A 128,012-nucleotide genomic window follows, 5' to 3' on the forward strand; every position below is an offset into this window, starting at 1 on the left:
TTGTGAGGTAGGAAGCCCTGAGAGATTTCTGAAATGACTGTTCCTAGCCTAAGGTCACCCAGCAGGCTTCATGTGAAGAAGTGGGGAAACAAACCTCATTAATCAGTTTTAACCACTACTCCACACTGGCTCACTTCCTACACAGAGACATACACATAGTCAGAGACCTGTGATGTCTTATACCAGAACAGACTGCATGGAGCCACTGTGATGCAGTGGCTAGCTAGGGAGGCCCAAGTTCATATCCCTACTCAGCTACAGGGCTACTTGGTAATAGACCAAGCACTCATTCCTAACCTAATTTATAACAGGGCTGTTTTAATGTTAAAATGGAGGGCAAAGATAGTATGCTGGCCCCAGTTTCTTGGAAGGGAAAGATAAAAGGTAGTAGTTTGCCTGCTTAAGATATTTCAACCAAATAGGATGAGATTAACAATATGTTAATCACATATCATTATTCCCTAGCTGGTTTCTTTCTTTTGTTAATCTAAAGCAGCTGCTCAGCAGCATCCTCCAAAGGGAGATTGGCATGCGGGTGGGAGGGAGCAACTCCCCCACTAGTTTTCCAGAGATGCCCTGCCAGACTTCCACTGAAGATAGTCCTCTGGGTGATGGCGTTAGATAAAAATAGAAAATGTTAGAGTAATATTATTTTTAGATTAAAAATAGAAATAAAGCACATGCCTTTGTTTTGCAGAATGGTGAGCAAGCTAGAATCATGGACAGAACTACTTCAGACAGAATTAAGCAGGGAATCAGCAAGAACAGACACGGTGCTGGTTTCTCCGGTACATTGGTTCCACAAAGTACAATTACTTTATAGCTATTAGTTACAGTTTGGACTTTAACCTCTATAGTGTGTAAGCATCACTGCTTGGTCTCAAGGCCAAAGTACAATTAGCTCAACAAGGGCCATGACACTATAGGTCCTTATTGAGTAACTGCTTCAAGAATATCTCTAAAGTGTCCTTTTCATTTAATTTTAAGAAGAAGGGTTGGGTTGTTATGCCCCACTTTTCTCTACCAAAAAGAGTCTCAAAGCAGTTTATAATTGCCTTCCCTGCCCCTCTTCACAACAGACACCTTGTAAGGTAGGTGGAGTTGAGAGAGTTCTGAGAGAGCTATGACTAGCCCAAGGTCTCTTGTGGAGGAACGGGGAAACAAATCCAGTTCATCAGATTAGAATCCACCACTCATGTGGTTATTTATGTTGTCAGTCAGTTGCATGAGCAAATAATCCGTATCAATAATGATTCCATCAAATTAAAACCAAGAAATTTCTACACATTTTCATACAAAAAATTAAAATGCATAATGATCATTTAAAATATCTCCACAGAAAATCATCTAACAATCCAGTTGGCTAATGACCCATTGCATAGGCTTTGGTGTACAGGTCAACAGTGCTTACACAAGCATGCCTCATCTTTAGCTTAATGATGGTGGCAACAAACCTTAGCATTCAGAAAGTAACGAATTTATCCCCATCTGCCAGCAGTAGTACTAATTTATCTCGATCTGACCTTCCTGGGATATAGTTCTCATTAATATTGTTTTTCAGGCCACCTCACTTTTGTTGTTGTTGTTGTTGATTCTATTGATTCTATAACTACATACAATTTCTGTACAAATTATTTGCACAAATATTCTTCAACCATGTACGTGTTTTTATGGGAGAAATTTGGTGCAAGAAAATGAGTTTATGCCAAAAGGGTGGCATAACTCCATTCATGTCCTATGGAGGGCTCTCCAGGTGGCCAGGATTTTTTAAAATGTTTTGCAGCCTCCCTGCGTCACCTGAAAGCCCTCTGGACATGGAACAGTGGCAGAGGCATCCATGGCCGTTGCAGCTTCTAGGCTGGGCTGTTCCCTATGTCAGAGGGTTGTTGTGAAGGAAAAATTCAGAAGAGAAGATTTATGTAAGCCCCTTTTGAGTACACATGAAGTAAATAATTTTGCAAGATAAACAGCATCAAAATTGGGACAGCCAAATAGAACTTGATCAGTCAGACAAGCTTAAGAGCATTCAGACAAGTTAAGATTCACAGGACCATATCTGAAATCAACAACTCTTTCTTGCAGAAACAACCAAAATTAGAGTTGTTTTTGAGGATTTCTTTGCCATGAAAAATTATGCATTGACTTTTACTAAATCCAAACAAAATGCCCAGTTACAGGACATACTACTGTCTTTTACAGCACTATGTTAAGTGATTTGGGATCTCTGTATGGGAAATCATCACCAAACTGTAGATGTTAGAATACCATAGAAAATAAATCTGTGCCATTATATTGAACACAAAAGTTTAATTGTGGCCCTGTGTGTACTAACAAACAAGCAGATTCCATTAAATGAAACATGACAGCTTAGGCTACGCATCTGTACAATATTTCTGCCCTGGGATGATTTCCATAAATATCTCATTACAAGCAATGCAGGTTTTTGGGATCGCCAATTAAATTCAAATCCTTTTACATGAACGTGTTGATTATTTTCTGCATTTCTATATGATTGCAGCCAAAAAGAACAAATGAGTATGAACAAAATACAAGACAGTGGAACCTTTACCTGTCTTCAGGAGAAATTTATCAAAATATGACAACAATTCCTTGGATCTGCACTGAAACGTTTTTGGCCCTTCATACACGTAACAATCACTAAGCAGCTGAGAAGTTGTTTCACAACCTTTGCTTTGAGCTGGGCTTTTTGTGTGTGCACCATTCTTTTTTCTCTGAGGTTTTTTAGTTTACATTTGGTTAACTTCCCCCAAAGTGTCTCTATCCAGGCCAATTCATCATTTTGCCTGCCCACCTTTTTCATTGTCACACATTTCCAGAAGTTGCCAGTCATTTTGAGGCGGGGGGGGGGGCATGTCTGCTTTATTGATAGTTCATTTGATAGATCTTCACACTTTCAGACTCCCCTGCAAGCACCCTCTGCAGTCCTCTGATCATGGGTTTTGGTGGCTAGTGAGTAGGTGAGGGTTGGCTGGCAGTGTCCCCTGTGAAGCATTCCCCACCTTTCCTATCCTCCTCTGGTTTAAAATGTTCCCTCTGAACCTTGTCAATTTCACTGGATTCACTGCACCATCGCTAAACAGCACTGAAAACTTTTTTAAAAAAAGAAATGCATCAAACTTATGATTGTCCCAACAGGGAGGAGACATGGAAGGGAGCTGGGCAGTGGGGTGGGAGGGACTACTGTGCTGTGGGCAAGGAAAGGTGGAAAGGAACGAGAAAACCCAAGAAAACCTCAACACACAGGGATCTCCTTTGCTTTCCCAGTGAAGGGAGGGAAAAGGTTACATTTAGAGAGCACTCAGAAAATGTGGGGATTCTCAGAACTGAAAGCAGGATGAGTGCCAAATAGGGGAAAATGTGTATGTTAATGAGAATTAAATCCAAAGAAATGTATGCTCAAAGTGAAGCAGACCACACATGAGTCTATGATCTTTATGTTCTGTGCCTCTCTAAATTGTAGAATAAAAAACCCCATATTGGCTATGAGTAAATAATTTATTCAAAGTGCATTTTTGGCACAGTATGTGTATAAATCATCTTAAACATTTCATTCTTAAAATACACTCAGAAATATCAGAATTCTGTGCAAAATCAGAAGTCCTGAGTGCAAGATGTGGTATTGTTTAATACTGGATGTACAAAATGGTAAAAAAGAATACCTATAATATTTTCTTGTTTACTTTACGACAACATCCTCAAGTTAAAGAACAGCATACATGAGAACCACCAAATATTTGTGTTCAGAGCACAGTTGCAGCATGTCCAAATTAGTTCAGCAAAATGATGAGGCACATAATAAATTTGCTAGGGGAAATGCTAGGGGAAAAGGCAACTCTATTCACCAGGCACAAATAGATCTTTCCATTTAGTTCTCTGTCATTATGAAACAGGTAACAAAAGCTGCCAAAATATTTTGTAAGAAATCATTTAAATTTCTAAAAAGAAAGTTAAAATTAAGCAAGGATTGCAAAACAGCATTAATGCAATTTAAAAACTTGTAATCTAAACATGAGTTTGTATGTAAGTATATAAATTAAAGCTGAGCAACTTTGTAGATTACTTACTATATATCAAAGTACTTCAAATTTACGCAGCATGAAATAATGGTTAGAGCACCTTTGATCACTTTATTGTAGGAAAACCTTCCTCACAAAATAAAGTTGTTATATTGCCAGAAAAAACTGTTAAAGTAACAAGTGCACCTTTAATGATTTTTTTCAGTTACATTCCTGTAAATATATAAACTTTGGAGGATTTGACAAAAATCAAATACATTTGAAGAAAGATTCACAACCAGTTCTAGTCCCCACATCGAAGCTTGGATCGAAAGATCCTGCTGTAGAAAGCTCTTCTATTCTTGCCAAGAGAAGGGTCACTAATTCTGCTCTCCATCTATAAACTCCCTCCTTCAAAGCCTGGTCTAGAGGGATTTCTCAAAACTCTGAAGCCAAATTTCAGGCATGGGAGCAGGTGGTAGATGGAGGAGAAAACCAGAGATCTCATTCAAGTCCTTATCTTTGCCTACATGTGTTTGATTCAGCAGTGTTTGAGATTTCTTTAATGTACAGTGGCTGCAATCCAGACTTGCACTATGCATACCCGATGATCTGAATTTGTTGAACAATTTTTGACATCTTCCTTTGAACAACAGGACATCAATTTGGTTTGCAGTTTGCAGTGTGGCAGTACAAAGCTGCCTTGAGCATATGGAACTAGTGATGAGATTTTGGGGGAGGGATCCCTTTTAAATGTTAAACAGACAGGGTGTAAGAACAGGTTGTTAACTAATCCTTCCATGGCAAAGGAAACTTGAATTCGGATTCATTCATATTTGGGCAGGGTATATTCGGCCGATTTTGGCCTGAATATGCCCGAATGCACCCAGATTCAAGCCAAATCCAGGATTCGGTGCACGCGAATCTCCAAGCCTAGTCAGAACTTCCAGTAAGCAGGCAACACCTTATTTTTCTTCTCAATTTTTCTCCCTAGGACAATCATGCCCCCTTCACCAGCTGATCAGCTGTCTAGGTTGCTTGTATTGGCAGGCAAGGTCTGCAACCACTTGGGAGTTCTCTTGCTGTAAGTAGGCAAATGAGAACAGCAATAATTGCCCAGTGCCTCCTGACAAATACACCTGGTGCAATGTACAAGGATCAACATCTGTAAGGGAGTGGTAAATCTCTTTTTTCAAATATGGATATAAATGCTATGAGGGTATGCATGGGCTTCTCTGGTTCTAGGCTGGGACACTCCTAACCTTATGACTTATAATGTTTAGAATAGTAACTGTCCCAGTACAGTCAATGCCCTACTAAAAATACAATTGGAAACTGTTTAAACAGCCCATGCAACTGCAATATTTTGCAGTTTTTTTATACTAGAAACCAAACAGAGGGAGGGAAACCTCAAAGTTGAAAAGTGAACTCTGAAAATATTACTCTTACAAAATAGTATAATCTCAATCTGTTTTGTGCACTAGTTAGTCTTGTTCCATGATTTCAAACTTGGACTCGTGCAACACAATATAGATTTGGTTTGTTACTCTGAAAAAAAACTCCACTAGCTTTACAAGGTTGCTTTAATCGTCCTTTTCTACAATCACTTCACCATGAAGCACTTTTCTTCTCTGACGTAGCATGTGGAAGTACAATTGTGGAAACACTGTGAAAGGAGAAAAAGGAAGAACTGTGTCAAAATGTACAAAGCATAATTAGTGCATAAAGGGTAGAAACAAATCTACAGAGGTGCACAGAGGTCTGAGGCCCTGATCATCTTGGAAGTGTGGGGAGGGAAGAAACGCCACATTCAGCAACAATTTGCCAGTGCTCTTACCCCTTCCCCCAATTCTCATTCTTTTACTCCCCACAGCTTCATGAGTTTTCATACTGAATGGTGATCTGTTTTCCTTGCAATGAAGTTTCCTTGCAATGAAGTTTGCAAAGAGCTTGTATAGTGATGACTAAAACCTAAGATAATAATCTAGGAGGGCAGAGAAATAAGGGGAGTCATTGGTGACATTGTGATATCACTTCTGCCAAAAATCAGGTAGGGATATCAGTCCTCTTTAGGAATTGCTGGAAGCTTTGTGATGAAACTATGGAGTTTCTGGTAATTCCTAGAGAGGAATGACATCACTCCTGGGTTTCCCCAAAAGTGTGATATCACACATACATCTAACAGCGTTTTCTTTTTAAAAAATCCTGTACCCACTTTGAATTGTGCAAGAAAAGTCTCACTTGCCGCAGGGAGAATAGTAAATGAAAGTGGGGCTTGAGAAAATACTTTTATACAATAAATCTTGCAGTGATGCACATTTGCCTCTATTGCACAGCAGATGCCTTGTGCGTAATCAACCTATGTTATAAAGAAGTTAACTGTTTAATGATTAAGTATGCCATTCTCAGCTTCTTGGAATCAGGACAGAATACAAAATGTGCTGCTGCACAAATAAACAAAATCTAACTCCACTGTTATTAAGATAGAAATATACCACTGAAAATAGTATGTTTATCTCAATCAATCAATCAAACAAACAAATAAACAATCAAACAAACAAACAAACAAACTTTATTAGGCATAAAGTATGTTTATCTACTAATACCTACATGGTACATAGGAGGCCATGATGATGAGCAGGAAGTAGTAATAGTCGAAAGAGACATTATACTTATTGGGAAGCCTCACTGAAAACATGCCTGATCTCTTCACATAAGGTAAGGCTGCATAAATAGTTAGAAGCTCACCAACAACTCCCACAGGATATAAAATGATGAAAAAATTGTACCTGGAATAAATAAACAAATAGTTACATAGCTCCACGAATTTTTGCTGATCAGCTCACTTTTTTGTTTTGGTCTTTCAACAGCACACCATTAACGCGTAGCTTTTGCAAGTACTCTCAAAGACCATGGACTTTGAAGGATGTAACTCTGCTTAGGACGGCACACCCAGCATTCAGCAAATAGATGTATCAGGTAAACTGGTATTACTGTAGTTCATACTGAAGTAGCTGGGGCCCATTCTAGTTACGAAAGCAGAGAAACTAGGCTTCCCACAGACATAGTATAGGGATCTGCACTGCAAATTAACTGAGAACCTCCCCCCCGAAACGCAATTTGATGAGGCCTGCATATAGTCCAAGTGCACAGAATGTTGACAGCAGTTGAGTCAAGTAATATAAAAAGAGGCAGAAGTGTCTGCTTCTGAGACCCATCAGAATATTACAAGGTTAGATATGTGGGAATTTCCAGGTGTTTCCTCAACACCATAATTTTTTTTTCAAATCCACAGTTTATCACTCCCGTTTTGCGACTGAAGGGCCAAAAAAGATGGCTTTCTTCAGACTACCTAGAAGATGTCTGGCTGAGGTAAATTTTGAATTGATGATTTCCTTGATCGCTAGTAGACATTATGCTGTATTTCTTATGAACAGCGGAAAATGAAAGACACTGGTCTTGGCATATTTCAGCTGCTTTGGGGAAATGTATTAGTCATCTAAGATACTGAAAAACTTTAAAAAATCAATATCAGGAAGAGTTTTTATACAAGGTAAACCATGCAATTGCAGACATCCATTAAAAATTAATCTCTTCAACTCAGACTGGGAAAGATAAAGAGAGTTCCTTTCCTGAACAGGGTTGCCAACCTCCAGGTGGGGCCTGGAGTCCTCCTGGAATGACAACTGACCTCCAGACCACACAGATCATTTCCCCTGGAAAAATGGCTGGTTTGAATGGTGGACTCTATGGAATTATACCCCACTGAGCTCCCTTCCTTGCCCAAACTCTGCCCTCCTCATGCTCCACCTCCAACCCAGAGTTGGCAACCCTATTGCAGAGTCAGAAAGAAGGGCACATTCCATGACCAAAATAAGTGACATTTAAAAATGGAAGCCATGGAACTTGAAACCCTCATAGGGGCTGGGACAGCACATAAGTCAACAAGAATGCACTATATGAGATGCAAGAAGAAATGAAAATGGATTAGTGGGATATAAAGAGGAACTAAGAAAAGAAATTAGCAATATGGTTTAGATACAATTGCAAAAAAAAATGTAAGAGGTGCACTCTACACTGAATCAAAGCTGTACATATCTCCATCAAACAAGGGCAGGCAAAGCTTCCCTTGCAGCAAAACAGGAGATGATACCCAAACCTATCACACACCATCTTTTATACATCTGACAAAATAGATGAAAGCTTATACAAGATTAAAACTTTATGCTGCTGCACACTCCTGCTTATTTTTGTTGCAACACACTAAAGCGGCCGTTCCCCTGGACTACATTTACCTTATATAATCACAACGTGTTTAAAAAGCACTTATATGGAAAGCATCAAATTCAGTCCTATGAATCGGGCAATCTCATTTAAGAGAAATAAGTGAGCTTATATGTAGCACTTCATGGAGGAAAGGTGACATGGCATAGCCTTATCTCATCAGATCTTGGCAGCTAAGTACGGTTGTTACCTGGAAGAGAAGCCACCAGGGAAGGCTTTGAAGCAGAAGCCAATGGCAAACCCGCTCTGCTTCTCACCTGCCTTGAAAACTCCTTGCCGGGGTCGACATAATCGGCTGCAACTCGATGGCACTTTACACATCAAACAGTCAACATTTTAAATGTTACACTTTAGTCTATCCAAACTTGAACCATATTCTGTCTGATGAAAATTATATTTGAAGAATGGCTATGGATTTTAGCTACACGGGCACTAAAGGAATCAAAGCTACAAGACCCAAAACATAATTTAATCATCTCTTGTTACTCTGATTCTTGGTCACCTCAGTATAAACCTTTCCAAATACTTTTGTCAAAAGCTTAGTTATCCCTCAGTCTTGCTAGGCAACAACAACTTGGCAAAAGCTTAACCAGATTTTCCTTTTGACTCATTCTAAAATGGGAGCCACCTGCCCAGTTGCTACATTAATTGTATTAACTGGTGTAGGATTACACCAAAATACAGTGGAACTGTGAACCCAAAAGGGACATAGCCGAAAGCATCACACAGATGATGTTTAAAAAGATTTTTTTTCTACAAGCCACTCTAAAATGTTATACTACCCAAATAAAAGCGTACAACAACCTGTAAATGTACACTTTTTAGTATATTCTGCATGCAGCTTCTGAAAGACATATGCTCAGACAACCCCAAGTGCAATCCTATCCAGAATTCTTCCATTTAAAGCCCACTGATTTAATGAACTTCGGCACTGCACAGAACTGCATTGTAACGAAACTAAAATGTCCTTTGTTCAAGACCAAACCAGGTTATAAACCACACACTCAGCTCTCGCAGCTCTCACAACTAATACAGCATGCATTCAATTAGCATGCACGGAACAATGAGAAACTAAACTGCAAAACATTCTCCACCTGGCCCATTTTATGAAGTATGGCAAGTGGTTGAGCATATTGAATGTGTAGAAGGAATATCGGGTGATCTCTGTCACAGTCCAAACAACCAGAAAAAGAATAACGCTTTCCTCGTTCTGGATCTGTGGAAGCATAAAGAAGCAACATTTTCTGCATTTTCATTAACAGTAAAAATTTTAAATTGATTCTCTCAAAACAGTGACCCAAACCAGCATTTCAGTCCTGGTGCTCTGCGTCCAACATTCATACTAAAAAAATTCCCCTCTGAATGGAAAAAGGTAGGAAATTCACACACAGAATATTGTAGTATATTTCTTGTATATATAGCAACCATTTCAATTAGCATCTCAGATAGTTTATATTTTGCCTAATTGCTGTGGCACTATTTACATAATTGATACCACTTTTATCAGAACCAGTATTTTTGTCTGCATATCTACTCTGGGCATCCACACAAGCATTGAGCAGACCACATTTCCATTCAATCATCTTCTAAAATTCCACTGCTTAATAGAATTTCTCTGGCTTCTCTTATTCCTACGTAGGTTTAGTTTCTTGCACATTAAAGCTGCGGTTCTAAGGGCACTTCCCTGGATGTAATTCACAGATAATAAAATGGGACTTACTTCTGAATAGAATGGCTTAGGATACTCTCTCTAAGAGCCCCATCCAAAGTGGGGGGGGGGGGATCTGCCTGTCAGAGTCACATGGCAGATTTGCCCTCCCTGGGTGCTGGGATACTGTGCCATAGCAGGGGCGGGACAGAGGAGGAGCCAATGTTAGACGGCTTCCTCCTGGCCATTAGTCCTTTTATGTGGGTGGCTGGGACTTTAGACTTATGCCACCCAAAAGGTGGCGTAAGTCTATTAAGCCCAATGGGGCCTTCTTAGCGTTTATGTTTTTCATTTATGCATTAAGCATTTATGTTTTTCAAGCATCCTCACACCCCCAGGAAGCCTTTATGGGAGCAGCAATGTGGTCATGGCACTACAGCCAGCCACCTGGCCCCTTGAATGGGGCTGCCTGGCTGTAGTCCTAAGCTCACTTACCAAGAAGCAAGTTCCACTGAACTAGAGTCCTGCACACCTTAGAAGGCTTTACTTTCAAGTAAACACAAGTAGAAGTGGGCTGCATAGGACTTTACTTTGTCCTGTGTAATCTAGAGGAGGTAACAAACTGAAAACAGATAGCTGGTATCAGGGACCTAGCCAGAGGAGCTTCGAGGAGTTGTAAGAAGATTATTGGCATCACAATCCTACTAACAAGTGAGTCCCACTATGTCCAAGGGTACTTATGCTTTGTACCAATGTTTATGCTAAGTTGGTATCAGTAGTACCTATGCTTGTCTACTAAGAAATAAGTGTTCAGAGGTATTTCCCCAGTAAATGTGCATAAGATTGCATGCTTACATAGGAACCAAGCCAGAACTATGGTACACTCATCTGCAGATTGTTAAATTGTCTGAGTCATTGAATTGCCTCAGCAGGTAGCATATATTTACCCACTACATCAAGACATGAGGTCGTACCAAACAAAAGATGTAATAAGCAACAGCAAATTAATGTCCAACTCTGCGAAGAAGGTGAGTGGGTATCTATTTATTACCTTCTGAGAAGAGGAATTACAGACAAGTAATTTTCTTTTCGTTAAAATGGAAAGAATTTTGTAATAGACTTCCATGCCTGAAGACTAATAAAAGCTCCAGGGATTCTGTGAAATAAAATAGAGCGATACAGATTTTTGTTACAAGTACAGAAAAGAAGACTTTAATTGCTTCTTAACAAAGTGCACCAGTGACAAAACTCAAAAATCACACTTTCAGACATGCCAAGCATTTTCAACTATCACATAAAGTTAGGGAAGACTGCCAGCTGTTTATCACTCTGTAAATCAAGCTGTAGGAATATTTTTTATCGAAATTGTTTTGTTAACCTGGCTGTCAATGTTTAGTGTGCTGTATTATAGCCTGAGGTTCTCAGAGTTCAGAAGCTAGGCAGGGTCAGCCTTGGTTAATATTTGAATGGGAGACCACCAAGGAAGACCAATATTGCTATGCAGAGGCTTAGGCCTCTTCCGCACATGCAGAATAATCCATTTTCAATCTACTTTCAGTGCACTTTGCAGCTGTGCGGAATAGCAAAATCCACTTGCAAATAGTTGTGAAAGTGGATTGAAAGTGCATTATTCTGCATGTGCGGAAGGGGCCATATAATGAAAAAGCCCCTCTGCTCATCTTTTGCCTTGAAAACCCCATGGGGGTCGCAGTAAGTTAGTTGCAACTTGCCAGCATTACTATTATTATTTACTTAAACTTAAGGATAATGTATATCTTTATGAGGGAGATATTTTTGAAATCCATGTCTGCTTTAAGCTGCGTGCTTATACAAAAGTTCATCTCCAGCAGGGGCAGATGGATAAACATATGAGATCCTCTGCAGTGCCTTATTCACAGCAAGCAATAAAGAAGTACCATTTATATATGGGGATCTAAACAAAGCAAAATGGAGAACTGTTAAGTTGTTTAAAGAAAGGGCAGATTTTTGCCCAATTTTCTTCAACCATGCTTCTCTAGGAAACTATTCTGTAAATTTTAGTTGTTATGTTTCTTTCTTAACTTACTTCCATCATGGAATCCAAAGCCACTTCCATGGAGCTCCCATAAGGTCTCCCATTCAGGTACTGACCAGATCAAAACCTGCTTTGCAGCAACAAAGTTGCTTTATCATGTACCATAGCCCAAGACTTAACCATGACTGTTAATAGTTCCATCCACAAGCTATGTATAGTTATTTCACTCTTATAGTCAAAGCCCACTTCTTACAGAATGGTGGGCTAGGATTTGGGAGATCCAGGTTTAAATCCTTACTTTGCTACAAAGCTTGTTTGAGTCTCCTAAAGCTGGTCATTCTCTCTTAGTCTACTAACTTATGTCATCATGTTGTTGTTGTTGTTGTTGTTGTTGTTGTTGTGAGGATAAATGGAGGAGAGAAAGGTGGGATGTAGTAGTTAAGATATTAGATTAGAATCTGGGAAATTAAAGTTAGAATCTCCATTCTGCCGTGAAATTTTTCTGAATAACCTTGGGCCAGTCATATATTCTCAGCCTAACCTACTGCAAGTGAGAAAAATAAATAAGTTGGAGGTGAGAAAAATGATGTAAGCTGCTTTGGGTTCCCATTGGGAAAGAAAGATGGGATATATAAATAAAGTAAATAAATATACATTGTAAGTCATTTTGGGTCTTCATTGGGGAGAAAAGCAAGGTATAAATACCTAAACAAGTGCTTAACAGATTATTCCTTTAGAACAGTTAACAACAGAGTATAACAGCAGCTTGACCAAATACTTTTTAGTTGACACAAATATCTAGAACTACAGTCCACTGTCATCTGACTTAATTGGGACAGAAAGTACATCTGTACAACTAAATTATACATGAGGCTATGTGCTCTTTTTATTTTATTTTTTCTGTACAACTAAGTTATACATGAGGCTATGTGCTCTTTTTGATTCTAATTTTTTAATTATACGATTAATATTTTTGAAAAATCAGATTATATTTATGATTACTAACAATTTGTCCTCCCTGATTAAGAATACACTCAATTTAGGTGCATGGGATTTTCACTTTTATATTTTGTGTGCATAATATGTGATGGCTTCAGATTACTCAGTGCATTAACACCTGTAAGTGACACAACATAAAACCCATGCCTACACACTAGAACACAACGACAGTCAACTACACAGCCAAACAAAACAAGTGAAGGGGAAAATTCTTCTCATTTTCAACTTGAACTGACGTGGTACACTTCCAAGCTACAATGAATTTGCTGATGTTGTCACCACCGTGATTAGTGTCAGCCTAGGAGCTGAAAAATCCAAATTTGAACTCCTACTCTGCCATGGAAGTTTGTTGAGTAACACCCTCGCCTCCTAACCTACCTCTCAGAGTTGTTGTGAAGATAAAATGGAAAAGGGAACAATGTAGGGCACTTTGAATCCCACTGGAGATAACGGAAGGGTATAAATAAAACAAATCAATTATGCAGCTCGAGCAGTGTCATAAATTACACAGCACCAGCAAAGCAGGGTGTTCTTTCCCCCCATTTTTTTGCATAACATGTGAAGCACAAGCTGTGCATTTCATTGGAGGATGCATAAACACAGTTCCCATGTTGTGAGAAAGACAAATCACTTCCGTGACAAGTGACTAAAACTGTACTTCAGTTTTTAAAGAATTGGAAGATGGGTCATGCACCACTTGCATTTGTGGCACAGACTGAAGAAGCTTTCTTATCCTTTCAGACTTCACAGTCCCTCCACATACAACATGGGGTTCCCAGTCTTGTGGAGATCTAAAAACAGGGAATGGGCACCACTATAAAATGACTGGCATGGGGGTTGGCACCAAGCACAAGGGTTTGGAAGGTTGTAAAATGGAAGCAGCAGTTTCTGATTAGATGCTCCCTGATATCTGGTGCATTTCTCTGAAGCATCTCCTGCTCCAGTGACATGGAGGAAAACCAGGTCTTACCATTTGCATTGGGGCAGAGATGCCTTAGGCCCCTTCCGCACATGCAGAATAATGCACTTTCAATCCACTTTCACAATTGTTTGAAAGTGGATTTTGCTATTCTGCACAGTATAATCCAGCTTCAAAGGGCACTGAAAGTGGATTGAAAGTGGATTATTCTGCATATGCGGAAGGGGCCGAATTAAATGGGCACCAGAAAACCTATTGTTAAGCATTATATTGGGAGTCCCTGACTTTATTCCTGATTTAGCTGGCCCCACTTCCTGCCTACCGGTGATCCCATGAATTTATTATTTTTTCTATTACTGCTGTGTTTAGCAATTTGAAAGGAAAACCTAAAACTATGCAGGTTATAGCACTGTTTGGGAAAAGCAATAACCGTTACTAACAAAAGCAATGAGAATTAAGTCCCATTCATCAGTTTAGCTCAACCTTGTTGCTCTGTATTGGGAGGGACTATCTCTCCACTCAAGTGTGCTACAAAGACAAGACACAGAAGACAATAAGATATAGAAGATAGTGTAAGAATTCTGGTCAGAAAGCAAGTAGACTTGTGCCACCTGCTGGTGAGACAGTTTAATGGCTCAGAACTTTTTTTAAAAAAGCTTACACACAAGTGGGAGCACTGACCTAAAGTTAGTATTCATTCAGGCTGTCAACATCAAACGCTTCCAAATAACTGCGCTGGGAGACAAATTACGTGGGATCTTGAAAGCCTTCGGGGAGGGCGGTATACAAATATAATTAATTAATAAATAAATAAATAAATAAATAAATAAATAAATAAATAAAGGCATTTGCTGAAAAGTGCTGTGCACCATCCAGTCAGAGTTAAGTGCTCCTCAGCACTTGCTGTTCCGCACAGTATAATCCAGCTTCAAAGGGCATTGAAAGTGGATTGAAAGTGCATTATTCTGCATGTGCAGAAGGAGCCGAAGAAGTGCTCCTTGTCAGCACATGTTTTATTCTCCCAGAACATGTTTAATTTTAACTTTAATGGACTGAAAAATTCTTAACTTTAGCTGCATAGCAGCTACTCCAGCAAGTACTAGGATTGTGGGATACACAGAGGCGTAGCTAGACCAGAGTGCGCCCAGTACACACTCTGGCTTTTGCGCGCACCCCCCCCCCCCCACAGTGCCCACCCATGGTGTCCATGGGAAATGTAGTTCCCATCAGGCCCAGGCAACGCAGGCAGGCTTCCGGCCTAATCCATTTCTAAAAGTAAATGGGGTGGTGCGCTGCAGGGTGGGGCTGTGAGGGGGCTGCCGCAAGGGTGGTGCAGGGGGATTTTTCTGCCCACACGTGACTAGAAATGGTGCGCCCGGTGCGTCGCGCGCACCCCTTCCCCCTGGTGGCTTCGCCACTGGGGATACATCAAGTCAAATTGGTGCTAACTGTTTCCAAAGAAACCTAGAGAATGCATAACTCTATTTATTTCCAGAGTTCATCAGCCAGAAGCTGAGGGATAGACCTGACACACTAAAGCATGGCATGACATCATACCACATCGTTATCCAATGGCCAGTGAACACTCTGAAGGTCTATGGATCATTCCCCCCCCCCCCCCGTTTAGGAACAGCATTATAATATCACCTTATATTTCTTATTTGATATTTAGTTGTTGTTCCCTGAAATGTACACTTAATGTGTACACAGATTGTAGGTAGAATTTTTTAAAGAATTGAATGCATTCACTATGTTGGATTCCCATGCATATATATGAACAGCATCTAACAACCCCTAGCTAAGCTTAGTATTTAGGATTATTTCAGAAGCTTTTTATCGAATTTTTTTATTCAAGCTATTACCCCAAAGTCTACTAGACCAGGGGTCTGCAACCTGTGGCTCTCCAGATGTTCATGGACTACAATTCCCATCAGCCCCTGCCAGCATGGCCAATTGGTTGCAGACCCCTGTACTAGACCATCCTTATAATCATTGCATACCACAATTAATATATTTGAAGTGACATGTTGTAATCTAATACAACCAAATGCAAAATGTGATTTTATTAGCCACAAGGAGTTTTGTTTCTACAATTCTCTCCACAAGAAGATCAACCCTTCAATTACTTGAATTTACTCCGTGATGTTTCTCGAACAGACAGCTCTCTGAAATTGGCTTCCGTATTACATGTCAACATTTAAACTGCCCGAGAGCATATTTCTGACCAAGTCAAAATGACCTGATGAAATAACTTGTACAATGTAGGTTTCGCTATGGAAGTAGGCTCTAGTTCACGAAAACCAAGGTTAGAGTGAAAATTAATTGTTCTTTACTGCACTGTAAGATTCCTGTTTATTTCTAGATTTGAGTTCAGTAGCAACCTGAAGGATCAACAAGATTTTGGGATATGAACTTTCAAGAGCTAATGCTCCCTTTTTCTTTTCTTTTTTACTTAGAAATAAATAAAAGAATGCAATCAATGCAAACTAGGAAAGCACCTGTGTGAAATATAATTCACTTAAGGCTTTTCTACTTAGCCCATTCAACATGTGCTAATTTTAAGTTGTCTCTGGAACAGGAATGGCTGACAGCTGGGAGAATAGGTTGACAAACGGACATGTCAGCCTTTGATCTTGTTCAACAGACAGAGCAAACCAGGAAACAAGCCAAGCGAGCTCACATATCCCTCTCCAGTGGCTTTTAAGTTCTCATCTCTCATTCGTGAAGCAAACTCAACTGAGGAACTCTGAAGTTCCACCTGCAGATCTGTTCCCAGCCATTCTCATTCTTTGCGATTTCTACCAACCTGTAGATCTGCCCATGATAATTTTTAAAAGACTATCACTTGCCACCAAACGTATTTTGCTACCCCTACCAAATAGGCCTTTACCCAGCTGAGACAAAGTTTTTTTTTTTCAAATCTCTGACACCTACCTGTTTTATACTATGCGTAATGAACCACACCATGAAGATTCTGGAACTCACTTGGACCCAAGTCACAAGCACAGAGGTGTGCACTAATCCTTAAAAAGAGAAATAGGTCATCTTTGTCCCATAGGCAGGACTGGGCTAGTTAATTGAGAACCCGAAACAAAGACTCACCAACTGCACAGTGGATTATCTGTGAATTTAAAAAGAGACAGAGAGAATTACAAGACAATTTATTTAAAACCATTTCACGGAACTACAAAGAAAGGCATTGCTGATCTTAAATTCTCATCCTGGTCCTTGCTACTTTCCAAAGATTTTCTCATGGATGGCAAAAACCCAAGCATCCATTGCCTTTCCTTCTCTTAAGTTGCATGCAAACAAAGAAACATGAGTAGAATAAATCTCCCTAATGTTTACATAAGAAAAAGTTAAAATCATGAACAAAGAAAGTTTAATTTGGAGGTGCGATCAATGAAAATCAAAAAGGAATAAAAGCAGCTAGAATGATTTTAGGGGTTTCATAAAGAGCAAATAAAGATGGCCACGCAGAACTGCACGAGTGGGTAAATTACCGCACTTATTCTCATTGAAAGATGACAGGAGAGTTGTGAATTTCCTGGCCCTTCTTTGTTCTAACATGCTTTGCTTGGGTTCTAGTACATTAGGGAGAGAACTAAGTAAGAACTAGGATCCAACCAGAGCATTCTAGAACCAAGAAGGGCCAGGATATGGTGGACTTAGAAGAAGAGGAGGAGGCAGCGGCGGCGCTCGGATTTATATCCCACCTTTCTGTCCTGTGAGACTCAAGGTGGCTTACAAGCTCCTTTCCCTTCCTCTGCCTTGTGAGGTAGGTGGGGCTCAGAGAGTTCCGAAGAACTGTGGCTAGCCCGAGATCACCCAGCAGGAATGTAGGAGTGTGGAAACACATCTGGTTCACTAGATAAGCCACTCAAGTGGAAGAGTGGGGAATCAAACCCAGTTCTCCAGATTAGAATCCACCCGCGGTTAACCACTACACTACACTGGCTCTCAGTCCGATTGATGCCATAAGCACAGTCCAACCTTGGTGCCCCAGCCCTTCCATTTGCAAGATTCATAATTCAATTTACTTGCAGGTTAATCTGACCAGATGTCACAATTTATAGCCACAATATAGCATGTTTTTATTTCATTTATTTAACACTTTATAGCAAAAAGCAATTTATTTGCTTATAACTACGGTTGGGCAGTAGAAAAATGCAATTTTTCAATAATTTATATTTTAAATTGCGATATGAGAACAATGCAAATATAAATGTTAAAACTTATCATTTGAAATGTTTCAAATTAGAACGTTTTTCCGAACCTTGTGAAACAAAACTTGTAGCCTGCAATGTACTGCTTTTCCTCACAGGGCACAGATAGGCAGACACACAAATATACACATATCAACAACTATTTCACATATAAACCATATTTTATTCCATTATTTTCTAAAACCTTAAAGATACATAGCATTTTAACATTCATGGATGAAAAGATAATTGTTAACTGTACTCTAAAAGTTTTTTTCTACTTTAATTGTAAAGTCTCTTATCAAGTCCTCAAAATTAATCTGGTGTAACAAATCTGTTTCTATGCTAAGCGGAGTCAAGGCAGGGCCGGAGCAAGGGGGAACTGCACCCGGGGCACACATGTGCCCTGCGTCCCTGCCATGCCCCCGCACCCCCGGAGCGTCGCACACCCCCGTGCACCCCTTTGGAGCTACGCCACTGAGTCAAGGCATCGAGTCTGTCTTGCTATTCTGGTGACACTAAGGCCCCTTCTACACATGCAGAATAGTGCACTTTCAATCCACTTTCAATGCACTTTACAGATGGATTTTACTGTATGGAATAGCAAAATCCACTTTATCAGCTTTTTAATGGCTTGCTCCTGTTTTGCAGACAGTTTTTATGCTGCTTATGTTTAATAGCTTTTTTAAACTGTATTTTATTGGAAGCCACCTTGACATGACTCTGAAGAGGCACTGTAGAAATATACTAAATAAATAAATACCATCCACCTCTACCACAATACCAGAACCTTGCAGCCACTCAACAAACCATATTGCCAAGGGAAATGGGGGGGGGGGAGGTGTCACAGCTATGGAAATGATGTCAAAATCACTGCAGAGAACCATAGTCCAGGTACTGGTCACCAAACAAAAAAAAATAATGTGACCTATGTCCCTTAGCATGCTGGAATAGATATCTTACAATATGCTTCTTGTGGGCAGCGGGGTACGAGTGTGTAAATCAAGTCTTTAATAATTTTTATGTGGAGGCATGAATTCTTCTGTAGACCTCAGCAGCTTAAAAAACTGTAAAACGTTTTAAGTGAAAATTAATGTTTTCAAAATTTTAATATTTAGATCACCCCAATGCAGAACAATAGCTCTTAAAAGCAGGAACAAAGATGTTAAAATGGGCATAGATCAAATCTGTGGCTAGGCACTTCAAAAGAAAAAGCCATTTTCAGGGGTTTCCCCTCTACTCCTTTCCCACTCATCAGAGACTACCAGGGGTAAATGGCACCCAGAGACAAATTGTCTCCAGGATGCCCCGCAGGCTCTGCCCACAGGCTCTGTCCCCCTCCACCCCCCGCCGGCACCGTCCCCCACTGCCCTCGACTCCGTCCTTGTCACCATGGACATGGGCAAGGTCTAGGGTGCCCCCTGCCCCCCCAGAATGCCTCAAGGCACACGAAAACAAGAGCCAGCAGGACTTCCTGGTCACGTGGGGGGGGCGATTTTGTGCCCCCCCACATGACCAGAAGAATGGCGCCCAGAAACAAGGGGTACCCCTTGTCCCTAGGCAGATACGCCACTGCCACTCATAGTGAGAATCATTCCTGAACAAACTAAGACTGTTCTCTGAAACATTCCCCTAAGAGAAAAAACAGTCCCATGCAAAGGTGGGGGGAAAGGGGCTCAAGAGAGTGGTGCATCCTTGTGCTGGCATATGTGCCCTCCCTGGGGTACTTACCCTGGAGGTATGGGCCGACATGCCAGTGGCTGCCAATCCCGAAGCCCCGCTGCTGCAGAACCCAGGGTGTTCCCAGGGGCACAGCCAACATTAGTTCCTCCTAGGGTTGAGGGTTGGCAGCATGGCGCTCTGGCTCTCAGAGTTACGCCCACCCTTTTGGTTGCCTATGTCCTGTGAGCTCTACGGGGTTTTTTGGCGATGGAATGGTTTGGGGCCTTCACCAAGCTTTCCACACCACTGGAAAGCTTTCTTGGAGGCAGCGGGCTGGTGCCACATCCCACCGCTGGATGGGGCTATTAGATAATTACATGCCTATTAGCCCTTGGTTAAACTATTTACCTAGGCAAAAAAGTTTTGTCGCTTAAAAACTTACCTCAAGCAGAGCAAAAGTCTGGAAAAATTTAAGTATCTTTTGAATGCTTTTGTATAAGCCTTTGTGTGTTCCATTCTCTAGGTAAAAACGGGCCATAGCCATGGCCAGCACCAGCCACCTGGGAACAGAGAAGAAAATGAACGTCCTCAAATTAACATACACAGGTATGATTTGCTCAGTTAATTATTTAAGACACATACTTCATGTCAGTTGTGACCCCAATTCTCAGAAGGGAGAAAGGTGACCCTTACCAAATATAACAGAACTTATATTAAAAAGAACTGGGCCCACCCACAGAAGGCTTTGTGGCAGGAAATATCATATATCTAACTAAAATTAAGAAAATGCTTGAGAAGCTTACTGGCCATGCCACTTATATAAATCCTCAAAGATACACCTTTTCTGAAAACTCACCTTTGGGTCAAATGTCACTTGATGTGATATTTTTATGTATTTATTTGTTAATTGATTCATAGACCACAACAGGCCCAGAGTGGCTTACAATCAGTACGTAACATCAGCCAATTCTGCACAGGCCAACAAACACGGATGAAGGATGCTATAAAATCTGTTGGGGGAGGGACTTCGCACAGGTTCTGCCCCCAAAATGAGTCTATTTCCCCAACCTGTTTTTTAAAAATAGCTATACTTGCGATTCTTTTGAAAAATCCCGGGTTGGATCTGCCATCGAGTGAACAGCCAGGAAGGTGCTTTATTTCCCTCTCTTCCACCACGCCAGGGGTGTCAAACTTGCGGCCCTCCAGATGTTCATGAACTACAATTCCCTTCAGTCCCTCCCAACATGAGCATTGGCTATACTGGCAAGGGCTGATGGGAATTGTAGTTCATGAACATCTGGAGGGCCGCAAGTTTGACACCTGTGCACCACACCATCACAGCAGGGAGAATCCGCCTGCCGCTGTCCTGTCATTGCAGGGAGGCCCCTTTTCCTTTTTTAAAATTTTGCAAGTTGCATCTGCATAGCTACGCAGGTGCAGCCAGTTGTATTGTATTAGACAACAAAAAAAATCAGTTTCTCATAATTAGACAAATCTGACCTACTGGATAGACTCACTTTGGGGGCAGGACCTACTGGAGGCATTTATTTCTCTTCATTCAGACAATACTTCATGTCAGCCAACCATAGTGTCTGATGTTACTCTGTGACAAAATTATTATGGATTTCTTAGACTACTTTTGAACTGCAAAGTTGGATATACACCATTTGCTATGTTAGCAATGAATGGCACAGCACTGTATCGTTGATTTTTGATTGCTGGTATTATCATAGCTTTGTATGTGAAATGGAATTTCTATTGTTTGTATCATTGCAACACACCTGTTCGTTATAAATTGCATCAATGTTGTTTAGCTGGGTTATAGTTTCTTCCCCCCCCCTTTCTGTTATGGTATATTCTACAGGACTGCCACTGTTATTTATTTTATATATTCCTTGCTTTATCAGAAGAGAAACTGTGATGAACCCGTCATCATCAGACAGTTTGTTATTCCATTTTAAAAGGGCAAAATTCAATTTTGGCACCTAGAAAATGTCGCCATGACACTGCAGCTGTTCCTCCCTCCTTCTCCATGCGTTGTCCAGTCAACCTGCAGATACCTGTAAATACTTTGGAAGGAACTGATCAGGGTGTTTTCCAGTTCCTGATATGCTCTATAACATTTTAATATGTATAATGGATGGAGAAATTCTTCCCAGGGGATGGGGAAACCTGTTGGATTTTCTTCCTTATAAGATTCCTCCTGCAATTGAAAATCTGTCAGTGCTTTGCTTTTGTGGGATAACTATCGACCACAGCGTGTGCTGTTTAAAAGCCATCAAGGTATCCTCTCACAGTCCCTATTCTGTACATTCCACTGTAAAAGTTCAATCTCTGGACCCAAAAAAGATCTCGCTTTTCCTCCCTTCTCCATCCATTGAAAACTGTCCCCTGGAGGAGATTTTAGGGCTACTTCACACACTTCTGCATGTCACCTCATGCGCAGATAACCACAGGTGCGCACATGTGTACTCAGCCGTGCATCCAACTGCTGCAAGCGCTTTTCCCTGGAGGAACATACGGAGGGTGATTCATTCTCATCGGGCCTTCTACGGACGGAGGACGGCCTCTCCGCTCTCAGCCCCCCCCCCCCCCCGTCACTCAGGTTACCTTGGCCAGCCCAAGCGCTCCAATGGCAAAGCAGCCTGCCCCGAAGGAAGCATGTCCAGAAAATGTAAGGGACCCCGGAGGCGAACTCAGGGAGCGCGCGAGTGCCTTGGGCGGCCTTCGCAGTAAATTATGCCTAGGGAAGCAGTCTGCCCCCATTCTCCCCGCCCGGCATTCCTGGCTTGGGCTATACTTAACCTCGCTGGCGGGCTGCAGGGATGACGTCCTCGCTTTGCTGGAAGGCTTGCACCGTATTAGGCAATGCAAGCCAGCGACGGCGAGCCCCCACGCGCCCTTCCCCGAGACCAGATGCAGCCAGCGTCAGGCTAGCGGGACTTGCGTGGGGACAGGTTCCTGGGGGCTCGCCCTGCCTGCTCCGGGAAAGAGTGGGTTGCAACCCGGGGAGGAGTGGGTTGCATCCCGGGACCACTGGCGGCCGGCGCGAGAAGCGTGCATGAGGCACTCCCTCACTCACCCCGCGGTCATTGCGATGTTGTAGAAGATGAGCCAGGCTGTGGCCACCGCGCCGCGACGCCGGGGCGCCTTCTTTTTGGTTTCCTTCTCTTCCACCGAGCCGTCCTCCTCGCTGGACGCCATGGGTTCCCTCGCCGAGACCAGGCGGAGATAGACGAGGGCGCGCGAGGGGAGAGAGGAGGAGGAGGAGGGCGCCGCGCAGACAGCTGGAGCTGACTCTGGCGCTCGCCCCATCTGTCTTCGCGGGGCCGGAGGGCGGCTGTTCCCAGGCAGCTGCTCATATGCTGCGCTGGCCCGCCCCGCCTCCCTCTCGGGGGCGGCTCAAGGCATCGCGCCATCCCCTCGTGCCAGTCTTAGAGGCCGGCTCAGGGTCAGCGGCACGAGGGCGACGCGCTCCGCCTGCGCGGTTCCCCTGGGTCGCAAGGCGGACTGCAAAGGCAGCCCTTTTGCAGAAGGAGCCCGGACAGGCAGCTCCTGTGCAAAGACCCCCACTTGCCTTCTCGGAGTAAGGCACCAGGCAGCAGCTGTTCCCTCTGCAGCCCGCTTCGGAGATGCGCGGCTACAAAGGCGAGGTACAGCGGGCCTTCTGGCGCCCCAAGTGGCGGCTTGGATCACTTGGGGGACCAGAGGTGCCCTGCCTCCTCATGCCTCCTGCCACTTGTGACTCAAAGAGCCCTTATGTTCTCTGCCTCTCGAGTGGCGCTCTCCGTGGTATTACCTCCAACACTAGGCTCCAGATAGTGCTCTGGAAACATGCCATAATGCAGTGGTATTCACTCCACGCTCTCAAAAAACCACATTCACAATTAGGAAACAAATGCGCCCTGCGTTGCAACTGAGTTATGGGTGGTTCCTGCACAGCATGCTAATAACTTGTGTAACACATTAGTAATGAACCTGGCCTCTCCCTTTTGCCTTCACACTGGAGATTTCATCCCTCCAAGAAGTGATTGCAAACAGTCCAGGTTACTGCGGTTCCATTAGTTTCTCTGAAAACATGGCTACTTTAGCAATTTTTGTAAAACCTGTGTTGAGGAAAATATAATGTGCCGCCGCCAAACCTTTTGGGGGAAGAGCCCTGTGCAAAGGTCTTCCCTAAAATGGGATGAATAGCTTCCTCAGCCACTTATATTTGGGCTGTGCGGAAATCACCATGGTGACCTCAGCTCTTCACTACTAGCAAGCAAAAGAGCCACATGACTTCAGTATGCCCTGTAGGCCATCCCATCAAGGCCACACATTCCATAATATAAGGTATAACTATTAGTATTGCATTAATGATCACATTTTAATTACTGGAGTACCTGTCAGCATGTAAGCTGGTTTCCCCCCACCACTGTTGAAAGCCAGTCATTGTGTGCCTGGAGGGAGGAAAAGGCCCTGTGTCCTCTCCAACAACCATACCCCCACAATTCACACCCTTTCTCTGTAGCCTCTATGCTCTCATTCCAGCACCAAGGCAACTCCTGGGAATAAGGAAAGCTAACTGAAGGGAAGAAAGTGAAACAACCACATCAGCCACCAAGAAAAAGAGCAAGCCAGCTATTGTGTGTGTGTGTGTGTGTGTGTGTGTGTGTGTGTGTGTGTGTGTGTGTGTGTGTGTGTGTGTGTGTGTGTGTGTGTGTGTGTGTGTGTGTGTGTGTGTGTGTGTGTGTGTGTGTGTGTGTGTGTGTGTGTGTGTGTGTGTGTGTGTGTGTGTGTGTGTGTGTGCGTGTGTGTGTGTGGGGGGGGGGGGGGGGGGGGGGGGTTCTGTTCCTTTTTTTCTGTGGTCAGCTGATCCTCCTCTGGGCATCTCAGCAAGTCTGTTAACCAACCTTGTGCTGAAGAGAGAGAAGAAAGCCATTTACTTTTATTTCTGGAATGAGGCCCACTGTCCCACAAACTGCAGCTGTTTTCAGCTGAGAACCACCTGCCAACCTCAATCCCACCAAATAATGCCCTTAATCATCTCCCTGGAACATGGGAAGATGTAGTCTTACAGCAACGGAGACAGCATGTCGTTTCGGCAGGTGAGAGATGCAGGGGACAACTCTGCCATCCCGTTTCTCCCCAAGCCCTTTTATTGACAGTTTACAAGAGGAAAAACAAACAAGTCAGGCAGGGGTTTGCAGCACCTGGATACAAGACAATGAACAGGGCAAAAGGGCGCAGGGGAATTTGGCAATTGCATGTACACATTGGAGTCAGGAGGTCTTGCAACCTCAGCGGTTTCTCCGAAACCACATTTTGGAAGGTGAGGTCAGTCGGGGGAGTGTGAGAGACCCTTTTCCAGGGATGTGCCCCCATACTCGAGCGTCTCCCAGGCACTCCAACAGGAAGAGTGACTTATTGGGGAAGAACATCCCCAGATAGCATGTCAAAGAGCCACACTCACTGCTGTTATATATGGAAACAAACATTTATAGCAGGGAGTCAGTGAAGTGCAGTGGCTAAAGTGTTCAACAAAGATCTTGGACCAGCAGATTAAAGTCCCCAATCTGCCATGGAAACTGGCTGAGTGACGTTGGGCCAGTCACACACTCTCAGCCTACTCTACCTCACAGGATTGTAAGGATAAATGAAGAACAGGAGAATGGGTCCCCATTCAGAGCCAGTGTATAAATATGGTTGCTTAACTACATCTGCTAAATACATTTCCAAGTAGTAGTAGATTTGAATGAGTTCAGGTTTAGTTCAGGAAGATTCTTTTTTTTTTCTGCAATGTTTTGGACATATCCACATGCTAGGGAAGAGCCACTCCCCAGGGAATAGTTTCATTGTCAAACTGCTCTTATCACTAGGGAGTTTCCTGCAACACACCAGCAAGCAGTAAAATGGGTTGCCTGGTCCCACAACTTTATCATAATAGCTTTGCATGTCGTTGATGGTAAAGTGCACATTTTTGAAGTTTCACCCTACATTGATGTAGTTTCCTGCCTCACATCCCACCCCCGGCTGCCAATTTCCCCTACCCCACAGGAAAACTGTACTTCTCTTTGCAACAAGTGCCACTTAAAAAAAAAAGAGCTGAGAATTCAGAGGGTCTGGTAGACTGTAGCAATATATCATTACAACCATATCATTGCTTTAGCACTTTCTGATTTTTAAAAAATCCTTAGTTTAAAAGCTCCCTGGTGTTGTGTGTGGGCAAGGAAAGTGCTTTGTGTGTGCTTCCCAGCACCAACCACTGCAAATGTCTGTTTGCAGTAAGCACAACAGGAGCTACATGAAGAACCAAAACCATGTGGACACAGCAACCTTCGTCTAATCCTCAACCGTTTCGATATGGCCAACCAAATGCCACAAGAAGGCTTACAAGCAGGTCATGAGGACAGCCGCTTTATCATGTTGAACTTCCCAGCATCCATTTAAACATTCCGCCTCTGAAAGCTTTGCAGGTATTACCCAAGGGAAGGTCTTGTAAAAGTGGCTGAGCGGGACGTGAACACGTGAACACCCACACTCTTTACAGGAACTAGTTTTGGCATTGCTGCTAGAATAGCTAAACAGACTTTGTATGACAGCCTGACGTGTACTAAGGCTCTGTCAGCACCAGAAATTCTTGCTCTTTGGAGACTCTAATCAGGTGACTTCTCCGGTGAGGAATAGGTGCCCACAACGTGCCTGAAGGGGCTTTACCCTATAACAACGCAGAGAGAAAAGTCCTGTGAAGAGACGACGCCATGGAAATGTAAATTAGGTGCGGGATTGAAAAAAAAATATTCCCTGGTCGAAACTACAGAGAACAACATCTGTTATCAGGCAGCACGCTGGACGCCTTTCTCTTCCCCCACCATGCACTGCGAGGCCGGCTCCGATGAGGAGGCTGAGACGGAGAGAGAGAGGGGCGGAGCCTAAGCCGCCGAGGGGCCTTTTGCGCAGTCGCTGAGCTGAGGAGTTTGTTGCTGTTTGTTTCCCCCAGAGGGGCCCGGAGGGGAGGGTGACGCCTCCCGACTCTCCTGCTTCCGCTGCCCGGAAAGATGCCGCTCTTCACCACCAACCCCTTCGACCAGGATGTGGGTGAGTCTCAGGCTGGTCCAGCCAGGGCTCCCTCCGGGCCCCACCCGGTGCCTCCTCGGCTTCCCCAACGCATCGATCTGTCCCTTCCCCAGGCTGCCCCCCCTTTCATGACTGGCCCCCTCTCCCCTCCCTCCACATTCAGGGCAGGGATGGTCTTTGTCCCTTCGCTCTCCCTCCCATGGGTCCTGCTGAACGAAACTGGTTATGTGTGTTAATTGTTTGCATTTCTTATTGTGTACTTTCTTGGGCCACCTTATTTCTTCCCAGCTGATATTAGGGCTTTTATTTTCATATTTTGCGCATTTATTATTGTTTACTTTCTTGGGCCACTTTATCTCCTTCCCAGCTGATATTAGGACTTTTATTTTCCTGTTTTTTTTTACTTTTATTTTCCTGTTTCTTGCTAGAACTTTTTATTTTCATGTTTTCTAAAAATGAACTGGACAAACAGATGACAAGTTCTAGAAAGTATATTAATCATTCGGGGCACCGTTTACGTTTTCAATTTCTGTAGGATGCATTTTTGCCCCAAAATGCTGCCTCTGAGAAGGGCTTTATAGGCCAAAAGGTAGTCTGACCAGTGTAAATTGATGAGATGTGAATTTTATTTCATAGAAATGATTTCAGATATTTATAAATGATCAATTGCTCATTCATTCACTTGATAGCTGTGCTTTCCCACTCTCCTTGTCTGTTTACCCAGTAGCCTTTCTCTTAGGGGTGCTGCAGAATTCCTGTTTGGAAGGTGGTGCCCTGAAAGGAGCATAACAGTTTTGATGGTTGGTGATTTCCACACTCTTGTTGTGAACTGACTTTGGGCTTAAAAGTGGTATACATATTTGGTGTGTAATCTCTGCTTCATATGATTCTCATGTTCATAAATAATTATTTATTATAGTGCAGTTAGATCTCACAGTCATTCACTGACTTTCAAATTTGATTGTTAAAAAGCATATTAATCTATTTCAACAATGTATATGCATGGTAACGAGAATACTGTTCTAAGAATTGTGTAACGCACCTAAACCTCCCTTCAAAGTTGTTTTTATCTGTGGTGCTTTGCTATGTATCTTCTTTAAGCTCAGTGAAAGCTAACGTCAAAGATTAGTGCTATTATAAAAGACTGGGCTGAACCAATGACATTTAGATGCCGGAAAGGTCTCTATATGGCAGGGGTGTCAAACATGGGCTCACTAGGCCAGACTGGGGGGGGGGAGGTACATCAGATGACTTGCAAGCCTAATAAGCCCTCTCAAACTGAGGTAGCCTCCTGCCCCCCCCCCCCCCCCCCCACACACTGCCAGTCTGGACTGGGGGACCTGGTAGGAGTTTGCCAGTCAAAGGAGCCACACACACCCCATGCCCAGTCCGACAAAGTCACATATATGTTATATCTGGCCCTAATAACAAATGAGTTCAACGCCCCTGTTATATGGTATGACAGATATTTAGTCATTGTAATCAGCAGGCGTTAGCAGGAAAGAGTCTTTCATTAGACAATGCTAGTTTGTGTGCTGCCCATTACTGGTCGTTTATGTACAGTGCAGAGAGTCATCAGTGATTCATACACACATTTGGATGTTTGTCATAGAATCACGCTTGTAAATATGAACTAGTCAGACAGAAATTATAACAAAGTAGTTATGCAAAATGTAGCTATTGTGCAAAATAAAGTAGATATGAAGACACCCAGGGAAAACAGCTGTTTTCAGAGAGAACAAAAGTAAGCAGCAGTGGCATAGGAGGTTAAGAGCTCGTGTATCTAATCTGGAGGAATCGGGTTTGATTCCCCGCTCTGCCTCTTGAGCTGTGGAGGCTTATCTGGGGAATTCAGATTAGCCTGTGCACTCCCACACACACCGTCTCTGAGCTCTCTCAGCCCCACCCACCTCACAGGGTGTTTGTTGTGAGGGAGGAAGGGCAAGGAGATTGTAAGCCCCTTTGAGTCTCCTGCAGGAGAGAAAGGGGGGATATAAATCCAAACTCTTCTTCTTCTTCTAATTAGAAAATAATAAACTTCCTTGTGCAGTCAGACCAAAGATCTGTGTAGTTCAGTAGTCTGTCCCTGAGAGCATGTTCTGACTTTTTAAAATTTGAAACTGGATTGTCTTGCCAAGAAGGTGGAAGCAAGGCTCTGTCTCCTGTTCTTCCTCTCTTCCTCTCCCAAGAGAAGTATGTAACATGTCCTTTGGGGATCGGGCGGTATAGAAATTGAATTAATAATAATAATAATAATAATAATAATAATAATGATGATGATGATGATGTCACAGAGGTCTTTCAAATAACTTGAGGTTTCTAGGTTCATTTTTTTCCCTTTAGTGAAGTGAAGATCTCAGTTTCTGGGCGGGTAGGCTGGTTGGAAAAAAAGAGCAGGTCCTACTCAGATACTCTTGGGCACCACAAAAGCAGGATATGCCACTTTTCATGACAGGCGCAGATCTGACTTGATGGGCTTTTTCTTGTGTTTCTACTTATCTACAAAGTGTGATTGGAAGTGTAAAATGAAACTCTGGGGGTGCTTGGTCAAATCGAATTTGTTTCATCCCTTCCAACCAGGGTTGTAAGCCATGTTTTTATTCCAGTTTAGAGCTGCAGTTTTTGAGGATGAAACAAATTTCAATTTAGACAGGTGTTCACAGATAGGCATGCAAACTAAAGATTGATTCAAGACTAATGAGATGAAGTTTTACAGTTATGCCATGTATGAGGAGAAGAGAGAGAATAGCACAGATGCAGTGAAATAAACTCTGTGATGACATTAAACAAAGAATTGTGTGTTCCTGTGAAATAAACTGGATTTGGCTGTGGTATCTGGTGAAATGCCAATAACTTATTTTGTTCTTACTTACCACTTTGAAACGATAGTGGGGAAAATCTACAACCAGTCACAATACTTCATCTATTTTATAGTTGCCCAGTAGGTCTTGTGTTGGGTATCTTTCTTAAATAAATGTTTTTGGCATGAGTCTGTTTACTTTCAGAGGTTTTTTTTTGTTTGTTTTTTTGCTGAGAATGCTTTATTTTCTAAAATGTGTTTTGTATACATCCATTTAGATAACAATGATAGTGTTGACTCTTTGGTTGTAGTCCTGTACATCCTTTCATGGAAACAAATTATACCAAGTTGAGTGAGCTTTATGTCTGAGTATATATGTATAGGATCAGAATGCATAATCCCTTCAGCTTAATTATAGATTTTTTCCTAACGCCCCACCCCTCCCCAAATGGTTGCTGTGCTGTTTCTTTAAGTAAAAGAGCATTAAAGTGGTTGCAAAATATTATCATGGACATGGACCATTCCCTGTTTGTTTCCTAGGAGCAATTGCTGGTGGCAGACTGTCTCAGCTAAAGTGAACAATGGGAGAGAGGGCAAGGCACTTTCCAGCACAGTTTTGACCTTTGAGGGAGCTTAATTGGGGCCAGTCCTGACAGCAAGCACCGGGCACTTGATAAGACGTGACTTGCATGATTCATCCAGGCCCAACTGCTTGCTACTGTTCAACAACAACCACCCTATGAAAGCCAGTGTGGTGTAGTGGTTAGAGTTTTCGATAGAATCTGGGAGACCCAGTTCTAATGTCCATTTTGCCATGGGAATTCATTGATGACCTCAAACCATTTACACTTTCTCAGACTAATTGATCTAACAGGGTTGTTTTGAGGATAAAATGGAGGAAAGCAAAATGCTGCTTTGGGTACCTGTTATGTAGAAAAGGCACGGCTTGTTGAAGTAAACAATAAATATAGCTGAAGATGAGGGAGCAGATAAAAGGCTGGTGGGTAGAAAAATGAAAAAGAAGTACGGAAATGAAAAGCTTTTGGGGGTTTCCAGGAGGAGGGGAAGTAGAGAGAATACAGTATAGCAGTTTAAAAAAGCAAGCGTCTCTAGTAGCACCTTAAAACTAACCTCATTTCTGACAGGGTATGAGCTTTCATGAGTCACAGCTTATTTCTGAGAGCCCATCTGTCCTTAAATATAGAAGAGTGAATTTTTTTTATTTATTTATTTATTATTCAATTTTTATACCGCCCCATCCCCGAGGGTAATTCAGACAGTAGCGGGTAATTCAGTTGCAATAGCATGTAAAAATTAGTAGCAGGTAAATGTTAATAGTGAGTGTGACATGTAGAGGGTTAGCAGGCATGGAGAAATCAGCATTGGCAATGGGACTGGAATTCTAAATTTCCCTCAATCCAGGAGAAGGCATTACTGTCTCATTACCAGTGCTTCTGCATGCCTTCTACCTCTCTGCAATCATCCCCACTACTGCCATTTGCCTGTTTTTGGTATTTCCATGTTATTGCCACTGGGTTCCTTAATCTCCTAAAGTGGCATCTTAATCTCCTGGAGCAGCAGTGGCGTAGTGGTTAAGATGAGATGCATTGTAATCTGGAGGAACCGGGTTTGATTCCCCGTTCTGCTGCTTGAGCTGTGGAGGCTTATCAGGGGAATTCAGATTAGCCTGTGCACTCCCACACACGCCAGCTAGGTAACCTTGGGCTAGCCACAGCTTTTCAGAGCTCTCTCAGCCCCACCCACCTCACAGGGTGTTTGTTGTGAGGGGGGAAGGGCAAGGAGATTGTAAACCCCTTTGAATCTCCTACAGGAGAGAAAGGGGGGGGGGGATATAAATCCAAACTCTTCTTCTTCTTTATTAATTTGCTGACAGTTGGGGATTTTCTGTGTTGCTGTGGTCCTGTAGTTTTTCTCCTAATGTTTTGTCAACATCTATGGCTGGCATCTTCAGAGGCATGTCATGGTAAGATGTGTCATGCTGTTGCTATCTCAAGACCTGAAATGCTTGATAGATATCTTATTGTGACATTCTTTTGAAGATGCCAGCCCTAGACGCGGGCAGAAAGCTAGGAGCAAAAATGATCACATCCACACAGCCCAGAAAATCCACAACAGACAGTTGATTCTGTCCGTGAAAGCCTTCAGCAATACATTGTCTGACTTCAGTATTCTCTACTTAAAGACAGAAGGACTCACATTCTGTCTATATCTGAAGAAGTGAGCTGTGATTCACAAAAGCTCATGCCTTGCCAGAAATGATGTTAGGCTTTAAGGTGCTACTAGATTCCTTTTATTTTCTACTAATGTAACAGTATGCAACACATTTCATTTTTGCTACTTCGGTTACTCCATTATCTTTTGGAATCTATCAATCATTTCATGTTGAGACAGAAGAAGCATGCCATTCTTTTCTCTGTCACATTACTCCTGGATCCTTAATCGTTCTCTTTATCTAAAATCTGTATTATAGCAAACACTTAATTGACTACCGGTTTGTTCCCTGTGGCCATGCTAATACTTGGCCTAATTACCACTTATTTACACGTTACTGCTGGTGCAGTAGGCTGGTGTTGATCTCTTATGTGATTTGTGACTGGAATTTAATGAGGCTTGGAAGGCTTAATTCAGAATTATATTGAAGGGTTACCTATTGTCTGGAATCCCCTCATGATGGTTGAAACGTAAGTATTATTTGACCTTGTAGCTATGATGGAGTGAGCTGACAAGTATCAAGTAGCCAAATGTATGTTCAGATTAAATAGGGGTGTTGTCTGGTTTCTGAAGAAGTCATGGTCTTGGATCTCAAAGCCAGATGACCTTGATGCCCTGTATGGAAAGAGTACTGTAATGTTGAATTATTATTGCAGTGTGTGAGGCTGGTTGCTCACTGGCCCAATGCTGCTGGGTGTGCCATCCCTCTTTCTCCTTGCCCAGATGACTTACTGCCCATCCTAGCTCCTGTTGAATAGGTAGTCCTGCCTCACTATTCCTCCCAGGGCTCCTGGCTGGGTCCAGTTTGTTGGATTGGTGAAGTGATCAGCTATTGGTGGCTGGCCTGGATGAGTCAGGTTGACTTGGGCCTGGGCCCTCTGGGCACTCTGGCCCAGCCTATGAGGTCTCTCCCTGGTTCTACTCTCCTTCTCTCCCTTTCAGTTTCACTCTCTATTTTCCTATCTTGCTTTCCTATCTCTCGTCTTGACTCTTGCCTTCCCCCTGTCTTCTCTGTCCTCCTGTTATCCCCTCCCATCTTCCAGTCCTGCCCTTTGAAGACCCTGCTCCACCTGGGACATGGGCCATTTGTCCATCCCGGGCACCCAGTGGTTGTTTGGCCTGTGGTCTCACATTTCCTTTTAGACCCGGAAAGGGTGGGACTGGTCTCCTCTTTCGGCTGCGCTAGAACAGCCTTCCTGTAGCTGACCTGGGACCTCGGCACAAAGGCCCAGAACCCCTGGTCCTCCACTGGTCCCCCTTGCCATCTGTCTCCTCTGCCTGCCTTGCTTCTTGACTCCTGAGGACCAAGCCAGCAACGGAGGGTTTACCTGGTCCATTGTACTTCTGTGGGCCTGCCCGGACACCTGTGGCGAGTGCAGGGGTCGGGCAGGGGGGGGGGGTGTCAGATGGCTGCGGGTTCCGATGAGGTGGAGGAGTGCGGGCTGGTGGCAGCCACCAACAGTGGACACACTTGTAGAGCAGTACACACAGAACTATCTGTGTTGCCTCACAAGCTCTAAACATTGAAAAGGTCTGAGGAACAGTCTCTTCATTACCTCGTAAATCTTGTTACTTCTGTGTTCCTTTGCCTCCATACAGGAAAAAAGCTCATTATCTGTACATTTAAGCTTGAACATTGCCCCAGAACGTGGATCAAAAAGTCATGTGTAGAGAAGAGGCAGGATTTGTCTATAAGCTAAGGGGAGCCCCAGGTTTGCAGAAATATACAAAACAGAAAATAAGTGATTGAATTTAAAAAATTCCTAAAAACTCAATTTACGGCAGCAGGGGTCTCAGCTGTCATTTTGAGGAATTTTTTTTGCAACACTATAAAAAGGCAATGGGCTGAGGACATGAAGGGTGAGGCATCACAAAGCGAGGCTGGTAGGCAAGCGAGGAAGGAGACAGTGAAGACAAACAAAACTTCCAGGAGCAAAGGAGCAGAGAGTAAGATAGACATTAGTACTGGGGAGGTGAGCAAGCCGAACAGATAGTGGAAGGAGGTGATGCTGGCAAGTGAACATGCAAGATGGTGATACTAGAGGCATTGGGGGAGGAGGTAGAGTGACTAGGCAAGTGAGACAAATGATAGGGAGAGGAGAAGGTTGGAGCAAAAAAGCGGCAGGAGGGAGCAGGGACCAGCGGAGGAGCGGGATTTCCTAGCGTCTGTGAGTTCCTTGTGAATCCTGGCTTGTTTTCTGCCATGGCAGACTCATGTCTGAGTGCTACTTCCCATATAGTGGAACTATCTAACTGAGGTTGGACTTTCTTTTGCATACTTTGGGAACTCCCTGCATATGTAGAAAAAATGTAATTTTTAATTACATTTTGGTGTGTAACATCTGTACACACCAAATAAACCCAGCTACATGAAAACCAAGCATGTTGATTGTCGTGAAGGTTGAGCACAGTTGTGAGGCATTTACAGTGTGGCGGGGGGGGGGGGGGGCCTACAGTGAGATGACCAAGTGGCCTCAACATATCCTTAAGAGATAAGAAGAGTTGTAAATGAGACTTTCCCAACTGTTTGCTCTTCCAGCAGTTCCTTTGAGCCCCATGTTAGATATGAATTGCAATCAGTGGTATTTAATCTTTACGTTGCTTGTTGGTTAGGTTTTTGTTGTACCTCTAGTGAGATCAGGGCAACATTCAGACCTCCCCATCTTTATTCTTCATGAAATCCCTGTGAGGTAGGTCAGGGTCGATCAGCAGTAATGAATGGCTCAAAGACACCCATAAAAACCCAAAGCAACTCTTCCAAGACTCCCATTCAGGTCAATTCAATGGGACTTTCTCTTAGGAAAGTTTCTTAGGATTACATTGCCAGTGTGTTTTGTGGCCGAACAGTGTAATCATGGAGCGCACTTGCCACAAGTTGGTACATCTACTGAGCTCAAAAAAGCACTATTTGTCTAGCATAAATTATAATGTTAATATTTGACAACATTGATATCAAAGTAATTTAGAAATGGAGGGTCACACATGCCATTTATTGACCTAACGGAGCTTATTCACTTGTTGACTATGTAGTTGGATATTTTTTCGTAATGCAGCTACCAGATTATTTAAATGAATTGCAACCTCTGCTGGTGGTTGGTTTTTCATTTTGGGGCTAATTAAGTTTGTCTCTGAACAAGTAATTGATAATTTACCATCTATGCAGCTGTTTGCAGAACATCAAAACATTTGGAATGTATAATTTTCTTAATACGACAGATATGACTGTTTGCACTGCTGCATTTTGCATATTTCTATGCTTGTAGTAATCTGCGTTGTGATATAGAATAGGCTACAAATTAATATACATTCTTCTGATTAACAGTCTATACTAAGTAGTAAGACAGCCTTCTGCCTGTCTCTCCTTTCTGTACTGCTTTTCTATCCCTGATTTGTTTTGGTAGAATTAACCAGTCAGTTTACTGTGTTAATAACATGGTGGGCATAGGTTTGGAAAGGAATATATCTGTGTTCGTATTAATGTTGGCCAGATGATTCTGGGGAAGAAAACCATGCAACACCATGTCTAAGATTGCTTGAAGCATTTGAACCAGCTAATACTAAAATATTTATGAATGAATTCATAAAAAGAATTCATCAGAAGCAGCACTGAAATTATCTTGGCAAAATATTTAATCTCTCTGTACATGAATATTCAGTTCTATTCAGTAAAGCAAATCTTCCATCCTGATTTCTTTATGTGGAAATCTTGGTTGTTGTTGTTGTTATTGTTGTTAGTATTATATATTTAGGCCATCATGTAGTCCTGTCTTAATTAGCAAGCAAGAATTTTCTTATATTTTGTCTTCAAGTTAGATCCTCACAATTTGAAGTGCTTTCTTTAATGAGATGCCCTTTCCTTCCATCTTTGAAAGGCACCTCTTAGCTACCTTCTAGTTCCCTCAGTAATTTAAGAAAGTATCTTATTGAGATGTCCGTTGTATGAAACAGTATGCTGATATAATTTTTCATATATTAATCCGGTGGTTCCTTGGCAAACCTGGCCTTTATTTACCCAAGCTTTGTTGTTTAATAATAACTTACCATTTTGACCTCATACAAGTGATAGTAGCTGCAAATTGGTAGTTCATGATAGATTACTTGCTCAAATGGAGAGATCATGAACTTTTGCCTCTAATACGGCACCAAAACTCAGAGCAGGGAGGGAATTGGCAACATAGGGCAAAAGGGTTTTTCTTTCTGAATTGGACCCAATGACCGTTGTCCCTGAATTTCAGGTCTGATTTGGGAGGTACTTGATTCAGGGTTTACAGCTTTCCTTCTTACTGGCCTTCAAAGCCTGGGTACTGGCCTTCAACAAGCCTGAAACCTCAACCTATACCATCTGTCTACATCAGTGGTCTGCAACCTGCGGCTCTCCAGATGTTCATGGACTACAATTCCCATCAGCTATGGCAGGGGCTGATGGGAATTGTAGTCCACGAACATCTGGAGAGCCGCAGGTTGCAGACCCCTGGTCTACATCATTGTCTGCCCTTGTTTGGTTTTTCCCCACAATTGAGGGATTTATTGAAGCAACATATTACCATTCTGCAAGTGTGAAGATTATTCTACTGTAGGGATCTTGGTATGACATTCCCCAACAACATTTCAAGGCCTGCTTATGATAAAGTAAATTTCTGGCGTGACGGATTGGCTGCAGTAGAATGTGTTGACTTGATAAGCCAATGTGTGAATATCTTGACTAATGGGACCCTGTTGAACATATTCACAGCCTCAATACTGAAAGTTTTTTTTAAAAAAGAGTTTACATATAATTTCATTTCATCTTACATTTTAATGTAACAATTTTAAGTCCGTGTAGGTAATGTCTAAATGCTTTATTGTACCTAATAAAAAGTAGACCGACTGTATCTGTTTAAGTCTTGGGACACTGAGTGAATTTTTTACCTGTATCTTAATGTTTTTTTTTTTCTTTTAAGAGAAAGCAACCAGTGAGATGAATACTGCAGAAGACTGGGGACTCATCTTAGACATTTGTGATAAAGTTGGACAGTCACGAACCGGGTAAGTGTAAATGTATGGATTTTATTTTGAAGAGGGTGAAAATTGAATTATGCTTACAAGCGTCTTTCATAGCTTTCACTACTGGAATATGCAAGGCACTTATAGGGAAAGCGAGAAAAGTATTTCTATTAATGCTGAAAGGCCTACGAAGTATCCATTTTGTGAGACATATTGGAAATTTGAAGTGTATTTAGCAGAGCTACTTTATATGGTTAATGCAGAATATTCTATTATTAAATGATGCAGTAGGCATTTCATATTGTATTCTATTATGACTGCAGACTTCAGGTACTATATTTTTAAACTACTGCTTGATGTTGTAAATGAGACACTTCAGTCTCCACTTGAGTTCGGAATGTGACTTTATACTACTTACATCTTCTTGCCTGACATTTGATATGATCAAGTAGACCAACATATCCCCCAGCTGCTTTCAAATAATCGCCTGAAGTGTGAGCAATTTCAATATGATCAGTCATCTGATGAGTTGATCTGCTTTTTAAATTTACAACCTTTTAAAGCATTGCAGAATGAGATCTTATAATACCCATGCAGTGATGACTGATCACATGCCGATCAAACAGTATATTAATGCGATAAAGCAACCAGTTTTTCCTTTCTTTGTACCAATTCACACTGGCTATCAAATACATTGCTGTCATCAAGAAATATTGCTTAAAAGGCTAAAGTTTCTATTATTGCTAGGTGCAGAGCAGTGAGCTGTAGTACTGCAGTCAAAGCTGTGCTCACAACCTGAGTTTATGAGGCTCACGGTTGACTCAACCTTCCATCCTTCCAAAGTTGGTAAAAAGTCGTCAGCTTGCTAAAGGTAAAGTGTAGACGACTGGGGAAGGCAGTGGCAAACCACTCCGTAAAAATATTCATTTATTCAACTTAGACCACTCTTCACCATACGGGCTCAAAACAGCTTACAACATCAATTAATAAACAAAAAGATCAGTAAAACATTTTCATCTATATCCAGGCACCATTAATCTCCACCAAGGGGAATAAAACAGTCAAAACTTCAAATTATATCTCTTGTAAAATCAGCATTCACACCATACATTGAAATGAAGGGGAGGGGGGGGGAAGGGGGAAAAAAGAAGGCCAGCTAGTTGTATACTGTTGCTGTCCCCAACCATAAGCATGGCGGAACAGTCTGCCTAGTAAATGTTGTGATGTGATGTCACCCCCGTGGGCCAGTAATGATCTGGTGCTTGCACAGGAAACCTTTACCTTTTTAGATAAATAAATTATCTTGGACCAGGCAAACAATATTTGGGATCAACAGGGGAATAATCCTTCATTCATATAATTTAACTGGTTTAGATTAATTTAACTGGTTTAGATATGAAGGAGCTAAAGAGCTGTGCATTACTGGTTGCTTTGGGTTTATGCTTGTGCTTAGCTATGTCCCATAGTAAATTCCCTTTAAAACCAAGGATACTCTGAAAAGCTGCTGAGCATAGTTTAGGGGTCTACAGTCCAGTGAAGCAAACTTAAGTGCCACTGCGTATGCAAAAGGCCTTAGGCTTGCCTAAAATCTAATTGGGTTTGCAATTGTCTTCTGGGAAGTAGAGGTATGCCAGCACCTTGTGAGGTTGGTGGGGCTGAGAGAGTTCTGAGAGCTGTGATTGACCCAAGGTCACCCAACAGGCTTCATGTGGAAGAATGGGGAATCAAGCCCAGTTCACCAAATTAGAGACTGCTGCTCTTACCTATTACACCCCGCTGGCTTAATAAATAAGTAATACTTTAAAGTATAAAATATTTATGTACTTTGGAAGTGCTTAATTGTATTCATTGGCATTAACTCGCGTATAACATAACGAAAACCTCTTGTGGCAAACAGCATTCCTTCCAGTTATCTATACAGAAAACTTGGTAGTAGTTTCTCCTTCACATAAAACAAGTTGACAGTTTTGTACAGTGTGTGAGATGACTATGCTGTGTGGCAGCATTTTCTATAATTAGTAGTGCTAAGTATGATGTGGAGGTTTGTAAAACGTAGACATGACCAAATATAGATTACCTAAAGCTGCAGTGTAACTTAAACTAGACCTTCCTCTCAGTTGCTGGGTATCAGTGCTTCGGAGAGGAGTGAAATCATAGATACACTAGAATTTTTAAAAAGTAATTTCTTAGAAATTGCGATATAAAATCTCCTGCAGATGGTTGTCACATTTAGTTACAAGTATGTGAAAACAATGAAATACCTCACTGGAATGAAAGCATGCACCCCATACTACCTACCCCCTTACATTCTTCAACATAACAGTTAGACTTAGTTGTGTTTCTTAACACAAGGGAATTCAGTAGCTATTTGTTACATCTATAAAATGTCCCTTGATGATAATGAATCACAACCTATATGCTGTGGGAATATTATCAATAATATCTGCACCATTAAAGCCATCTGTCTCATCTTGTACTTTTCCTCAAATGCTGAAACTCTTTATAAATAGAACACTTTTTCTGAAATGGCTAAAATATTAACATCCGACTTTGCTCCCTGCACCTGAGAATTGTTTGTCCTCCTGTTTGCTGTTCTTGATCATACCAAATATTGTAAACTTTATTTCTAAAAGTTTGATACAACCAGCAATACTAAGTGATGTCCTATTTTGTATTAGTTCACCATTGTATAGAGTGCAAGTGAGGACCGTTGATAAACTCATAGGGAAGAAAATTCTCCTCTATGGTTTCTCTTACTACTACCACCCTTTTTCCAACTGGTGCTCTCTACTTGCATCTTTCTCCTTGCACACCCTTCTTCTTCCTCACTTTACCCTCAGTGTTGGTCCAGACCTCTTCCTTGCACTACAGTGCCCCCTAACCTCTCCCTGATGCTTTGCCTGCCCCCTCTGTGCCATTCTGCCTTTCTCTGCCCCCTCCATTCCATTGTGGCTGCCTGTCTTCCCTTTGGCAGTGGGGGAGATGGCAGCATCTCTAGTTCCTACTCCGCTCACCTGCAGCTTCACATCTGCCTAATCCAGACACAGTTGTCTGCACTTCCCTTGGGCTGGCAGAAATTCTGTCTTTTTTTTGTACACAGACAATGCTGACCATTGGATTAATTGATATTATAAATACATACATATAGATACATAAACATACATGTTCCACCTCCCAAGAAACTCCTCTCTAGATTCTGAACAATAAATATTTAATTTGGACAGACTTTAAAAATATTTATCTGTTCTGGAGAAAATGTGGTATATTGCCTATGAAGATAATAAGAGCTGTGGACTGAAGTATAGTAAGCAGGGGATCCACGTACTAATCAGCCATTATTGTGGTTTCTTCTGACCTTCCTCCATTTGTAAGGAGATACCAGCAGTGCTATTCTCTTAGTCTTTGGAGGAAATGAACTGTGATTTTCCCTTCTCATTGCGACTTTTACTGTGGAAGCAGGCAAGTAAATTAATGGAGTCATTACTGAGAAGTGAATTAGACTTTGAGTCAATTTTACATTGTAATCTAGATAATTTGTTAAAGAGAATTTTGTTATCTCTTCAGCAATACAGAGATTTGTTCTTTATTTCCTTCCATATGGGTATTTTTTTAAAGTGAGCTAGTGTATTTGTGCTAGTATATTTTAAAAACTACTTATCTTATTTATTAGGCCTAAGGATTGCCTTCGGTCTGTTATGAAGAGAGTGAACCACAAGGATCCTCATGTTGCTATGCAAGCATTGACAGTAGGTGGCTTTTCAAAAGACCTTTAACATTTGAAGTTGTATTATCCAATATTTCATTTTCATTTTTTTTCTTTTTAGCTTCTAGGAGCATGTGTTTCAAACTGTGGTAAAATATTTCATTTAGAAGTATGTTCAAGAGATTTTGCTAGTGAAGTAAGCAACGTATTAAATAAGGTAATATATTTAAAATTCTTTTGACGTTTGTTAATAATGGTTTAAATGAAACATGAAGAAAAAGCTGGAAAGAACTTGGGAGTTGCTTAAATATGGATCATTATAAAGGTTGGTTTGAGAGAACAGCTTGCAAATTGTGTTTGGGGAGAGATGGAAGATGTAGTTGGAATATCCTTCTTTCCCCTTATTAATAAATTCAATATAACCTGGTCTTTCATTACCTTCAAAAATAAATGGATTTTAGTAAATAAAAGTAGACAGTTGTGAAGATCTCTCTCTCTTTTTCTCTCCTCTTCTCTTCTGAATATTGTCTAGATTTTGTGACTCCTAATTTTTGTGATAGTGTGTAAGGAGAAAGTAACTTTGATACACGATCTCTAACCTGATATGCAATTCTTAACATTAAATGTTAGTTGTGTCCAGAAAACTGCATGTAGGAAGCCTTTTCCAGAAACCGATCCCCCTTTTCTCAAGGCTACAATTAAGTTGGTGCAGTAAATAAACTGTCATATTTATGTGTTGTTCCTTGAAAGTTGGAAATAATATAATTTTACCTTTGCTACAGGGTCATCCAAAAGTTTGTGAAAAATTAAAAGCCCTCATGGTGGAATGGACAGATGAATTCAAAAATGACCCCCAACTTAGTCTGATATCTGCTATGATAAAAAATCTTAAAGAGCAAGGTGTTACATTTCCAGTTATTGGTTCACAGGTAATTTGTTAATACGCCAGAAGCTGTACATAACCTGGGAGCAAGGTCTAAAAATGCATATGTTGTCTGTGACTTTTACTCTTTGTTTGTAACAGAAGGCATTGCAGTGTAATATGCTTATAAAGACGAATAAAAATAAGTACCTTTCTAGTAGGCTTGTTTCTGATATATTCTGATTGAATGTTTTGCACTCAGTTTTGTAGTAATTTTCCATGTCCTTTGACTAGGCTGCGGAACAAGCAAAGGCAAGCCCAGCCCTGGTAGCCAAAGATCCTGGAGTCGTAGCAAACAAGAGAGAGGAAGAAGATATAGCTAAAGGTAGGCTGTTCCATCGAAATACTTAAATGATCAAGGCTGACAACTTGGATGTTCGTGAAATTCTGTAATTTACAAAAAACTGATATTAGATTCCATAGATCGGACGCTAGTTTAAACAGGTTAATTTTTGAGCTTTGTGCAGGTAGTTTTTAAGAGACCTGGTCAAAGTGATTTGAATCACAGTTTAAATCACTGGTCGTCGAGACTTGATTTAAATCATGGTTTTTTTGTATAAAGACTAATTCTTGCTGCTATAGTCTTCACATTCACAACCAGATGAAGGTTTTATTTTTAGAATAATGCCTGCCTTATCCATAGGTAGAGGAACTTCATTAAAGTATTCCCAGATTTGATCTCTTATATGACCTGTTGCCATGACAGGTTTTTCTCCTTAGGGAGAGAATATGATAATCTCAAGACTTGTGGAACATTCTGCTGAAAAGGTTTTGCTTCCATTTTTACTGCTTGCCCCTCCCTCCTCACCCTTAGTTGCTTGCGCAGATCTATTCCACTACAAACAATCTTCTGTTCATTGAATTCTTGAAACTTGGTCCTTAAGAGGCAAGAGATGGATTCTGTGTACATAAATTTACACAGTAACCGTAATTTACAGCAAAAATGGTTACGCTAAGGTCTTTAAAAAAAAAGACAGTAAGGTATTTTTTAAAATTCTATTTTGTAACATTTTTACTTTTAAGAAGAGGCATGTTACCTCTGCAGACACAGATTAACTAGTTTTGAGAACTGCCAAACCAAGCTTTTTTGATAATACCTTCTAGATGGAAAAACTGCCCAAAATAATCATATAGAAACCTCTGGAAGAGCATGACATTGTGAATGGATTAATGGAATTCATTTACCCCCAAAACCCCTATACGTTGCATGAATTATATATTTATGCTACATCTCATGCTACATAATTGAAAAATAATTTTTATTTCATGATGAATACCTTTGGACTATAATCCCTATTTCATGATGAATATAGAAAACTATTTAAACTATCTTTAAATAATTTTTTCTCCAAAGGCTTTTTATTTAATAAATCCAATTTAAATGTTAAAAAAATATTTGATTTTTATCTACCCTCGTATTATTTTAAAGGCATTTTAATGAGGGAATGGAAAAGGAGGCTTGGAGGGGAAAACAGTTGCAGTTGAAAGATCTTTGCTCCTATCTGTACTTGTTCAGCAGCACACAGCATTTTCCCCTCAAGCAGTCCCCCCCCCCGCCCCCCTGCCCCGCTCCTTCTGGGCACATGCACCATGAAATAAACTGTTGCTGAAGCACACACATTTTGAGAGTAGTGATTTCACTAGAAGATTGATGTTCAAATTAAAGGACCCCATAAGCATTTTTGTGCACCTGAATGATGTCTGTGAATCATAACCTCTGTAGGTTAGAGCCAGCATGGTGTAGTAGTGGTTCTCTCTGGGATCCCGGATTCAAATCCCCACTTTGCCATGGTAGCTTGCAGGACAACCTTGGGGCCCTCATACTCTCTCAGCCTAACCTCCCAGGGCTGTAGTGAGGATAAAATGGAGAAGAGAATGGTGTAAGCTACTTTTGGTCCTCATTGAGGAGAAAACGAAGATGTAAATCAAGTTAATAATTAAGAATAAGCAAATAGGGTCGGGACAAAGAAGGGACAGTGCAATGTAGTTAAACATTTACAGTGAACGAATCCATATCCTGTGCCAGGCCTTGCCTCCCTGTCTCTCTGTGTCTTTAGCAAAAAGTGGCAGTGGCATGTCTTCGTGGTTTTCTCTGCAGTTGCATTTGCTAAAGATGTTCTTAAGAAGTTAAAATCTTTTCCGACTGTTCTCAGAGTGGTTGAAATTCAGAAAGACAAATCCTTTTGGTTTTGTCTATTGAAACTGAGGTGGATTAATTCTTTTTTGCAGCTATTGAATTGTCACTGAAAGAACAAAGACAACAGCAGACTCCACTTTCTGGCCTTTATCCAAGCGCCTCAAGTCTCCTGACAAATCATAAACACGAGGGCCGGAAGGTTCGCGCTATTTATGACTTTGAAGCTGCTGAAGATAATGAACTAACATTTAAAGCAGGAGAGCTTATCACCGTGCTTGATGACAGGTAAATGTTGCAAAGCAGATTTCGTGGAGGCAGATGAAAATCCCCCGAGGCTGCAATTCTGTGCACAGGTTATAGGATTGTTCCATTTATTGCAGTGAGACCTATACTGTGCAAGTTTACATCTTAAATCATATAGTGCTGCTTGTATTTGTCACTTTTATTTCATTTTGGGTTAGCATACAAGTAAAATGGGTCAAATTATAGTGTTATATTCGCAGCCCAATCCAGATGGAGGGGCAACTGTGCTGTAGGAGCAGTGGAGGGCTACACCAACGCCTTTGCCCCCTCTGCCAGTATAAGGGGCACCTATGCCAGCAGAGGGAGCAAAACGCTGGTATCTCACCACCCTAAATCTCCATCCCTGGCCATGCCTCCAGAATGCACCCAGCCATGTTGGCACAGCATCGTGTACTGACAGGTCTAGAAAATGGCAGCCACAGAGTCACGCAGCTCCCAGGTACCTGCGCATTTACCCCTTACGCCAGCAGAGTAGGCACCAGCACAAGGCAGCTTTGGCTCCATAGGTGAGTCTGCCTCTCCCCCCAGATTGGGCTCTAAATTGTTTTGTTATCTAGTTTGTCCTCCTCATTAAGTGTCTCACATGAATTGTCTCCCTTGATGCCTAATTCTTCATGTTTTAATGGAGCTGTAGGAAAAATGGTGAATATACTTGCTTGAAGTCTGTGCTAGAATAATTATGAATACTGTTAATTATGATCCTTTGAGATGGATATTAGAGGTTGAATTCAAGTAAGATTTTTAGCATTATAATACATAAGAGCCAGAGCAGTGTACTTATGTGACCTCTTTACTGTTTTGTTAACAACAGTGATCCAAATTGGTGGAAAGGTGAAACTCATCAAGGGATCGGATTGTTTCCTTCCAATTTTGTAACTGCTGATCTTACTGCTGAACCAGAAATGAGTGAGTAATTTAATATTCATGTAGAAAAATGCAGTGGCTTGCGTTGCAGCGAAGTGACATATATCTAGTCCAGGACAACTGATCTTGGTGTCACTATTTTGTACCAGACTTTCACTAGGTAGGTAATTTTGCAAACCCATTTATTTTATTTATTTATTTATTTATTAGATTTTTATACCGCCCTATCCCCGAGGGGCTCCGGGCGGTGTACAACAATAAACATTTAATGTAAGGCCTTAAAGGTTAACACCCATACCTTATATTTGAGGCTTTTTTCTTCATAGTGTGATTAATTTCTGGTATGGTGATTACTTGGTTCAGAATTATTCTTTTCTCAGATGTAAATCTTTCAATTGGTACTTCTGTTAAATATTCCTCCATATCTTTTACATCTATAGAATTTTTTTATATAAAGACTTTAAACAATTATTTATTTATTCATGTATTTTTTGCTTTACATGAACTTTTTGATTTCCTTTTTTGAGCCCCCTTCCTTCCTTCCTTCCTTCCTTCCTTCCTTCCTTCCTTCCTTCCTTCCTTCCTTCCTTCCTTCCTTCCTTCCTTCCTTCCTTCCTTCCTTCCTTCCTTCCTTCCTCCCTTCCTCCCTTCCTCCCTTCCTCCCTTCCTCCCTTCCTCCCTTCCTTCCTTCCTTCCTTCCTTCCTTCATACAATATACTAAGCATTTTTCTCTTTTTCTTATAATACTAAATGTTTTATAACATTTTATTACAAAATGTTACTTTGCTGTTTATTGTTTACCAAACTTATTTTTACAGTGAAAACTGAGAAGAAAACAGTGCAGTTTAATGATGAAGTACAAGTTGAAACTATTGAACCGGAGCCTGAACCTGTTTATATTGACGAAGTACGTGCAAAAACCTCCGCGATTAACTAGCTATTTAAAACCTCCTAGTTGGCACACTGGAGGCAGTCTTTCAACTGTTTACAATCGTAAGAATGTATAAAAATAATGCTTTTCTTGGTTATTAAGCATATTAGATATTCCAAACATGCTTTGAGTGTGTGTTCTTTTCTTTTAGCATTGATAAAAGGGACTAATGGCTTCATTTCCAATTTGTTTGCCGGAAAAAAAGATCAAATGCATAATCTCTCCCATCAGACTAAATTTGTATGTCTTTGAGAGATGCTCCTTCAAAATAAATAAATAAAACTATCTTAAGCAGTGTTGTTTAAACAAGAAAATGTCTGTTTCTGTTTTCATCTTTTCCTTGCTTTTGAAGCACTTTTTTCAGATTAATCTAGATTGGCATTGAGTTTTTGAGACTGCTTAGTTTCTAATTTCTCTGTTCTTAATATCTGTTTTTGTTATGTTCTAAGAGGCTTAATTTTAATGAAATCAGTTGCCTGCTTTGTTGCACATATAATTTTAAAAGAAATACTCATGATCCTGCCTATTATAATTAATTCACTACTTAAGCGTGCACTTGATCATGTGTGTTTGTAATATTTTATATATTTTAATATTTTGTGTTGAAATTCTTGTCTTTGTAATCTGTTCTTTAATACTAGCCTTTTCTAGTGTCTGGCAGATCTGTTATATACATGAGATTATTATGTAGCTGTTTCAGATTCCTGTATTTTAGTACTTATTCTATGATGTAAATATTGTGTACTGAACCACTAGGTGGTAGTGGTACTTGCAGAACCAGTGATAGAAAATAGCAACACCACATAGAAAAAATTTACACAATTGCTGGGGACACTTGAAGTTACTTTGTGAATGAAAACGTACTGACTCTGTCAGATAATGTATATGCATTTATCAGAAAGCAAAGTATTTCTGCTGCATGTTTAATCATTTCAAAATGTATCTTTAGTTAATCAGGCCATAATTTTTTAAAAAAAGAAAAGAAAATAGGTAGTTTTTAATAGAATTTGCAAAACAAAAACCCACATCATTTTACAGGGATTGTTCCATTCTTACATAAAAGGAACTGATGATCCTTAGCATAATAATGTTTATATCATCTAACTATAGGAGTTATTTCTCCTTCAAAACTCTAGCTCCTAAGCAAATTTATGCTGATTGGATTGATTTTTTAAATTAACCAATTGATTAAAATTTCAGCGACTATTAGTGATATTTTATATAAAGGGCATTTATTATTGATGAGCATCTGGTAGGGAATTATGAACTGGTATTGTCAACTCTTTTTATAGTAGTTGTAGTAATGCTCAGGAACAATGATGCATTTTGTGCATGTGTGATAAGACTTTTTATTGGGGTCATTGCATTGTGATTCCTGTGGGTAACATTCAGAGGGCAGTGTAACTATTTTTGTCTTCCTTCCCAGCGGGGCTTTGGTTTTATTTCTTAAAGAGCTTCTTCTTGCTGTGCAACAGTAGAAGCAAAGGGGATGTTTCAAAATCAGCATCTGATAGGGTATTATGTACTTTGCGTACTGAAAAACCCACTGAGCATGTTTAGCGCACCTAGAATAGTTCCCAGCATGCACAAAAAAATTCTCATAGCCTGGGATCTAAACAACAAACCTTTCTTATTGTAGGATAAAATGGATCAGCTGTTGCAGATGCTTCAGAGTGCAGATCCATCTGATGATCAACCGGATCTTCCAGAGCTGATTCACCTTGAAGGTAAATTTTCAAATGTCTTTTCCCCCCACTGTCCTCCAAGACTTACAAATGTTCTCTCAGCTGAGAACAGGGGAGGCAGTTAGCACCCCAAGCTTCACCACTGAAATTTGTAGTACTGTTTACTCCAGAACCCCTTTGTCCACTTTTCTTTAAAATATTTTGTCTCTTCTTATTGAATTACTTCCCTTAAATTTAAAAAATAATTTTCATCGCTACTGATGCAAAAAAAAATTGTTGTAGAACTGGTTGAGACTTACAGTAGTTAATCTAAACTTTTATTTCTAGCAATGTGCCATCAAATGGGACCACTCATTGACGAAAAGCTGGAAGACATAGACCGGTAAGAATAGATGTTCATAGGGAAAGGCCATCTTGTAACATCAATTGTTTATGCTAACTATTCCCATAAACATTTTAAAACAAAATTCAAGGACTTCTTTTCACATATATTGTTATTACTTTAATAGTACAGAACTACTTTCATAGCACAGAATAGTACAGAATTTTATAGAATGCACAGTGACTTATGCTAGACTTCTGATGACTAATAAGACATTTGATTGTTTTAGCACAAACTGTTCTTTAGCTGTTTAGTAGAAATTACTCAAAAGGACTGTAAACTGATTTAAAGGAGATCATTGTTTTCCCATATGCTGAAAGCAGGATATGTCTCTTCCTAGCAGCTGTTTCTAATGGTGGTTCTAGTAATTCAGAGGTGGTATCAAAGTTCCTTCAGTGGTCAAGAATAGTGCCTCTATGTAGCACTTTGTATTCTGTAAGTGCTTGGAAAAGAGGATGGAGCTGGCTGCTCTTATCATGAAGCTGGGTCCCCCTCCTCCATTTTTTTTGCTGCAATGTTTACCTTTGTTTGCAGGGAATGTTATTTCTTTTTGCTATGGTAATATTTTCTATTATCTGTGATTCTGAGAACCCATAGATAATGTATAGCTTCTAAATAGCTACAGAGCCCTCTGGGGGTGGGCAGTATATTCAGTGGAACAAATAAATAAATAAAATAATAATTGTATACATTCATTATTCAGGAAACATTCAGAACTCTCAGAGCTCAATGTCAAAGTGATGGAGGCACTCTCGCTATATACCAAGTTGATGAATGAAGATCCAATGTATTCCATGTATTCAAAACTACAAAACCAACAGTATTATATGGGACAGTCAGGCGTTCCTGGCTCTCAGGTTTGTGTCCTGGTGTTCTGATGGCCTGTGGTACATACTGTGCTGATGAGACATTTTATTTGTAATAACTTGTGGGAAATGTTTTTGTGCAGTAGTATGTTGTGGCAATCATGGACTAGTGATTCATTTGAGCATGAAATGTATGGAGTTTTGTATAAATTTCTTTGTTCCTTTATTCAGATTTACTGTTCCTTTAATCAGGGAACAGATACAAAGTAGTAGTGCGGATATCCTAATTGGTTTGTGTTAATATATATTAATGGTTGTTAACATAGCTCTGTCTTTTAACAATGTTTACTTACTATATTGACAAAGCTAGATGTTTTCTAGTAATGTTTCCACTGATAAATGCAGAACAAAGTAATTAACTTTTCAGTGGGCAAGGAAGTGGAGTATTTTTATCTTTATCTCTGCCCTTTGCATTTTTTTTAAGGTCTATCCAGGACAACCTCAAAGTAATGCATATCTGATGGCAGGGAATGCACAGATGGGCCATGTTCAAGGCTATAGTCTTCCTTCGGAGCAAGTTCCATCTCTCAACCAAGGCACAGTTCCTCCGCCGGCAAGCTCAGGATTACCTAGCCAGCCAGTTCAGACATCTTATACAAAGTAATTGTGAAAATGAAAATAACCGAAACTTGATCTTAACTCCGTATATTTGACATATTCATTTTCATAGCATCTGCAATCTGCTCCTTTTATAGAATGTGAGGCTCGGCAGTTGCATGACCTCGAATTTGAACTGTTATTTGAGCTGAGTATCCTTAGTTTAAGTGCATGTGTAGGAGAAGTATTTTATGGCATATCCCAGACCTCTTTATGAACATTATAATGTATCTAAGACTACTGTATGCCATTAAATTGGAGCCTACTAAAAAGGTACAGCTCAGTAAGACCTCGGCAGCAAGTTTATCTGTCCACTTTATATATTGATTTCATGGTCAGATTATAGGCTTGGCGATCCTTGCGCCGCCGGTCCAAGCATCTGCCGAAAAGGCAGTTTACAAATGACAAGTGACAGACTCCAATCTGGAGAATCCATTCCTCCACGTATCTCTCAGATGTAACTTTGGGGAAGGATTGCAGGGAGGGGCGGGGTGGGGTGGGGAGCCTGGTTGTAGAAGCAGAGGTCTGTTCACATTGTTACCGGCTGCGTTCATCGCCACAGCACTCCGGGTCATATTCGTCTGCATACGTGTTGTTTTCTCTTCCTTCCAGTTTGTTACGCTGCGGGAGTGTTCCTCAGGGCAGATTCTAGTCAGGTTTTTTTTTTAACCTGCCTTTCTCAAACTCTACCGCCCTCCGTCCATCGAAATATTTTCTTTTCCGTTTTACTTCCAGCGCCCCACGGCTTAAGTCCGTTCCTGGAAACACTTCATTCTAACCAAGTTTCCGTGTACAGCCCGCCGTCGGTTGCTACTGCTGACGTTGCCGCCTACCAGAATTCTGGAACTATCTCCCAGGTGCCAAACTATAACTTAGTCTCTTCAGCCCTGCCTCAGCCACCGGGCAGCCAACCTCCACCACAGCAACAACCTCCATCATCACAACAAAATAATTACTCCCAGAAGGCACTACTATAGGATATAGGACTTTTGGATTCCTAATCTGCTCTAACCTCTGCTGAAGGCAGTTTACAATGTTATAAGTTTATTCCTTTAATATCTTAAACAAGGGTTATCCTCGGCTTAATAGGAATCTTGGTGAACAAGTTTAATGATTCTATTTGCACTGACTTTTTAGATTTTTTTTTTAAATTTGCAAAGGAATTACACTAGGGCATTTAATTCCTTTTCAAATGCCTAAACATTGGTACAAGGGTTATTTATGTCTGCCAAAACTGGCTGGTTTGTGAAGACTCAACTTGGCAAACTGTTGTGGCATATATGTTATGTACACATAGCGTGTTTGTGTTAGTGGCTGTTTTTGAATTACTATGGTGATCATGTGAATATAATAACAGTGTTAAATAATTTACATTACTGTTTTATTAATCATGAATTGGTGGACCATCTTCATGGATTTTATAAGGATGTCTGTTCAAGGTGTAGGGGAAAGCTCTAACCTGCATATCATAAATACACTTACAGGCTATGGATGTGCTCATGAAACTGAACTGCCCAGTTTTCATTAATTATATTGAATGCAAGTGCGTCCTGCCTTCTGTAGCATTTGGTGCTACTACATGACATTATCTGCCAAAGTAAAGGGTCTGGGACTTCAGACACTCTGCATTCAAAGAAAATTCTGCTTTTATGAGTAGTGGTGATCTTCAAAATAATAACTTGCAAGCTGCTAAACAAATGGGACCATGAAGCACATCTGATCCGTTCATTTTATTGTTTAAATAATGTACCTGACATTTCCATGCCGGTTGTGTGTGTGTGTGTATGTATGTGTGTGTGTGTGTTACCTGAATGCTGAACTTTATGCTGTGTATACTGGTGGAGATCACACCAAAGACAGAGGAATTACTTTGGCTGTGAGTAAATGGCATTTTTAAACTGGAACAAAAATAATTACACTACATATATTAAAGTTTCATTCTTAAGGACTGGCCATAATTGTCAGATTGGCTGTGTGTTTTTTCATTAAATGCTTTGTGGCCTCCTTTAGCTTTTAGTACCCTCACATATGGATTCTGTACCTGTGCGGAACACAGGAGACCTTCTAGAGTTCTAACAACGGACGTTGTGCTTGTGCCTCTTCGCTCAAGGAGAAGCTTTGAAGAATTTTGCATGCCTTAGAATACATGGCTTGGATTTCTATGGTTTCAGGTTAAATTCTTATCATCTCCAGGATCTCGGGTAGGACGTTGTTAAGACCTTCGTTCCAGATTGTGGAGAGCCATTTCCTCTTGACTTATGAAATATTTCAGTAGATGGTCCAATGGATATTTCTTCTTTTTCTATCTTTCTGTCCTGTAGCTAATTAGTCGTGTCAAAGGGACAGTCAGCAGGCCTTACAGACCCATCAAATAAAGAAAGTTGAATATTCCAGACTTGAAATTTTACTGAATTCTATAGACTTCTACCTGTTAGCACTTAGGATGGTGCACTCTTCTGGTTGCAGCGGGGTTCTTCTCCAGGTAGACTGGCGGCTGTTTATTTAGGAGCATACAGTAATCACTCAGACAAACTGTTTGCTACTATGTATCTCTTGCACAAATTCTTCTTTCCTTCCCCCTTGCAAGTATCTTCCTGGATTTTATATTAAGAAAAGTCTCCAGAGGTTATGAAGGGGGGGGGGGATGTCTGCTCCATCCCTTGAGCAGTGCATAATTCTTCTCTTCTGGAACAGAAAGGTACATGAATGTGAACTTGATGGCAAGAGCTCTAGAATATTTTTGAAGTTGTTCTGCACAAGTACAGAAGCCCCTGTATATGGCCTCACAGAGGACCACTTGAAGAACATCGGCTACATGTAATTGACACATCTCTCTCTCTCTCTCTCACTGAATTCTTTTCTTGAGCACCACTTTTCTGCCTTAATTGTACATTTCATCTTGTTTGATCTTAAAGAGTTAGGTGTGATCTTGTTTGATCTTAAAGAGTTAGGTGTGGTACTTGAATAATTCTTTAAAGGTTCTCCGTTCAGATTTCCTACAGTTCGGGGCAATTTTGCTTTCAGTCACTTTGAATTCTTTGTAGCATATTTATAGGGCTTATATGTAATCTGTCAGTATAAAGAGTGACTTTTCCAAAATAATAATAAATGAGGTGCTAGTTAGCAGTGTGCACGTTACAGAGAACTTTTTAACAATTGGAAGAGTTCCAGGAACTGCTGTTTCTGCATCTGATAAGTTATGTACAAGATAGAGTTAGATATCTGGGAGTGACTTTTATCTATTCAGTGAAGCCCTTGGTACAAAAGGCCCAGTTTGCTATCCAATGGTGGAAGCACCATCAGTTGCAACTTCTGGTGACCCTATAACCATGGTGGCGAACCTTTGGCACTCCAGATGTTATGGACTACAATTCCCATCAGCTCCTGCCAGCATGGCCAATTCACCATGCTGGCAGGGGCTGATGGGAATTGTAGTCCATAACATCTGGAGTGCCAAAAGTTCGCCACCACTGCCCTATAAGGTTTTCAATCAACAGACCAACAGAGGTGGTTTGCTGTTGCCTACTTCTGCATAGCAACTGTGGTCTTCCTTGTTGGTCTCCCAGCTGACCCTGCTTAGCTTCTGAGATGTGGTGAGATGAGCCATCTAAGCCAGGGTCTCTCTAAACTAACTTGTGCAATACAGTCCATCATGGTGTCACAGGTACAGGCCAGGTGCAATAAGGTGCACAAGAGTTTGCTCTTTGTCTTCAGCAAGCCAACCCAACCAATATGATGGAAGAAACACTTCTTGCTACCCCAGCTACAATGATGAATTAAGCTTTACTGAAATGAGACCTTTAATGGCATATCTGTTATCTGTTTAGACATGCAGCATAAAAAAACTAAAATATTAAACCGTTGAATTAAGCTTTACTGGTTATGTACAGAAAGCTGCTAAAATTAATAGTGCAGATTTGTTTCTGGCTTCTAATTAGAATTCCAATACCCCAGTGAGTCAGAGGGTTGTCAGATCACTTGGAAAAATGGATCCCTCGAGACTCATCTTACCCTACATAATCTCCTAATGTTACGACAAGCCAATGGGTTCGCAGAAGAGTGCGTGGCTGAGGGTGTGCAGTCATGTTCAAAAAAGCCCTGCAGACAAAGGTGCCAGGCTCCTCTCCTGCCAGGCCTCCTGCCTTCCTCCCCATTCCCCCTGCTACCACCAGCAGGTCAAACTGGCTGATGGAGCAAAGCACCTTGGTGCCTGTTGCCCCACTTGCCTAGCAAGGCACTCTCACTGCACCCGCATCCCTACCAGGTCATCCTGGCCAACAGAGCAAGGGTCACCTTGGCCCCCACTACTCTGTTGGCCCAGCAAGGCTCTCCTGCCTCCCCAACATTCCCACCAGACCATCCTGGCTGGCAGAGCAGGACTGCCTTGGCTCCCGCTGCTCCGCTGGTCCGGCAAACCCCCTCACCCCAAGCATCTGCATTCCACTCCCCAACCCAAGCCTCACCTTTTCACCCTCCTCCACTCCAACCCTCCCCATTCTATTCTCCCCCACCCCAAGCCTCACCTTTCCACCCTTTCCCCACCCACACCTCACCTTTCCACTCTACCTCCACTCCATGCCTCACCTTCCAAACCTTCCCCAATCCTCAACTTTCCACCTTCCCCAAACCACAGTTTACTGAGCATTCCCACCCCCAAGCCACAGACTCAGAACTTAGAACTGGGTAGGTGGGAAGCATAGCTGGGAAGGGGGGGGGGACTGCTGCCTCAGCAAAGCCCATTGCAGGGGAAAATGCTTCCCCCTGCACCCTTTGCTAGGGCCCACTGCATCTTCCCCTGCAATGGACTTTGCTGTTAGTAATGTCATAATAGAGTTATCAAGATATAAATTACAAAATTATAACATTACTCAGTCCAGTCTTAGACACAGTTTCTTTTTTTCCTGAATCTGTTTTAGGGTGACTGTTCCAAATTCTAGTAGGTAGCAGTTCAAACCTTTATTAGACATAAACCCGAAAAAAAGTAAAAGTAAAAAAACAATCCCAGAGCGTTAAAAATCAATTCTAGTAGGGAATTGTACCGAATTGTACCATTAATTGTACCGAACCAAAATAAATAATTGTTGTGTTATTTGGCTAAAAATGTACAACTCCTGAGGACAGCATCTTGGAACGCGGCTGATCAATGTTCAGAGTGCCGAATTGGACATGAAAAGCAACTTGTACTGTTTGCTTGAAATACTTTTGCGTGTATTTTAGATGACTTTATACTTTGTCTCTCTAAAATTTGCATTGTGTTTCTTGCTACTGCATATGCCATAAAATTTTGAACCTAAATATTTTTTTCTGTCTGGCTTCTATATATATAAAATGAAGCAACCGGTTTTGAAACTCTAGACAGAAATTGGCACTTTTCTGTTTTTTGTCTTGCTGTTGTATACAGCTATTGATAACCTTGTGAATTCTTGGAGAAATTGTCAGTAGGTGGACTGTAATTTTGCTATTGTTATTCTAGACACTGGTAATAGTTTCAACTAATCAAACTGTAATGCAATAGTAGGCACAACTTACACTGTGTGTTCTCCTAAGTGTACCATAATTAACATTGTAACTTTACAATTGCTAGACCCTACAGGAGCACATAAAGCCAGAGCCTGTAATTTGAAAAGGTTTAACAGATCTTGAGGCTTCAAATGCCTATCTCTGGTCCTCTTCTGGGAGAGAAAACCATATAATCTGTATGTAGACCTTCAGCAAGTCTCAAGTATGCAAATACTGTTGTACACAGAACAAAATGTATTAATTAAAATTACTTATTATATGAGCACATATTTGCATGAGGATACACAGTAAAATTAGTCACTGAACTGCTGAATGTGGATTTCATACATAAGGTGAAGTAAACTGTTATGTGAGATATAACCCTGCCACCTGCCACCCCCACCCCCCAATTAGGTAGCAATTTTTTCACAGCCTTTGCAGAAAGCTGTTTCTAAGCAGATGGACAAAGAGGAACTATACCCCTGGTGTTGAAATGATGAACCTTTGCCCTTGCATGAAACTTACTAGTTAAGATAGCATGTACTCCTATCCACAGTCGATCAGTCATGTGTAACTATTCTTGACAATGGCTGGATTTGCTACTCGGTACTGGTAGCCAATGAGATTGCCAGAATGGCAAAATAAAAAGATTGGATCTATTTCCCGAGGGATAGTTATTCGTTCTGCTTTCGTCCTATCTCCCTACTCAAAGTGAAGACAACACACAGTAATTTGTGAGGGACAGCCATGTAAGTATATTGCCGCAAGAGTAAAGTGGAATCTTGTGGTACCTTAGAGACCTACAGAATTCAATAGCAGGGTAAGTGTCCCTCCATTTCAGCTTCAACAAGAAGATCCTCACTATGCAACCTTTCATTTAAGTTTTAAAAAATAAACACTGAGGGTAAGGGGCCATAAAATGCAATAAGTACAGGGTAAAATGCATACATGTTTCATCCAGAAAAATACAAAGCATTAGTTAATCCTAGTTTGCAAACACCTTTAATGAGTGTCACTGGTTTTGATAAGAAAAAAGGGTCTATGTTTTTTTAAAAAAAATAATAACATTAAGAAGTCCATTTTCAGGCAGAAAGGGGGAATATTATGCAAACTTAATGAATATAATTCAGCATTTTTATCCTGGTTTTCATATGAAGGTTGTTTGAGTTTTGTTTCTGTTTTCAGGTCAGCAACACAATGTCTTTTGGAGACTGAAATGTTCTCGCACTGTTTTCTGAATATTGTGATTAAAGTCATATTTGTTCCATCCTTTCGTGTGGGGGCTGGCCTGTTTGTCCCATGGAGAGAGCAGAAGGGCATTATTGGCACATGAGGGCTTCTGCTGGGGGATGACCAAGTGGACATACCCTTCGACAAGGACATACCCTTAGATAGTGCCTGAATGAATTTTGGAAGAAGTGTCTTGGTTTATGCTAGTTGCTGAGTCTGTCCCTCTGTCAGGTGACTCATGGTTGGCAATAAGCTGTTTTAAGTTATGGCAGGGGTCACCAACCTGGCACGTTGTGGGTGCCATAGTACCTGCCACATCTTTCCAAGGACCCTCCAAAGTGGGTGGGGCCAAGTGGAGCTTTTGCCTAACAAGCCTTTTTATTAGCCTTTGGAGAACTGATTGACTTTAAAAAAAGTTACTTCAGCATCAGCTGCAACAACAGCACAAAGATCTTCACTGACAGACTAAAAGTGATGTTTAAAATGGTGTTCATTTCAAAAGGGCTGCTGTTCAACAGCACTTCTGCCTCAGTTGTTAAGGAGTTACTATTAGAGTTTTGCATGACTTCACTCCCTCGCAGTTTGTGTTTAGCTCCCTCTTGCGGCCACTATTTTGGGGATGTGCCTACTACCCTGTGTCAGAATTCCAAAAGTGGCTCAGAATCAAAAAGATTGAGGACCCTGGGATCTTTAAGCAAGGTCTGGCCTTCTACACAAGCCCTGTGTAAGACTCAGTAAAATTGAGCTCTAGCTCATGAAAACGAAAATGTTTAGTTTTTAAGATACCACAAGACCGTCAACAGGGAATTATTTGCTCTTGTTGACCATGATACAGTGATACCATTTTCACTGTGATTCCTCACTGGATAAGGGTACATAGTGAACAAAACCATCTAAAAGGAGCTGTAGTTGGGACAGAGGCAGTAAACCTCTAAATACTAGTGTTAGGAGGTAACATCAGGGGAAGGCCTCAACCTCTATGCTCTGATGTTGGACCTCCAGAAGAACAGGTTGGCCACTGTGAGACAGTACTGGACTAGATCGATACTGAGAAGACTAAATTGGTAAAAAAATTAATTTTAGCAAAAACTTGAAATTGCAGCTTTCCTTGAACCTCATGAATTGCTTAGAACAGCACTAATTCGACAATTGTAAACGTTATTCGCTGGAAAACTGAAAACTGGAAGAAGAGAAGTTTGGATTTATACCCTGCCTTCCTCTCCTGTAAGGAGGCTAAAGGCAGCTTATAAACTCCTTTCCCTTCCACTCCCAACAACAGACATGTGAGGTAGGTGGGACTGAGAGAGTTCTGAACAAACTGTGCCAAGCCCAGGGTCACCCAGCAGGAATGTAGGAGTGGAGAAATAAATTTGGTTCACCAGATAAGAGTCTGTCTCTCAGGAGAATCAAACCCAGTTCTCCAGATTAGAGTCCACCAGCTCTTAACCACTACACCAATCTGGCCACTTGTAATGACTTCTTTTTCTTGTTGTGTCTAAATAGATGATTTGAGTGAAGGCAGGAAATGTTTCCAACAAGTTTAATTTTTTAATGGCAGAGTAGTCACAAAGGCTCACAAATATATTGAATCCATCTTCCCTCTGATTTATTTCAGTTTGGAGAAAAATTAGTGGCTTGCCAGCTTGTACATAAGCAGAAATATGTATCTGGCTGAACATCCATGATACTGGAAACCACAAGATGGAAAATGGAAAAAGTTTGACAATGTGAGATTTTTGTTTTTTAAGTAACATTCTGTAAAAGCACTTACATATTTTGAAGTGAAATCACAGGAAAATCTGCTCTTTATAATGATGAAATAGCCTAGTTCCTTGTACAACGTGTGACTGCGGACTTCCAAGTTAATCCAACAAAAACTTCCTGAAAAAGTATTGCCCGAATCTGTTTTTTGTATAATCTGTTTTATATACTCTTTTTAATGAGAGTGATTTTGCAATCAAAGTCTCATTAGAAGCACGGGTATTTCATGTCATTTTGATGTTCTGCAAATGAAAATCTCAGGGGAGCTGGGGAGCGAAATCTGTTTCCTTTATTCTAATAAAGTTGCTCATCACGCGCATACAGAAGTTGGCATGAATTTGTTTAACACAGCAAAAAAACTATGTTCTTCCTGTGCTGTAAGTGACAAGATATTTTTCCCAGTTCTGATCATGTCATCACATGACATTAAGCAAATTGTGTAACTTCTTTATGTGGCACTTTCTCCTAAAATATATAAACACTGACAATAACTTGACAGTTGTATGCTCTGGTGATAACATTGATGGCATTTTTTGGGGGGAACATTTGTTGTGCCCCAGTAGCAGGGGCAGAGGGAGGGGAACTGTGCCTGGGGCACACGTGCGCCCTGCACCCCTGCCGCAGCACCACCCGCCTCAGAACATCCCCTCCACATTCTGGGCACGCTACTGTACCAGCACGCACCCTGGATGTCGCAACCTCCCTGTCCCGTGGGCGCTACGCCACTGTCCAGTAGACATTTCTTTCCAGACACAATAGCATGGTGCAAATCCAGCTTTATTTTAGGTGCCTGGCTAAGACAGTTTCTTTAATAGTTGGACAACGTCTGCTTTAGCATTCCTGTTCTCTCCCCCTGCCCTGTGCTTCTAAAGATTTACCTTCATGTAGTTTTGTGTTTTGTGATAGTTGTATTGTCCTCTTTTATATTGTCTATTTTATTTAATTATTTAATTTTGGAAACCTTTCACAAATGGAAAGCCTGGAGATATATATTCAAAACAAAACCCCAAGGATGATCATGCAGGACTCTACAGGATTTTTGTGGGGATAAAATGTAGAGAGGGCAATGCATACTCTTTGGAATAAGGCTTAGGGACTGGCATATATTTAGCCTGATATATGGAATCCCCAATCCCAAAAATATATTCACTTCAGTATATGTATTGTTGGCCTTTCAAACAATGGTGAAGACAGTTGTTTTCTAGAAAGCCTTGAGGGTTGCTGAAACTAGTTTTCTTGGTTTTAATGCTGGACCCTGGGTGGTATTTGTTTTCCCATTGCTGCTAGGAATAATTATCATTGTTCTTTTAAGGTTTTATCCTGAATTGGATAGAAGGTATAAATAAAAAAAGGTATAAATAAAATAAATTAAAGGTTTTCAGTTCTATCCATGAAGTCTGAGGAAAATACTGTCTGAATTTACCCTTTCAAAAACGAGAGATGTTCTTCGAGGCTGTGCAGTAACTGATTTGTTTCCCACATTCACTGTGAGGTAGTCCGAGAAAAAACATGCTGAACATTCATTACCTTATCACCTGCAGTTATGTGGAAGCTCTTCCTTCCTTTTCCCTTCTGTAGTGAAATTAGCATAGGAAAGCAGAGCTTGAACTGTGAATTCCTGTTATTCCAAAATGCCCCATGTGGCAGAGCATTTCCTTATCGCTAACAAACCAGAATGCACTCCTGAACTGTCAGTTCTCAGAAATGAGCATGACTTTCCTCCTTTCGGGCCTCCACAGCATAGGATACAAAAAGAACCCCTTACCCTTCCTATTCTAGAGAAAGGGGGAGAGAGTGGTTAGTAATACATTGACAATGACTCTTCCTTTGTTCCTGGTTTTTCTTTCGGTTCTGCGAGGCGTTTCACTCTTGGGTAAGTCTTTATTAGATTATTGCCAAGAATATGGGTGTTAAGGTGAAATTAAAACTCTGATTTACTTTCCACAAGTAGGAAAGTCAATTCCACTTCTCAATGAGACGCTCGGTGAGTTGAATTGCACAATGAACGTTACCAAAATGTGAGGGGGTGTGTGTGTGTTGCCTTTTCTGTTTAAAGAGTCTGCTTGATATTTTGTTGCTTGACGTTTTGGCCTTTCAAATAATGTTTTAAGTCTTATATGTAAATGTATTTTGCCTGAATGAATATATACACATTGGAAATTATCAGAGAATTTACAGAGAAACCCTAAAATGCCAGTCCCGGTTGTGCAACATTTAGATACTTCTCAGAGTCATAAAATGTTGCTATCTTATTCTAAGCATTTTTCTCGTGATTGGATATGTGCTCTTGGGCATGAAAGAAATGATTTTATCCACTGAACACTGTCTCTGGCCACCAGCTTGAAGGACGGTTAATCCAAGACTAGGTCCCAGGTCCATCACTAGCAAGCGAATGAGAAGGGGGTAGCTCTGTTTAAGATTGTTCTGTTAATCTTTAGGATTCTCCAAATCTTCAGCTCAAGCAGACACACGACACGAAGCCAAGAAAATACATTTCGTATATGTTTACATGTATTTCCCCCCCTTTGTTGACTAGTAATACATTATAAAAGTCATCTGGCCACATCAAGTGCTCTGTTTAGCTTTCTATCATTTTTTAAATGTTACGGGTACTCTTAATTGGAGATAGAAATATGGATTTGCAGGTACACCCATGGTTGTGTACCTTGCAACCATTCAGGATCATCTCCAGGCTTCTGGTTTCTCAGCAAGATGCCATGTACCAGAGACCCTCCCCCAACAGTATGCATTAGGAATGCCAATGCTTACCTCCCACCCTCCGACACAGGTTAGGCAGCAGGGGCAATTGTCTCCTCAATTGCTCAAGAGAACCTGTGGCAATGACTGCTGCTACCCTCTGAAAGTCCCTCCCATCCCAGTTCACCTCAATCTAGAATTTATTAACAAGTAAGAAAAGTTTCTCGTCTTGTAAGAAAAGCACAAAGACACCTTGTAGCTAAGTTGGCAGGTTCCAGGTGGGTCCTTGAGATCTCCAGGAATGTATGACAGAATGGAAGCATTCTCAGGATACACCATGACTTGCCAGGAGTATTTTGAAAAGAGGCCAGCCCCAATTTGTAGCATGCTCCAGAAAGCTCCAGAATGTCCCAACTAGGCCTCTGCCAACAGCGGAGGCAAATTTGCTGGTGGCCCCTGGCCCCTCTTTGGTGCATCTGGCCTCCACCCAGTCTAGGGCTTTTATCACCCTGGCCCCTGCTTGGTGGAACACTCTCCCTCCAGCTATCAGGGCCCTGCGGGACCTTGAACAGTTCTGCAGGGCCTGTAAAACGGAGTGGTTCCATTGGCCAGGGGGGGTGGGGGGTGGGCAGTAGCTGATTACCACCATCCTTCCACCTACCCCAGCTATCTTCCCCAACACTACCACCATTGGCTGCCAAGTGCTGTGTCTGGTCCTCTCCCAGGGGCGGTAGGAGGTTTGTTCCAGGATGCCAGTTAATGTTTAGACATCTCTGTTGTTGAGGTTTTATGTAACTAGAGTTGTTTTAATTATTAGATTGTGATTTAATGGTTGTTTTTATTCATTGTACATCAGAGCCCTTTGGGGTGCTCTGTTTATTAAATCTAACGAATAAATAAAAGGATTTGGGAGAATGGGAAAAAATCCATCAGAACAGGAGTTCTGTGAATTGCTCAAGTTTGAGAAATGCTGAGCTAGGTGAAAAACACAAATGCAGTCGTATGAACATTTCTAGTCAGACCTTCGCAAAATAAGTGCAATCTTCACAAATGGTGAAGTGTCTTTGCAGACAGTCCAGGATTTGGCACTTTCATCCCATGACATGTGATCAGCATAATAATTATGTAGCTTGCATTCTTGCTACAATGTAACTAATGCCTTTTCTGACTTATTCAGTAAGCAATTGATACAGAGCCTGTAGTAGTATGGCCAGATGTTAGGTACAGCGATTACTCAAACTGAATTGCAAGATATGTCTTTAAATTCAAATAACCAGAGGTTGGATCCAAACTAACTCTTCCAAAGGCATGATGGAACTTTCCTTCCTCTCCTCTCCCACTATTATTCTCAATGTTTTAAAGTGCTATAATTATTATATTTCCAGGAAAGTATCTCTTCAGGTATCACTCCCACCTCCCTTATCAAATTCCATTTTCCCAACTGAAAAAAATCCTCTCACATGGACACAATCCTGGCTGAAAAGAAGCTCTCTCTCTCTCTCTCTCTCTCTCTCTCTCTCTCTCTCTCTCTCTCACACACACACACACACACACACACACACACACACACACACACACACACACACACACACACACACACACACACACACGGGTTGGGCAGCTCCATCCAAATGTAGACATGGCACCTCTATGGCTCTACCCACTGTCTCCAATAAGGCTTCCAGTGGTTCAGGGAGCTTAAGAGAGCCCTGAAATGTACCCGCTGCCAGAAAGCCCCATGGGATTTCAAGGACATATGCTGTCAAAAGGGAGGCATACGTCCAAGAGCCAGTTGCACAGTGCCAATCTGGACTGGGGAGCCTAATGCAGGCTCACCAGCTGAGTGAGCTCCCCTCCCAGTGTTGATCTGGGCTGGCAAGCCTGCTAAGGGCTGACCAGCAGAGATAGCCACCCCTCCCAGTGCTGTACATTTCCCCCAGTGATTATCTTAGCTGGCTTTGGCTGCTGTGGGTTCATCAACTGAGGCAGCAGCCATCGCCCCAGGGCCAACCACTTCCCCCTTTGCCATTCTGGGCTGGCGAGCGTGGCAGCCAAGGTAGTTTACAACCCCCTCCCATGCTGATCTGGGCTGGCAAGCCTGCTGTGGACTCAACAACCAAGGCAGCCACACACACACACACACACACACACACCCCGTAAAAATGAGTAGAACCTCACAATGTTTATACTTATTATAGAGAATTTTACTGCAGATCTGAATTGAACTTTTAACATTGCTGGTTCCAATGGGAAGGAAGGATCATGGCGGACAATGTTCTAGATTGCTAGTGTATCAGCAAGAGATTGGTTTTCTCCAAATAAGGTCCTTTCAACTTAGGATAAATTTTCAATGTGCTAAGTGGAGTAGTCTTTTTACTTGCCGTCTCATAAATAGTTAGGAAAATTGCAGGCATGGCACATTACTAGTTTATAGAAATCTGGGCTAATTGTTAGTGCAACAATGTAATAAAAGACTTTATCACCTTGTTGATAATTGTACATTTCCTTGTATTGTGCACAAGGAAAACTGACTAGTAAACAGCAAGAATTTGTCTCCAGTATTCATCAGTGTTCTGATATTTGTTAATGGGCTGGAAGCCAAGAGGGACATAAGGAGGAAACCAGAGAATGGATGAGATAAGTCTAGGTCAGCTTTTTCATTGAAATGGAAGGACATTCATTTCCAGGTTATCCTTCTCCAGGACAGTTACCCACTGGCATGTCAACAATACAAATAAAATGTAGTTTGGCTTGTTATAGGATCAAATATTTATAGTACAAACCCAGTGATCTTTGCTCGTACCCAGAGTGCCTGAAGCCTTATTCCTACCTTGGTTCTTTTTTCCCTCCATACTCCAGCTGTTCTAGGAAGTAATTAATTGTGTTTAATTCTGCAGTTTGGATGTGTTTAATTCTGTAGTTTGGATCAATTGTTAAGCTGGTCCCACTATGGCATAGTTGAGGTTCTATGTATGAACCATGCCATTCTATTTTAACACATAGGATGGTATGCAATAAGTTCCATATGCTTATATGGATGCTACTGTACATTCAAAATAGATGTTGCAAACTTTTTCAAACATGCTTTTGAAGGCAGCATAAGGTCTTCAAACCTTATGGGGCAGGATATGTGTGGGTGGGTGGGTGGTTACTTATTGTTATAGTTTTATAGAGAAGGAGAGAGTTTTAATATCCCACCCCTCCTTGGGGCAGCTTACAACAATAATAAAACAATAAAAACAGTAAACATTTAGGGTGTTGTGTGGTTTCCGGGCTGCATGGCCGTGTTCTAGTAGCATTTTCTCCCGATGTTTCACCTGCATCTGTGGCTGGCAACTTCATATGATCTGAAGCCACAGATGCAAGCGAAACGCCAGGAGAAAATGCTACTAGAACACGGCCACACAGCTCAGAAACCACACAACACCCCAGTGATTCCGGCCGTGAAAACCTTCAACAATACATTAAACATTTAAATATTTGGTTGTGGTGGGTTTTCTGGGCTGTGTGGCCATGGTCTGGTGGATCTTGTTCCTAACGTTTCGCCTGCATCTGTGCCTGGCATCTTCAGAGGTGTATCACAGAGGGAAGTCTGTTACACACTGTTACATGCCACAGATGCAGGTGAAACATTAGGAACAAGATCCACCAGACCACGGCCACACAGCCTGGAAAACCCACCAGAACTAGTTGAATCCGACCGTGAAAGCCTTCGACAATACGTTTAAATATTTCATTAACATGAAACAAGCTTCCAAGTGGTGACTGGTTCCAACCCAGTACAATTTTAAAATTAACACACCAAGGAACCCAAATGGATCAGGTAATAATAATAAAGGTTAATGTTTGAGAGTTAGTTAAATAGATAAAGTTGGTAATATTGATAAAAGTTGATGTAAGGTGATGGGGAAGCCTCAGATGTTAATCGCAGCTGCCTCAACCATATACCTGGTGGAACATTCCTGACTCTGTTTTCTCATGAGCACTATCACAAAGCTTTAGCAGACCTGGGGCAAAAAATCCAAACTTCACATACACGCTACAGGGGTCAGTTCTATCAGTCACAGACCAGGAAAGGGATTTAGGCGTCTTAGTTGATAGTTCCATGGGAATGTCAACTCAATGCATGGCAGCTGTGAAAAAGGCAAACTCTATGCTGGGGATCATTAGGAAAGGAATTGATAATAAACCAAAATTGTCATGCCCTTATATAAAGCGCAGTGGTGCGACCAAGCACTTGGAGTAATTGTGTCCAGTCTCTGGTCGCCGCATCTCAAAAAGGATATTGAGGAGATAGAAAAAGTGCAGAGAAGGGCAACAAGGATGATTGAGGGACTGGAGCACCTTCCCTATGAGGAGAGGCTGCAGCGTTTGGGACTCTTTAGTTTGGAGAGGAGGCGGCTAAGGGGGGATATGGGATTGAAGTTCATAAAATTATGCATGGGGTAGAAAATGCTGACAGAGAGAAATTTTTCTCACAATAATTAGAACCAGGGGGCATTCATTGAAAATGCTGGGGGGAAGAATTAGGATCAATAAAGGGAAACACTTCTTCACGCTAACGCGTGATTGGTGTTTGGAACATGCCGCCACAGGAGGTGGTGATGGCCACTAACCTGGATAGCTTTAAAAGGGGCTTGGACAGATTTATGGAGGAGAAGTCGATTTATGGCTACCAATCTTGATCCTCTTTGATCTGAGATTGCAAATGCCTTAACAGACCAGGTGATCGGGAGCAACAGCCGCAGAAGGCCATTGCGTTCACATTCTACATGTGAGCTCCCAAAGGCACCTGGTGGGCCACTGCGAGTAGCAGAGAGCTGGACTAGATGGACTTTGGTCTGATCCAGCTGGCTTGTTCTTATGTTCTTACCTGCCTAAGATGAAGACAATGCCACAATGATAGGATTTTGCATTACCTTATTTGAATATGCAAAGGTGGACATTGTCAGGTTTGGAAGACTTTTAGCTTGATTTATAGCCAATCCCAAGAAGAGTTACATTCTTGGAAAACTGCAGTTGTACTCTGTCTCACCAAAAGAAAAGGAAAAAGTGACCATTCACCACATGCTGGACCATCTCCATGGAGCATTCTTAAACAAAGATAGTCCAGCATGTGGTGAATGAAGTCACAATTTTGGTTTGTTTTTTTGTTGAGACAGAGAGAGGTACACAGAGCTAGTTTTCAACCATTTTTCCTGAAAAGAAGTTGGATGTTTCTCTGCAATTTGTCTTACACTGGCTCAAAATGTACCATGCTCAAAATAATGTACCAGCTCAAAATAATTTCCAGTACTGCCATACTTTTCCTTTGCTCCTGACTCTTTATGGAACCTATGGGTTCTGTCTGTCATCAGAGAGACATTTCATCAAATATGGATTGTTTTGTTTTCAACAGGGTGGTCACCACTTGGGGCTGCTTGTCCGAAGTAAGCCAGAACAGAAGTCCCAAATTTGGTGTTATTTTGGTTGGTCTTAAATCTATTACATGGCTTTTGCTTTTGGGTGTTATCAGTGTTTATCTTTATATCTATAGATACCAGTACATTTTTAATATTTAATGAAGACCACAAGGTTTGTGTAAATGCACGCTCTGCCAACTTCGTCACTACCAGCTCCTGTGACCATACAAATGAGGCACAAAAATTCAGGTGGATTTCCAGTCATCAGTTGATGAGTGTCTCCCTGAAGTTATGTTTTGGAGTGTCTTCAAAGATAGACTGGACACCAATTACCCTGTATCCATGTGATTCAAATAGTGAGTCCCAAAGATGGGAATGCCGAAACGACACACTTTTTGCAATCCAAGGAGCCGACCTGTTCTTCAACTATGGAAACAAAAATGAAAAAAATATTATGTTGTACAAGGGATCAGGCGCCTGGAGTCGGTGGAAGGTCTATGGAACCACAGATGATTTGTGTTCTCAGGGCTATGAAGGTAAATACTTGTTTACTGATTTTATTAGTGCTATTAATATATGATACAGGAAAACAAAGCCCACTCCTGGTGCCTGCGTTGTGTAGATAGCAAGGGAGATTTTGCTACACATCAAATACACGTGTGTGGGGAAATGATCATTCACATGAACATCTTTCTCAGAATCACTCACAAGTTCTTGGAACAGGGTACCAAGCCTTCTTGAGCAAACAGACCATTTAGTAATGTCAAGGAAGCGCAGTATGGTAGACAAAACCACAAAATACTTGACAGGGGTGGGCAAGTTACTAAATGGTTGCCATTTGGCGGTGGGAACACCTATTTGCTTTGAATAAGCTGTTCAGTTTCCCAAAGAAGGGACAGCTTTACTCTCTGCTTAGCTGCGAAGAGAGGATTCCAAGCGCAAAAGACACAAGTCATAAGAACATCTGTACCTGTGGCCAAGGTATGATTCCCAACATTGCCTCAGAAAATGCCAGCAGATACTGGGAACAGTGCCTGGGGGCAGTGTCATTTGGGGAGGAAGTGATGCCATTTCTAGGGGATAATCGAGGTTACCTCCCCTAGTCTCTGGTGTCCTTGCCAAATTCAGAAGCATCACTGTGCGGAGTCCTTTTTTCTCTTTTCAGTTCTCCTGGTGGTGGAAAATTTGGAGTGGTTGTTTGCCACCTTGGGTGGGTCAGTGGGGGGGCTTGAGTCAAGGTGAGGGTGCACAGCTGTTGTGCTAAGCTTGCCAGGATAGATTCCATCATTCCATTGATAAAGAGTAACTTGAAGCACCATCTTTGTTCTGTTTGATTCATGGTGCTTTGGATACCGCGCCACACACACACACACCCCTCAAGAACCAAGCAGGCACCATACTGACGGGAGCCATGGCTCTCACATGCTGCACATTAGGATTGCTGGGTTAGAGCATGACTTGGGTGCAACATCTGTTTGTACTAGTGATAGATCCCATAAATAGCACGCAATATAAACTGAGTGACGCATGCAAATGGAGAGTGATTGTGACTCAGTGACAGAGCACGTCTTGATTTTTTGAGGTTTGATTACTAGTACTTTAAGATCTTAACCCATTTTTTGATGAGGGAAGTCTTTCATAATGATAATAAAGTAGAAGCTTCAGTGTTTAATTCAGCTTTGTACTATTTTAAACTGTTCCTTTTTTCTTCAGATACATTTACCTTGAAAGGCAATGGCAAAGGAGCACCATGTGTATTCCCATTCCAATTTCTTGGCAAATGGTATGCTGAATGTACAAACGAGGGCAGGTCAGATGGCTTGCTCTGGTGTTCGACCACAAGAGACTTTAATGTAGACAAGCTTTATGGATTTTGTCCACAAAAATGTAAGCTCAGCAAGATTAAAAATTTGTTTATGGAATGCACTGAATGTCATGCAAAATTGTTATTCCATCTAGGACTAGATCCTATAGAAACCTATTCCCTTCCACTGCTATTGATTGATTAGTTTAGTTAGTACATTTGAGTTCATCTCACTAGATATCTGCCTGATAGCTGGATAGTAGACAGCTTATAATATGGTAATTGCCAATTATTAATGATTTTTAGCAGTATGATAAACTTAAGGAAGCAGCTACAATACTTTTGTTAGGCTGTAAGATCCAACACAGGGATATATGGGATTGATTACTGACCTAGTGACACTTGTCTGAGGCACATTTTTTCTCCATCTTTTCATGTTACACACTAACATCATCCAAAGTACCTTAAGGGCAGTTAATCTTTACAAATTCAGTCAAGCATGTATGTCTAAATGTGTCAACAATTGCTATGGGCAGGTAATATATTCTTCTTGAATTCCCCTTCTTGAATTCCCCTTCTCAAAACCCATCAGCCCAAGGCTTATGTGTGTGCCTTGAGGGGGTTCTGTGCACTAGTGGAAACAAAATCTCCCCTCATAATTCTTACCTTTGTGTCCTGTTCAGTTGTGGACTTGAGTGGACTTAAACTGGAGTAATTCCGCACAGGACTGAAGTGATACCGTGAAAACCTATTCAGCTATGCCCTTCCAAATCTATAGACATAGAAGAGTGGCTGTCAACTGATCAACAAATACTACAATTGTTTTGTTAAGGACCACAACCTCATTTTTTCCTGACAGAATCTGGCAGAATTCAGGAGGGAAACTGTCACATGGTTTAAGTATTATTAATACAGCTCCTGTGTTGGGAGGCTTAATGAAGGCTTGCTTGATGCATTTCTTGGGTTTCAGCTGAGAAATAAACAAGTATTGTTGGCAGAATGATTGCACAATAAAAGCATACAAGTTGATTAAAGTCTAGGCAAAGCTTTATTCAGGAACTAACAGACTTAATAGTAACAAATATAGATAGATTCCTAGCTACATACCTAGCTGAGAAAGAGAGAAAGTTTTGTGATGTGGTGCTTCCAAGAAGAAAGAGGATATTGCCCTAAGACAGACAAAGCATGATACTTACCAAGAAAGAACTTGGTATCTTGCTGTGCTGTCCCCTGCAAGATTCTTCTTTTCTCTCTTTCTGTACCCTTTAGTACATCATACACTACTTACTCCAACATGTATGTCATTTCTGCGTAGTAGTTTTAGTCTGCACTATTGCTCTTTCATTTTCTTTGGTCTTGTCATTATGAACAGTGGAAATATTTCTTGGTTCCCCCTACAGTTAGTGGCACCTACAGCTTGTGGGATACAGACCCTTTGACTGAGGTGCAGTACCAGATAAATTCAGAATCTGCTCTCACATGGTACCAAGCAAGGAAAAGTTGTCAGCAACAAAGTGCAGACTTGCTATGCATCACAGAATTACATGAGCAAATGTATCTGGCAGGTAAGTTGTTAATGTGTAAAGATTTTCCTGAATTTTACATAATGAAGTCTAAGACAAGTTTTCAGATATACTTGGGACAAGCCACAGTACCATCCTAAACAAATATTCAACTGATTTGAAATAATAATGTTTTGTTTGTTCCCAGTGATTATGAAATCTGAACTTAAGTTAGCAATGAAAAGTGACGGTAGACCTGAAGAAATGATTTCTGGTTTTGTCAGCAGTCTGCATATGCTTTGTGATTGCTTTCATTCATAGAAAATATGTCTTCATACCTATAATAAATATCTCTAGCACTGACATTTCAATGCTGGTATTGATCAAGATGGTTAATATGAATATTGAAGTTAATATTGATCATATTCATCAATACTGCTCAAAGTAATCAAAGCAATATTGGTATTTTCAGTGCTTGATTTCTAAGATAAGAAATGCTAAAGCTGAAGCCTCCCTATGTGCTGCATTTTGCACTCTGGAAGTTCCTTTTCTTGAGGCAAATCAGTTTGAACCTACACCAGTTTCTTCATATCTGGAGGTATTTGGTGGTCCACTGTGAAACACAAGATACTGACTATCTTTGATCTGATCCCATGAGATGACTCTCATCTGCATCATATTTCCTAGTAGGACAGGAAGCCATAAAACAGCTGCATTTATTAGAACACAACAATTCTGAACCAACTGAATAAGCCAAGGCCAAGTTCCAGATGCTTTTGTCCTGGTGGAAAGAGCTGGGGTAAAGGCTGTATAATTTCCACTCCTCTTTAGAAAAGTCTGCAAAAGCCGAGCTGTTAAGGATGGCTCCTTTTGCTGATCTCTCTGGTTTAATTTTGGCTCACTAAATCTGTGTTACAGTTACATTGATTTTCAGGTAGCTATTTCACATTGTGTTTATTGGAAACTGCTTTGAACTGATCAGAAAAGTGGTATAAAATAGAATTTCCCACATGCTAACCCCATTACCGAACAAATCTTACACATGTATATAACCTTTTTCTCTATTGCTGCTCTACCCTGATTTGGTTCCATTTCTCACCCTTGTTCCATTTTCAAGTGTTTCCCCATGCTGTATATCAAAAACAGCCCCAAGAAAGTGCAAATGCAGAAATGACCAGGAAAAATATTCTTTCTGTATTTAGCAAGGAACTGTAGATTCCGGTCACTTTCATGCTAATGAAAAATAGAACAGGCAGGTATGGAAGTTACTTTTACAGGTTACAATAGCAGCACAGACTTCCTGTGACATAAATGGATGCACAATAAGGATTTTCTTTTTGTCCCTATTGATTATCCCATCAAAGTGTTGTAGCAATGGGAGATAGTTCTAACAGTTGAATATTTTCTTTCACTTCTACATTTTTATTTACTTTGTCCTGTCTAGTATTCTGTAATTGTTGCAGCTCTCTGTGGAATCTGCTCCTCGGAATGACTACTTACTCTGCTTCTTACCTAGGATTGACATCAAAGTTAACTTCTGAACTCTGGTTTGGTCTTAACAGTTTGGACTTTGATAGTGGATGGCAATGGAGTGGTGGCCATCCTTTCAGATACTTAAATTGGGCCCCAGGTAAGCATGGATATTTTACTTGTAGTATATCTCTCTCACGCATTTGGATACATGATGTCTTTCTCTTATATCTGCAGTACAAAAAAGTATCTCAAGATACCTTTCTCTGCATATTCTTCTTGACATTCTAGTTTTGTGTTGATAGTCACAGCTCTCAAGCACACAAAATGATTTAGGCAGCATCAGACCCACTGAACCAAGCTCACCCCAACTTGCAGCCGTGTACTTTGCATCCCCAGCTGCCCAAGGCAGATTGCTTAAATCCAAACCAGACAGGACATTAGAGTTCTGTAATTAACATTCAAGACATGTAAAAAGTAGTGGCACCTGGAGGGACCCATATGGGTTGCTTCCCTTAGCATCAAGTTGCTTTAAGCCAGGGTGTCAAACACGCAGCCAGGGGCCAGATCTGCCCCCTTGATGGGGCTTATCAGGGCCACGAGCCAGTTAAGGCAACACCCTCCTCGCTCCCAATCTGGAGCCAGATTGGGAGGGGGGTGGTTGCCTCACCTGATGAGTGGGCCTGATAATCCCTGTCAATGCAGCCACCCACCCTGCTGCAGGCTTGTCAGTTTAAGTATCCCCAGTGCCATCTGGAGGTAGTGGAGAAAGCACCCCCCGCCCCCGGACTCAGCCCTACCAAGTCACATTTATGTAATATCCAGCCCTTATAGCAAATTAGTTTGACACCCCTTCAGTTTTTCCTACATGGGCTGGAATGGGAAGTTCCATTTCTGGCAGTACGAGAGGGAACATTAACCATTCATATTTCACTACTCTCCCTGGTGGCTTTTAAGGACCAAAAACTTCAGAATTCTAGCACCATTTATAGTTTGACTCATGATAAATTACCAGAAAGCTACTGTGTGTAGCTGGTGAGTTGTTTTTGATTTAGTGGATTTCAAGTTGTGCAGCCTGGTTTGGATAACCTAAATATTTTATTCTTTCACCATCCTTTGTGAAAATGCCACAAGGTTACAGTTGTTTCTACACACCAGGCATCACATATAAATCAAGCAAGACATAGTGCTTCTTTGCTTGCAATGACCCACCTGTTCATGTCTTCATCACAGGATCAAAGACCTGATGTCTCCTAGTCATTGAACGTAGGTGATGTGTTTAGCTGATGATTTCACCTTAAATAAAATGGCAGTTTAAGTCATTGTGCTGGTGTGATATATGGAATTATACAATGAATGCCCTGAATGTGGCTATAAAATAATTCTCCAACGAAGGCTGTTGTTTTATGACATTCTTCTTATTTGTACGCATTCCTTAAAGGTAGCCCTTCCCCAGAGCCTGGAAAAACCTGTGGAACATTTAATCCTTCAAAAGGTGCAAAATGGGAAAGCCTAGAATGTAACAAGAAACTTGGTTACATTTGTAAAAGAGGGAATGCCACTCTGAATTCATTTACTATTCCTTCAGGTGAGTGAGTGCATACAATTTTAAAACCTGGCAGTGGGACAATAGAAAAAGGGTACTTTTTTGTAAGCTTAGGTGTGTATCTGAGGCCTTTCGAAAAGCTTGGCACATATTAATATTCAAAATATGTATTTCTGGGAAAGAAGGGATAGAAAATCTAGCTGGGAGTGATTGTGCGTTGAGAGTGCATTATTCAGTGCGTGTGAAAGGGAAAATGCAATTTTGGTATTTTTGCTGAGGCACCATTCCAGATGCTAAACAGCACAATAAAAACTTCACGTCTCTGGTATTTTCTGCATGAACTTTTTTCGTGAGCTGATGATGTCTCTTGTGGAAGTATGTGCCATTTTGGATTTTTTTTAAAGTTTGTGACACTATTGATATCTCACTGTATCAGAGGATCACAAAATTAGGGGTTGGTGTGTGTGTGTGTGTATGTCTTGCCTTACAGTAGAACGACATGCTATTAAAATTCATTTTGTTTCCTCTTAATTGTGCTGACTGCTAACAGACAGCTCCCAGCTGATCAGATGAAGGGAGTAGGGTTTTGCATACAGATAATATAATGTGAGCTGCGAATATACCTTGAAAAATGCCTTATCAGTATTTTTCAGGCATATTCAGGTCTTCCAAATATTTCCAGGCTTTTTCAGGGAATCCCAAAAGTGCTTCAGAAAACTCCTGGAAATATCTGGGATCTACTGGTAAGATTAGGAGCTAGTGTTTGCAGGCTCCCAGGGACTGCTTTCTCTCCTCCACTACTCTTTTCTTCACTTTGTTTTTGGAGGGGGGTTCTATATGCTTGCCACAATGCTTCTGTCAGTTTCTTCAATTCAAGAAGGGTTTTTGGTTTCTTTGCAAGAGTTGCTTTGCCTTCCCTTCACAGTGTTTACAGTGCTTCCAGCTCAATGCTGGGATTTTTTCTTCTCTGGTTTGACATTAGTTCTGTTGAGCTTGGACTGTCACAGTGGCACTGGGTTCTGCTGAGTGTCAGTAAGTTGTACTTGGTTCTGCTGGGTTTGCAAAAGTGTCCCCCAACCTGAAGTTTCTACTGCCGAAGTTCTCTGGTTTGATTTTGGTTTTGTTTGGCTTGGCACATTAGCTTGTTGTTCTGCTGGAATTATTGGGTTCTGCAAGGGTGGGGTTGGACTTGGGATCTTCCATGGGAGGCATGATTTAATGAGTAATGGCTGCATGCAGGCATGGCTTTTGCCTGAGAGCAGCTTGGATGTTTTACTTTCTCCACAGTAAATAATGGAGAATTTCTGGGGGCACCCTATTCAGGGGCCCATAGAACTGAACTCCTTGGTCCAATTTAGTTGTAATTTTGGGGTTATACAAAAGACAGCTACCAGCAACTGCAGTTTTGGCTATTGTACCCTCAAGAGCAACTTGCTCTGGCACCCAGAATTCCCCTGGATATGGGATAGTGGACCCAAATAAAGTGGATTCCTGAAAAATTCCAAAACCCAAATATCAAATCAGTATTTGAATTTGGTATATTTGGTACACCTATATTTTTGAGGTTGTATATATCTGAATGTATTTTTTTATAAAATTCTTTTGTGCAACCCTTAGAATGGGGAAGGACGTGGCCCCGTTGTCTCTTTCATTCTCTCACACACAGAGTTTCCTGTTCTCTGGGGCATCAGGGCCCACCAGAGTGGCTGGAAATCTTGGGGGGGGGGGGATAATGCAGGTTCCCATCTACTGAAACATAGAATTTCAACCCAAGGAGCTGGGGTAGGAGGCACTTTCCCATAGCCAGGAATTAAAAGCTTGGAAGCCAGAGATACAAAGGAAGGTGCTGACTTTTATCTGGGTGATTCCTTCTTCTGATTGCACACCATTTTGCCAGTCCCCCCCCCCCCCAGCTTTCCTTTCCAGAATGGTTTCTCAAATGCTCAAATTCATTTCAACCTAAAGGGAACCCAGAGCACCTTGTCAGTTGTAACCAGTGTGATGTTGTGGTTAAGAGTTTCTTACTAGTCCGTAATTGGGCCAGGGCTGTGGAGAACATAATTGGTGTAAACCCTAAACACATCAGTGACAGAGTTTAATCTGGAGAGCCAGGTTTGATTCCCTACACCCCCACATGAAACTGGCAGGATGACCTTAGGCTAGTCACAGGCTCTCTCAGAATTCTCTCAGCCCCACCTACCTCACAAAGTGCCTGTTGTGGGAGGAGGAAGGGAAGATGATTGTAAGCCACTTTGAGACACCTTAAGGTAGAGAAAAGAGGGGTATAAAAACCAACTCATCTTCCTCTCCATTTTATGTTGCCAGCTACCCTGAACCTGATCCTGGTTGGGAAAGGGCAAGACATAAATCTAACAAAATAAATAAAATAGTGACAGCAACATGACTCTGCCCTTGTGTTGGTCTTCATTTCAGCTTGAGAAAGAAAAGCCTGTATGACAGAGAAATATGGCAGCAAATTTTGCATTAGTTGCACAGGAAAATCCTCTTTGCTTTATAAGTAAATTATTGTAAATATCCTTCTCTGGCATGCTTTGTCAGTTTCCTGCCCTGCTTTCCAACATGTGCAGGTGTTTCCTAAACCCATTTACAGATTGCTTTTATGCCTTTTCTGTAGTGATATGCCCAACATATTTGTAGTTTACCATGAGCAGTCTGTGCGGCAGTTTCATCCTGATGCGCCAAATTTCTGATCATTGCATTCAGTGCAACCACACCATGCTATGGGTGCAATCCTGCACACAGTAAAATTGGCTCACCAGCATCCCACTGAAGAATCATATGAATTTATACTTAATGGGTTTTCAGCAGATGGTCCAAAACATTCACCTTGATTGACACAGTCAAACCCAAAGCTGGGTCTGAGCTATTTTTAAACACTTGTTCTTTTGAAAGGCCTAAATAATTTGCAACACAATGGCCCCTTCCGCACACGCAGCATGATGCACTTTCAATCCACTTTGCAGCTGGATTTTACTGTGCGGAATAGCAAAAACCACTTGCAAACAGTTGTGAAAGTGAATTGAAAGTGCATTATTCTGTATGCGTGGAAGGGGCCAACGTTAAAATTGTTCCCTTTTGACCTGTATCCTGTGTTCCTATTTTTGCACAGGAAAGCAATCAGTTTTTATACCAATTTGGTGCAGTGGGCAGAGCGTAAAATAGGATCTAGGAGACTTTGGTTGAGATTCCTACTCTACCACAGAAACCTATCAGGTGACCTGGGCCAGTCACTGTTTTTAAACCTAACCTAGTTCAAAAGGTTGTTGTGTTGATACATGAAGAAAGGAGGGCTATGGTGCATCTCTTTGAAGAAAAGGGAAGAGAGACATTGTACTAGATACATAAGGTACTAGCTCTCTGGTTGTGTGTGGAGTGTTATTGGTGGCAATAAAGCTAAATTCTCTTGCCTTGGCCCTAATTTTGCTCAGCATAGTTTCCATGCATGTGTATGTATTAAGTACTATCAAGTCACTACTGACTTATGGCAATCCTATACATTCATGACCTCCAAAACATCTTCTTACATTGAACTCTTCTCCAACTCTGCCAGAAATGTTTGCTCTGGGCTCCTCTTCTAGATCTTTTGAGTCCCATCAGAGCCATTTTTACAACAGCTATAGTTACATGGCTAGTGTAGCATTTAAGTGCTGAAACTATATAGGCACATAATTATCATCAACCTTCATCTCCTGTCAAGGAACCAGTTGGAGCAGGAGAAGCCCTGTGTCATTGCCCCCTCCCCCACAACACACACACAACTTAGGCTATTTTAATGTTATGAGTGGCACAGTAGTGTTAACAGCTATCGTGACAGAATGCTCCAAAAGAACATTGTTCTGCTTCCGAGAAGAACATGGGTTGGCCTGGGTGGTCATCTGGGGAAAATACTGAGATCTGTGGACAAAGAGTTGCATGTAGGCTTCACAACAAGCTGCAATTAAACTTCATTTGAGCGCAACCACCATTTCGGGCTATGTTTATGAGTGCCCCTTGCAGTTTGTGGTGGGAAACGCAATTTGCTGAATTGTTCTATTTGAATGTCAGGATAAACTGGCGCCTGATCAGACTTTGTATTCAGTCATGTTCTGTAAGGAATAGGAAGGCAGAATGAGGAGGCTCATTTGACCACAGGAACTATCTATTTATGCCCAAATGAAATTTAATTGTGGCTTGTTATGACATTTTAATATAATGATAGTGTGATAAGTTCCACTGCCAGGAATGAATGAATGAATGAATGAATGAATGAATGAATGAATGAATGTATTTATTTATTTATTTATTTATTTATTTATTTATTTATTAAACCGCCCACCCCCGAAGGGCTCTGGGTGGTGTACACCAGGCCAAACAATATTACACACAGTGGCCGAAAACAACATTACACATCATAAAATAACTTAAATTAAGCTAAAAACAGTTTACAAACTTCATAAAACCTAGCAGCATCCGAACAGTAAAACAGTACAACAAAATTATAAGAGTATGGCGTCCGGTCCCAAGGCCAAGCGGGGGCAGCAGTGTAGCTTAGGTGTTATATTGGGCATGTCAATGATGGAGTGGCACGCAACACAGGGGCATCCCAGAGGGGGAGTCCGCTGCTGGCCTCACCAAAAGCCCAGTGGAACAAAACCGTTTTACTGGCCCTACGGAATTTGCTAAGATCCCACAGGGCCCGCACATCTGATGGAAGGGTGTTCCACCAGGCAGGGGCCAGGGCCATAAAAGCCCTGTCACGGGTAGAGGCCAGCCGCATCATGGAGGGACCAGGGACCACCAGTAAATTGGCTCTGCCAACCGCAGAGCCCTACCTGGGACATATTGGGAGAGACGTTCACGAAGGTATGAGGGTCCCAAGCTGTGAAGGGCCTTAAAGGTTAACACCAACACCTTGAAGGTGACCCAGAATTCCACTGGGAGCCTGCAAACGCAATATGGGGGTGATATGCTCTCGAAAAGAACCACCCACCAAAAGCCGTGCTGCCGCATTCTGGACCAGTTTCAATTGCATCTATGTACAGGTGTTGCAGTATGGCATTTTGTGTACTCACAATTGTTTTATAATTGTTGTTGCCTTCCCCTCAGAATCAAATGTGCCAATTAAGTGTCCCAATGAATGGGTATCATATGCAGGCTTCTGTTATAAGATTTACAGAGAAGTCAACTTTTGGAATGATGCTGTATCACTCTGTAGAAAGGAAGGTGGAGATCTGGCAAGTGTCCACAATGTAGAAGAATACAGCTTTATCATTTCTCAGCTTGGTTATCGTGAGTATTTGTACAGGTTTTTATTAATATGCAGTTCTAACAATGAGCATATTTTTTATTCACAACAGTATATTTTATAAATACACTGAAGATGATAAATCTACTGTCTAAAGAATTAAGATTCTATGATGGTGTCAAAATTTTGAAGTGAACTTCAGCATTTTTATTTTATATTTTAATGTCCTTTAAGACCAGCATATCAATATTTCTTTAAGACCACCATATCAATATATCTAATTCTCAGCATGGCTTTATCTGCGGATAGTTAAATCCAGAAATTGGAGTCATAAACAGACAGGGAAGATCTTTCTACAACCTGAAAAATAGCCCCAGGTTTGCAGAAAAATCTGAAATTGAAATAAAAATACATTGGGGAATTTAGCCCCTTCCCCCCAAAAAAGAATAGAAGTGATGCCTGTACCTTGACGAAATGAATGCACACTCAGCAGCTATTGTGAAGGTTGGTAACCTTCAAACCTTGGTTTTTGCTGATAAAAGCTAGGGTCCTCTTTCCAAGCCTGTTTTAGGAGGGATGGTGGGGAAGCTGAACACAGAAAGGCAGATAAAGATAGATTGGCTGGTGGGTAGAAAGGAGAGAGAAAAGGAGGAAAAGGCTTTTCAAGGGAAAGGAAAGAAGAAATAGTGGAAGAGAGGAAATGTGCTCTCTGCACAAGCTTGTGGGTCCCCTGCTTGTGGTGTTCTATTTGTTATGAGCATGGGAATTACGTTGTAGACTGAGAAAGAGGAAGTTATGCATGGGAGAAAGATATTCATAACTCAAGAACTGAAGGAAATTTGATAGTTGGACTAATTGAGACATAGTGAGGCAGAATCTCAAAGTCTGAATGTGATCTGAAGACTCAAAAAGATTTAGCAAAGTCATGCATGCAGTGAAATTCTATGCAAGTATAGAAAAGGCACAAAATGTAGTCATACAGAAATAGCTTACTCAGAATCTCCATTTCATTAAAATCAAGTTTTTTGTCTCTTCTCATGGCAAATATGTGTTGCCAAAGAGTATGAGCAATGCAGAATTGTATATTAATGCAGATTTGTCTTGAAGGCACATCTCCTTAGAACTTACAAGATATGGCACATGTTTCTTCATAACCATGAGGTCCAAACACTTTTTTTCAATGCAATTTGAGAATTTTGCACAGACTATAACTTTCTGTCCTAATTGGCTGGATTCTGTTCTTTGGTGCATATCTACTTCTGTGAATATTTATAATGCTACAAAAAGGGACAGTACAAAACATTCCCGTGAGAACAAACAGGAAAGCACTGTGTAAGCTCCAGGAATACAAGAGCGATGGAAAAAAACAATTTAAAAAGCAATATCTGTGTCATGAGGTGAATAATATAATGACAAATAGGAGCCTGATGCCAAATGGTGAATGTCCTGTTTGAAATGTGAATTAATCAGAGGAAGTACCAAGTATGTCTCTTAGCAGTAGCCTCTTGTCTTAGAAACCCAAATTACTGGAAACATTTGCTAGGTTTTGGTGCATGTTTAGTAGCTAGGGTTGCCACACAGAGGATTTTCATGACCTCAGTGTAACCTGCCTGTTCTTCTGTACAGGTAAGATATTTGCTGTTAATCATGTAACATGCTCAGTAAAACGTACACAATGCTAGGTTCCTGAGAAGCATATTCTATTCATAAACAGATACAGTTAAGTGAAGCTAGTAGATAAAACAGAACTGCAGATTGAACCAATTCCATTTAACTAGATACTAAATGAAATGTAACTGCAGTCAGTTATAGTTCTTATAGAGAACAAATGTAGGAAAATGAAGACTTGGGGCTTAAAACTAGTATTGCTTTAGGGACAAGATGTTGCTTCCCTGGAGCTATTTGTGTTGCCAGCTCCAAGTTGGGAAGCTCTGTAGATTTGGGGATAGGGGTTGGGGAAAGCTGGGTTTAGGGAAGGAGGAACCTTTGTAGGATATAATGCCATAGATTCTACCCTTCAAAGCAGCCATTTTCTTCAAGGAATTGATCTCTGTATTCTGAAGACCAGATTTAATTGTGTGAGGTCTCTAGGCTCCACCTACAGGTTGGCAACCCAGGGAGCTGTTGGTTAATGATTCTGCACACACACCACTTGTTTCATCTATAAAATGTAATGTCCAATGGGTAATTCTTTTTCATCTATGTGCATGCTAGAACCAAATGATGAATTATGGATTGGTCTCAATGACCTCAAGCTTCAAATGTACTTTGAATGGAGTGATGGGACCCCTGTAACGTATACCAAATGGCTTCCTAGTGAGCCAACACATGCCAGCAACAGACAAGAAGACTGCGTAGTTATGAAAGGAAAGGTAAAATACTTTTTTTGTTTACATCTAACTTTGTCTCCTGAAATATTATTCAGTTGCTGTAGCTGCTATTTGGAAGTAGATTCCAAGTGGTATTTTGAGAAAGCTGGTATTCAGCAGAAATATTTTGCTGCTGTTGTGGTTCTTATGTTATCAGATGTACTTGCGTTGGATCCAGGCTAAAGTTTTGAAAAACAGAATGGAAACTTTCTCTTTCCTTGTCCCAGTGCAGCCCACTGAACTCAGTGAAATGCTTTTCCTGGAAGACCGGAGACCTGAGGGATGATATGATGGGAGGTCTGCAGCAGAAAGGGGGAACTGACAGAAATTCACAATTTAGTCAGAATCCAACCTCTTGAGTACAAAGTCTCAGACAAGCCCAGTCCTAGATGCTCACCCAAATAACCAGTTGTATTTTTCCCCCATTTATATCCTGCCCTTCCAAACAGGGCTCAGGGTGGCAAGCAATAAAAATAGCCATTAAAACAACATAAAAACAATAAAAAAGATGGCGATGTCCCTCCCAGGACCCTGATCTCACTCGGGAGCTTATTCCACCGGGTAGGGACCAGGGCCGTAAAAGCCCCGGCCGTCGTGTTGGCTGGATATATTTGTGAAAGGCCCAGTCAGTATTTTATGGCCACTCAACAGCAATGAAACAACCAACAGCATAAAAAAGAAACACAAATATTCACAAAGTTCATAGCCACTTCACAGAAAGAAATTTAACGAATGGCCAGCAAATGGCCTGCAAATATAGAAAAGCCACCTTTCTAATAAAACCTGCTCACTTCAAAATGTGCAAGTAGCCAGAGAGGGACTTCAAATTATGACCTCCGACACTGAGCATGTAGATCTTCAAACAACCTGGTACACATGATATGCAGGAAAAAGTGACAGGTTTGACAGTGAACTTCAGCTCTGCGAATTGTGCGTGGAAACAAACTGGAAGTCAATTCAGGTTTTTGAGTACCACTGGAAAAAAAATACTCTTTATGACCAATCCTCCTAGTTAATAGTTTGGCCTCTGCATTCTGGGCCTGTGCAGCTGTGCAGATGACCTCTTAAAGGCAGCTTCACGTACAGGGAATCTAGTTTGAACATTACCAGCATATAGATGACAGGAGTCAAAATTCGTGAGGAAACATGTGGAGACCCATTCAGTACTGAGGTCATCGTGGGATTGTTGTCTGACAGACTTCCTTCTTGTGTTCCATGCAGAATGGATACTGGGCAGACCAACCTTGTGATGTGAAACTTGGATCCATTTGCAAAAGGAAACCACTGAAAGAATCTCCAGTGGAACAAGAGAGCATTGAGGAAGGCTGCAGGAGAGTAAGTATAAGATTGGTTATAATGAAGATGCCCCTCCCAAGGGCACATGCCATAATCCATCGTTTAACAGAAAGGAATGTACATATTTACCATGGTATATTCTTTGATATTTTCTACAAAGTCTGCCAGCTGTTGACCAACAAATGAAATCCCTTGGATGATCATCATCAGACCAGAGCAAAATTAACCCAAGAAAATAAGGTCTAGATTAGTGATAATCCCCCCTCCCATTCTCAACCACTTTCAAAGCCCTATTGCACAGTCATACAAACCTACACAAACTCAATTTGTTTTTATCACAGAATTCAAGCTGACAATGACAAAAAATGTGGTGACAGGTTAATTGGTTGGATAAGAAAGAAGAGGAGAGGCTTCAGTACATTCTGCTTGTTTGGATCCTTGTACAAATATACTGTTAGGCTGTTTCCGCACGGCCACACTGAGGGTTGGGTTGGCGTACATGACGCCGACCAAACCCCACCGGGACCGTTTGCACGAATGGTCCCAGTTGTGATGGGGAAAACGGTGCAGCCTCTGCGCAGGTTGCGCCGTCCCCCAAACACCTTATCGTGTCCTCCGGCCTCCGGCGCGTCGCACAAGCCAGGGGACACGCCCCCCCTGTCCTGCGCGACAGGTAAGGCGTTTGGGAAAGGGGGGGAATGGTGCCTTCCTTCGCACGGCAGCATTTGGAAGCCGCTGTTTCCCAAAAACCTCGCTCAGGGAGCAAGATTGGGAAACAGCGGCTCCGCGCCACTGGGGGGGGGGGAGCAAGGGCCGCACGGCTGTGATGCAGCTGCGCCCCCCATGCAAACAGCTCCCTAGGGACGTCATTTTTGCCTGTTATTGGCCTGTGCTGAAAGGGCCTGAATGAAACAGATGTCCTTACAAGAAAGTGCCTCTTTACAGGTTAGGCATGTACAATGCTTTATTTCATTTAGGGTAGCATATAGTCGAATATAACCTGCATCTGCCTAGGTTGTGTTCCTTTCATTGTTATATTCTCTTGCTTAATACTTTAATTTAATCAGCGTAAAAGAATACGTGAAGTTGTGTTGTAATACACACTTAACCTGTGATGTTCATGATTCTTTCATGCGGGAGGGTTTCTGTTGTTTTTCAACAGGGTTGGAAAAGACACGGCTGGTATTGTTACATGCTTGGAAATATATTTGCAACATTTGCTGAAGCCAATCAAACATGCCAAAGGGATGGAGCACATCTAGCAGCAGTTGAAGATAGGTAGGAGCCCCCATCCCCTAATGGATTCCCAAGATAAGAACTCTTTTTGCATTTTTTGTTTGTCAAGACCTGGGGGAAAGAAGGAGGAGTCTCAGAAGTTCTTCTCTGGGCAAGTTGTAGAGTTTGATTTCTGCCTTAAGTATTTAGTTTCAAAAGCTAGGCTAGCAACAAGTAGCTATTAGCTAAAGCAATTAGTGATATAAACCTTAACTATTATTTATGCCAGTGGAGGAGGTATAATTTTTGCCAAGAAGAGGATTGATGGGAGGAGGATCATGTGACTTAGGAGTATTACATGGGTACCAGTTCCAAATGATTGACTTAACTTGTATACAGAGCTTGTATACAAGTTGTATACAGCTTGTACAGATGTATATACAACCTATTACCTTATATTTATTTATATTTATTTATATTTTAGATTTCTAGGCCGCCTCTTCCCCGAAGGGCTCGAGGCGGCTCAACAACATGGCTGTCATCAACAGCAACTCAATAACATAATAATAATAATTAAACATTAAAACTCCGGCAGCAATTACATATAATTTAAACAATCCAAGGAATTCAAACAGCTTAAAACAGTTCAAACAGGCGCCCCGCCTAAGGCTAAAAGCAAGGAAAAAATAAAAGAAAGAAAAAGGAAGGGAGGAACAGGTGGGCCCAGATGGAATCACAGCAGGCCCAGCCAAGATGACAAGATGGAAATGGAAATCGGCAGGATCTCAGTGGGGGGCAGTAAAACCGCGGCCAGCCTCTCCAAAAGCCCGGTGGAATAATTCTGTCTTACAGGCCCTGCGGAACTCGCCAAGGTCCTGCAGGGCCCGGACTGATGGGCCTTGTGTTTTTCAGGGTACTAAGCCATGTAGATATTTCAGGGTACTATATCAACAGTGTCACTGGAGTCAGTTATGCCCTTCTAAGTCCATTGATTTTACTGATCATAGAAAGGTGCAACTCTGCTTAGAATGGAAAGGCCTATGTAGGTATCATGTAAAGATGGGTAGGTTCACCTATTCAACAGTTTTAAAGCGTTCTGAAAATACCTTATGCACTTTAATTTCCAAGTCTTCTAGAACACCAGAACACTGTAATGTTTCCCTACTGAAAATGAATACTTAGAAAGTCAGCAATCTCCCCTTCCTTTTGTATACTAGATGGATTTGTTTATCAATATTTATTTATTTTTGTTATTTATAACCCACCTGTTTTGTTTGGACTCAAGATGGATTACAGAGTGAGTCAGTACAATTGATGAGTGGGATATTCAGTAAACAGTGCAATAGGAATAGAACCAACAATTTACCTGAAAACAAAACTGAATATTCAGTTTATGAATTTATGTTGCTGCTTGAGTAGATTTTTGATAAATATATTCTAGCAATTATAGATGACAAATATATTCTAGCAATTATAGATGATGAAATTTCAGTTTTGCCATTTATCCCTATTTTCTTGCAGATACGAACAAGCCTACCTGACCAGTTTGATTGGGCTTAGACCTGAAACCCATTTTTGGATTGGTCTTTCAGACAAAGAAGAAAAAGGAACATTCAAATGGACCAGTGGAGAAGCTGTGAAATTCACTCACTGGAATTCTGAAATGCCTGGTATGTTCATATACTAAACTCATGGGGGTAGTAACATTTACACAGGAAAAACTTGTAAAAATGTATGCTGAAATAAATGTTATCAGTCATTACGGTGCATCTCTATTTCTGTGTAAAGTCATATACTGAAGAAATTATTGTGTAGTTAATTACTTGGATTTGAATGGCAAAAAATCTTATGATATTTAACACATAGTGTAGTCTAAAAAGCTCACCATTTTTTATTTCTAAAAAGAAGAATAAATAATTCCAGGCAGGTTCTGGTGGGTTTTCCAGGCTGGGTGGCCGTGGTCTGGTGGATCTTGTTCCTAATGTTTCGCCTGCATCTGTGGCTGACACAGATGCCAGCCACAGATCATGCAGGCAAAACATTAGGAACAAGATCCACCAAACCACAGCCACACAGCCCGGAAAACCCACCCGAACCAGTTGAATCCAGCCGTGAAAGCCTTCGACAAATTTCAGGCAGATTTTTTTCTCTGGAAAATACTGTGCAGGAAATGGATTTTCCAAAGTAATGTTGTTAAATTGCCATTTTCTATGGCTAGGATTTTGCTTTCTTGGATTTGTGGAAATGCCAGCTCAAATACTTACAAAAGCTCTTGCTCCCATCTGAGGCTTGATGTTATTAATCACTCAAAGCACACAATCCCGTACCCACTCAAATATATATTTCTCATGAAGTCACATCTTCTTTAGAAACATTTAACAACAATTATAAAATGGCCTTCTAGCTTGTAAACATTGCTGGCATAGTGTTCCACCTGATGCAATTTGTTTTATTTTCAATTTACATGTGTGGCACCACTGCAAAAGAATGTGAAATTATGCAGAAGAATTTGAAATTATTTTGAAAAATTCAGACAGCAGCACTTACTAAATCATTCATATCACAGGAACCTGACTAGATTTAAAATTCCCTGCAACAAAGGACAAGTGTCTGCAGCTGACATGGTTAGGAACTGATGCCTGCAGCTGCCATTTTCTTCTGATCTATGTAGTCTGTCAATCAGTTGTAATTCCTAAAGAACTCCAAGCCCTATCTGGAAGCTGGCACCTCTGGAGTCATCTGCCCTTTCTATCACTGTCTTGCAGCAGTGGATGGAGACTTTTTTGTTTTGTCTGGCATTTCCTTTCTCACTCTCCTTCCTGTTTATGTTTCAATTGTCTATTTGAATGTATTTGTTGTTTTTCAAATTGAGTTTTGATGTCTGGTTACTGTTCACTGCCTTGAGGGTCCTAACTCGGTGGGAAAGACAGAATGAAAATGTCGTAAACAATAGACTAACATCGATGCCAATGAAATATTTGCAATGATTTTTGTGTCACGAGCAAGTTATGGATTTCTTGTCACAGTAGTGTGTGGCGTATGCTTAACTAATTTTAGTATGCACAATATGTTTAATTGATTTTAATAGGAAAGCTCTTGTTATTGACCATGATAAGTGGTAGTTGGACACAAATAGCAGGCGTGTACACTGTGAACACAGAAAATGAATAAGCCAAAATAATAGTACTGGTGAAACTAACATCAAGTCACAGCTGACTTATGGGGACCCCACAGAATTTTCAAGGCAAGAGACATTTGGAGGTCGTTTGCCATTAACTGAGACCACACAAGCTGAGAGAGTTCTGAGAGAACTGTGACTGGCCTAGGGTCACCCAGCAGGCTTCATGTGGAGGAACTGAACCTGGTTCTCCAGATTAGGGTCTGTCACGAATAACCACTATACCAATCTGGTTCGCTCACAAAATAATGCGTTGGTTTTATTCCACTAAAAATGAAAATAGATCTGGGTAAAAGTGCACCAATTATTGAGATGTTAACTGTTAATATAATGAACTTCAGGAATCCTCCAGCTGTTTTTGGAAGCAATGTGTGCATTTCTAGTATTTTTAAACTGAAACGAAATAATATATTGATTTGATGGTACCATCAGTTTTGGGACAGAAAAGCAATTTTCTGCTTCTTTCATAAATACTTAGAATTAATACACCCACCACTAGAGATTTTGTTAGCATCATTTGTGAAAGTGCCTAAGATTTATTCAGAAATAATGTTGGTGGTTAGGTTGGAAATTGTTTCAGCAGTTGGAAAGCAGCAGGATCATATGGCCCCTTCAGGTGATGTTGATTTATCTGTGTTTGTCATGCCTTCCAAAGGAAGGAAGCCAGGCTGTGTGGCCATGAGAACAGGAATTGCAGGCGGATTGTGGGATCTTTTGAAATGTGAGACCAAGGCAAAGTTTCTCTGCAAAACGTGGGCTGAAGGAGTTACTCCCCCACCTCCTCCAACGACGACTCCAGTCCCCAAGTGCCACGAGGACTGGAATTCAAATGACCAGAGTAATACCTGCTACAAAGTATGTCTTTTAATTTTGGAATCTTCACAAGCTTTGTTCACAAGCTATATTTCTCTTTTTATTTACACATGTTGACATTCATAATCTGCCCCATTAGTAAGAGTTGGGGTGAATTACATATATGCAGATACGTTTCAAAATTGCTCCACTACCGTGAGAAGAAGAAAAAACCCTACCTGTTTTTAAAGCAATAAAATAAGATGTCCTTACTTATCTCAGCTACTGATAAACTTCAGAAAGGTAACCAAACTTTAAGGCTTGTTGTCAGTGGCGGACATTGCCAGGTGTACAGGTAGCCATTTTCTCCAGGGGAACTGATCTCTATAGACTAGAGATGAGCTTTAATTCCAGCCGATCCTCAGACTCCACCTGAAGACTGGCATCCCTATCTGGTTCCTCTTTATATTCCCCTTCCCCTTCTCCATTTATATATCTTCTGCCTTTCTCTCCCTTTCAGGTAATTTTGTTTTGATGGAAAACATACACAAAGTAGGGTTTTACATCTTTATCCCAAAGGCAAATTTTTTGCTGACAGAACTTAAAAACTCTCTCTGATGCAAGCTCTTAGATAAAGATAGGAATTGAAAGGATCAGGAAGACTTTCTGGAGAGGCCAGACTGTGACTACAATCCACAGTCTTATCTTCTGTTTATGGAAGTTGCCTATCTTCAGGCCAGGAAGTCTTTCAGGGTGCTGGGAATGTCATTTCCTCATCCTGAAATTCTGAAGGCTGTGTCGTTCTTCTTTCAATTCTGTATCTTTATGTTTCATTCCTACCTTGTCTCAAAGCTTCCGCAAGTGGATCCTTCATAGTTAGCTCTACACTTTGCTTACATTTGATTGCTACCATCCTTTGATTTGATCAGCTTTAGAGTCATCTCTGCTCTCTTAAGATTTTGTAAGACGAGCAAAAAATTTCCTGAAAGGTTTTCTTTGGGGGGCGGGGGGGGGGAGGGGTACATCCCTTCTCTCTATCTCAGCTGCACTTGGTTTGCCTGCAGTGCTTTTTTTATGGAAGTAATTTAGGAACAGGATAATCTCTAAACTTGCAGACTTTGCCACAGCCATCTTTTATCATGTCACTTTGCTCTGGAGTAATGTTTCTTGACTTTATCCTGTGAACAATTTATAACGTCTAATTGTAAACCTCTTGTCTTTAGGCTTATGCAAAACGAGATAAGAAATCGTGGGCTGACGCTCAGAGTTTTTGCAGAGCTGTTGGAGGGGATTTGGTCACCATTAGTAGTTCAAAGGATCAGTTTGCACTACGGACTTATTTGTTGTGAGTACATGGATCTGTCATAAATCCAAGCCTCCAAAGGAAGAGAAACTTGCTATTTAGCACTGGAGGAAAATCTGGTTTTGTTGAAACATACATCAGCTATAGCAAGGTTGCTAAATCTTGTGGCCAGGCAGGGGCAGAATGTCCATTTAATTTACGAGGAAATTTCTTGGTGGGCTGCTTCAGAGTTTCAGGTGACGATTGGATCCTTCAGTTGTATTATGATGTATCAGCTCACCAAGTGTCTCCTTTTGCACTGCAGCCAGTTTGTGGGGGGGAGGGGAGGCCATGAGTGAGCCAATGGCCATTGTTGGTATGGCTGGGCCAAGGAACCTTGCAGTTGTGGCTTGCAGAGTCAGGTTGCCTTGCTCCAGGGTCATTTTAACTTCTCTACCTTTATATCTGGAATAATGTTGGAGAGCATGTGACCTTCATTGAAGCTGATAGCCAAGCTTGGCTGTTTCCTGGTGTGCTTTCAGCCAAATAAAGGACACCAGTCAAGGGCAACGCCAAAAACACCTTTATCTGAATAAAGGGGTCTTCAGCAAGTTGAAGGATAGGGGCTCACCCAGTTTCTGGGGCCAGACCTTTTATACAAAGCAATGATTAATATTTGAACATTTGCAGAACATTCCTCTAACACTTTCTTTCATTCCATATTAAAACTTTTCCGGCCTACTTTTTACAATTTTATCTTTCTGGGTTACGGGCCTTCTCGACCACATCTCCATAGTAACAACACTGAAAACTTTTAAGAAAGAGCCATAGTATTGTTATTCTGAAATACCCAGACATAAGTTACAATGTCAGACTATATCTTCCCTCTGACATTTCAGTTTGCCAAATCTTGCAGCTATATCTGCAATTGCTCGCTTGAAGCATTTGAGTAGCCTATAGCAAATTCACCTCTACCTAGATTGAACCATTTAAAATGGAGGTTCTTTGGTTTCTTGTCCATCAAAGCTAAGCAGATTTTTATCTGGTCAGTGCCTGGAAAGAATACCTGGAAATCCTAAATAAGCTGCCTTGAGTTCCATGATTTGTGTGTAATAGTTGAATTCATCCACACATCACTGGTTGATTCTAGCAACTGAGATATGAATAAGTCCAAAAGAGTAACTAAATACTGGTAAAACCTCATGCAGTTCTTGAGCTTTGAGGAAGTGGCTACAAGGAGGTTATAAGCTTTACTTCTAAGATAGAAGCCATCAGGCTTATATCAATGACAAAGGCAATAGGACAGTGATGGCGAACCTTTGGCACTCCAGATGTTATGGACTACATTTCCCATCAGCCCCTGCCATGCTGGCAGGGGCTAATGGGAATTGTAGTCCATAACATCTGGAGTGCCAAAGGTTCGCCACCATGGCAATAGGAGGTCAAGGTTCCAGTCCAATAGCAACAAGATTTTTAGCTTTTAAGAGTGAAAGCTCTCATATTTTACCAAGGGAGTTTTGAAACCTTGTATCCTAGAAATCTAGTTGTTCTTTAAGGTGCTACTGGACTTGAATCTAGCTATTCTACTGCAGACCAAGACAGCTACCCACCTGTAACCTAAAGCAATATGAGCTCATTAATACAGCGGAACCTTGGTTTTCGTCAGTAATCCGTTCGACAGGAGTCGGCGAAAGCTGAAACCGACAAAAACTGAGGCACCATAGGACCAGCTACCTTGCAGTCCTGGGTCACCCTCTATTGACACGGTTTTGATGGACAGCAGGTGATGGAAATCGACGGAATCCGAGTCAACTTTTTTGCCCAGGCAATCGATGAAAACCGAAATGAACGAAAACCGAGGTTCCACTGTATTTCATTCATATTGTGACTACATTTGTCAGTCAGATAGAATATTTAAAAGCCATTTTTAATACAGAGAGGTATAGGAGTTGAGAGGTACAACCTAACTTCACACACACACAAAATTGTTCATTTACATTCTGTTTGGCTTATGTGATATTTTAGGAGCAGTGGGTATACCAAGACCCATTTCTGGATAGGCTTACACTACCTCAACCCAGATGATGGATTTGCATGGAGTGATGGGTCTCCAGTAAGTGACAAAAACTTTTTCCCCCTTATCCTTGATTACTTGCCTGCCTGGGTCTATTGGGTGAGGGAACTAAACTGAAAAACAGGGGAGTCTCCACAGCAAAACAGTTTTGCATTTTGAAAAAGTCTGAATGCACTGTTCAGTACAGAATCAACGGCATCACTATAATTTTTTTTAAAGTGTGAATATGTCAAACCTTCCATTTAGAGACTGGAATAACTTGTATCAGTCCATTGCCCCACATCCTGTCTGTGGTGATGCCTGTGCATATTATTCTCCATCAGGAAATTATTTTCTTCAAGCCCAATTAAAGTGAATGAGAGCTGCTTAGGAGCACAGCAGTAACTGATACAGTTAATGACTCCTTTTGTTCTGGAAGTGTGACTCTGTGAGTAGATCTCAGGGCTGGTGGAAGAAAAATAATTGGTTTTTATACCCCAGTTTAAAAAAAAAACTCTTAAGGAGTCTCAAAGTGGCTTACAGTCACTATCCTTTCCTCTCCACTCAACAGGCATTTTGTGAAGTAAGTGGGGCTGAGAGAGTTCTGAAAGAGCTGTGACTGGCCTAAGATCACCCATCCTGTTTTGTGTGGAGGAGTGGGAAATCAAATCTGGTTCTCTGGATTAGAGTTGGTTGTTCTCAGCCACTACACGATGTTGGCTCTTCAGTCGTTCTTCCATCAACATGATGGAAGGGAACAACTTGTCACATTGTTGGTTCTTATGTCTAACTTCTACTGCTGTCTGTTGCAAAAGTGGTTCTCCTGGGAAAGATGCTTCTCTTTAATGTGATACCAGTACCACCCACCTTTGGGTGTAGGCGGTATATGAAATTGAATGAATGAATGAATGAATGAATGAATGAATGAATGAATGAATGAATGAATGAATGAATGAATGAATACCTGGCACCAGAGGACAATCTCAACAAAGTACAATGAGGACGATTGAAGGATTGGAGCACCTTCCTTATGAGGCAAGGCTGCAGCTTTTGGGACTCTTTAGTTTGGAGAGGAGATGTCTGAGGGGGGATATGATTGAAGTCTATAAAATTATGCATGGGGTAGAAAATGTTGACAGAGAGAAATTTTTCTCTCTTTCTCACAATACTAGAACCAGGGGGCATACATTGAAAATGCTGGGGGGAAGAATTAGAACTAATAAAAGGAAACACTTCTTCACGCAACGTGTGATTGGTGTTTGGAATATGCTGCCAAGGGAGTTGGTGATGGCCACTAACCTGGATAGCTTTAAAAGGGGCTTGGACAGATTTATGGAGGAGAAGTCGATTTATGGCTACCAATCTTGATCCTCCTTGATCTGAGATTGCAAATGCCTTAACAGACCAGGTGATCGGGAGCAACAGCCGCAGAAGGCCATTGCTTTCACATCCTACATGTGAGCTCCAAAGGCACCTGGTGGGCCACTGCGAGTAGCAGAGAGCTGGACTAGATGGACTTTGGTCTGATCCAGCTGGCTTGTTCTTGTGTTCTTAGGTTCTTAAAAGGCCATTGCTTTCACATCCTGCATGTGGGCTCCCAAAGGTATCTGATGGGCCACTGCGAGTAGTAGAGTGCTGGACTAGATGGACTCTGGTCTGATCCAGCAGGCTGGTTCTTATGTTCTTAAAGTAAGAAAAACTGTACAAACAGAAGAAAGGCATAGGATCTGCCAGTATGAGGGGCTTAGAGGTCAGTTGCTGGTTCTGTGCAATGGCCCACAGGACAACACTGAAACATTGCAAAGATTGTTTTTGATGTGTGTTTTTTACAGGCTATATTATGTATGCTTGATTTAATTCATCAAATGGACTGGATTGTGTATGACAAAAGCAATGCTTTTCTTTACTAATAAATTATTTACTAACTTTGCTTCTACCTTAGTTTGGGTATATAAACTGGGGATATGGAGAGCCCAATAATTATAACGGAGTAGAACACTGTGGAGAGCTAAATGCAGGTTACCGAATGGAATGGAATGACATGCATTGTGAAGAACTATTCTCCTGGATCTGCCAGGTTAAGAAAGGTAAGATTTCTTGTTATGCTAAATGAAAACATAATTTCTTGTAAGCCGGGAGTCAAGCCAAACCTGAATCCTAGCCCAAAAATCAGTTCTTGAGAGACTTTACCTATGAACAAGCACTGGACAGAAACCTTATAGTCTAATTAATCTAAATGTTTTAATCTGATTTACCTAAATTATCTAAATGTGATAACTTTCCAAAAAGAAGGTGTGCTATCCTTGTAGAAAATGTGATATTAGGGAAGTTAATGTTGAATTGATGATGACCTATGATCTTTACATTCAAGCCAAATTGCTCTGAGAGTTTTTAAACATATAATGGTAATTCACCAAACACGCATATTTTAGGCCAAGTCACATCTGACTGGTAGTGTCCCCTAGTGGGCTTTTAGGTAAGAGACGTTCAGAGGTGATTTGTCATTGCCTGCCTCCATGTCCTGATCCTGGTATTCCTTGGAGGTCTCCTAAACAAATACTTGACAGGATCAACCCTGTTTATCTTCTGAGATCTGATGAGATCAGACTAGCCTGAGATGTCAGGGCAAACGTGTACATAAATAATATGATATAGTTTTTACTATTACGATTTTGAGTCTTTTGATGTAACTATTTTGCTAAAGGTAAAGAGCTAATTTCTGAGCTGGTTTAATGGAAGTGGAATCTCTTTTGCAAATATTTTAATTATATTGTAATCTTTGAATGAAACCTTTGAAACTTTTGTTAGGCTTCCTACTGAACAGCAGGATAACTCTTCTGAATGCTTCAGAAGTTCCAAAAGTTGGTATACTACCTATCATTTGATGTAGTGTGGACTAGTGGTATTGCACATGCTTTGCATACAGAAAATTCCAATTTGCATTCCAAAATTCCAAGTCAGTCTCTGGACTTTCTCTTTAGTTGCAGCTCTGGAAAAGACCCTGTAAATCCTTAGAGAGCCATAGTACTGAGCGTTTGGCTAGACTGGAGCAGTGATCTAACTCAGTAGAATAAATTTTTGTATGTACAAATTAGGCACAAACTTTTATTGACAAGAAATATATAATTATGATGTATGGGCTATTTAGTCACATGGCATATATAGTAAAGCCTACTCAGCTGAGCCAGTCAAAAGAGTTTTTCCTATAATCCTATTGTTTTTACAGGGAAACTGAGTCTTGCATTTTTAGCCACACAAATTCAACGGTGGATTGATATTCTATCAGATTTTAGCAAAACATCATTATAGCACTAATGTTCTCTTTTGTACCTTTTTAAGAATTATATTTGTTTTCAAAAGTGTGTTGCATCTTTTTCAGACTATTGATCCAGCAGATTCAGTAAGTTAGTTGCTCTCAAAGATATTAAGGGTTTCCCCCCACATTTGTTTCCTGAAATTTTTAAACTGGAGATGTCAGAAATTAAATTGGTCCCTTCTACACATAAACCATTGGACCAGTCCTAGAATCCAGTCTTCAGAATCCAGTTTTCCAAAGTAATCTGTTGATAACATACTGGTAGATTTGAATGGTAAAAAGACTACAAGTAACAGGAGTCTCTACATTTTCCATCATATAAACCTAAATTTCACTTCAGTTTTCTAAAATAATGCTACAAAATGAAGGCGTTTCAGTACTTTGTAGTACAAGTATGATTGGTACTTGGTATTAATAAGGCTATGTAGGTATAAATTGCCTTTATGTTCTGTTTTTTTTTTCTCCCAGGAGTACAAATAAAACCTGAACCAACAGAGCCACCTCCCCCAAGTAAGCTTGCATTGTTTTCTTTGAGGATATCACATTACAACAAGGAGAAATTTGTGTTTTGCAACAAGCTCTTATTTTGTCTTTTAAAAAACTACACTGCAGTTACATGCCCATTAAATCAAAAGCACTCTAGCAGCACTTTAAAAGGAGACAGTATCTGATGAAGTGTGGCACCCAAACTCTAGACCACCTATTTCCTTATGAACCTACCCAACCAATATGGTCATCTTCTGAAGTCAGGTGCCCCACCTTCTGAAATTAGGCAGGAGGCAACCAGGGGAAGGGGCCATAACTCTAGAATTCTGACCCCAGAAATTCTCACCAGTAGAACATACGTCTTCCTTGAAATTCTTTTTGATTGCTGAATTATGGGTTTTAGCACTTATAAAGTTATATGCAAGAGAAAATAAAGCTGTTGAACTGTTTTGCCATTTTTTAAAGTCCTCCAGGAAGGAAATCTGAAACAACTTGGAACTAGGCCACCAATATCAACCTGTTTTGTTTACCTGAAATATTGTTGTCAAAATCTGTGGCTTGTAATATTTGATAATGAATTCAATAATTTGAGAGTCTCATTTTTTAAAAGCAAGATTCTGGTCCTTATGGCTTCATATAGCTGGGGGCAGTGCTTAAAGTGTGAATCTCAGATATTGGAACTGATCAGAGGCTGCAAAGAGATGATGTTTCTGTACTTCGAATAGCTCCTTCTCTGTCTTCTGAAGCAGCAGAAATTTTACATAAAATAAAAATGTTTGCAAATGTGTACCATGTAGTCAGATAATTTAAACTGGCTTTTCAGGGTATAGAATGTAGTTTACTATACTGCAGATCAGTACTGCTAACCCTGTCTATAGGCAGTTAAGTATACATCTGTGCTCCTTTCAGAGTTTGAGATGACCCGTGATGGGTGGATCATCTTTAAAGACAAAGAGTATTATGTCAGTACTGTTAACCTCCCTATGGAAAATGCACGTGAATTTTGCAAGAAGAACTTTGGAGATCTGGCTGTCATTGATGGCAACAGTGAAAGAAAGTTCTTATTAAATTATGTGAGTATCTCATTTTATTTTCTTTGACATAGATAATTTAGAAGAGTGAGCATACTTTTAAAATAAGAAACTGTACACTTTTGAAGCCTGGAGGTTTTTGAAAGCAACTAGTTTAACCTTGTAGAATCAATGGATTAACTTTTGAAGATTCTGATTGCAGTGTATATAATGACTGTGTACTGTTAAGATGGCTATCACCATAACGAGAGTAGTATAAAGGATGGCTTTTTTGCTATCTAGTTGGCTTTTTTGTCATCAAGTTGCATCTGACTTATGGTGACTCTGTAAGGCATCAATAGAGGTAGTTCAGAGGTGGTTTGCCATTGCCTCCCTCTGCATAGAGATCCTGGTATTATTTGGTGGTCTTCCATCCAAATACTAACCAGGGCATACCCTGTTTAGCTTTCAAGATCTGACAAGACTAGGCTATCCTCCAGCTCAGATTGGCTTTGGACTAGGAAGGCACAGGTTCAAGTCCTTGTTCAGCCAGGAATTTAACCAAGAGATGTTGATCCTGCCCCTGTTTCTCATGGGGAAGGACCATGACTCTGCAGTACACAACATCCTTTGCATGTGGATTCTGCCAAGTTTATTCCCTGGCATCTCTAAGGCTGATTCCGTACGGGCCAAAAACAGCAGTGTGAAAACGGTGTGAAAACAGTATAAACCCTTTTACACTGTTTTAAACCCGTTTACACCATTTTCACACCGTTTTCACTCTGCTGTTTTTGGCCCATGCGGAATCAGCCTAAGTTAAAGAGTCTCAAATAGCAGATTAGAGCCACTGGCCTGCACATTTCTCTTCTGCAGAAACAAAAACAAACAAAAACTGACACCTCCTTACAAACCTCAAATATCCCAGAAAAGGAAGAAAGATGAGCTCACAGTACAGTGTTCTCATGCACTGCTATATCAGCTGGAGAAATTACAATTTCAGTTGCTTATACAATAGGGATTCTTTTTCCTCTCTACCTCCAGTTTGGCAGAGGACATCCCTTGGGCAACAAATATAATCCTTTAGAATTTTATTCAAGTTCGTTGGTGGCGGCGACTGCGGTGGTGGTGGTTTAAGTTTGACCCAGAAGGGTGTTCCTTACCAAACCCATGGAAAAAAAATATATCAAATTGATTAGCCAATAATTTTAATCCTGATTTTAAAGAAAATTACTCATGCTTTTTAAAAAGAAAAAGAAACAAATCCAAAACATTTTGTAATGTTATCTATTTAAATCTACTGAACTATTTTTCATATTAATTTGATGTTTATTATTTATAAAAAGAAGGACATTAGGAAGGGACATCTGATTTCTTAAGTACCTTTCTGAATGTATTTCTCAATCATAATTTCCAGAATTTGCCAAATCATGTGAATATATTTTTATGTTTTAGATCAATCAATATGAAGAAAGGAAGGCTTATTTCATTGGTTTACTACTGAGCCTTGATAAGCAGGTTAGGTAAGTAAACAGAAGACAGTACAACATATGGCTCATTTTATTTACCGGTATTGTTCATTTTAAAACATTTATATCCTGCCTTTCCTTGTGGTTCAAGATGGTTTACCATACTAGTTAAAACTTATTTATTTTATTATTTAGTTTTGGTCTGGAATAGATGAGGAATATATGGGGAAGGGCAATGAAATTATAGTCACCTGATCTTGGAGCAGAATGGCCTGATAAACAGAACTGAGGTGACCTGCACTTAGCTCTAGATCAGAGGTGTTCAACTTTGGTGTTTCAGATATTCATGGACTTCAATTCCCAACAGACCCTGCGGCATGGCCAATTGGCTATGCCAGCAAGGGCTGATGGGAATTGTAGTCTATGAACATCTGAAGCACCAGAGTTGGACACCCCTGCTTTAGATGAACAGTGCTGTGGAACAGTGTCACAGACAGAGAAATGTCCAGAGATACTGAACACTGTCGATTGGGAGAGTGGGCTTCTTATAGGTAAAAATGGACCCTTAGGGTTAAGCAGAGTGATCCTTAACCTCCCTAGACAAAGAGATTTCTTGCCTTTCCTAGGAAATACAAGAGACAGACATCAACCTTAATGGTTGAGTCATTGGTATAATGGTTTAAGACTTCAGCCTGAGGTACCAGGCTCAGGAGTGTCTCCAAGGGGGAAGTTAGTTGATGAAATTACAGCTGTGAAACAATAACAATGAAAACAAGGTGGTTGTGAAAGGTATTAGTCAGAGAAAGAAACATTAGTACATCACTGGGCAGGTAGGCACATTAACACATTGACTGTCTTGTCCTTGGACAGAAGTAGGGCAAAGCACTAATGTAATAATAGAGTGTTTTATCAGATATTTGTCTGAAAAGTGCCTTCTTGCCATCTTTAATAATATTAACCATGTTGAAAGAACCTAAATCAATATTTTATTTGTCTTTTAGCTGGATGGATGGTAGTCCTGTGAACTATTTAGCTTGGGCACCCCATGAACCCAACTTTGCCAATAATGATGAAAACTGTGTGGTCATGTACAGAAGAACAGGTAGGTTGCTTTACAATCAACACCATTTTCTGCTTGATTTTTTGGTTAAAATAGGATTCCTGGATACAATACCTATGTATTAACCCTTGTAATGTGTATGAAATTCAGCAGTATTCTTTCATGACAAATGACTCACATTGTATGACTTGTTTTCTCATGTTCAGGACTTTGGAATGATATAAACTGTGGTTACCCACAGCCTTACATATGCGAGAGACACAACAGTTCAATTAATGCAACAGCTGTTCCTACAACACCTTCTGTTCCGGGAGGATGTCCAGAATCCTGGCTTTTGTTTGAACATCAGGTAGAGTGGTAATTATCTCTTTTCCAAGCAGCTCTGGACAACCAAGACTGCAATCCAAAACTCACTTGTTAGGAAGTAAGTCCCACTGAATTCACTAGAGCTCACAGCAGGATAAATATACAAGGTTCATAAATGTTGGGAGGCTGGTTTATATATATATGCCCTCAAAGCTTTAAGCACGCACCTCAAGTTTTATTAAAATCCTTTCTAAGTTTCATTGCTTTCTGTTTACTCATGACCAACCCAACAATTAAATTTCAGGCCAGGAGGAGAATGATACAACCTGCTTTAGGTTCCCATTAGGGAGAAAGATGGGGTTTAAATGAAGGAAATAAATAAACATTTTAACCAGATTGTCTTGAAATATCATACTAATTGCAAAGGCTGAACCTAGCAATGTTTTGCATATTGCCATACCTGAGGATTTAGTACAGGGCCCAAAGTTTTAAACCACTTTTTGAAAAACCTCTATTGCCTTGGCATTCTTTATCCACTTGAACAGAGTATAATTATGGGGGGGGGGAGTCCTCTTCCTCCACTTCCTCCTTTTTCTACGTTAGTAAATTGTTATCCTCCTTTGTCTCAGATTGGGGGAAAAGTAAAACTTTTAACCTGCAAATATTGGAAAACAGTGATATATTTACAATGACTTTCAGTTCTTCCAAAATGTATAACTTGGTTGTTCTCTGCTAAATTTATTATCTATCCAACCCACTATCCTCTGATATTTTAACTTGTACTGAGGTTGATAATTAGTTGGTAATTTAGATCTCAATTTCCTTATCAGTGAAACTGGGTGGTGGTAGGGAATAGTTACTACAAATTCTGTCCCCCATATTCCTCAGATGCTCAATTACCAGATTGTGAAGGGTATAAAATTGTCCATGACCACAAACTAACTGGCATCTTTAAAAAAAATTGTTCAGCTGTAGTTGAGGTCTGGTAGGTGCTTTGAGTAATCTGTTCATTAACCTAGAAAAAATATCAGCCAAATAAAAAGAATGTAGGTTGGAAATTCCTAAACCATCATTTTTCTGTCTTTCTTTTCTTTTTTTAGTGTTACAAAATATTTGGATCTGACGAGAAAGACCAGAAAGATTGGCATAGTGCACGAAAACTTTGTACAGACTTTGGAGGAAATTTGGCCACCATCCTTAACGAACGTGTACAAGGTGTGATATCTTTATGGTGACAGATAAAACTTTGGCTAACATTTATGAAACATTGTAATTTTCTTTTGGAGGACCTTAGTAACACATCTTTCATGCACTTGCCTGTGCTCTTTGGTATACTTCCACAATGCAATAAGATGGAAACAAAATGGAGGAGAGGAGAATGATGGAAGATGCTTGGGTCCCCATTGGGAAGAAAACAGTGGTAATTAAGAAAATAACTGGAATTCAAAAATTTAAATGAAAGACTATAACAATGGTAGTGTGTCATACTGTTACATACCATTTATTCATTACATGACTTCTGCACAAAATAAAAGTGAATTACACAAATAAACCCTATAGCATGTTACTAGTTGGAAGAACGTTAGGCAATGCCAGAGTGTGGAATAATGTTCAACATCAAATACCCAGCCAGTCTTCTAAACATCTTCTTCCAGACTTATGATATTTTTTACCTCTCATATTGCCTAGTTTTTCAATTTATGAGTTGATGATCAAGTTTTTCTTTTAGTTCATGTCAAAACCAGGCTCAGCAAAAGGACTTGTTTGGATAAATAATATCCCAAAATGGTGGTGATTTCTCTCTCTCTCTCTCTCTCTCTCTCTCTCTCTCTCTCTCTCTCTTTAGCATTCCTCACTTTCCATTTAAATAATTTCCCAAATGATGCTTGGATTGGATTAAATGATGTCAATGAAGAAAAAATGTACCTTTGGACCACTGGAAAAGCAGTCAAATACACCAACTGGGCTGCGGAAATGTCATCATCTCAGTATGATTCGTCGGTGGGCATTTGATTGTGCATTGTTGCTAATCCTATGATATATCTGAATACTGTTCCACTGCGGCTTCATTTTTTATAACTCTTATCATGAAACTCTTCAGTATGCAGACCTAAAATCAGAACCACATAATTAAAAGAAAAGGCATTCTTTTCATGTCCAAATAGGGGTGCCAATCTCCAGGTGGGGCCTGTAGATCTCCCAGAATTGCAAATGATTTTGAAACAACCGGGATCAGTGGCCCTCCAGTGCCCCTGCAGAGAACAGTAGCTTTGGAAGGTGGATTCTACACCAAGGCCCTTTCCGCACAGGCCATTTACAGCGGCCCAGGGATGGCAAAAACGCCGTACCAGGGCAGCTATTCGCACAGGAGGCGCTGCTGGATTGCAGCAGTGCCGTCTTGGCCACCCGGGAGTGGCGTCAAGCCGCTCCTAATAACCTCACTCATTGAGCGAGGTTATTCTAAAACTCCGTCTTCCCATTGGCGCAGTGCGAACTGCACCGTTGGGAAGACAGTACTTTCCCCGTCCACTCCACTCATCTCGTCCTCCAGCGTGCTCTAGAGACCGTCAGGGACCCGCCCACGCTGGTCTCTAGGGGTCAGAGGGCAGCGTGGGCGGGTCCCTGATGGCCTCCAGAGCAACGCTGGAGGACGAGGTGAGTGGGGGGGGGGACGCAGAAGAGGTGGCTCCGTGCGAAGCCACCTCTTCTGCACCGGCTTCTACGGGGCCACTCGTACGCTCCTGTGCGAACGGCCCCCACCCCTCCACTGGCATAAAAGGGCCCATGAAACCCCACTTCCCAAACTCTACCTTCCCCATATCTCCAGGAATTTTCTAATCAAGAGTTAGCAACTTTGCTTGTAGATCAAAGTCTGGTATGATGTGCTGCCATTATTCTGAGCCTTAATCTACTAGAGTGATGGCAGGGTAGGGAAAAACAAACATGGGTCTTTGGGGCAAGGCCCTGAAGGGAATCAGGGAATCAGACTGGATCAGAGGTAGCAAGAAAGAACTATGCAAATTGTAGCCCCTGCAGAGACAAACTTGACTTGAAAGCTTGCCCCTGTTGTCCAATTGTGTTGGAGGACTGCCTGTCTGGATTAATTTGAGCTTACGTAGACAGAGAACTCTGGAGACTGCAGCCCTGTGTAGCACAGCACAAGAGGGCACTAGATCTGATGTTCCTGCTTCTATCTTTGACTGCTCTGGGTTTACTCTTGTATATGCAGGAGGGAAATGAGTAGTCTTCCTTTATTATATTTCGTTGTTTCTATTTCTTTATAGGAAGATTGTGTTGCAATAAGAACCAAACCTCTTAAAGCAGTGGGGACATGGAAAGATTTTTTCTGTTCAACCAAGAAAGGTTATATATGTCAAACAAGTACGGGTGAGTACTCTGGCCAGTTGGCTGACCACATTCTATCCATTGAAAAAATTATTTTCCCGAACTTTATTTCTATCATCTCCTATATGCTTCAAAGAAAGCAACTAGTTTATAGTAATATAGAATATATTTAGAGCAATGGTTCTCCATTTTTGCTACAGCAGGTTTACATTTTTTTTTATTCCCCAAAGTGCTATTTCTATTAATTTCAGTGGAACAAAAAAAGAAGTGAGATTTTGCTCTGGTGTCCCAATAATGGCAAAATAACTATCCTTCCAGTGTTGAAACTGCCACAATCATTCTCTTCCAAAGAATATTTATCTGATAGAATCTTTATATGTCTATAATCATTAGACTTTTTCCTTCTCTCTTTTTTGGCAAGAGCATTGCACTGTGTTTAATTTCCACCTTCCCTTTGCAGATCCCAAATCCCCTGTTGTTCCATCAGCCACACCTGTCCATTTATTCCATTTTCGTAATAGTAGCTACTTCTTCAGTGAAACCAAAATGACATGGAAGGATGCCCAGAAAAACTGTGAGCAACGAGACTACGACCTTGCCAGTATTTTAGATCCTTTCATCAATTCAGTCCTCTGGCTACGGCTGTTAAAATATGGTGGGCCTGTGTGGATTGGTCTCAACAGCAATGTGGTAAGTAGTCTGCACATTTGCCCCAAAAGTAGCATATACAGAATTTTCTGTCTGAGTTAACACAGTGTTTTTTAAATGCTTTACTAATCTCAGGCATTCAAGATATGTGGCATAATGCATTTAATCTTTAGTTGCATTTAGATGCATGGTTAGTTGCATTTAGATGATGGCATACCATTTAACTGACTGAAGCCATTAGATTACTTTATATCATGTTATGATGGGAATGTCCACGAGGTGTTTTTACTGTCATCTACTACCTCCTAGTGGACAGCAGCAAAATTAAAATGTATCTGCTTGAACATACAGTTAAACAGAAGTCCAGGGACATTAATGCTGGAGTGGAGGACTCTATTAATGATAGCACTGTCTCTTTAATTAAAAGCCTGAGGAAAAGAAATGTTTTGCCCTGGTGATTTTTTTAAATCCCAGGATGAGGGAAATATCATGGGATAAACCCACTTTAGGGCCAGGAACTGTGCAAACTTCTTGACTAAACTGGGATATTTCCCTTGCTCAACCTGGGATATTTGGACCATGTAGAAATGAACTAAGACTCCCTGCCAGAATAATTTCCCCCTCATGTTGCAACAGCTATATTGGTTCCTAGTTTATTTTCTGGGTCTTTAAAGCCCTTAATGGCCTTGGTCCTGGACCAGGTATCCGAGGGCCTTGTCATGCTTGTACCTCAAGATCTTTTTGAATTGGCCATCTCTACATACCAGTTCTGTGGAAAGTGGAAGAGATGGACAAGTGGTGGAGAGCTTTCTCTGCCATGGTCCCCAGGCTCTGGAATACCTTCCACCTTGAGATACAGTTTTTACCCTCATGAATAGCTGTCCAGAGATCTCTGACAATAATTATGTTTTGGATTACTTTCTGGATTATTTTTTTGTGCTAGGTTTTCTGTTTATGGGCTTTTGCTGAATTTGGGGGGCAGGCAAGTAATATAATTGTGATATGTTGCTATAATTTAAGGTTTTTAGTTGAGTTGAGTCCAGGTGTGTCTTTTTAACATGTTGGGTTTTTTTTAATTCTCTTTATTTTATGTAATGTTATTTTTTAAAGTTATTGTGAGCTGCTCTGAGAGTATTTTCAAGCAGAAGGGTGAGATATAAACCCAATTAACAAATCAAGAGCTCATCTTTCCAATGTTCTTATGATGCTGAATTAATCACTTTACCCATTGTGTTAATTTTTAGACTGATGGACAATATACATGGATTGATAAATTCAAAATGAAGTACACTAAATGGGCTGCAGGAGAACCAAAACAGAAATTCGGCTGTGTGTATTTGGCTGTAGATGGAATGTGGAAGACAGCATCGTGTAATGAAAACTATTTCTCACTGTGTAAACTATCTGATGGTAAGTGATGCAAGAAATTTTTCATTTTACATTGAACGGACTGTCATTTTGGCAGAAGTAATATCTATCAAGGTAACTGTTTAAACCCTTTTGTAGTGAACAGTAATTGCTGTCATATTTCACAGAAGTATGCACAGGCAGAATGTCAAACAAGGCCAGTAATACTTATAAAAAAAGAAACCAGTGGTTTGAGAACTTTTCAAGGAGCTATTGTTGCCTCATGCCCAGTTCTCCACAGGCATGACTAGTTTTTCCTCTTTCTTTCTGATGGAGGCTTTTCCCCCTCTAATAGGGGAATGTCCAGGGCATCGGACCCAAATGCAAACTACTCAACTCCCAGTGCTAAGAGAATGGGAAAATGGAGAAATTCCAATTTCTGCTAGATAAATGATAGGTACAGTCCAGTGATTGAAATCTGTAAAATTCTATCGTGGATATCATAGAAGTACTACTTTCTAAAAATGCTCTCTATGGTGCTTACATTATTCAAAGGGTTTCATATACATGATCACAATAAACTTTACTTTGTTATATAAGAATAACCCTGCTGGGTGAGACCAATGGTCTATCTGCTTCAGCATCCTGGCTTACACAGGGAGCAACCAGTTGCCTTGAGGGTCCAATAAACAGTTCATTGAGGCCAAGGTTCCCCCTGATGTAGCCTCCTACCACTGAGTTTCAGAGGATTACTGCCTCTAATTCCTTCAGTCCTCATGACTAGTAGCCATTGATGGATCTCTCCTCCATGATGTCCTTGAAAAATATAACATTATTATCCTCCTATGACATATGAGGCTGAGCTTCTTCACAGATACTAAGTAGTGAGTTTACGGCTGAAGCTTCAATCAGCCGTCTTCATTCTCTTGGCCATGATGCTAAACTGGCATAACGCAAAGGAATTAAGAAGAGTATTGAGTCTCTCTGAGAAAGGAGGGCTTAAAATATAGTAAATAATAGGTAAATAAACGAAATGATTAGTGTAACTTCAGAAATAAGACTAGCTAATTTTGCGCTTCATGTCAAGGAACAAAAATAAGTACAGGAAGCATCCTAGTCACATTTATGTTTTAAGAATATAATTTAAACTATCCTTAAAATATGGTGCTAGTCTTTGTAAAGTGTAAATACACTTGTAAAGTGAGATACACTTTTAGCTGACTCTGTTACTGGTGACTCATAGTGTCACAACGTCATAAGTTGTTGGGTCATTGTCCATTCTCTACTATGTGTATGCTAAGAGAACATTTGATTTATACATATTTGCCTGTCAGTTTCACTTGGAAAACTCTGAAGTCTTCCTCCAGCCTAGGAGTCTTCTTCAAGCTTAAGTGGGTCTTTTTCCAACAGAAGAAAGACTTAAATTAGAAGAAATCTCTTTAGTTTGGCAGAAAGCTTCAGAATCTTTCTAATGCAGTGCTAAGATACAGGCCAATAGCATGGCTTCAATGATGATTCCATAAATGTTTAGACAGTACTGTTTGGCTTGTTCATGCTTTGTATGGAACATCTGTTTTTCCAGTGAAGGCACCTACAGAACCTCCTCAACAACCAGGGAAGTGTCCAGAATCAGGGGATAAATCCTGGATTCCTTTCCGTGGCCACTGCTACTACTTTGAATCCTCATCAAGAAAGTCTTGGGCCAGAGCATCATTAGAGTGTTTAAAATTAGGCAAGTAGCACCATTCATTTGTTGGCGGGGGGGGGGGGGGGGGCCAGGACTTGGGTCCAGACTAATTTTTCTGCTCGTTTAAGGCATTTCTGTCAATGTAACAGAACATTCTTGCATTCCCCCCTCCTACTGTGGTCCACTGATCTTCCCAAAATGCTACTGTTGTGGGACAGGTGATCTTCAAGAACAGCATGAGAGGCAAATCAAGGGCCTGCAGCAAGGAGGAATTGCTGGAAGTTATGCCACCTCTTCCATTAGAAGATAATTTACTCTGGATCTAACCCATGACCTGCAGATAATAAATAAGATTGTGCACTCATTTTATACAGTGTGTATGTGGTCTTTTCAACCTTACCCACCCACCTGAGCATCCAGGCACTTGAGGTTATATCTGCACTCCGAAAATTATACATTCATGAACTAAAAAAGGAAAAAAAATGCTTTGCTTTTATGACTTCTCAGAGATGCTAGCATGTTGAGGTGGCCCTGAAGAATTTAGAACCCATAAACATCCCTTTCAGATGTACAATGCTTGAACTAATACATGAGTTCAGTGAAAAGGAAATGGGATTGTATCCATTCTAAATAAAATCAATGCCTTTGGTTTAGCAGGTAGCCCAAGTAATCTTTGTTTGCTTTCTCACTGATATTTTGCAGATTCTAATTTAGTTTCAGTAGCTGATTCAGCGGAAGCACGATTTCTAGCAGAAAACACAGAAGAACTTGAAAGTAAAACACGGACATTTTGGACAGGAATGTTCAGGAATGTGAATGGTATAATTTTTCAGTCTTTTTGTATTTTCTTACATAACCAACATATATTTATCTTAAACATTTTTCTAACAGTCTAAATACTGGCAAATACAAATGAAGCTTTAAACTATACCATAGTCTTGAAGTCTCCTGAAGATTTAAACTATACCATATAGTCTTGAAGTCACACCAATATCACCTATAATGAAAATAAATATTAGGTTAATAAATCTTAGATCAAATAACAGTTCTGTAGTTACAGGTTGGAAAAACAGCTCATGAGAGGGGGGAGTTAATTGCCCTCACCTTGCACCATGGGCCTTACAACCTAGGACTCCACATGGATGCTATTTAGGAAGAAATGTGCTGGGGAACCTCAGACATGGAACTACCAGCATTGCCAACAGCAGAGGGGAAATCACCCTGTTCTTTTGGTGCCATCTAGTCTCAGTTGACTTACAGCAACATTGTTGGGTTTTCAAGGCAAGAGATGTTCAGAACTGGTTTGCCATTACCTGTGTAGCAGCCCTGGATTTTCTCAGTGACCTCCCATCCAAATACTAACCAGGAGTTACCATGCTTAGCAGCAAGAATCCTATGAGATTGGGCTAACTTGGGCCATTCAGGTCAGGGCACCATGTCCTTTTAGTAGAGGTATAATGAGCTGAGGTAGGCAGTTGGAGTTTTTCATGACATGGAGGTAAATAATACCACCTGATAGTTGCCACAGATCACACTAACATTAAAGAGACAGCTCGATGGATCTGTTTTAAAATTGGCAACATTACTACCATCTCATCTATTTTGACCCTTATCCAGGAAGAAACAGTGTTTAATCTTGATTTGAATGTACTTATTTATTTCCACAAGAAAGAAAAAACAAAGAAAAAAATTCCACCTTCTCAATCAATTATCTGCGAGGTGACTAGAATAAAATATAGAAAAGGCTCGTTTGTTCTGCCTACTTTGACTAGAAATTAGGAATGTTCTGTAGAATGAAGAAGAGTTGGATTTATATCCCCCTTTCCCTCCTATAAGGTGACTCAAAGAAGCTGACAATCTCCTTTCCGTTCCCCCCTCACAACAAACACCCTGTAAGGTAGGTGGGGCTGAGAGAGCTCAGAACAATGATGGCGAACCTTTTCAAGACTGAGTGCCCAAATTGCAACTCAAAACCCACTTATTTATCACTAAGTGCCAAGACGGCAATTTAACCTGAATACTGAGATTTCAGTTTAGAAAAAACAGTTGGCTTCGAGGGACATGTTACTCGGAAATAAGCTTGGTAAAGCAACCGTGCAACGCTTCGCATGGGTGAATCACGACCCTAGGAGGGTTTACTCAGAAGCAAGCCCCATTGCCAGCAACCGAGCTTACTCCCAGGTAAAGGATCATGCCCAGGCCAGCCTAGGTGTGTGTGTGTGTGTGGGGGGGTAATTTTCCACCCCCCTACGTGCCCACAGAAAGGGCTCTGAGTGCCACCTCTGGCACCCGTGCCATAGGTTTGCCACCACCGGCTCAGAAGAACTGTGACTAGCCCAAGGTCACTCAGCTGGCATGTGCTGGAGTGCACAAACTAACCTGAATTCCCCAGATAAGCCTCCACAGCTCAAGCAGCAGAGTGGGGAATCAAACCCGGTTTCTCCAGATTAGAGTACACTGGCTCTTAACCACTAGCCACTGTTACTCTATAAGAATGGGTCTTATAGGATGAATTTGAGTCAGCTGAATTTGTGTCAGACATCAAAATGTGTGAAATTTGTCTGCAAGTTGTGCCCCATCTGATACTGGTGTGGATCCAACCAGATTTTTAGCTGGTGAAAAAGAAAAAAAAGGAGGGCCCCCTTTGACTACCAAAAGTGGTTATACAGGCAATCATAGGACATGCATGGACAAATGCCATGTGGAACATGTTGAAGATTTGAAGATTAGACATGCATTAAGAACCTGGAATTTAAGTCTGGATCTCAATCCACATATAGTTTTTAGCTACAAACATTTTAGTGTTTTATCCATGTTCAGAAGCAATCATACATGTAGGGGGCCCCCAACAGCTTCCTGGAACTGCTATTTGCTCAAGTGGGGCAAACATCCTGGGCTTTTGTGCACTCTTGTGTGGCTGTGTGCTTCGCAGTGGGTTTTCCCTGCAGTTTGCCATTTGCAGGGAAGACTTCCAACTGCAAAGCGTCCCCCAGCCAGGTGGATTTGCCCTTTTATAGTCTGGAGATCAGTTGTAATTTTAGAACTCAGGGTTCTCCTTTGATGTGGTAACCCTACTTGAAAAGAAAAAAAATCCTTTTCACTAGAGAACATGACAATTTATTGAGCAGACTTGTAGGAAAATTGTGATCGTAAGCTTTGAGACTCCTTAAAGTATAGAAAAGCAAGGTATAAAAACCTTCTCCTCCTCCTCATTCTTCTTCTCCTCCTCCTGCTGGAGGCAAGACCTGAGTGGAAATGAAAAGCAACTTTTAATTTGTCTACTCTAAATACTGTATCAAAGAGAAACCTTTAAAACTATTTCACAAATTACAGGAATAATTAAATTGTCTGAATCTATATGTTCAGGCAATTAACCATTGAACAGTCCTGCTTACTACAAGCCAGGAATTATCAAGAATTTTACTACAGCTCACTCTCTCTAATTTAATATTAGGCAATTGGTTATGGCTGGACAACAGTGTGATGGATTTTGTCAACTGGAATGTAGGAGAGCCTTCATCTCAAAAAGAGGAGGACTGTGTGGAAATGTATTCCTCATTAGGGACCTGGAATAATGTTTATTGCACTTCCTATGCAGGATTTATTTGTAAAAAACCAAAAGGTAAGTGATAATGTAACCTCAGCTTGTGGGTTCTGTGGGGCAGTACTTGGAATGAGTTGCAACAACAATTTTTAAACAACAAAATGGTTTACTTTTCTTTACAATTAACATTAAACATCAACATTTAACGTTACAATTCAAGGTCCTGTTCAGGTTACATTTCAAGTCCTTCTATTTACAGTCTACTGATATTGCCAAGTCCAATTTCTTCTTGCAAGTTGGCTGTGGCTCCTGAAGTACTCAAGGGCTTAGATGAACAGGTTACCACAGCTGTGATAAGAAGGTTTCCAGGAGAACTCTCACCCATTACAACCACAAAAGAAACCCTTTAACAAGGTGTTAAGGGCTTATAGGAAATCAAGGTCCTGAGTGTCTGGTAGCCTTGCTTCTTCTCTGCAAAAGAGCTCTTGCAGCCTCTCTCCTAGTCTTCGAAGTCTCCACCCCCTTGCTGGTCAACCTTATTCTGGGCCAACCCATTCTGGGCATAGGGTTACATTCTCCCCCACTAAAAGGCTGTCGTCTCCACAGTAATTGCAATACAACTTTTGAAATCCATTAAACAATGATTTCCCCATAGATTCCGGCACTGGAGGAACCACATTTGGTGCATCTGAATGCAGAACATTGTTCTTTCCCTTTGCAAAGATTTCCAACTGTCTCCAAACTTGGCTGCTACTCAAAGAAGTTTCGCAAAACTTTCCAGCAAAATGTTACCAAATTCAGCAAAGCAGTTTGCAGAAGGTTGATGTAGGGATTGCAGCTGGAATCCCTTCCTTCATATAGCTGCCAAACAGTGTTTTCAAATTAACACAGCAACATCTCTTGAACTTTCATATAAAACAGTTTTATGGGGATCAAACCCTCAACTTGTTGCTGCACACACTTCCCCCCATTGCAAGCAATTTATATTTGCAATCTCACTTCCAAGCTCCATCACCAGTTGGAGGCGCCATTTGTAACCCCTCCTAGCTTCTTGTGGGTTCTGTGGGGCAGTACTTGGAATGAGTTGCAACAACAATTTTTAAACAACAAAATGGTTTACTTTTCTTTACAATTAACATTGAACATCAACATTTAACGTTACAATTCAAGGTCCTGTTCAGGTTGCATTTCAAGTCCTTCTATTTACAGTCTACTGATATTGCCAAGTCCAATTTCTTCTTGCAAGTTGGCTGGCTCCTGAAGACTCCAAGGGCTTGATGAACAGGTTGCAACATGATGAAGGTTTCCAGGAGAACTCTCACCCATTACAACCACAAAAGAAACCCTTAACAAGGTGTTAAGGGCTTATAGAAATCAAGGTCCGAGTCTGAGTGGCGCGCTTGCTTCTGCAAAAAAATCTCTGGCAGCCTCTCTCCTGGGTTCTGAAGTCTCCACTCTGCCTTACTGGGTCAACCCATTCTGGGCCAACCCATTCTGGGCATAGGGGTTACAATAACATTAATATTTAATTATGTGCACTAATTTAGATGAAGGGGAGTAACTGGAAGAAACATTAACAATTTGAGATACGCAGATGACACCACATTGCTGGCAGAAAATAGTAAAGACTTGAAATGGCTATTGGTGAAGTTTAAAACAGAAAGTGAAAGCTGGCAGTGATGAGTTATGAAGCCTCCTGTTGGAAATTATCAATATCTTCAACCAGCACGGAGTTTTCCTGGGGAGGCAGTGGTATGACCACTCTTAAAGAAACCATCTTTGGATCCCTTAGATTTATCCAATTACCCTCTGGTCTCAAGCTTAACATTTCTGAGAGAACAGTCACAGAGCAACTGCAGGTGTTATTGGATGACACATCAGCTTTGGACCCATTCTAATCTGGCTTCTGTCCCAGCCATGGGATGGAGGCCATGCTGGTCACCATCACAGATGAATCTGTTGACAGCTGGATTGAGGCAAGTCAGTACTGCTGGGGCTTTTGGATCTCATCACAGCATTTGACGTGGTCAGTTATTATCTCTTGACCCAATACCTCACTGTTGCCAGAGGTTTAACAGCCTTAAATTAGTTGGCCTTGTGGGAAAGAATATCCCAGCAGCACCCCCTTGTGTGTGCAGTACCTCAGGGGGTGATCCTTACCTCAATATTATTTAACATCTATATGTGACCATTGATACAGCTTGTCTGGAGCTTTGGGCTGGGTTGCCATCAATATGCTGATCACCCAGTTTTTTCTGTTGATTGAGGGCCATCCAGCTTCTGCCCCAGATACTTTGGTCCAGTATCTGGAGGCTGTGGTGGAATGGTTACACCAGAGGAGGCTGAAACTAAATTCATCAAAGACAGAGGGCTTACGGGGTGAGAATGGGGTTTCCAACAGTTGATTTTGGATGATGAGATTTAACATCTGCCTCACCATAAAGACCCTGGGTTTGATCATGGAATCTTCCCTGTCTATGGAGGCTCAGGTCCCACATACCACCAGGACAGTCTTTTTTCATCTTTGTCAGGGCATGCAGTTGGTCCCTTATCTGTCCTGTACAAACTTGGACACAGTGATTCATTCAGTGGTCACCTCCAGGCTGTAACTTGCTCTAAGCTAGCCTATTCTTGCTCAGAAATTGCAGCTGGTTCAGAATGTGGCCGCAAGAGTACTCACTGGGACACCAGTGAGAGAGCACATTAAACCTACACTCTCCAGACTGCACTGGTTTCCAGCTGAATTCCAGATAATTTTCCAGGTTTTGGTATTAACCTTTAAGGCTTTGAGTGGTCTGGAACTGTTGTATTTTTGGGACTGTATCTCACCCAGAGGCGTAGGTGGGCCAGGTTGCGCCCTGTGCGCACTCTGGCTTTTTCGTCCCCCCCACATGGCGGCGCCCCCCCCCACTCCCACTCCCACTCCCACTTACTTTAGAAAACCGAGCAGGCTGGAGAACAGGCCTTCCTGTTCTGGTGGGAACTACATTTCCCAAGGTCTCCTGGAAAATGTAGTTCCCACCAGAACAGGAAGGCCTGTTCTGCAGCCTGATCGGTTTCCTAAAGTAAGTGTGGGGGGGCGCCGGGGCGGGGAGACCCTGGGAATTGTAGTTCCCACCAGAATAGGAAGGCCTGTTCTCCAGCCTGCTTGGTTTTCTAAAGTAAGTGTGGGGGGCACCGCGGGGGGTGCCATGGGAAGGGGGAGGGCCCGGGGGATTTTGCACCCCCCATGTGACCCAAACTCATGCACCTGGTACGTCACGCACCCCTCATCCCCTGGGAGCTTCGCCGCTGATCTCACCATATCACCCCCAAAGTATCCTCTGATAATTGGATAGTAATCTATTGGTGGTTCCCAATGGAGACTTCCAGCTGAGTTCCACTTGAGATAGGGTCTTCTCAGCTCTGGCTCCCAGTTGATGGAGCTCACTCCCAGCAAACATAAGCACTGCAGGATTTACATCAATTCTGTAGGACCTGTAGGACCGAAATGTTCCACTACTAGGCTTACAACTGAAGATGTCTGTCCTAAACTGTAACATCTTGGCCCCTGAGTTCATATCTCTCCTCTCTTACACATAAGATCTAGTACTAGGGTGGCAGCAGAATTATTAATTGATAGGTAAAGTTTTTAGTCAAAATCTGGGTATTTGTTGTACATTAGAATGTTTTAATCTATTAATTTATTTATGTGGTGCAACTGATTGTTTTAAAATGTGTGTTAGCCGCCCTGAGCTCAGCTTTGGCTGGGGAGAGTGGGATATTGAATAAAGTAATAAACGAATAAAATTAAAAACAATAAAAACCGTCAGCAACAAAATATAACAATTAACACTGCAATTAAAATAGCCTTAAAATAACCCCAACCCTGATTTCCCCACCCCCACCTTCTAGATCAGCAGCTGTAGAGGGGGATTTCCAGGGAGGCTGACCAAATGCCCAGGCAAAGAGGAAGGACTTTGTCATGTGCCTAAACCCATGAAGGGTTGGTGCATCGCAAATCTTATACCTTGGTTGCCTCCCCAACGGGTACTGAAAATAGGTTACATAATTCCCATCTTCTCTATTTGATTCTCACAACAATCTTGTGAGGTAGGTTAGGCTGAGAGAGACTAATTAGCCTAAGGACATCCAACAAGCTTGCATAGTATGAATGTCACTTTAAACTTCATTCTTTCAGCTACTAGTCTGACATTCTGAACTACCACACCACACTGGCTGCATGATGTAACCTTGTCTGGGTAGCTTTTAGCATCCTGGGATCTAAAGATTCAGGCAGGCACCATCTGATTTAGTATAATTGTAAAGCATTATATAATAACACACTTTTGAACACATGTTAAATAAACATTAGCCTTCTATTTTTGCAGTTATGGAAGTTGCGCCTACTGCTATGAAGCTTCCAACAAATAACGGTAAGATTTTTCTAACCAAGTAAAGACACACATGAAGAACCAAGAATAATCTTTGTATAAGCCATGTTTTGGATTTTTGGATTAAATGGAAGATTGCCAAGACTGATGTGGGAAATTGCTGATGATTTAGGACCAGTACCTTGGGAGGGAAGAGTTTGGGAAAAGGAGGGAACTTAAGAGGAGGAGGAAGAGGAGGAGGAGGAGGAGGAGGAGGAGGAGGAGACGACAAAATATTTGATCAATGACCAAATATGAGCTTAATAGGGGGATGCTGCCATAGAGTTTAGCCTCCAGTGCTGCCATTTTCCCCAGGAGACTTGATCTCTGTGTTCTGGGGAATAGTTGTAATGGTTAGAGCATTTCACTAAATGTTTAAATAACACACAGTGTTCTGAATTGTTCAAACTCTTTAGACCCACCATTTTAAATTATAGATTATGGCTTATATCCAGAATTTCCTTTCCACGATTAGTGGAGTCTTCTCTGGATGAAGAATGCTTGTTCTGGTCCAAGTGGTATGTTAAGCTGTCGGAAGACTCCTTGCCCTAGAGGAAGGCTTCACTGCTTGCAAATAAATCCTTTTCATTTCAACTCTATAAGTATTTTACTCAGATGTGTAATTGTTATATTGAAATACATGTTTCCCCAAAGAGATGCTGCTTTTGATTGTAAATATTTTTATGGCATTCTAATTGGGCCGGCAGTCATGTCATTATTAAGGCATAGCTAAATCTCTTTTGACACCTAGAGGGCAACATTTCATTAAAAAGAAGAATTAAATTGGGAGAACCCAGATGTTTCCAGTACCTAACTATCTGCTATTTAAATCAAACGTACTATTGTTGTTAACTACTCTAAATTAATTTACAGAACCCAGAAAGACAGAAGAGTTTCCTAAGCCATCCCACAGCAAGTCTACTGTGGTGGTTATAGTGGTGATCCTCATCCTATCCGGAGCTGCTCTTGCAGTTTACTACTTCTATAAGAAGAGGAATCAGAGGGCGCTGCCAGATGAAAACTTTGAGAACTCTCTCTATTTCAATGGTGATGCAATGCCTGGGACTAGTGATACAAAGGACCTTGTGTTGAATATGGAACGCAATGAACATGCTGCCATTTAGTCTGATGAAACATAAACTGTGCCCTGTTTTAATAAACAGATGGAATTCTTGAAGTACTGTGACAAGCTAATTTTCCCATGTGAAATAGTTACAGCAACCTCCATTATTCCAGTGTGTCCTTGAACATGAACAGCAGTAACTGCATTTCGTGCTCCTAGCAGTTCCATGCACAAACCCATTATTTCTCAATAGCCAAAGTAGCTAGAAAACAGAGTGGCTAGATCATAGTGGGTAGCTGACAACACCTAACAGGCTATCCATTCTAAAATTCAGGACCAACAGTTTGGGTCAGCATTATTGAGAAGGATGCCAATGTGCATCTTCCGTGAAGTACTCCACTGTCAATTCCTGGCTCTTCTTGGACTTCTGTATGGTTTTCTGCTGTCACTGCTATCTCACTTGGAAAGAGTGAGCATTGAGAGGCAAAAAGGAATAGCTTCTGTCTGCCACCTCCCTCTCCCTAGTTAGCAAAGTGGATTGGGCCTCAGGGCTTCTCAAAACCTGGCACTTTCAGCAGACAACGCTTCATGGAAGCACCTCCATCCCCCACCAATGGGCAGTGGGAGAAAATAGGGGGGAAGTCATTGATGATGCTTTGATGTCACCAATCAGTGCTGCAGGATTTTGTTGAACTCTTAGAATGTCAGTGATGTCACTTGGGTTTTTTAGCAGGAAGTAACATTGACAATGTGTTTCCTGGTGTCTTAGGCCCTTTCCGCACTGTGGAAAGGGCGCCCCTGCACTGGCAGGAATTCTGCTGGTGGAAGGGTGGGGGCCGTTCACACGGGAGTGTGCAAGCAGCCCCCGCAGAGGCTGGCGCGGGAGAGGTGGCTCCGCACGAAGCCGCCTCTTCCCCGTCCCCCCACTCACCTCGTCATCCTGCGGTATCGCTTCCTCAAGCTGGACTTCCTAAGACACTGCTTCACTCGCTGCCCTCCGACTCCAGGGGTCGGAGGACAGCCAGGGAGGGTCTCAGCAGTCCAGTAGAGCCACGCAGGACGCACTCCAAAGGTGAGTGGGGAGACAGGGAAAACAGCAGTCTGCAGCCCTGCTGTGCCGTTCGCACCGCGCCGGCGGGAACACGCTGTTTTCCAAAAACCTCCCTTCAGGAGGGAGGTTTTTGGAGGTGACCTGACGCCGCTCTGGGGGAGGTGGAGGGGAGCCAGGTCAGTGCTGCTGCGTTTCAGCAGCGCCGCCTGTGCGAACGGCTCCCTGGGGACGGCGTTTTTGCCGTCCCCAGGGCACCGTATTTGGCCCGTACAGAAAGGGCCATTGCGTTTCCTGGTGGTTCTAGGGATGCATCTGGCAGCTCTAAGCCAGAACTGTGAACACTGGAAGTGCAATCAAAAGATTCAATTGCTGGATAAAAATAAGAACTTAAAATATGGCTTTGCTAATGTTGGTTTCTGCTAACTACCTGATATTTTGGAACTGACATTTTTTCTTCAACATTGGTTGTTTACCAAGTTGTTCAGTTCTTTGAGCCGCCACATAAACTTAATAAATACTTTCCATTGTTCCATCTCTCTGTGACGCCACTATCTGTGTACATGGAACATCAATTCGGCAAACTGTTCAACTCTGTATTATCATGTCATACCCCAGTGATAGTGCACATACAGAAGACCTCGAGTTCATTCCATGACATCACCAGCTAACAGGGAGCAGTTCTGGGAAAAATCTGTCGGCGGAACCTCTACAATGTAGAGTAGATTAGATAGATCAACAGACTCAACTCAGTAAAAGACAGAGCTGTTACGCAGAGGCAGAAAATGGTAAACCACCTCTGAATATCTCTTGCCTTGAAAACCCAGTGGGTTGGCCATAAGACACATGAAACTCAACAGCAAAACAAAAAAAAATTAATGATCTTTAAAAAGGCTTATTGGTAACAGTCTTGTTCAGGTCTTGCAGATTGAAGGCAGTGGCAGACCACTTTTGAAAATATCTTGCCTTCTGAACTTGTCTTGACAAAAAAAAAGAAAAATCCCAGATATGTGAGGAATGGGTTTCTGAAGACTATTATTTCCTTTTGCAGATTTTAACCTCATTACATTTCCTTTTTCACAATTGCAACTGCCAGCTTATTAACAGTTTTCATGTCATATGTTAAGTCACTAAGTGTTTCTGCATAAAGAACATTTTGTACTGCATCGTTCACAAATGTTTATCATTTGCACTTCCAAAGTTTCTACAAGATCAAAGGGGGGATTTAATGGATTTTTTTCCAACCTGACATGCTTTGCACTGAAAATTAAAATGTCATATGTCACCAAAAGTAAATGCAAAAGAAGCATAGATTTTAATATGTAGCTATTGTGTTGAGCTTTGTAAACTTTCTTTTGCTAAGATGACCCACCGCTTGACTCTGGCCTAGGTTTATACATTCGTTGGAGCCGTGACTACCCTGTTCTTAGCAGTGCTTTAACTGCTGAGATAGTTTCATCCCAACTACTTTAGCAGAATGCATATAAAGCTCCTTTTATATGATTTCCAAATCCCTTCTTGCTATGACTTGAAGTAATTACTACAGTGGCTTGCCATTGTTTCGGGGTAAGATGGGGGTAGTGCACCTTTGTTGTTCAAATTTATACTCTCAGATCCCAGGACCTGTGGATCTGATTGTGCATGTGCATATGCTTAGAATTCTATCTTGGATGGAATCATAGGAGCTGACAAAGTTAGTCAGTAAACGGTTTTAATCTTCATTTATGCAAAAGCAAAGAAGAAAAGCTAGGCCCTTAGTTTACCATGGTGCTGGGTGATTTGGAAAGAGCTAGGAGACATCTAGAATGATACTGGTGGAAAAGCCATACTGAATCTGACATATTGTTTTGGAATACCTAAGAAGCAGAGGTAGCAGCAGCAAAGAACTGTTATTTCACTGCTACCATCACATCAGGTAGTTCACAACCATCTCAATTGCTTAAGGTATCTCAGAATCTACTTTCTCCTAAATCTAAGCCTTTGTCTCCAGAACAGATAATTAGTTGTGATACTTTTGCAAAGTTTTTTGTGATGATAAATCATTGTGAATACACTCTGATCTGGATACCAGTTGTAACACAGGTCAGAAAAATGCTTACTACATTGCCTGGTCTATTTATGGATCATTGCAATCCAGTTTCCATAATGGATGGGATTAGGAAAGGCCACTACTTTTGTCCTGGGTCTCTGCCTATCCTGGCTACTAAAATTATGTAAGGAGCCCTTGTTGATTATAAATCAGTCCCTAACTTAGGCCCTTTCCGCACGGGCCATTTACAGTGGCCCAGGGACGGGAAAAACGCCATCCCGGGGCAGCTGTTCACACAGGAGGCACTGCTGGATCACAGCAGCACCGTCCTGGCCGCTCCTAATAACCTCGCGCTTTCCCCATCCCCTCCACTCACCTCGTCCTCCAGCATGCTCTGGAGGCCATCAGGGACCCGCCCACGCTGCCCTCTGACCTCCAGAGGTCGGAGGGCAGCGTGGGCAGGTTCCTGACAGCCTCCAGAGCGACGCTGGAGGACAAGGTGAGTGGGGGGGGGGGACGCAGAAGAAGCGCCTCAGTGCGAAGCCACCTCTTCTGCACTGGCTTCTGCGGGGTCGCTCGCACGTTCCCGTGCGAATGGCCCCCATTCCTCCACCGGCATAATTTCTGCTGGTGGAGAGGCGCCCTTTCCGCTGTGCGGAAAGTCTCACTGGGTGCCTTACCTTTGTCTTGTCTGGATTCAGCCTCAGTTTGTTGGTCCTTATCCAGCCCATAACTGCTTCTGGGCAATGGTCTGGGCAATGGTCCAGCACACAGAGTGCTTCTCCTGACTCTGTTATGACTAATACCAGGCAACAGTTGGTCAGGAGATGGGTCATTCTTTTGATCAGTCTTCCAGAGAAGTCTGCATTGTAAGGGAGATTCCTGAAAAGTCTGGGTGGGTAGATTATTGTTCTGCAAAGCACATTTAGTCACTCCACAAAGTTGATGAGTCTCAAAGGAAGAGAGTGGACTTATGAATGATGACAAGCCAGAATGTTCATGGAGGTTGCATTGACAGTCTTTTATTGAAACATTAATCACACATAGCTTGATCTGAGCCCTCTGGGAAAGGGCAGGATAAAAATATGATAAAATAAACAAATAAACAAATAAATAAAAAAGAGGAATAGAAAATAAAAAAGGAACTGGTTGTTGTGGGTTTTCCAGGCTGTGTAGTTGTGGTCTCATGGATCTACCAGACCATGGCCACACAGCCTGGAAAACCCACAACAACCAGTTGAATCTGGCCATGAAAACCTTTAACAATATAGAAAAAGGGAAATTCCGCTAGGTTTTATTTTTTTTTCCAAAAACTATCTTGGGCCGCTTCATACGCGGTCGGCAAAATAAGACGCCGCCGTCGCAACGAAAAAGAAGCATCAGCCAGAGCCGCTCGACGAAGCGCGAGGTAAAGAATCGCGTCGCTGCCGCTAAGCAACAGCTTAAACCGGGCGCCAAGACGGTTAATATTCAGAAAACTTAAAGCCACTCTTTTCCCATATGACGCGCCTTCGACGCCGCTTTCGACTGCGCTAACAGCCAGCCACTTGAGCTATGCCGCCATAAATGCGTCAGACTGGCCTGCACGAGCCGTTAACGTCGCATGGTACTTAACATCAGCTGAGACGCCGCTTCGCGCCGCCCGCGCTTTCGAACCGTCACATTTCTGCGGGGGGGCTGCGGATCAGCCCGCGTCGCCCTGTCTGTTCTTCAGCGGCTTTTGGTAACGTGCCAGATGCCGAATTTGAAGCGACGCCATCGCGACGCTGCTTTTGGCCGTGCGGAAACGGCCTTAGTTAAATGAGTAATTCTTTCTTGAGACCCTGGCAATGCTGCAAGTCAGAGTAGACAGTATTGCTGACCAGTGGTCTGACTCACTATAAAGCAACTTCATACATTCATAAAGTTATCTAATTTATGAAAGGGAAAAAAAATTAATGACACTGAGCTACATTTATGTGAAGCAAATCTGGGTCCTGCTTCTGTCAAAAAGTGTCTTCTATATAAACCTCCCACTGATTTTACACAGTTGAAGAGATTCTTCTTCAAGTTGCACCCCAGAAGAAGTCCTAATTGCACAGCAGGGTTTCTTAGTAACTGTCAACAGCAAAAACGCAATACCCCTGTCTGGCTCTAATACAAGATTAAAAACTCAATTTTAATGAAAATGTTTAAAACATATATATCCTTAAACATGTGCACTATACATGAGGGGGACAACAGATGAATCTGAAGCAATGTGCTTCAGATTCATCTGTTGTCCACCTCATGTATAATGCACATGTTTAAGGATATATATGTTTTAAACATTTTCATTAAAATTGAGTTTTTAATCTTGTATTAGAGCCAGACAGGGGTATTGCGTTTTTGATGTTGACATTTATACTGTCTCAGGCTCCGCTTTGTATGTAATTTCTTAGTAACTGTCCCAGAACTCTGGTATGCCCTGACCCTTGAAATTCCAGTTTGCTAAGAACATTCAAAATGGGACTGATGCTCACATTAGTCTTTTATAAAGTTTCTTGGTTTCTTGCCCTGCCCTGACAGTCTTACCATTGACTTCATGCTTTAATTTTTAAAAGTTAAGATGGTGAATTGTTTTATTATTTAATGATTTATCATTGTTTGATCATTTTCTGCTTGGAGAAGCAGCTTAAAGCAAATATGTTGTGTAGGCCTTCCTTGAATGCTGCAAGGATGTTACCTGCATCATTTATATCTTCTGCTTAAATGTCTACATAGCTGACAGCACATTTTGAAATCAAGAAGCCACTTGAATCATCTGGAGTATTTCAAAACATTGACAAGACTTTCCTAATCCCACAAATACTTTCACTTCTCGTATTTTTGTGAATCTCTGTTTCCAGATGTGAATTTTTTAAAGAAGGCAGGGCAAAAAAAGATTTATAAGGTAGAAGACAGCTTTTTTTTAAAAAAAAAATTATGTTATGTATAGTGTGCCTTTCTCACTGGGTCTCAAGGCAGATTACATGGAATGACTCTATACAATCAACAGGATGAGACATTTAATTAAAAAAGAGAGTGTTTGAGTTGTAGAACTAACCCGAAATCTAGAAAGCAAAACTGAGGCAAAGCTTAAGTTGACACATAAAATGAAGCAAAATTACATAGTGGGATCCAACAAACGTACATGAAACTATACACAGTAGGATACACACAGTTCCTAATAATTGGTCCAATAGTGCGTGCATAGAAATGTCCTCGAATAATTCAGTTTTGAATACTTGCAGGAAGTCAGGAGAGTGGGAGCCTTCCTGGCCTCCTTAAACAGGCCATACAATAAGGCGGGGAGTCGGGACTATAATGGAGAAGGCATATGTATAGACAGTGGTTAATCTTGACTATTTGCAGGTTGACATCTGCAGAAGACCCTACTTGGATGGACCAGTCATTGCAGAGCATGGAGGGAGATGGTCATGCAGATATGAGGGTCCAAGGCCATGAAAGGCTTTGTATGTGATAACCAATACTTTAAATTGACCCCAGTAACTTATGGGAAGCCAGCAGAGTGATTGCAGACTGGGAGTAATATGCATGCTCTATTAAGCTCCTGATAATAGCCAAACTGTGGCATTCTGCACCAAATGGAATTTCCAAATCAGTTATGAAGGGAGACCAACATATAGTGCATTACAGTAGTCTAGTCTCAGTGTCACCATGGTATGAATCCCAGTCATCAGATCAATTGTATCAAGGTAAGGGCTATTTGTATTAAGGTAAGGGGCTTGACTGAGATTTCCCCTAAACATTAGGAAGAACTTTCTGATGATAAGGGCTGTTTGACTGGAATACACTGCCACAAAAGGTGATGGAGTCTCCTTCTTTGGAGGTTTTTAAACAGAGGCTGGATAATCATCTGTCAGGAGTGCTTTGATTGTGTATTCCTGCATGGTAGTGTTTGGACTCAATTGTCCTTGTGGTATCTTGTGGAGCAGCAGTGGCGTAGGAGGTTAAGAGCTCATGTATCTAATCTGGAGGAACCGGGTTTGATTCCCAGCTCTGCCGCCTGAGCTGTGGAGGCTTATCTGGGGAATTCAGATTAGCCTGTACACTCCCACACACGCCAGCTGGGTGACCTTGGGCTAGTCACAGCTTCTCAGAGCTCTCTCAGCCCCAACTACCTCACAAGGTGTTTGTTGTGAGGGGGGAAGGGCAAGGAGATTGTAAGCCCCTTTGAGTCTCCTGCAGGAGAGAAAGGGGGGATATAAATCTAAACTCCTCCTCCTCCTCCTCCTCTTCTTCTTCTTCTTCTTCTTCTTCTTCTTCTTCTTCTTCTTCTTCTTCTTCTTCCATCACTATGATTCTGGGTTTTAATCCTATCAAATCATTTCCAACAGCATTTTCATGCTTGGGAATGAAACTTTGCATTGTCCTGGAAAGATTTTCCCCTTTGTCATTGCCAGAGGGTCATTTTCCCCTATAACTAGACCCCCCAAATCCATGGCTCTTTGCACTTGGAATTCCTCCTTCCACTTGATGTCATTCTCTGCAAGAAGCACTGCCCATTTATCTCTTACTTTTCTTGGACCTCTTCACTTCTGGAACAATAATTATTGCCATCCCAGTACCTTCACCTATTCCTTCTCTCACTCATCTCTTTATTTCTTACGCTTCTTAAATTCTGTGTTCTTGTCAGTGTATCTTTATTGTTTTTCCTTTAATAAGGTTATACCCCATTTTACCTCAATTTTAGTTGCAGAGGAAGAAGAGGAATTTGGTTTTATACCCTTCCTTGGTCTCCTGTAAGGAGCCTCAAAGCAGCTTACAAACTCCTTCCATTCCTCTCCCCACAACAGACACCTTGTGAAGTAGGTGGGGCTGAGAGAGTTCTGAGAAAACAGTGACTACCACAAGGTCACCCAGCAGGCTTTGTGTATAGGGGCGGGGAAACAAATCCAGTTCACCAGATAAGAGCTTGTCACTCATGTAGAAGAGTGAGGAATCAAAACCAGTTTTCCAGATTAGAGTCCCCTACTCTTAACTGCTGCACCACGCCAGTTCAGTATGAGGAATACTTGACATCTGAACTGGTATGCTTATGTTTTGAATTCATTTGCCATTTTAAATTTACTGTCAGCCAAGTCCTGCACAATTTCTCTCAGAATAGAATTGTGCTGAGTTCAGTGGGACTTCCCTTGTAGCAAAGGGTTAGGCTTGCAGTCTTGCATATATGGAATAGTAAAACGTGTGTGCCTTTGTTTTCTTCGTAGCTGAAGTGCTGTTACTAATTTGGAATATTAATTGAATGGCTTAACAGAAAACACCACACATCTTTAGGTGAAGCTGCAGAGGACATATATTTAGCTTTTCAGTTACAGCTTACTCCGCGCTATGTGTTGAAAGAACTCATTTTGTACATCCTGTTGCTCAATATCTTTCTTGTGAACATTTAACATCAATGAAACAACAAAAGCTGCTGTCCTAAGCAAACTTGACAAATTGTAAGGCATCAAGTACATTTTGTATACAGTGGCATGTAACACAGCTTTTAAAAATCTATTCAGTGGAGTTTTCCATTGTTTCCAATGGAAGATAGGGGTAGCATCCCTTAAGGAGCATAAAATTAGTCCCCCTGGCCCAAACTTCACCAAACTTGGGGGGGGGGTCTTCTGAGGAAAAAGATCTAATTTGTGGCATAGCTGCAAATGAGTCTCCTCAGAATTTGCAGTTATGCTGCAAATTTGATCCTTTTACTTTGAAAAACAGCCCCACAGAGCCACTCAAATTCCCCATAGATTTTAATGAGCCAGTGTCACATCTGAGCATCCATGGGGAAAAGTTCCTGTTTTTTTGTGGGGCTCTGAGGTTGCTGCTTTTCAGAATAGATGCACAAAGTAGTTGGCAGAACTGCAGGGGTGCTCCGAAGTTTGGTGAAGTTTGGGTAAAGGGGTGCAGTTTTACTGGTCTCCCAAATGAGTGCCCCATCTTCCATTGGAAGCAATTGAACAGTCCATTGGCTAGATGGTCCAGGTGCTCGGGAGCAACAGCCGCAGAAGGCCATTGCTTTCACATCCTACATGTGAACTCCCAAAGGCACCTGGTGGGCCACTGCGAGTAGCAGAGAGCTGGACTAGATGGACTCTGGTCTGATCCAGCTGGCTTGTTCTTATGTTCTTATGTTCTTATGGGGCAACACCTTTTGTGGGTCCATTAAATTGGATCTCTTTACCTAAACTCAGAGTCCCTGAGCCCATAGCAAACTGTTTATTTTCCCAAGAGAGAAGAGGCAGGAAACAGGAACTTTGGTTCAGCCATTTGGGCCTGCCTGCCAAAGAGGACCAGGGCATCATAAAATTTGATTAGGGAGAGAGAGGTAAAGAGTACATGCCAGAGGAGCCTATTTACAAAGAGCAGAACAGCTCCCATGAGGAGCAGGATTCCTAACTCTGGACTGGAAGGTGGGAGGTTTTCTAAACTGGCAGATTTGTTAAAAGGGGAACTCTTTCTTTGTTCTGGGTTCAAACATTATGTCCAGATGCAGTGACAGAGAACGTGTTTGCTCCATCTGAAGGTAACTAGCATATTGTAACTCAGTTAGAACTATGTTTTTATTTTCTTTCCTTAGATCTGTATACTCCTACTATGATGGCTATTTTCCATGTACGTGCCCTAGTTTAACCTTTAGTAATAATGTTGCTATATTTATTAAGAAAGAAGAGTGTCCCATTTATCTCTGGCATATTTCTCAATGAGCAATTTGTAGGACCAAACTATGATTGTCTGGAGACTGCCCCTTGCAGAAGCCAGCTTGTTTTGTTCTGAGAATATTAGATTAATGGACTCAAGATGATAACTTAACATACAAGAATGCAGTATAAAGTTTCCCCTCCATAGCTAATAGACTAATAATTTAGAGATTTCAAGGGGCTTCCTTTCTTATAGATTGGGGCAATTATGGCCCACTCCCAAGAGCTGGGCATAAAGATTTGCTCTAGAGAAGATGAAAGTCAGGATCTAAGTCCATCACACTGGATTGGGCATAGATCAGGTCCATGCATTTTACTGAGTTTTAAATTTTTAGTTAAGATTATTATTTCACTGGTAGTGACTGGAGCTGGCAAAGACTCTGGTACCTTAGGACTCAGGAAAGAGGAATAAAAAACAGTTGATTAACGTGCTGTTCTCACAGAATAAGGGCAATATGACAAATAAGTGTCCCTCTTGACCCTGTAGCCACCTTGATCAGTTTCCTCAATGATCAGTTTTCATTGTGGAATGGGTTGACTTATTTAACTCTTTTGGGGTTTAAGAGTATTTACACCAATTTAACATCATATTTCTACAGGAAAATTGAGCAACTGAAGACATCTTTCTTCCTGGTTAAGATTCTTTTTGCTCTCCAGCAATTAAAAAGGGGCTAAAAAGGGAGACCCAGAGTGGGTTTTGCATTCTTTATTTCTTCCTCCCTGAGGACTAAATATCACACTTGAAATCCTGTTCTTCTTTGGCCAGGACGTAAAAATCCAGGTGGTAAACAGCATTTATATAATAGTAGTTGTACATATGCCACCATCTTCTAGTGTAATCCAACAAAATTGGGGTTGTGGAAAATTGCATTAAAAGCTTCTGCAGTGTATTTCCTAGGGCTAATATAACCATGTGTCTTTCCACAGCCTCTTTGTAACCCCCTGTTACAAGGTGATGTCAAAATAAAACATGAAACCCAGGACATTAGAGCTTGAACAAATACGGGGCAAAACTTAGAAGTACAAAATCTGACATTCTGAACAGCCTCTTTGACATTTTTAGATCTATCATATTAAAGCAAGTATATTTAAAAGATCAGAATCCTCCAAAAAAATTGGTTTGATAATGAATGTAAGTCCCTGAAAAGGAAGATAAGATGGAAGCATAGGGTTCTGTATATATAATCATCAGTGGAATCTGGAAGAACCAGTGGGTCTGACAAAGGATCTTTTAAAAAATTGAAAAGAAAAAAAAGGGAATAACGCAAAATAGAAAGAAAGGAAGTAGAGCTAAGTTTTAATCCCCCCCCCCCCAGTTAAACAAATATAGCACTTGTCAACTATTTCCTCTTATGTTACAAATGGCACTTCACAATATTTTAACCTGAAGAAATCAGACATTTTTAGAAAGCATGGTTTGGTTTAAATGCAGGAAATGTAAAGTAATAGGCAGGCAGCACCGCAAAATATCAGATTAGATAGGAATGGGTGGTGGCATTTGCTTTGTATACAGATTGTGTTAGTTGGTCATTGATATGAATGACTTTTACTTGAGACCCTGGCCACTGCTGCCAGTCAGAGGAAACATAATTGCCACCAATGGTCTGACACATTATAATGCAGCTTCACATATGTATGAAGCTATACAATTTGTGAAAGGAAAAATACAAATTGATTTGCACTTGCCTAAAATTTATGTGAAGCAAATCTGGGCCCTGTCTCTGTCAAAGCATGTATTCTCCTATATAAACCTCCCATTGATTTTAGACTCTTGGAGAAATTTTTCTTCAAGGTCTACCCCACAAGAAGCCACAATTGTGCAGCAGAGCTTTCTCTGTAGCTGTCCGGGAGCTCTAGAAAGTGTTATGGCTCAGCCTGGTCTGGCTGCGGTCCCCTGGGACGAAGATTCAGATGGAGAGGAGGAGACAGTTTTGGTTTCAGATTCCCAGCCACTGCCTGTAAACGCAGAGCCTAAGTGGCCGGTAGTCCCTGCAGGGCCAGGGCCAGAGGCTCAAGCAGAGCATTCAGGCTGGGATCTACAGCCAGGTCCAAGCTCTGAAGCTCTGAGGCTCCACAGTTCACAAGGGAGAGCTGAAACCTCTCTGGAGGCAGTGTGACCCAAGAGACGGTGTAACTACCACTTGTGCCAGCTTGAGGGGTGCAGACTCTGATACTTAGGCACTTATGATGGTGCGTACCTATGGCAGCGCCCAGGTACGCTAGCGCAGCTCTGGTAAAAGGACCTGCAGTGACACAGACAGTGGCATTGGTGTTGAGCAGCTCCCTGAGCCCATTTGCTGGAACATAGTTACACTGGCAAAAACATGGAAGAATATTCCTGTCCTGGTTTTGGCACTTAGGAAATGGCTCTTCTGAACCATAGTTGTGCTGTCCCTGGCTGTGGCATAGCTTCCCCGCCCCTCAGATATTTCCATTGTTCACTCTACCTTCTGCTTTGAGAAGCAGCTTAAAATAAACATATATTATAGACTTAATTGGCTCTTACATTTGTATCACTTTCTGAAACATCGACACAGCTAGCTGTACTTTTTGGAATAAAGAAGTCACTTGAATCTTCTTCAGTAAATTGATGGGACTTTCCTAATCCCACAAATAATTTCAGTTCTTGTATTTTTGTAAGTCTCCATTTCCTGTGAGATTCATAGCATCTAGATACATCACTTTCTAAGAAGATTTTAAAAACAGTATTTCAAAAGGTCAGCTCCTACATGAAAGCTTTTTCTTGGGGCAAGTTCTCCTGTTGTTCAGCATAAAATTGTATATGTAGCAGTCATAAACTTCTATTTAGCCTCATAATATCTGGTTATTAATCCTCCATTGGGAAGAAAGTGTTTTTCCTGCTTCTCAGCTCTTCTTTTTGTTGCCATTCACAGGTTTCACCATTAGTGTTAATCCAATTTTACTTAACACTCTGTTAGCGAACTAGCCCTTCCAGGCAACGCCCTCTACCTACATGTAATGATTGGTGTCTTCTGTTTCACTGTATCTGAAGATGTGTGCATACACACAAAAGCTTATACCAAGAATAAAACATTGTTGGTCTTAAAGGTGCCACTGGACACAACGTTTTTTCTGCTATTTCAGACCAACACAGCTACCCAACTGAATCACTCTCCCCTTTTTGTAACTGTTGCTGCTGTGTGGATTTCTTGTCCTGTGATATGATCTTCAGAGTGAGAGGTATGAGGAATACTTGACATCTGAAATGGGATGTTTATGTTGAATTCAACTGCCATTTTTAAGTTTACTCTGTTATCCCAGTTCTGCACATTTTCTCTCAGAATAGACTTGTACACTTCACTCAGTGGAACTTCCCTTGTAGCAAAGGGTTAGGCTTGCAGTCTTTCATATATGGAATAGCAAAATGTGTGTTCCTTTGTTTTCTTCTTTGCTGAAATGCTGTTTCTATTTAGGAATATTAACTGAATGGCTTAAGTGAAAAGGCTTCCATGCTTAACATAAAACTCCACAAATCTTTAGGTGTAGTGGCAGAAGACACATATTTAGCTTTCCAGTTACAGCTTACTCTGCCTCATGGTGTTGAAAGAATTCATTTTGTACATCCTGTTGCTCAATATGCTTCTTGTGACCATCTGTCTTAAACTGAACTTGACTGAAGCTGCTGTCCTAAGCAATGTACTACACTGAGTACATGTTAAGAACCATATCATGTAACACCACTCGCACCGTTTTAAAAATTGAGTCTCATAACAGAAACCCACCCCCAACTTATACCAAGTCATTTCTTCAGTTTTAACAAACTTTTCTGTCTGATCTCCATGGACTCAGCACAGCAAAACCAGTGGTCATACCATTGGTCCACTTAGGTCTGTATCCTCTACTATAGCTGACAGCAGATCTCCACCTATTACTTATTTCCTTAGACCCTTTAGGTGGAGATGCTAGAGAATGAACCTGCCACTTGCAAGGCAAATGTAATAACACAGTGATATCCACACAGGAAAAACCACTCAGGAAGCTTTTGGTATGGGGAAATGGAAACAGGACAGGGACTGAGTAACCCATGATACCCCTACTATTTCTTTGCTCTAAACGTTCTTTTCCAAAAAATAGCTTTGCTTTTTCATGAAAAGTAGTGAGGTACAGTTGTATACATTATAGTGCATCATGGGAGGGGGTTTAAAATTGCCTATGGAGAGCATGAGCCTAAAAAGTGAGGGGATACATTCAGACCTTCCTAAAACTTAGTTGACTTGCCTAGAAAGCTCTTGCTGGTGCACATTCACTCACAGACTGATCCAGTAGCCAGTCAGATCCTAATATAGAGTATGGCAGGGTTGTTTTAGGAATCTGGATTCTATTATTCAATGTGTGTGATGCTTTCAGAGTAAAAGAAAACATGTCCTCACCCTGAGTTGCTTACAGTCAACAGTTTGACATAGAGGAGACAACGGGGCATAGGAGGAACTAAAAAAGGAAGATCATCATTTCATTCCTTTTACATGTACTTAAGTTTAGTATCAATTGAGAAAGTGGATTGAACAGATGCATCACAATAGCATCATGGAGAAGGTAGGTTGTAAGAAGAAATGCGAAGGAAGGGAGAGGGGTGGCATCATGCAGATTTTCTAAGAGGCACCTGCACATCTTTTTGCCCCATATGGGTCCCTCATACCACCGGGTCTAAGCAAGGGTCTCGTGGGACGCTATGTTGGGAATTAACTGTTGTTTTAATTGTATTTATGGTAATAATTTTATGATGATTTTATGTATGATGTTTTATGTTGTATACCGCCCTGAGCCCTTTGGGGATAGGGCGGTATATTAAATTAAACTAATAATAATAATCTGAAGAGCAGCAAATAAGTTTGTGTGAGAAAGTGGGAGACCTTCAGGAAGCTGAGGGTAGCAGGGCTGCAAGAATGAAGCTCAAAGGCAGGTATTGGCACACAGTAACAACCAGATAAGGAGAAACAAGTTCAAGGAAGATTATGAAAATAAGAA

The 128,012-nt window shown here is 41.3% G+C and overlaps 3 protein-coding genes and 1 long non-coding RNA gene across 6 annotated transcripts; 3 read left to right on the forward strand and 1 right to left on the reverse strand.

The window, feature by feature from the left end:
• Positions 1-3,497: 3,497 nt before the first annotated feature.
• On the reverse strand, positions 3,498-23,341 carry HACD1 (3-hydroxyacyl-CoA dehydratase 1). Of its 2 annotated transcripts, none has more exons than XM_048511275.1 (7): positions 22,830-23,341; positions 20,190-20,307; positions 16,983-17,001; positions 16,815-16,897; positions 9,395-9,516; positions 6,627-6,805; positions 3,498-5,682 (listed from the first exon to the last, which is right to left on the reverse strand). In XM_048511275.1, the coding sequence occupies exons 1-7, from the start codon at positions 23,060-23,062 to the stop codon at positions 5,600-5,602; spliced, it is 837 nt and encodes a 278-aa protein (XP_048367232.1). In that variant the 5' UTR covers positions 23,063-23,341; the 3' UTR covers positions 3,498-5,599. The 2 variants fall into 2 exon arrangements, with proteins under 2 accessions (XP_048367232.1, XP_048367231.1); XM_048511274.1 differs by having other exon boundaries at positions 16,815-16,903.
• A 3,318-nt stretch (positions 23,342-26,659) lies between these two features.
• STAM (signal transducing adaptor molecule) lies at positions 26,660-50,135 on the forward strand. 2 transcript variants are annotated; one of them, XM_048510930.1, is made up of 14 exons: positions 26,660-26,827; positions 36,779-36,863; positions 40,492-40,567; positions 40,646-40,741; positions 41,307-41,453; positions 41,681-41,771; positions 43,676-43,868; positions 44,698-44,792; positions 45,569-45,657; positions 47,321-47,408; positions 47,694-47,748; positions 48,452-48,605; positions 49,039-49,220; positions 49,963-50,135. In XM_048510930.1, exons 1-13 carry the CDS (start codon positions 26,788-26,790, stop codon positions 49,216-49,218), a joined length of 1,389 nt encoding a protein of 462 aa, XP_048366887.1. In that variant the 5' UTR covers positions 26,660-26,787; the 3' UTR covers positions 49,219-49,220; positions 49,963-50,135. The 2 variants fall into 2 exon arrangements, with proteins under 2 accessions (XP_048366887.1, XP_048366886.1); XM_048510929.1 differs by having other exon boundaries at positions 49,039-49,214; positions 49,949-50,135.
• A 58-nt stretch (positions 50,136-50,193) lies between these two features.
• LOC125440867 lies at positions 50,194-55,979 on the forward strand. Its single transcript, XR_007245758.1, has 2 exons — positions 50,194-52,543; positions 52,694-55,979. It is a non-coding gene; the product is annotated as an uncharacterized LOC125440867 (long non-coding RNA).
• A 3,112-nt stretch (positions 55,980-59,091) lies between these two features.
• MRC1 (mannose receptor C-type 1) lies at positions 59,092-113,356 on the forward strand. The gene is made up of 30 exons (XM_048511127.1): positions 59,092-59,574; positions 65,935-66,336; positions 67,514-67,687; positions 69,005-69,169; positions 70,623-70,736; positions 72,018-72,164; positions 77,229-77,411; positions 79,582-79,739; positions 80,958-81,071; positions 82,195-82,310; positions 83,769-83,917; positions 86,081-86,280; positions 87,441-87,562; positions 89,525-89,612; positions 91,495-91,639; positions 93,337-93,378; positions 94,264-94,427; positions 95,817-95,884; positions 96,832-96,932; positions 97,097-97,239; positions 98,297-98,411; positions 99,043-99,197; positions 100,481-100,583; positions 101,002-101,231; positions 102,434-102,599; positions 104,119-104,268; positions 104,926-105,042; positions 107,678-107,845; positions 112,138-112,182; positions 113,053-113,356. The coding sequence occupies exons 1-30, from the start codon at positions 59,517-59,519 to the stop codon at positions 113,301-113,303; spliced, it is 4,353 nt and encodes a 1,450-aa protein (XP_048367084.1). The 5' UTR covers positions 59,092-59,516; the 3' UTR covers positions 113,304-113,356.
• Positions 113,357-128,012: the final 14,656 nt, after the last annotated feature.

This window comes from Sphaerodactylus townsendi, linkage group LG11 (genome assembly GCF_021028975.2).
Source record: "Sphaerodactylus townsendi isolate TG3544 linkage group LG11, MPM_Stown_v2.3, whole genome shotgun sequence".
NCBI lineage: Eukaryota > Metazoa > Chordata > Lepidosauria > Squamata > Sphaerodactylidae > Sphaerodactylus > Sphaerodactylus townsendi.

Coding starts and splice junctions, on each gene's coding strand:
- HACD1 (XM_048511274.1), bottom strand. CDS start 23,062: ATGGGGCGAGCGCCAGAGTCAGCTCCAGCTGTCTGCGCGGCGCCCTCC. Junction 20,308..22,829: donor AACATCGCAATGACCGCGGG/GTGAGTGAGGGA, acceptor CTCTGTTCCCAG/GTGGCTGGTGCTGGCCATGG. Junction 9,517..16,814: donor TTACGCATAGTATAAAACAG/GTAGGTGTCAGA, acceptor ATGCTTCCACAG/ATCCAGAACGAGGAAAGCGT.
- MRC1 (XM_048511127.1), top strand. CDS start 59,517: ATGACTCTTCCTTTGTTCCTGGTTTTTCTTTCGGTTCTGCGAGGCGTT. Junction 69,170..70,622: donor TGAGCAAATGTATCTGGCAG/GTAAGTTGTTAA, acceptor CTTCTTACCTAG/GATTGACATCAAAGTTAACT. Junction 83,918..86,080: donor CTGGAATTCTGAAATGCCTG/GTATGTTCATAT, acceptor TGCCTTCCAAAG/GAAGGAAGCCAGGCTGTGTG.
- STAM (XM_048510929.1), top strand. CDS start 26,788: ATGCCGCTCTTCACCACCAACCCCTTCGACCAGGATGTGG. Junction 26,828..36,778: donor CCCCTTCGACCAGGATGTGG/GTGAGTCTCAGG, acceptor TTTTCTTTTAAG/AGAAAGCAACCAGTGAGATG. Junction 36,864..40,491: donor GTTGGACAGTCACGAACCGG/GTAAGTGTAAAT, acceptor CTTATTTATTAG/GCCTAAGGATTGCCTTCGGT.